Source organism: Photinus pyralis, unplaced genomic scaffold (assembly GCF_008802855.1).
Source record: "Photinus pyralis isolate 1611_PpyrPB1 unplaced genomic scaffold, Ppyr1.3 Ppyr1.4_LG5, whole genome shotgun sequence".
Lineage (NCBI taxonomy): Eukaryota > Metazoa > Arthropoda > Insecta > Coleoptera > Lampyridae > Photinus > Photinus pyralis.
Genome location: NW_022170596.1, coordinates 29,439,391 through 29,580,151, shown reverse-complemented (window position 1 = coordinate 29,580,151; position 140,761 = coordinate 29,439,391). Strand labels below are relative to the sequence as shown.

The following is a 140,761-nucleotide window of genomic DNA, read 5'->3' as shown; positions in this document are numbered from 1 at the left end:
AATTCAGTTGTGGAGGGAATGGCTATGAGGAGCTGCTAAAACAAGGCCATCCTCTTCCTTCAAAACGAACCCTGCAAAGAAGACTACAGAATCTAACATTTGATAGTGGGATTTTAATTGAAGTTTTCGAGTTTTTACAAACAAAAGTTGAATCATTTTGTGAATTTGAAAAAGATTGTGTTTTAGTGTTAGACGAAATGGCCATCACTCCAGGCAACACGTACGATTCATCTCTTTCCAAATATTTTGGTGATGTGACTTTACCAGAGCATACTGGAATAGCAACTCATGTGCTAGTTTTTATGTTGGGTGGAATTACTGTGCGTTGGAAACAGGTCGTTGCTTACTATTATACTAGCAATTCGGTGAATGGTACAGTTTTTAAAGACATTATAATGGAAATCCTTAAAAGAGCGGAAGAATTAAAACTGAACATTCTAAGCGTAACATCAGATATGGGTGCTTCTAATCAAGCATTGTGGAAAGCATTGGGTGTTATGGCAGGAAGGCATTCTGAAACTAAATGCAAAATTCCCCACCCAATAAATAACAATGAGTATGTATATATGTTTGCTGATGCACCACATCTTTTTAAGAATATTAAATCTATGCTTTTGTCAAATAAAATAATAAGAATACCCGACACGCTAAAAGAAAAATATAAATTGCCCACCAATGAAATAAGAGCAAATCATATTTCGGAAATGGCGGCATACCAAGAAGAACACGAATTTAAATTGGCACCAAGATTGTCAGAAGCTGATTTGCTGCCATCACATTTTAATAAGATGAAGGTATCTACTTCTACCAACATAATTAGCCACAATGTTAGCAGTGCCCTCAAGTTTCTTGCAGAAGAAATGAAAAAACCCGAGTACTTGACAACTGCTTGGTTTTTGGATCAAGTCGAACAATGGTTTTATTTAATGACATCCCGACATCCATCGAGTGCATTAAGCAAGTATAATAAATGTGCATATACGGATTCCATAACCTTTTTAAAGGATTTTATGCACATTTTTAAATCTTTAGAAGTTGGAGTGAAGAAAGTTTGGAAACCTTCGCAGACAGGTGTGTTAATTACAACGCAGTCACTGTTAGAACTCCAAGAACATCTTCTAGAAAACAAACAATATAAGTTTATTCTGACTAGTAGGTTTACTCAGGACTGCTTGGAAAATCTGTTTTGTGTTTTAAGAAGCAAACAAGTAGTACCAAATGCTTTACAAGTCAAAAACCATTTAAAGTTGATTTGTGTCGCGCAGTATTTAAAAAACCCCATCAGAGGCAGCTACGATGAAGATGATAGAGAATTTTTGTCAGGTTTTTTAGACACCTTACCTCATCTTATCCGAAAATATGATGAAGTAAAGATTCCAGAACAAGTAAATTACGATGGATATAATTTAAATTTTAGTGAACTAAATTCTTTGTACAACGTTTGTGGATATTTAGTCCACAGTATAATGAAAACTTCAAAAACATGTCCACGATGTTTGGCGGCTGTGGGTTCCAAAAAACCGATAAAAAATGTGTTTTCTAAGTTTACTAATCTTAAAAGATTCAAAGAAAATACACTTTTCTTCTGTACAGAAGAATTTTTTCATTTTGTTTGCAATTAGAATGGATATTTAAAAAGTTTTTTCCCATAGTTTCAACTCAAAATATTAATTTAAAGGAGTTTTACTTGGAGAAAATGAACTCCAAAGTTGTTTCAATCCCCGAATGTCACCGGTTAAAATATAAATTTATTAATAGATTTGTAACATTCAGGTTAAAAATAAGATCAATGAAACGCAAGGCCTCAAGTGCAATATACGCCAGCAAATCAGTTGCTGGCCATTGTAAATAAACACATTTTTCTACCTGTGAATTTTGTCTTTACCTATTTCTAAATCTCTGAGAACTGTTGTCATGTCCCTAACACAGTCACTGTACGTCCAACTATAGCGTCTAACCATTCCCCAGAGTTTCGTCACAATCAGTTAGTGTAAACCTCAGAGGTGTAACCAGTACTTACTACAGTCGCTGTAAATCGGATAAATGGTTGGCGCCATCTATTAGTTATGATTGTTATTATTAGTTTGCTCCAATATCGCCGATTTATGATAAGTTGTCGCCACTGTCCCTATAAAGTCACTGTAGGCTATGCAAGTGATATTAAAAACAATGGATTCGCAGTTTTTCTATGGATCATGCTGGTCGTGAAACCTATTGATACCATAGTTACTTACATGGGATCCACCACACTCTGCGCCAAAATCGGTCCAAAATCGAAAACCTCGTCGTTGCTTAGGTATATACAATTATGGTAGAGCGCTTTCTTGGTACGCTTCTTTAGTACTTTTGGGAAAATAATTTCTGGGACTATATTCAGCTTGGGAATTTCGCAGTTACCCTCACAGGTTAGGAAATACTGCGTTGGCCAACCGACCACTTGCAGAGTGAATGTGTGCACATAAAAACCGACTCGTTCCGGCTTAAAGAGCAGTCGATACGTCACGCTTCCTCCAGGTTTCAAAACCATTCTTGTAGTAAATTTATCATCTGTGCGGATTGTTGTTTAAAGCACACGTAAATAAAGATTATACTACATTAGATATCTAACGTTAACGCAAGAATTATTTCGCGTTTAGATACCTAGTTCTGCAAAATGCTATGTATGGTTCTTATTATGAAGTGCAAAACATGGTTTATTCTAAGCCGGAATCGTAGGGATTTGATGCAAAGGTGAACTCTTCCATAACCCAGTGAGCGCTTAGACTAGACCTTTTACCTTCCACCTTTTGTATGCCTAAAGTTTGTATAGCCAATACCATGCAATCGAATGAAACGTATGCCGAAATTTGGTGATAATGTATTGTCCAAAAGAAAAATTTGGTGGTCGTAATTCCATTAAGGACAAATAACCGCTTAACTTACAATTAGCTCGTGTATTTAACCAAAGAGTACAGGAGAGATATATGTCATAATTTGATACTAATTAACTTTTTACCCTCGTTTTTACCCTACCATCTGTTAGGCTAAAACGAAAATAGAACTGGCAAAAGTAAGAATGGTGCGAGAATGGAGGACTCAGGATTAGTAGAACAAAAACAATGGTTGGAGCGGAGGGCAGTTTTGATAGCACAAACCTACTAAAACAGAGATTGGTTATAGAACTTGGCAGTTCAAATAGGTACCTTGGCTCCTACGTTACTACTAAGGGGGAGCTAAGGGAAACTAATCACACTGCAATGGTTTGGACGTGTAATGAGATGGGAAGCAGGATATGTTGGAAAAAGATTGCAGGAGGAGGGGAGAAGGTTGCGAGGAAGACCAAGGAGAAGATGGAAGGACTGTGAAGGACTGAAGAGGATTTGTGGGACAGGAGTGAATGACGGATCGAGGACAGCAACCTCTCACAGAAGAGGGAAAAGATGAAAAAAAGAAGAAAGAACCAATATGAACTACGATCACCAAGACCCTTAAGTCCTATATATTATTCAAACTGTTAATAGGAGTGTAATATGAAGTAAACGACAAAGGTATGAACTTCATTAAGTGCATTATTGTTTTTTGGCACCCGTGCCTTAAGATTAAACCTTCACTGTTCCTTCCGAAGGGATTACCTTAAACAATGAAATGCAAATACAATTTAATAATTATTGAATACATTCAAATACGCATACGGTTTCTGTGCATCATATTTTATAGTGTAATGACTGTTTTTCCTATATTGCATTGTATTCGGGGATTAATAGTTAGCCTATATGTTCTTCAGCAGTGTTTGTATTTATTTCTGCACATTCGTTTTGTACAAAATCTTCAAATGAAGTCGACATACTGATAAGAGAGAAGGCCAAAGAATTTAGACAGGAAATAAAAAGATGCAGGAACAATCAATTTGCATTAGTAAAATCACTAACAATTGAAGATTTTTAGAGGATAGGCAACAAACAATGTTCGATACGAAATTATTATTAAAGTCTCTCAATTTCGCATTTTAATATTTACATTGGTGTACCTAATTAATTGCTGGATTCTGGAATAGAAAAAATAACGCATGTATCACAGCACTACATTGGATACCAAATCCCTTGGACGAGCTATACCATCGGGATTAAAACATACGGTATTCCCTTGGTATATATTACACCGTTTTTTCATGTAATTCTTTAGCTAAACGCCCTATCAAAGTTCCTCCCTTGGGGTAAGGTTCCAACCAGGCCGAACATTGCCAAATTTACGTCGATAAGGTATGTTTATAACTGATTATTTCCTTTATGTAGTCTACAGGCCACATTCTATAAGAAAATATTTTTTTCCGGTCGATCTGAGACAATTTTTTTTTCGGGGCAAAAAAAAGGCAGTGTATAATAACCTTCCTTTTTTTTACCAAAAATCAACTACACCAAAATTTCTCGGGAAAAAACTTTTTCTTATTAATTTGGGTGCGTAGAATCCAAAACGATTCGTACTTTTTCGATTAGACGTCTCAATCAAAAGTTATGGGCAAAAAACCAATTTCGACACAAAATCTTGGAACTGTTTGAAGACTGAAGGTTGCATTAAGTACGAAGTCATCCTAAACTAGCGATTGAAAAAAATCAGAATTTGAACATTTCTATCACTTTCCGTGTATACAGGTACAGACAGATCATCAGACAGAAGGTACGATTTTCTCAAGAGAGCTAATAGCTTTCCTTTTGACTAAACAGTACAAATAAGTACATACAAAGTAACGGTATGGCTAATCTTATATGGACGACATATTCTGGAGGACAAATTATGATCGAGTGTAATTTATACAGGCGTTGTTTACCTAGTGTAGTATATTCTTTGACGTAAATTACAATACCGTTTAAATTGGAGTGGTCTAACGATGAAGTTAGTTCCGCCAATGTTGATAATGCAGATTTGATTCTAACTTTGCTTCCCTTGCTACTCTTAGCGGTTACTGGGCGTGAGAGTTTCCTTCTTGTATCAATTGTAGAACCGATCTGAAGGTTCAAAAATGATATTGCAGAAACGCGTGTACGTTTACCTTCATAGGATCATTGGCTTCTAGTACATCTCGTACAAAGAAAATTGTGGACATATTCTTAACTCTCGGTTCATGAGTCCTCGTTAAAACCGATCGAACTACGACCGTTTCTTTGACATGCTCCTTCAAGCTTTCCGCTAAACTGTCTTTGGCCTTAATCAAATCTTGAACTTGCTTCAAGTATCTCGACAATAGAACGTCGAGAGGTTTATGAGGGTGAGCGTTTTCAATAACCCAACACGGAACACCTAAACAGTCACATTAAGATAATCAATCAAAGACTAGTTTCGGATATAGGTACCATTTTGAAGAATATACAGCTCTCGCTCTGGTGTTAAGTTCGAAAAATCTTTCGGATCGGTTATCGTTACCGGGAGTACACTTGTAGTCTTTGATGACGTCTTTGAAGATTTCTTTGATGACGTCTTTGATGACTTACTAGTTTTCGAGGTAGCTGGTGTGATTTGCGGTAGGGACTGAAAGCTACCCGTTGAAAGTAGCGTGACTTTATCCTTACATACCTTCGTGCACGTGCCAGTTTTTCGGTCCCAATACTCTAGTAAATGTAAAATGTGCTTTAAATCGGACTCGAAAGTTTCGAACGTTTTCTTAATGTTTTGATCGTGTGACTTCAAGGAACCTACAACCATAAACGATTAGTTTTTCAACGTGCGTGCAGCAACATAACCGGTACCATGTGAAGTGTCCACCACGGAGGTAGATTTAGAAGTCCCCTTTTTGGCATTACTTTTTGGCACTGCTTCATCTTTTTTGGATGTCTTTTGGGGGGGTTCTTTACGTTTTACTTTAGAAGGATGCGCTAACCCTTTTCTGTAGTGAAACTGTTAAAAATCTCGTACGTTTTTTTCGGGCTTACCTTTGCAAATTTTCTCTTTTGCACAAGGTACGTTGTCTACGTTCTTTCAAATAGTATGTGGCATAAATTTCGTAGTCATCAGCCGATAAGGTCGTCAGTTCCTCTGTGCTTAGCTTAAGTATTCTTGACAGCTGTGCTTGGCGATCCTGCACCTTTTTTTCCTCTTGAGCTTTCTCCTGAGTTGCCTTAAAGTGATTGCTTTGTATATAGTTAAAAGCTAGAACGAAGCAGTGAATGTAGCGCGCGTTTCCAATAGCTTTCAGCAGAAAGGTTAAAGCTTGAACCGGGAGCTTTATAAAGACGCTATTCAGTGTTTCGACAACTATTCCAGTCTTTAAAGCTTGAAGTTTGCTTTTAATCACATCCAAAAGTAAGACTTCACTTATTCCAAGAAACGTAGCCGTACCCTGCTCTGTATGTTTCTTCCCTTTTTTGCTGTCCTTCTTAGCAACTTTTGGGTTCATCTGCTCTTCTAAGATACAATTAACTTGCAGCTGCAATAGTTCGTAACTGCTCAGTTTTGTTAGATCGTGATGTTGCGCGATTAACTTGTACTCATTTTCGATAATGGTTTTAACGGTCACAGCTACCATTGTGCTGCATTCGGCGATGCCTTCCATTAATAACTGATCAATGCTATACACCGGTAATGAAAGTTCCAATCCTACTTTACAGGATGATCGTACGTAGTCTGCAAAAGCGCGTCGATATGTATCACGTACAAAAACAACTCACCTGTTGTTTGGTAACCGTGAAAAATGAGGAAAACGCCTTCATTAACTCGAGGCGGTTGCTTCTTGTCAATGGATTGTACGTATTCGGCGATAGCATCTGCTACAGGATCTATCTTTGTCTTTTCCTGCTGCACGAATTCTTCTAGGTGTGCTGTCGGACAAAATTAAGAAATTCAAGTGCTCGTTGAGCATAACTAACCCTTCACTAGTAAATGCAGCTGTGAAGGATCTTTCGGAAGCATGGATGATGTAGAACCCATAGTGGTCATGTCGAGAGATTGTGATCTGGAAAAAAAAGTGGATTTGTGTGCAATTATTTCGCTGATTGGAAAGGTTTACTAACCTGACATACGAACTGTTTTTCCAATGGCTGTGCCGTTTGCTACTGGTGACTGTCTGCGCTGAGGAGTCCAATGAGTTTGTGTGTTTCGCATCCGGGCTGTTCATAGATACCTTGATTAATTTCCTGTGAAGGCTGTCCAAAACCTTTTCATAAAAGTCGTGGAATTGTTTTGGTAAAGCTTGCCCAGGTCTTCTTGGTGGTATGGTCAGCTGGTTTGATAAGTAGTATTCGAATAATAAGTTCATTATTTTGTCTTCTGTATCAATTGCTCTTGAAGTATATGATTAGAAACTTAATGATTTGTGCCAGAAGGTTTAGAATTGAGGTGCACGATTGGACGCGAGTAGGATTTATTGAGCTATGCTCTTTAGTTTTGGGCTTTTTTGTGCTAAATTGCACTCCATATCAGGAGTGTGAAAAACTTGGGGTCCAAAAAGTGTAAACAAAGCTCGTAGAAGTCTTTCGCTTCTTAATAATAATCTTACTAGAACATTCCAGCGACTACGCTGATTTTCGTGACACGGAAATTTAATTGGTAGGTAAATCATTAAAATATTTTATGAATTGGTCCTCCATAACCCAAAAAAAGTAAGATTGAAAATATAAATTTTTTAAACAACTCCAAAATTAACGCAAATTGCTGAAATCCATTTTTTACTAAATGAATTTTAGCCAAAAAGTGTGTGTGGTACGAAAAGGTTGCACTTGCAAGAAACGGGGAGCGCTGTCCAACTGTGCCCCTGCCCAATCAGGCCAAGGAATAGGTATTATACTCACAGATCAAAATCTGTAAAGTAGAACTCAATCGGCACTGCTGATGTATTTTCAATTGTAACATTTTTGAAACACGAAGGATCGTAGGGCAAGGTTGGTTCAAATTTAACAACCTCGTCCGTTATTTTGATCAGTGGCATTCTAGCAACACCTCTTAGTGCAATATGCAGCTTTTCTGGATTCTTTTCAATGCTGACCGTAAGATGGTAATCAATGCTGCCGTCAACTTGTGGCTCGAAGTACACGTCTAAGAGCTTCTTGCAACCAACGTTGACTGTGTCTTTAATAGAATGGATAAAAAATACGTTCTTCGGTGGGCCATCTTCATTTCTCCATTTCGTCTTTTGCTCCTTTTGATTAACAGTGGCGGTGTAGGAGCAGGGAACAAATCCGCTAAGGTGGATTTGTGAAATATTACTATTAACTTAGTCCTAATCACCTATTCGTTAATATCAATGACCTCTTTTTAATGTCACCACAGCGAACCTCCCCGAAATGGAGATGGGATGTATTGCTTGTGAGTCTAGGTACTGTCACTGTTGCTCTTATACATACTGGTATACGTGCTCCGTGAGCAACCTGGAAAAATGAGTTCGCTGCAGTAAAATGTTATGCTGAAAGGGAACTTACATCAAGACAAACGTCGTACACAAGTTCCTTGTCCAGCTCTTTGTACATCTCTTGAGTTGGACGAAAATGAATTCCAACTTCTCTCATCCGACCCACTTCAACGTTGAACCTATTACTCTCGATGTGCACACCGCCAAAATCTGACAATATCAATTTGCCACCGACCGTCCTGACCTTTATGAATGTGGTCGTAGGTCCGTAGTTGAATACTTTTGTAGCGTGTACCACCTGGTCCCCCACAATAACGAAACCCAGATCAACTACGTAATTTGGAACTACAAATTCGGGTACACTTGTAGCCTTGTGCACTTTGGTATGTTTCGACAACACAACTGGATGGCTAGCGAGATGCTGGCGGAGTATGGTGCGTTCAACAGCCAAATCAATATCCATTGAGGACGGGTACAACTCCTACAACATCCCATGAACACGTAACACCATGAGAAAGTCACGTACTTGGTACGAAATCACAACCCAGCCCTCCATCTTCAGCGTTTTCATTGCGGATTTGGATAAATCGTAGTCAAAAGTTTCTTTGTTCAACAAACGCCTGGTATAGTTAAGGTTCTTCAAAGACTTAAGGTATTGAGGCGTAATGCTCGCAATCGCCGAATATGAGATTTTCGGACATACATTGATGAGCGACTTTCGGTCCCCTAAATAAACCTGGGGACAATCGCCAAAACCATAGACGTCCACAGTTTGTTTAGGCAAGTATCCAACCTACAGAGCTAAGCGCATGATATTCTAAGTGTAACTGTAACCTTACCTTTAGATTAAATGAGCTATTAAATTTTCCCGTGGTACCCGCCACGCATTTCACTCTAAACTTCCCTGTCTCCCCAGGATTCAGTTTTCCCTGTTGTGGATTTACTGTCAAATTACATGTGGGAACTTCGCTCGTTTCCTTAAAACTGATGTTGAAAGTAAACGGAACTGGGCACGTATTCTTTAAAGAAACGGTTCTTTCAACTGGCTCGCAAAATACCTACATTGTAGTCTCAACAAGAGGGATGTACTGGAAGGTTTTCTCACCTGCCTACCAAAGTCTACGCTAAGAGTTTCGATTTTATAGGAAAGGGCCGCTGATACTCCCTCAAGATTAATGGCTTCGGATGGTCCTCCACTAATGTGACAGACGACTTTGGCCGACAGGAACGTGTTTGGGCTAGGTTGGAAGATCACCGATACGGTTTGCCAGTCGTGAGGTGCCAACGTGCCGCTGCTGGGAGCAATATTTAATAACTTTGATATTAAGTGTGTTTTAGGTCTGCAGGATGGCAGACTCTGTATTGTTTGGTGACTCATCTGCTCTTCGTGGTAGTTTGTCACGATGTGAAAAAGTGAGCGTATTTCCGTTAAATTTTCCAAATTCTCTTCAGGAAAAGTCAAGTTCTTTTCAATGCTAGGGTGTAGTTCATAGGAAAGTTCCACATAGCTATTTACTTGATATTGTTCAACATAGGGCCTTTGGTAGTAGTGAATCAATGGCAACGGAGGTTTGAGTTGCACTTCTGAGCACTCTTCAAAATCTACTACTTTCAGTAGAAATTCACTGGACGCCAAAATCGCCTTTCCATCTTTGTTTTCAAGCTCGAAGTGAGTATCCGATTCGCTACAAATTTCGCGCAGTTTCTCTTTCGTTGATGGTATACTCGTCTAAAATTACAAGGAAGATAATCGTGACTATAAAAGCCTTTAAGTACCTCCTCAGGTATAAGCTCGTTTACGTAAAAGCAGTCTTCTTGCCATTCGAAACTATAATGCGCTAAAAGAGGACTAATGTTTTTTAATAAGACGTTAACACAAGCGGTTGACTCTGGAGGTATTGCAAAAGAAATCGTACTGGGATGTATTGCGACGTTTGGGTAGTTCACCTCCCCAGTTAAATCGACAGCGTCCTAAAGTAATGGAATTATTGATCCCGCAAGGGTTCGTTTTCGAAACTTGCAATTTTGGGATGTTTGTGATAGTCCAATTTCAGTGCATCGTGGATAGTGCTGCACCGGTTACCTTGACCATATGGTCGAAATTTAATGAGCATTCCATAACTTTCGTCGGGTGCCAAACTGACGCTATACATCGTAACATCTTTATCCTGGGTGGAGATGTAGAAAGGGTCCTTGGCTAGTACATTCATTGTAATCGGTAAAGGCGTATGGTTGACCATTTCAATCTCATCTACGAAAACTTAATACTATATGGTTTGTGCCACCGTTTTTACCAGATAGGGATTGGTAGACTGAATCTACTCCAACGTTTTTCACGAAATTCATCTCTGTCTTATTTAGCTCAACGGAAGGCTCGACAAATGTGGCAATGATGTTGCATGACATAATAATTTCTTGATGTGTTGCCTTCTCGAGCAAAGCGTGGCAGTAAAAGTCTTCGTTAACGTAACACGGTACCGTATTGTAGCCTTTTATTGCGACCGTACACTTTTGGTCTGGATTCAGTTCGATGGCGGAGGGGCAAAACGAAAAGGCAGATCTAGAAATTACGCTTCCATTAGTTCTCGTGTTCTTGAAACTTTCGGACTAGCAAACTCAAATCTTTCCGCACTTTTACTGCACACAAATATTTCATGATATTGGTTGCATGAAGTTGCATCTTACACCATAAGTTTTCTTACTCCTAATTGTATAAACTGCAGATACAAATGAATGGTAACTTATTAACTAAAAATTATCTAATGTAAAGATTAATTTTACAAAATTGTGATCTACTACCGCTGGAACATCTAATTGAAACTAAGCAAAGGACAAAAAAGGTCCAACATTTTATAGTTTATATGTATAGTATAGGGTTGGTAACATTTGAATTCTGAAAAGTTTTGCTGCTAAAGGCTGAACTGTGGTGGTGTGGTTTACGGCACAAATAAGTACAAAATTAAAACTGCGGGTAAGGCTCCCGTAACTTAAAACTGAATCAAACTTCCGTTCCTGGTCTTATGTCGTGGTCTCACCCGCAATTTCGAAATTGAGTTTTTACTCGAAATTGTACGGTTAATACCTCCGGGGTTCAGTACTGAATAAATCACAAAAACTCTCTGAATCCCTTTAATTTCTTACTGATTAATGAACACCTACAAAATGGACCCTATTAACAAAATCGGACATCTTTAATCGTTGATTGTTTTGCTTCATTTTGCACTACCAATTAAACAAGCACAATCAGCATACGCTACGTGGCAATTTACACCATGCTGAATAGACTTTAAGCCGAATTGGCAGTTGTAATCAAATAGCCCTAATTTTCATTTTCATTAAATCAGTTTCAGTTGACATTAATCATTTGATTTGATTCCTTATGGATCTTCATGGAACAATTTTTATCAAATGTCGAATATTAATGATAAGGTAACGCTTTTTAATAGTGCAGTAGTTAATTTGTTTAACATTCACGCTCCAAGAAGGCAAACAAGGATAACGAAAAAGGTAGCACCATGGTTAACTGATACTCTAAAACGCATGATGAAATTACGTGATAATGCAGGGACAAAATTTCGTAAAACCAAGGATGCTGGTCACTGGCGATACTATAAAATGTTACGAAACCTAGTGAATACTGCCATTATAAAAGAGAAACGGGCGTACCTTGAAAATCAACTGAAAAATATTTCTCTCAAAACTAATATTTACAAAGAATTAGGAAACCTAGGTCTTGCACATAAAAATAAGGACACTAAATTACCCTCTCATTTTGATAATGTCGATGACATAAATGATTTTTTATATCTTCGGTGAAAAATAAGTCGAAAGACAACAGTACTTTAGTACATTTTTATAGATCAAACTGTGTCGTGCCAGTAGGAGATAAATTTGAATTTACCATGATTGATGCAAACAGTATTCTTACAATTATTAACTCAATTAAGTCAAATACGGCGGGAATAGATGACATATCTTTAAAAATGTTGAAACTGTGCTGTCCCTCTGTGCTCCCTGTTTTAATACATTTAATAAATTTTTCATTGGAACATTCGGTATTCCCAGATTGTTGGAAAGTTTCCATGGTGCATCCTCTACCTAAAAAAAGTAATCCCGAGAACATGTCAGATCTGAGACCTATCAGTATACTGCCAGTATTATCAAAAATATACGAAAAAGTGTTGTACCTTCAATTAGAGTCACACCTTGCGAAATTTAACATTTTGCCTTGTTTGCAGTCTGGATTCAGAAGTGGTTATAGTTGTGAAACTGCACTATTAAAAGTTACAGATGACATCATTACTGATATGGACAAAAATAAGATTATAGTTTTAATTCTATTAGACTTCACGAAAGCCTTTGATACGGTTAATCATAACATTTTAGTTTCCATATTGCATTACATAGGTTTAGGAAAAAATTGTATATTATTACTATCAAGCTATTTACATGGCCGAGCCCAAATAGTTGTCAATAATGAATTAGCCTCTAGTCGCAAATCGATCCACTGTGGGGTTCCTCAAGGTTCAATACTTGGGCCTCTTTTGTTTTCTATTTATACTTCCCAGATCTACTTCAATAAAACACGTAAACTATCACGCCTACGCGGATGACACCCAATTATATTATGGGTTTGAAGAGTGCAACATAGATACCGCTAATGCGATTATTAACACGGATCTAAGCAACTTTATTAAATCTGCCACAGATCACTCACTACATATAAATGCGGAGAAAAGTAAAATTCTTTTATTTGGCTCAACACATAATTTATTCAATCGGGAACAGATAATATCTAAGTTAAATATTCAAATCAACAATCAGTCTTTCTCATTTGTTAATAATGTTAAAAACCTTGGTTTAATTATAGACTCTACTTTAAGATTTGAGGAACATATCAAGGTGTGTATACAACGTGCCTACGCGGGATTGGGGTATATTTATGGGATTAAGCACCTTCTAAATTCAAATTCAAAAATTCTATTATGTAATTCTCTGGTTCTTTCGCATTTCAGCCACTGTTCTACAGTGTATGGCCCTTGTCTCACTGACCGTAATTCTAGAAGGATAGAGGTTGTACAAAAATCGTGCCTAAGACTAATCTTTGGTATCAGGAGAAGGCTACCCATTTCACATAAATTATCAGAAATTAAATGGTTAAACATGGAGAAAAGACGCTTACTTCGTGCTTCCGTTCTTTTTCACAAAATCGTAACCTTTAAATCACCCCCTTATCTTTATAACAAAATAACTTTTCGCACAGATGTACATAACATTAACATTCGCCGTAAAGACCACATAACCATTCCGCAGCATAAAAAAAGAATATTTCAGAGGTCATATTCGTACGCGATTGCTCATATATATAATGCTTGGCCAGTAGATGTAAAATGTTATGTACCAGATAAATTCAAAGTTAGTGTTCGTCGACTCCTCCTAAAAACATCCTAAAAACATAATAAATATGTAAAATATTTCCGTGTTAAAAACAATTAACAGCTTACTTTGTAAACCACATCTTAATTGTCAAATTCTTGTTTCTTGAGTTTTAAATGTACTACTCCATTTGTTGTTTCACTTTTTGTATGTATCATGACCTGCCTAGTTAAATACACTAACATAAAATAAATTAAAGGTTGAGTGGAAGAGCAGACACGGATGATATCCCTGTCTGAACTCCGCCATTTAGACAGGCTCTGTATAGAAATTGTCTATTAAAGTCATTTATTATTATTATTATTATTATTAGATTAACTGAATATGATCAATATCCCCCACAATTAGGATATCCGGAATCCATAGGAAAACAATTCCCTACAGAAATTAAAAGATGCAGGCTTGCATTCAAACAATTGGTTACAAATTTATTCTAACAATTCCACTAGTCAAGAAACCCCAAATTAGAGCAACCGTTACAACGTGTACTTTGGGTTGCAACCCTAATTTAGTGATTAAAAGGTAGCGGTGCTAAAGAAAAACATTAACAAATAAACTCGACTTATACTCAAGTGGTATGCTGCGTTCTGATAAATGTTCTTTAAAAGAAAGAGCAAAAACATAAAGCCAAGAGGCACAGCAGTATATTACTTACGGCATTAGTTCGTTAGGTGACTCGCGCATTTGCTTCAGATGTTTATTTCGGGACCAATACAACTTGTGCCACTTCTTCCCTCTATTCACGAACGTGACATCAAACGAAAATTCCCGATAGGTCATCAACACGTCAAAATTTATACTGGGGGCTAACGCAGGTAAGCTTTCAATGCAAGTACCGACACCCTTCGCCTTTAAAGTCACCTCGTATGTGTTTCCATCGATTACGCATATGGAAAGCTTATCCACCACCGTACCGGGGCTGGTCATATAGACGGATATCGACAGAGTTTTCGACTCATCGATATTCAACGCAAACGTTTTAGGATCAATTGAGAAGAGTGATTTCGGCGACTAAAAACTAACGCTCAGCGATGAAGTATGTGGAAGACCTTGTACTTACAATACTAATCGAAACGTTAGCCGGTATAGGAGAATCATTTGAGACGGTTAAGGCTTGCGTAGCGCACGTTAGCAGGTTCACCTTACCAAAATCGACCTCTTCGGTGTCAGCTGTGACGACAGGACCTTGACCATGGCAAACTATCGAGCAGCACTGCATCTTTTGGCCGCCTAAGGGCGTTACACTACGAAAAGGTGATATTTATCACACTGCTTGCTTTGACTTACTAAATGGGCAGTCGATCTTGTTCAGCAATGCTCATAGTGATAACCAAGTTCAGTTCTACGTCTTGGTGGGGCTTGATAAAACACGACGAGTGTGATGCGGTGCATTGGATGCCGTTGTACTCACTTTGCTTTAGAAACAATAACCACGGGGTGCGTTACAACAATGCATACTTACAGAAGATGCGTCAATTTCCACGTATCCAGATAATGGGGTTTCGTTGTGCAATATAACGGTACGATGGTAAGGGTAGTTCAGAAAGCAAAATCGTATGTTGATTTCTGGTGGAACGCAGCTCACTTTGGGTACTGATACCGCATACGAAAGAGGCAAGGAGATTGTGTGCTTGTGCGAGTCCCACATTTTAATAATGAGCGCTGTGGAGCGATGTCGAACGATGTTGGCTGTTAGCGTGAGCTGAAAAGGATCACTATACGATCTTCTAGCATTGAACTTTTTACCTCCATGTGGAAGCACGAATTAGGGGGGACACTTCCACTTCGCTGACAGTAATCGAATTCTCTCGGCCTTTTACTCAACCCACACCTGATTGGTAGCGAAGCGTACTCTGCACAGGTCACCGAGGGTATGTCCCCGTCTCCTTGCACTGATAGTTTGTAACTGATAGGAACAAGCGAACTATTCTTCATTACTATTTGCTTTCGTATGGGGTCACCTAAAATTACCACGCGTAGGTAGTGGAACAGTGAGGTTTAAAAAGACAAACCGATTGGGACTGTTCCAAAATCTATTTCGCATTCCTCAAATGAGAGATAGGGACAATCGATTTCACCCCTAAAACGAAAGGTAGAATCAAGCTCATTGGTTAAAGTTGAGGTGACACGCACGTAAATATAACGCGAAGAACTTCTCGCGATTCTTCAATATTGAACAGAATTTCTTCGATGAACGTTCCTTGTTCCCGACTGCTGAAAGTTATCACGAATCTCCCACATTTGCCCGGTTCCAACAGTATTAGTTCCGGTTCACACGACATCGTGCCGCCAAAATCTAATTCTTGGCTAACAAATTTTACACCGCCAGGAATATCACCTGAAATACTCTTCTTCATTACTTTCCAAGAGGGCCATATCTACCTTTGTTTCTTGCAACAATTTCGTACTGGTGCACAGAGCACATGTACAGTTTATTCACATCCAACCTGGTCATGTTTAACTCAATCATTGGTCCCATGGCCAGTCCATTTAGAAGCAGGCGCACTCTTTGGCCTCGTCCAGTTACGTACAAGTAGCCCGCAGAATTATACCTACCAACACGCGTAGGTGCAAAGAAAATTGTAAATGTAAATTTGGCATTGGGCCACACTTCTCCCCGCTAAAATTAAAATTAAGACTTATGTTTACCACGTAAAAGACTAACTAAGGGCACAATACGAAAATATGGGTTTTGGAAGAGAAGCAGGCTTCCCGCCTCTAATTCGCTCACTTCGTCGGCGTAAATGCGCTCGTAAACTTTGGAGTGCCCTCCCGCGTCAATTATATCTAAATGTTGCAATTTATTTGATTTGGTAGCCTCATTCTCTTTCATGTGGTGCATCGACTCTTTAAGCTTGTCAAGGTGAGCCATCTCTTCCTTGGCGCTAACGTAGAGCTTCCACTCAAAGTTAACCAAATATTTGCTGTTGTTTGTCAGTGTGAGGGTTTTCTGTCGCGTTAGGCCGATGAACGTCTCATCAAAATTCAACGATCCCTTTTCCAAGTAAATGTTCGCCTCCTTGGCGTAACCTTCCAGGGTAACCCAAAGAGATTCTCCACTGTCATAAGTAAGTAGTAGCTTTCCGTGAGACTTTCCCAAGCGAGTCGGTGTGAAAATCACGATCAGCCGCATTACGTCACCGGTCTGCAAAATTCCCTTGTCAGGCTTAACTTCGAATGGACCTTCGGTGATGTTGAAGAATGTGGCAGGTACAACTGCCTGGTTTCTAATGTATACGGATTCTTCGGAAGGTATGTAAATGACAGATGTAGGAATTTGGACACAATCGGGGATATCCAGAAGAGGTCTCGGAGTTAGGGCTGAAAGTGTCAGATCTTTTGGGGTATCAATCGTACAAGCGCTTACCGTATACCGGAACCGTTAAAACTTCGCTTTCAGTTACAAATTTAAGGTCAAACTTGTAATCCTTTTTGTCTTCAGTGCAAAATTTGACATGGAATGTGAGCGCCATACCTGGCGCTATGTGCGTACTTATCGCTTCAGAAGCGTAGGTTACAGTTAGGTAAGATGATGTTGGGAAAATAGGCCGTAGTGGCCTGGATAACTATAAGAAGTACTTTAGTATCTCATCACCTTACGTCCTTCTACATTGCCGTTATTTCGAATCGTCAACGAAGCCGTGTACCCAACACCAACTTTATAATTCTGGAAAACAACAACTTCTGGTATCGGCTCAAAGATCGGGAACTTTGTTGAATTTTTTGATTTGCAAACTAATGATTTATATTTGTTAATTCGGTCTTCGGTGGTAAGTTTCATTTCGTCTCGAAACCTGGACGGTCGCATGCCTGGTTCGCCGGCTCTTGACGGTCCAGTGACGAGTTCTTTTATAAAGTCAAGTATTTCACAATTATCCTTTTCGGTTGGTGAGCAATTGGGTGTGTTTTCCATTTTTGAACTATAATGGTATAAAGTTTGTCAGAGCTGACACATAAATATAAAACACATTCAACTTGTCCTGTTTCAATACATATAGCGTTGTTGCTAGGATACTAATTAATATTCTTCTTTCTCTATGAATATTAGGATAATAAACAATAAATCCTTTAAAATACCGAACGCGATCTTCACGCATGTATCAGTGTTACAATATTAAATTAGCTAAAAGGCCAGAGCCATTTTTCTTATATACTTAAGAACCAGTGGCGGATTTAAATTTTTTCCGCCCCTATAGTCTGGATGCCAAACTGGGATTTTTGGCTTAACCTGGAAGTGAGGTACGGTGAAGGTTTTTTGACGGCTTTTAGTTCGTAAGGATGTCTACTTTGAGAATCCGTTTGATGCCACCTTGACACTCTTGAGCATTTTGAGAAATTCAAGATGGCGGCCCAGTCAGCAAAAAAAATACAAAAATTAAAGTTATAAAAAATATGGGCATATAGCACATCGATTTTAGAGTTTTCGAGCCTTTTAAATTCAAATCTGCTGTTATAAAAATTTTTGGGGGCGTTTTGGTAGAGTGGGGGGTGTTTTTGGGGGGTTGGTTTTTATATTTTTTCAATATTAACGAGTCGTACATCGATTTATTTGTTTTTATGAATAAGAATCTCGAATTTGAGATCAAAATAGGTCTTAAAACAGAAACTCCTATTTGTTAATTATTTTTTTGGGGGGAAGCTACTTGAGGGGGGAAGCTGTAACTACTGAATAAAATAACAAAAAAATAAATATATTAACTCAAACTCAAATACATTACTTACAGATATAATACATTTTTAAACAAAAAAATAACAAGCAAACGAAAAAATATTGCAGATAAACATAAATTTACTCGTTGTCCGGTACTTCGCTTTCTGATTCATTTTGCGCAGTTTCCACAAATTTTGTTAGTGGATTTTTACATTTATTTTTGTCCCTTTTATCCATCATGCATTTGCACTTCAGGCTACATGACAACCCATTTGATAGACAACCACATCTGTTCGAGCTGCAGGGGTCATTAGCTTTGCAAGAGCGTTTAGCAAGCTCTAGAATAAAATCTGGTGTCAATTTAGTATTTTTGGAGACAGAAATTGGGTTTAAAATTTTGTTTTCGTCATCTTTTTCGCATCCATATTGCGTAACGTCAATTTTAGGAAGAACAAGGTTTTGGGCAGCATCCAACGATCCTAGATCTCACTTCTTCTGCCCATTTGTCTTGGCGTTTTTCACAGGCTTTCAGAATGTTTTGATTTATGTCCAATGTTCGTACAATATAATTCGTTAAATCGGCTTGGGTTTTTAGGATCTTTTTCACGACATTTTTCGGTGCACAACAAGCAGTCTTCTCTAAAATCGAACGCACTAAATGATCGCAGATTACGCACTTCTGTTGGTTTAGATTCTTTTTGTCTCCTACTTTTATGTCGACACACAAGAGCGATGACAATAAAATTCATGGATCTCTAGTCTCTGCTGGTCCTCAATCCAATTTCTCAGCGTTTCATCTTCACGGTGGTAGCACGCACTAATTATTGTTTGAAGTTTTTGTTCACTGATTGTCATTAACTGTTCGGATTTCTCACACTGAAATATGCACTTTTTTATGTTCACTTTTAGTTTCCATCCTGGCGTTGATAGTCTTGCAAAAGGAAAAATGTGTTTTTATTTTCGAAATTATTTTAATATAAAGTAATTTCAGAAATAAAGAAAACCTGTTCCTGAAAAAACAAATGCTGAAAAAAAGTAAAATAAATATTGTAACTGTGAAAATCACTACTAACCAAAACTTTTGCTTTGATATTAGTAGTTATTTGCACAATTACACATTAGGATATGTGGGATGGGGATATTTAAGTAAGGGTATTGGAGTAAATGGTAAACTTTTTAACTCTAAATTTTGACGCTATCTTGTATATCTTTCTAGGCTTTATTCAAAAATCATATTTTGACATCAAAATTGTAATCTCCACCCAAAGAAACCTATAAGAAGACGTATCGCACTTGTTATACTTATTATCTTTTTATTAAAATCAGCGAGTTTTATGTTATTTTCGGCCGTCTGTCGGCGTCGTTCTACTTTTTTAACATTGAATAACTTGCTGTGTACCTCCATTTTGATATGGAATTCGGGATCCTTATTCATAAAAACATATAAATAGATGTACGACACGTTAATATTGAAACAATATAAAAACCACCCCCTTATAAACACCCCCACTCCTCCAAAACGCCCCCAAAAATATTTTTAACTAAAAATTTAAATTCAGAAAAAAACCCTAAAATCGATGTGCTACATGCCCATATTTTTAAAAAATTCAATTTTTGTATTTTTTGCAGATATTTTTGGGCGCCATCTTGAATTTCTCAAAATGCTCAAGGGTGACAGAGTGGCATCAATCGGATTCTTAAAATAGACCTACTTAGTGACCTAAAACCGCAAAAAAATTTTCACCGTACCTTACTTCCAGCTTTTTCGTCTGGCTTCCAGACTACTAGGCACACCGAAAGATATGCGCCCCTCCAAAAATAATCTTTAAATTGCAATAAATTTTAAGATGCGAATAAAAATCACCTTATAACTTGACATTTTTAAAACTACTATCATTGAATAATAAATTCAGATTTATTATTCAATGCTACTATGAAAAGAAATACAGTATACCTAAGATTAAGTTTTCATACACGTCAAAACTTGTATTGTCGATTATCGTTCATGCAGTTACAGTTTGTTTAAACTATCTATCAATTCCGATTTATTTCATAATTTTAATTAAAAATGTTTGTCATTTGTAATTTGTTAGGGAACTAAAAGTTAAAATATTACCTAAAATAAATAGAGTGCAAAAAATGCCGCCCTCTAAAGCTGCCGCCCCTAAGCACGCGCCTAGTGTGCCTATATGTAATTCCGCCACTGTCAAGAACATGTGTAACAATTGTCAAAGGGATCGAAGTTTCTAAAAAAAGTTAGTGAGTCACGCCAGGTAGAAAGTATAGGTGGTAAGCTACAGGGTACATAAGTAGGATTGAAATTCATATGAGCTTTAGGATAATTAGGGGTTCAGGAAACCTAGAAGAGTTCGGGGGTTGCAGATCTTGGGATATCAGCTAGGAATAACTGCCCCAAATCTGTTTTATGCCAACATCGTCATTTACAGAAGGACATGAGGTATGGTTATCTTAATTATATAAAATATTTATTTAACGCTACTTTAGTTTCAAAGCAGAAAAGCTCCCAGTGAATGAGTTCAATATGAATATTTATACGGTGTGTTTAATTTTTTTTATATAAAGACTCTTGTATATTGTTATTAGATTTGAGTTTCAATGGGTAGTTCAAAAGACCGTGACTACGAAAAAATCAATTTATTTTAGTGAAAATCTTAAGGAAAGTGGTAAATAGAAAAGCTGTGGAAAGGAGTGAAAACTGGGTATGTTTCATTATTGATATTGTCCTCAATGTAGTCAAACATACATCATTATTTGGAGTTTGATTGAGACACAATTTAGATAAAGCAATTTGTGACTAAATGTGGTAGTACTGATAACTTTATCTAAAATTAATCCTTCTCTACCTACTCCAATACACTACTTCTGTGTTGTGTTTTACAAATGTTCTGTTTGTCAGTGGTATTGTAGCATCAAGCGTTGCGAAATATAGGAAGAAATAAGAGAACCATTACAACTGTGTAAGGCAGTGAGGGCGTTTTATATTAATATATATTATAATATATTAAGGTAATAATACGAGTACATTTCACTGAGACAAGGTTTTGGAGCTTGTCCTAAGTCCATATTTTTTCAAAATAGTGTAGGTACCTAGACAATTATTTAATGTTACTCATTCGGGTATATGTGATACCAATTTAATAATATTTGCATAACACGCTCCTTATCAATCCTTTGAACTATATTCACATTCGATGTTCTGTTTCTTAAATGATCCAGTATCATCTGCCCTCGTGTGAATCGACCGTGAAGCTCGACAGTAACGTTGTACTCGGCTGAACGCACTACCACCTCCGGATACAGGATGAGTAACACAGAAAAAAGATCATAAGGAGTCCACGCTTCTATATCCCTCAGCTTAAAAAACTTCCTTTCCAGCATCGTCATGAAGGTAAGATCAATGGAGTCATTGATCAAAGTTTCAAACCTCCAGCTCTACAATGTTAAAATGGAATCGAATGAAATTGGTGTAAATTTAAGTACCGTATCAATTCGGGCTGCCATGCATGTTTCATTTGGTAAAATTGTAGTTGGGCACCTCAGTTTCTGCAAAACCATGTATGCGGCTTCCGGATCGTAATGGAAATTAAATTCGGCACATTCCGTTTCATTACCTTGACCTAAACTCGCGTTGTAGAATTCAGGAATCAACTGGAGGAACTTACCTCGCCAATTTCCACCCATAATAAATACTTCCTTGACGTTTTCAAAGAAGTCACCATTTAAACCTGCTGCCAGTGCGATATTAGTTAGCGGTGCCAAACACAGTAAGCTAAGTTCGTGAGGATTTTGCTCGACTAACTCGAGCAACGCTAAAGATCCGGGTTTTTTGTTGACTATCGACAAATCGGGCTCTTCATCGTACTCTGCATCTGCCATACCATCGTCACCAAAATATGTTGAAGCGGCTACTTCGTTCGAAAGCAAGGCATACGAAGCTCCTTTGTAAATCGGGATCTGTAACAGCTGATGTCGATTAATAAATTGTTCGCAATTTATGGGCAACCGTACATCCATTCTGTTCTTCATCTTCAATAAGCGAATCACATTTCTGCAACCGTTCTCGACAGTCGTGTTTCCTTTAGTCACTATGATCGCCTCAATTTTGACCATATTTAATTTATCAGCGTCCAGCAAGAATAAAATGGCATGGGCGTCATCCACCCCTGGATCGGTGTCAATTACTATACGTTTAGGACCCATATTTACCCCTGCAATTTAGCGAACACGTTTAACCTACTAACCAACTTTTGAGAGCTAAACCAATAAACATGAGATAACGCTTTGAACTACATTTCCAGTGGTTCGTTATCGACTACTATTGATACGTACTTAACGTAAATAAATGTTACTACTGTTTAACTATAAAAACGACATTGAAGTTCACTTAATATCAATTGACTTTGTTAACCTTTTGCTATGCATTTGCATATTAATTCTTTATCTTATTACTTCATTCTCTTTTGCAACAGCAGCCGATAAGTAAATATTTTGCTTAAACGTAAGTTAATCAATCGATTAATCACGTTAAAGTTGGTACTTTACAATTATTTATTTGTTACAACCCCAAATGGGCAAATCAAATTGTCGGTTCCCTTCGAGTCTTTGGTTCTGGTTCTTGAGGTTTGGGCGATGAAGGTTTTACGACTGTACGTCTCAAGTTCAAAATTATAAGGTCCTTTTTGACTTGACACAACAAATATCTTTTCTTCGGTTCTTGCTATACTAACATAGGAATTTACTACGCTCACCAGATAAGCAAAAAAAATCTGTTTCAAGCAGGGAGAATACATCCTGAATTATTATGTATCCTTAAATGAAACGAATGCTTGGGAAGAATACAAATGGTATTTTACGTGTTCCCAGGAAAGAAAACAAAAAAAAATTGTAGTTAGGAATAAGGAACAATTCAATGTGTTTTCCTGCAATGTTGGTTTCTAAATAATGATTTGACAGTTTTTAAGCATTCACTTAAATCGTGGTTTTTTCAAATATACTTATTCAAAGACCATAGTTTGCAATTTTAATAATGATCTTACAGTAGAAGTAAAATTTACAGTATCAGAACAACTCAAAAATTAAGGAAACTACAAACATTTACATAAAATCAGAACATACAATTAAAGTCAGAACGTGGAATGATATCGTGGAGCGGAATAAGAAATAGTTATTAAATCTGACAGGCGTCTCGGTGTTAGGCCATCAATTCCCTCAGAAGAACTTCTAGGAAAACTGGAAAGAGCTTTCTTTATGGTTTCATCAGCTAAGAACGTCGTCAAGAACAGGAACAGGAGGATAATTTGCCTCAATATAATATGATATAATTAATATATTATCAAACCACTTATTTTAATAACAAAGTGAAATGTGTTTATAGAATACACATTTTCGATCAACTGTGGTTCAGTTTGAAGTCGGCAAAATGTAATTATTAATGGTGGGTTTATATAATCATTATCATTAGTTCACTAAGCTGAGAATGGTTTCGTTGGTTAGCAACGCGCAATAAATCTTTGTTTCTATTGGATATTTGTTAATGATTTTCGATAGTGAACTATATTATAATATAAATAATTACTATAACTATATTATAATATAAATAATAATAAATAAATAAATATATGGGTCCCATTCTGTTTTTATTATATGTATATCAATGATTTACCACTGAGTTTTAGTGCCTGTGAGTTTACTCTATTTGTAGATGATACCAATTTATTAATTAAAGCAAACGATACTCTGGAGTTCGAACTTAAAGCTACGGAAACAATTAACAAAGTATTTCATTGGTTTTGCAGCAATGAATTAAAATTCAACTGCGAGAAGTCATGTAGCATTAAGTTTCGAACTCCAAGAGCGATGGTTCAGGAGCTAATAAACCTCACGACTGAGATGGGAGACTTAACTAACTTAAATGTTCCTTGGGATATATATTGACGATAAGCTGTCATGGAGACACCACATAAATAATTTAAATAAGTCTCTTTGCTCGGCAGTGTACGCCTTAAGCCAAGTCAAAAACTTTGTAAATACTCAAACTTGTAAAGCGATTTACCACGCCTACTTTGAAAGTCTAATGGCTTACGGGATTGAATTTTGGGGAAACTCTATGGATTCCGATACAATTTTCAAAACCCAGAAACGAGCATTAAGAATCATGTACAACATGAGCAAACGCGACTCTTGTAAACAAAAATTTGTTGATGCAAAAATTTTAACAATGACCAATCTTTATATCTTAAGAGTCACACAACACATTTATAGAAATTTACAGTTTTTAGACAAACATGAAGACGTACATAACTACGATACTCGAAAGAAAACAAACATTATTCTACCCAAATACAAACATGCTTTCAGCCTTAATACATTGGTTTCTATTGACTATTTCTTGATGATGTACTAATGATAATGATTGTATAAACCCACCATAAATGCTTTTAAAACTTGAATGTACCCTTTTTCTTTTATTAATGTGTTTATATATACCAATCTTTGTACTTTACTATCACTAAAACATAACTACGGAATGATTTGGCAGCATTTGCCTCTTCTAGTGGTCTGTAGACTCTTTTCAGAGCTATGTATGAAAAGTATATATAAAATTGTAATGCACTATATAATTTTAGCGTCTCCCAAAAAACTTTTTAGATCTTTTTCAAGCTTGTATCAGAGCTTATTCATACGGCCTTTCCAAAATTTGAAAATAAGGCCGCGCATTTCATAAAAGAGAAGAAATTGACACAAAAATGCGGACCTTTTTCAATGGATTTGGGCATTGGGAATTTTTGGATTAAATAATTTTACCACTTTGCGTTGAATAAAACATTAATCTTTTCACTTTTGTTAGTTTAATCAAACCAATTTATTGTATCCAAAAAAGCATTAAAAATTAATTTAATTTAAGTAAATTCACATGCTTAAAAATGATTTACAGTGGCGTGTATCTACAGAATTAAAAGACTCCATTTATTAAGGGAAATCACTCTTTTTCGTGAGGTATTATTAAAGAATGAACTTTTTTTAATATGACACTTCAAAAAGTTCACTTTTTGATAATGGATTGAACAGATTAAATTAAGTAATAAGTTAGGACAATAATTATCGCATAGATTAGGGTACAATAACAATACAATGCGATTTAGGTGCAAGAAAGCTTTGTTTGCACGGCCACTAGGTCAGTACAATAATGAATATTCATTATTATGCAATGTTAAAAAAGAAAAGTAGTTACTATTATAGACTAGGTTACAATTGTTTAGATACGTAAGGAAATTAATTGTATATAAACCACAGACTGATATGAAATAGATTAGTATTTAGCGAATGCACAGCACATTCATTTGGGGTGTAAGGTTTCAGTGTACAATTTTGCTAAAAGTGGCGGTTTATTGCCTTACATTGTACCCCGAGGGGTAATTCGCAGGGGAAATCTCTGTACACTAGTGAGGAAATCACGAGGAAGTCATGATGAAATCACTAGAAATCGGAGGAAATCAAGGGAAATCACGGGAAATCATTGGAAATCAAGGAAATCTAGAAGGAAATCAAAGGGTATTCAAGGGAAATCATTTACAAATGCTGAATGCTCATGCGCAGTTGCGTTACTCAAAATGCTGTGTGAACGTTTTTTAGTTTACGCTCAAAATAAGAGAATGAATTTACATCTGAATTTATAAGGTAAGAAGTTTTTGTGAATCGTGTTACAACTTTCCTTTCATTCCTTTTGGTTTTTAACGGTTTATATTAAAATATGTAGATTTGCTTTTTGCGGAAATAAAAATACGTAATCAACATGTGGAGCCCGTGACTTTATTGGCGCCGATATTTTTGCAATACCAAGTAACTACCTATACAGGGTGGTGACTTGCGTAACGCATCATAGGGATTTCAATGTAAAATTCATAACATGCCATTATTGGCTCCACAAATTATTTTAGAGCAAAAATGTATTAAGGTTTTTTGTAGAAAAAAATTTTTTACGTCAATCAACCGTATTAGTTTTCAATTTTTTGCATAATAAAGACGGAAAATTGAAAATATAAAACCCCCATTTTTTCAAAAATCTGCGAAGCCATGAAATTGAAAACTAATACGGTTGATTGACGTAAAAACATTTTTTCTACAAAAAACCTTAATACATTTTTGCTCTAAAATAATTTGGGGAGCCAATAATGGCATGATATGAATTTTACATTGAAATCCCTATGATGCGTGACTCAAGTCACCACCCTGTATAATGCATACAGGATCGGATTAGGTCGGGGTATTTCCCCTGAAAGGGTCCAAGTTGTCAGGATTTTCTAAATCATATTGCGGAAGAACGATTTCCGTGCTATTTTAAGTATTATACTTATATGCTTATACAGGGTGTTTTTTTAAGATGGGCCATACGACAATGTATAGGTTGAGTTATTTAAAATGGGCCATAGGGAAATTTACATTGCGCCAATTGTTCTCAAATCTTGGCCTTGCGCTTAGTTATTTCACTGATAGTTCTCGACCCTCGATTTTGTCATAAGGATCGCATAACAAATTTTGCAAACGAAAGCGTTTGCAAAAGTTTTAAACCGGGATTCACGCGCGTTTTCAATAAGTGACACATCTTCTCTTCACAGGTGATCTGCATCATGGACCCCACTGAGGAACTGAGGTTTAAATACAGTTTCCGTTTATATTTAAAGTTTATATATCATTAACCTGTCGGTTCAACAACTTTTTTCAAATATATCTTAGAGAAATTTTGATAGGTAATCAGAGGAAATCAGAGGAAATCAGGGTAATCCCAAAGTAATCATGGGAAATCTCGAAGTAATCACAGGAACTCCCAAGGTAATCATAGGAAATCTACAGGAAATCTGAGGAAATCAAGGCAAAAGTGGTAATCTCTGTACAAATTATGGGTTGCGAACTACCCCTCGTTGTACCCCTAATTCACTTATCCACATACCGAGATTGAACAGACCACAAATTTAAAGCATGTAGATCTAGTTGGTAGCAAACTTTTTATAATATTGGATACCATAAAGAGTTTCTTTTAAAAAAATGTTGTTTTGAAGATATATTCCGCGTTTCAGACAAAATTTTCATCCTGCATAAACATTTACTTATTTCAATAATTACCTTGTGAACGTTTTAATTGTACTTATATATTATAATATAATTACATCTGTGTGTCCAATGCGTTCGCGATGCCAGGAACAATCAGATTTGCTTATCAAGATGCGCAAATGGTCCAAAATCGGTAATCGGTCTGTAAACAAAACTTAAGAAATTAGGAATTAATTGTTTATAGAGGGTACGCACGCAAAATCAATCATTTGGCAAATTCGACCGAAACTATTGTATCATAGCTAAATGCTATAGGATGTTGAATTGTGTGCCTGCCGAAATCTAACACGCAGATTTTAAACTATAGCAAAAAATGATAAGTCATTTTTTATACTGTAGTGTTGGCATTGAGTTTTAAAAATATAAAAGACAGGTATAAAAAATGCATCGTGTGAACATCTGGCGTAAGTTAATGGAATTAAGTAGGTAATTAATTCTGAAATAGTACCAGCGCGCCAAATTATTATCTTGATACTAGTTGTATAGTAATTTTGTACAGATGTCGTTACTTCCTTACATTTTGAATGTGTAGGATTATTATCTTTGCAATTTTAGGGCGTCTGTGATTGGTGGACTCGTTGAGAGTCGCACGTCTTCCGACACATCAAAATTCCTAGTTGTAACCTTTGAGCTGATACGTACCTCATCTATTTCCATATTCCCTCTGGGAGTACCCTCTTCCCGAGATGAATAGAACACAATTCCTTTCCCCAAAAGATAGTTCACTATGGTTCTATGAAGGAGGGAACATTTTTATACCACTGATATTCCCTCAAAACAAAATAGGGTGCTACATCACTTAGCACTCAGATTTCGGCACCCTTCGGTCGTCCCATTTAACATTTCAGCGTATCAGGGACCCCCCTAATGAGGCACATAAATTTGAAGGGGTACGGCACATTTTTAAGGCCTCCCTATCCAAAAAAATGTCGGGACTCAATTCCCCTAAAAGTAGTTTGAAAGTGCCAAAGTGGGTCCGGACACAATACAGGATTTTGACATTTGATTATAAAATACCAGGTGTCTCGGTTGCTGATTTGGGATCATTTAATTTTTCATACTTTACCTCTAATGCGTTTCCGTTCAATTTTGCTCTACATACAGACTAGGGTTAATACTTAACCAAACTCAAATAGTATTTCAAAATGTATTATCACCATAATTAGAAGTTTTTAAGCCCAAACAAGGTTTACTACTATATTTTGAACTCAGGATAAGACTTTCGGCCACTTAAGATCTCCTGACTGATCAATCCAACTGGCTGACGCAACCATATTGGATTTTGACGGCGAAATGGAGAACTTGGATTGAGTAGAAACCCTGAAAGTAAGCCTCAATGAAGCAGATGAAATAAACGAACGCACTTACTGTAACTACCACCTGGTGGCCTGTACGAGACTACCGCACGAAATCCCCTATCGCCCTCCACCTCATAATCGACAGTCCGCACGCGACCATCAGAATCCAAAAGGCTATAACTACCCTTAACAAAATTTCCGCGTCCTTTTTCCCAGTGATGAATGGCAATATTTTCGAGTACACAAGCGGAGTATGCAATCTAAGAACATAGATTATACAAGCCAATTAAGTTGATGTTGCCTTGAGATGAGTGACATATTTAGTTTATTGTTACTTTTGCAACTCACGGAATAAGATCAAAAAGTTTACAACTGACGCTCACGGATGCGCAACAATTTCTTCAACTTTTCTCTTAATAAGGTTTAAAATGAATAGACAAACAATTTTAAAGGTTGAGTAACGGCGACCGAAGAATGCATTATGCAAATACGATCTACCAGTAAGCTGAATATTAAAATAATTGACTTACCAGATTAACGAAAATAATGAAGAAATGCATCTCGTTGAGGAAATGTGTCTTATTCTCACACTCACACGCTTTATGCAAGAATCGCATTAGGTATATCTGGTGCAATGTTAGAGAAGGGATGCTTGTGCAAGTGCACGATTTAGTTTAATGCAATTTTACCATGTGATCTATATGTATATTATTGGAAGACTGCGTTTTTACGCAATAAAGTAATAAGAATGACGACTGTTTTATCTTGTACATATCGCATCTTGAATTTAGTTGATGGGCAGTGCGAAATTCATATCAACAGCCAGTAAAGTTGAATTTGTATAGAAATAGAAACAAAGGCATGGCCCGTATGAATAAAAGTAAGCAAATGCTTATACTTGAAAAATTCAAAGTAAATACTCGTAAATGCTCCTTCGCACTGGGCGACTTAGCAGCGCTTCTAAGCAGAAGGACAGGACGCAGTGCAGCGCTGCTAAACCTTGCTAAACAGACCAGTATGAAGGGGCAGTTACGAGTATTTACTTTGAATTTTGCAAGTATAAGCATTTGCTTACTTTTATTCATACGGCCCATGGTTTCGTTGGTTAGCGACGCACACTAAACCTTTGTTTTTACCTATTATTAGCGGATGGATTTCTTCAAGCATAGGATCATCACCGTTCAGGCAATCGCAGGAGGAAGGTTGGGGGGATACAAGGCCCAAACATAATGCATTATGATACTCGAAAACAAGGCGCACTTGCCACGTGCCGAGATTGCTACGAAAGAGCTTCAAGATGCTCAGGATACTCTTCGACCCAATCTCTCACTGCTATTGGGAATCAATTCAAAAATGACGAACTTACCAGCTTTTCATATCGCAAGTCTTTATCAGTTGAATTACCTCTTTTAAATTACAATTTATAATATTGAATTACGACTGGAAGCACTGGAACTGCTGTGGTCGTCGAAGTTAGAAAAAGTAAACAAAAACATCAATAAACTACAATAATGGTTGGGATGAAAATATAAATATACATGACATTAGTTTTGACTTAAGAGGCGCCCATTCAATAGTCTAATTATTATTAAGGACCATAATTTTATCTTGGGGTAGTTGTCTTCTTAGCCTAGAATGAATGTTTATTTGACCGGGGTTATTTTGCACTGCGCTAGGGCATTGATTGTATGTTCTCAAAGAACTTTTTAGTCCTTTTTACTGGTGAATGGTTGTCATTCTAAGTTCGGTGTGTACTTGCTGTTACTAATGATAAACAAGATCTAGCAGGATGATATACCTATCCCTAAAATTCATTTATTCGGACGCACTGATTGGGTACATTAGTATTGCTGTAGTTAATCTGTGGCATTGCATTTACGTTTTCATAGGGAGAGAATTTTTTTTCGAACAAATGTAATATTTATGAAAAAATTTCCAAAAGATGGTCTTTACTGCACATTCATTTAAAATTTTGCAACAGATTGTTGATAATTACAATCTAAGGGTACTGACAACATAGTATATATGTTGTCTGTGGTACCTGTTAATGCAATTTTCTCCACATCTCCCGAATGGCCGAATGTCAATTTATTTACACAGATGAGATCTATGGAAATTTACGTGTCTTCTGTTTAGGAGATTTAAACGTCACTTTTCCTCCCAGATGGATTACATTATAATGCAATGAGTGAATAGTGACAGTATACAATAGTATATTAAGATATAAGTGTATAATCAAGTCTGTAAAGCACGCGCAACGAGTTTAATGGCACGACGCGAAGCGGAGTGCCTTTAACGTTGCAAGTGCTTTAAAGACCAATTATACACGTGTAGCATTATACCCACTTTGTGAATTAATCGATTTAGTCTAGGACTATCTCCTCCTACAGTTTTTGTCTGTTTTGTCAACTTTTTGTTGTTGTAAAATGATCTTTATTAAACTATAAATAATCTTATGTGAGTAGGATAAGTAACTAATTGATGGAACCTTATAGGTTTGCTAGATATTACAAACTAATCTTTCAAATTAATTTGAACTACCGATAATGTTATTATTCTTCCAAATGTTACTTTGCACAATGTAGTCCCATCTTTTTAATTTATATCTGTGCCAATATCTCACAGTTTTAATTTTCGTGAAAAGTGGGCTTGCTGTAATATGAGATTGTGAAATTATTTTCCCACAGCAATCATTACGCTCGACCAGCTATTTAACACGGTCTTTATTATAAATAAATCACACAATTTTAGGGGGGTCGTGATTTATACGTAAATATATTTTTGCAATTTAATTTGTTTTATGGTTCGCTACCCACTGAGAAAGTTGCCTGTCAATAAAGTTATATCTATCAATCTTCCCAAATCTTGAAAGGATGGTTTGAAGTGAACTACTGTATATGCTTCCCAAATATGTAATGGGCGGCACATCATTGGCAGTTACACATTTTGGGATTTTTTCTGTTTCTACTTAAAGAGTTCCATTGGAATTTATTGCTATGAACATGGCATCAACAAAAAACGAATGGGTACGTCAATTTCTTTCTAATTACACAGTAGAGTTATGCTATTAGTCTCTGTAATATACATAATTCTAATGCGGCACTACGGGAAATAAAGTACAAACGACTTTGGAGACCATTTACCGTCATTTACGTAACAGATTTCGGTCTCACATATGATTTGCATCTGGCTGGAATGACCAATAATTGCTCATAAAGAACGAAAAATGACTATAATTTTTGGATTTAACTAACAATTAACGAGTCGTGAGTTTTTTTTAGCAGGAAGCACGTGTGCCGTGTTCTTTTAACACTTATGCAAACACGCCTTCCGGCTAACTTTATCAAATTTGATCGTGTAATTTAAGTTGAATTAGGAAATTACCGGCGATGATTACTTTCGCTTATTTTCCAGCCCGATACCGTGCATTGTTGCACCTAAGTAATAAAATTAGGCTCTTTAGTCCATCTTTTGTCTGTTCAGTTCCTGGTTAAAATGTCAAGAAATTTGTATCTCGCCCAAGCGCATAAATTACGCATGCTAATTGGGCTACGTACAGATTCTTAATGGTGATAATGTATTGCATCGTAAATATAAGTAAAAAGATGCCCAAGTGTTACACAATTCGGAAACTTTCTCTTCACGTACGCACTGCATTAATGCATACACCAAAAGTACTGAAATTAGGCAATCAATAAATAAAACGGTTTTATTATAAATTATTAAAATTATGTACATCAGCGCCACTTAGAAGTGGTGCTGAGATTAACTAAAAAATGTACAAATTTAAAAAATATGGCCGAGGAGTGTCATTATTGGTAATACTGATACTTGAAATCGTTTTTACCATAAACGTCGTTTTCACTGTAAGCGTCGTTTGTTAACAAAATATCGGGTACGTAGTATTTAACACCCGAGGAATAAACGACGCCTATTTGGGGTACGTCCCTGCCGCTCCAGTAGTCGTTTCTGGGCTGGATGTACTGCTGCGTTTGGGTTTTGTAAAGTATGCGTTTCTGTTCACGTTCCAATTCGTACGGTTGCACTTCGAAGTATTGCGGACCGGAGTATTCCAAACCAAGCGCACGGGCCTGCTCGCGCTTGTACGAGTTGAACTTGTTCGAGCTGCCAAAGTACTTCTGATCGGTGGCTGTACCGAGTATCAGATTCGGGTGAGGTTTGTAACCCAATAATTTTTGACGGTACTGTAAGGGTACCGCAGGTTTGTAGGTTGATGGATTCGGTATGTCGTTGACTTGTTCAGAGACAGGTGCGGGTTGTTTGAGGTCTTGTGGGGGTACGCGATGTGTCGTTGTTGGAGTTGGTGGCACGATGGGACCCTGCTTTGTACCGAATGTCACCATAATGGGTTTACTGGAGGCATTGCTGATTATGGCGATAATAACCTAAAAAAATGAACAACGTTATAGTCTTGCACTGAAATGGATCAAACTACTCATGACGTTCTTAATTTAGCATATCATTTAAGGGTCGTGCTATGGGGCCGGCCCCGGTGAAGGTCTTAAAAGAACAGGGACGGAGTAATTAGTAACCATATCAATATGTTAAAATGTTTTGTATGTGAGTACCTATACTGGAAAGGAAATCGATGATCTGTTGACCAAGGTGTGGTTTTTCATATTTCGCCATGTAACAAGATCGTCAGACTCAATTTTGATCATTTAAACATTCATTCTTTAAATATTTTTTTCTGATTTCATTTTTTCTGGCATTTCTCAAGGAATACCGTCAGGTCTTTAATGGAATGGTTTCCCATGGCGTTCTCCATCCTGACGCAGTTGATCCCGAAGAATTCTTCCTCCTTTAGAGTGATTTCTCACCCGCCTTCCCAGAGATCGTTGGTACTTGATACCTGCCTTGTCCCGGAAGTCCTTCGGTCGTCAGGACTTCATCAGTGAAAACAGGCTACACTACGGAAAGGTATGAGGGTGACATTAAATTAAACAACTTGAAGTTGGAGAAGATGAATATGGTTTATTAGTATTATAAATCAGAAAATGACTAAGGTAATGAGAATTGGAGTGCCGGAAGAAATAGAAATAGATTTTGAATTTCACATTTTAAGAGGAGATATAGGGCCACACTTCCTCAAGGTAAGGGGTATAAAAACGTGTCTATTACTGAGCTAGTCGTGGATAAATTAAAAATTGATTTTCACATTAAAGTCTTTGCCAGTGGCGTCAATTTTATTTTATGCAAGTGAGGTCTTCACCCCTTGTAGATGTAAGTCCGTTACAATTACCTTTTCTTGCATCTTCTATTGCTTCCCATAAGGGAAAAATAATTCTTTTTTAATTTTTAAATTCAATAGTATACAAAGCTAAAATGTTCATTCTTTAAACTAACAATGTAGAGCTCTACTGCATTAATTGTACTGATTAAACTCCTACACCCTTTGGTGTTAAAGAACGAAATGTGTAAAAGAAAAGGTACAAACACAAGCTGCAGCAAGAAATCACATAAATGGTGTAAAAATTAGCAATGGAAAAAATAATTACCCGATACAATTGGGTTTAGCAGAATAGTAAGTATATTACGTTATTTAATCATCAAATGCCGTTTTTTTAATGAAATTACATATACCTACATCTTCGAATTGCATGCAAAAAAGACATAAAGACTTGACATTGCCACAAAACCTGGCATTTTACATGCAGTGATGCAGTTGCGGTATAATTTCATGTCTAGCAGAAATAGTGTTAAGTAGTAACCCCACATTGTCTTACTAATATCGGAATTGTTATCTTTCGAAGCTAATTTCTACTGTGACTGGAGAGACAAACAATTTTGGATGTCACTGAAATAGACACTACCAGCAAGATCAAATAGCATCTTTATAATATAGATTGTTTTTGTAAAACTAAATGTGCAGTCTGTATTGCCCGTGCAAATGAATTAATTGCCGTGGAACTAATCGAAATATCGAACCACGTCCTGATAAAGATGAAGCTAACAGATAATTCATTAATTGTATATTTTTTAATTAACTATTACATCTTTCGCATATAATTTTCATAAATATTCAAATTATGTATGCTACCTATTTCATTGAAAAAGAGATTATTTAGAGAGAGTGTATGGAGAAGATGATATTTATTTTATTCATTTTTTGTCCCTCTTGTTCTAGGCCCTCAACAATTTAATATATATAAAAATGTAAGACTGAAACGTGTTTGCAGTCTTTTAACTGAAGAATAGCTGGACCGATTTAAGTGATTTTTGGTTTGTTGGATTACTGTTCCCTGGGAATAGGACGTAGGATATCAAAACATTTATTTATTTATTTATTTATTTATTTATTATCCCTTCTCTTGTTCTGGGCCCTCAACAGACATGCGCCCAATTACAGAGTGACCCGCATAATGCTATTTAGAGGTGCCTCTGCAGAAGGTCTTAAGTTGGTCTACACTACTCCGGTATCTTACGAATTAGGAAAACTGCAGGAAAACCTTATTCGGAGTAGCCGGTAGAATGCCCGGAACTGGTCTAAGGTAATTTCCATCTCCGCCACAGATGAAAAATTTACCTCAACCCAGGTTCAAACACCCGACCTCCGGATTTATAACCCAATGCTCTACCACTGAGCCATAAAGCCGGGTACATGTGAAAATTTAACCGGAAAAATGGGAAAATTCACGATTATATATAACACGATAATAGATATTTATTTTATGAGGAGTATAAGTTACACTTTATGTGACCGAGTATGAAAGTTTAAAGTTTAAAGTTAAATTCATACGAGTCACATAAAGGAACTTATACTTCGAATGAAATACTATATTTTATTTTCAAACGTCATTTACATATAGGTAGGAAATAGGTAAAAATGCACTCAATAGGTACCGCAAATAATATCAGCATAACATTGGGTGCGTTCACCAGAACCAAACGTGTTTGCGCTTTGATTACGTTTGCAAACACAAACTGTTTAGGCGCAGGTGAACGATAGGGTGCGTTTGCCAGAACCAACTGTTTGCAAACCGTTTGAGCTTTTTAGATAAGTACGTTTACTGAACGCGTTGCTAGTTGTTAAACTGTTTGCAAGCGGACGCCATTTTTTGAATCGCAATTTAAACTCGCTGAAAATCACAAACATGTTTGTAATTTTGTAAGGCATGCATATTTGTTTAAACCATCGGCATATAGGTTTATGCGCGAAATTGGAGTAAATTACTAGTACATATACATCACGACCAAAAATTGGATAATTGCACATTGCACACAATGCGCTTTAAAGTTGTAAGAGATAAATCGAATAATTTAATTATGAATGAAGAAGGGAGCATTCCATGTATGCAGGCTTATTCAAATTCGAGGGCCACCATGGGGATCTCGGGAACTGTAAGAAATAGAGGTTGGCAAAGTTGAGTAGTTTGATACTTAACAAAATGTCGTTTTGAAACTGAAAAAATTCCGACTACCTTCGGAGGTATCCAGAAAAAAAATGACATTTTACAAAATCGTTTTTATTTGTTACCTAAGTTATTTAAAAAGATATTTCAAAATAAACGGCGCATAATTGTGACCACTTTTTTCCATATACAAGATGCTAGTTTTAAATTTTTAGTCTGACGTTTCGTCTCCGGTTAACCATCATCAGCTTTGTTTTTTCTTATGGAAGTCATTTTTACTTTTTGTGTCATTTGATAGAGCTTTTTCCTATCAATAAATGGTGCTGTTAATCCGTAAAAACGCAAGAAACTGCGAACGTACACTGCCCACGACAAAGTTGCCAGACAAAAAAGAAGATATTTTAACAGTATTACTTCAGCCCTTTGACGAATGTCAAATTTGAAATACTCGGCGAGTAATAACTTTGTGAATAACTGTGTGAAATCGTTCCACACCAAACTTCTCTTCGAATCTAATTAGGGTACATTATTCGTATACTAATAATTAACACAAGTATCTCTATAACCTATAACTGATACTGGCTGAGTGCTCTCGATTTCATTTGGACTTGTACTGACCCCTTCATATGCGGTTTATGAAGGCTCCAAAACGGCACGAACGATTTGCTCGTCTCCTAGTAGATTGCTGGCAATTAAACCCTGCCTTGCAACACTATAACCACAGATTATACGTCGTATATCTGTGCTATAACTATACGTTTTTCACCTATACAAATCTTAACTCTTTCCTTAAAATGACTATACTTATGTGGTGAGTTTATTAAATTTATTAAATGTAACAATCTGAAAATAAAAACTTGTCATAAAGCAGGTACAATTTATGGATAAAAAATATTTACTCAAGGATCCAGTGAATATGCATTTAATACTCCAATCTTTATTTTCTATAGGACAATTCAATTCATCTCGTATAGCAGGATGTATTTAAACTGTAGAAAGGTTGCCATATTTTTATTGAAATGTACAAAAAAGAATACAAAACGGTTTTCTCAAAATTCACTCAAATTAAATTTGACGTGTGGTTTCCAGGCAAATTGCGCGCTTATGACAAATGCGCATGTCCGATCAACATGTTTGTGATTTTCAGCGAGTTTGAATTATGATTAAAAAAATGGCGACCGCTTGCAAACAATTTGACAATTAGCAATGCGTTCAGTAAATATGCTTATATAAAAAGCGCAAACGGTTTGCAAACAGTTGGTTCTGGTGAACGCACCCATTGCTTTGTATCCATGACTACAGTATAACTCAAACTGACTGATAAATAGAAGGTTAGTGGACGTAAATGCTAAGTGTGTATTTTGTTTTCACTAGAGTGGCGTATAAATGTTATACGCCGCCGGAGTATAACACTTATACGCCGCTCAAAATAGGTGTCAAAAAAGTGACACTTAAACCTTCATAAAACAGTCGCTATAACTACATTTAAACGACGTTTGAAAATAAATTCTATATATATAAAAATGTAAGACTGAAACGTGTTTGCAGTATTTTAACTGAAGGATGGCTGGACCGATTTAAGTGATTTTCTCGGGAAAACACTTTTTCTTATTAATTTTGGTGCGTAGAATGCAAAACAATTCGTACTTTTTCGTACAGACTTCTCAATCTAAAGTTATAGACTAGAAACCAATTTCGAAAGAAAATTCAAAGGGCTGTAACTTTTGAATTAGTAACCCAATCTTGGAACTGTTTGAAATTATGGATTCTACAGGCCACATTCTATAAGAAAAATTCTTTTCCGGGTCGATCTGAGACAATGTTTTTTTCGGGCCTCAAAAAAAGGCAGTGTATAACCTTCCTTTTTTCCCAAAAATCGACTGCACCAAAATTTCTCGGGAAAACACTTTTTCTTATTAATCTTGGTGCGTAGAATTCAAAACAATTCATACTTTTTCGATCAGACTTCTCAATATAAAGTTATGGACAAAAAACAAATTTCGAAAAAAAATTCAAAGGGCTGTAACTTTTGATCTAGATGCCCAATCTTCAAACTGTTTGAAATTATGAATTCTACGGGCCAAATTCTATAAGAAAATGTTTTTTCTCTGTCGATCTCAGACAATTTTTTTTCCGGCCTCAAAAAAAGGCAGTACTTTTAAGTTATTTCAAATATTTGAGAACAATTTAGAAATGTTTACGGAAAGTTTCCATTGTCACAAAATCAAATATAAAAATCCGATACAACTGAATACCGAACGATCCTGGAGTGAAACATTTTGACTCGATAGTCTAAGTAACTTAAAAACAATAGGGACCTTATATCCTTAAGACCATGTGTACCAATTTTCAAAGCGATCGCACGTTTCTAAACAAACTATATCATGCACACGGACAAACGGATGGTCAAAAATGGATCTGTTCCAAAGTCGCTAGGATTAATTCCAGATAAGTGTACGTATCATGTGCACGACGTACGATCGCTTTGAAAACTGGTACACGTATTGTTAAGGATATAACTGGTATAAGAAAGGTCCTGGTAGGTACCTCCTATATATAATATAATAATAATATTAATAATACGCTTTTACTCCCCTTAAATTTGTATATAACAATAGAAATAGGTTTGTTGGATTAGTGTTCCCTGGGAATAGGACGTAGGATATCAAAACATGCGAAAATTTAACAGGAAAAATGGGAAAATTCACGATTATATATATACTGCGTTAAATTCTATATATATAAAATTGTAAGACTGAAATGTGTTTGCAGTCTTTTAACTGAAGAATGGCTGGACCGATTTAAGTGATTTTTGGTTTGTTGGATTACTGTTCCCTGGGAATAGGACGTAGCATATCAAAACATGCGAAAATTTAACCGGAAAAATGGGAAAATTCACGATTATATTTATCACACGATAAATTCTATATATAAAAATTTAAGACTGAAATGTGTTTGCAGTCTTTTAACTGAAGAATGGCCGGACCGAGTCTGCTTTATTCACAACCCTGAAGAAAATGTTTGGGGTTGAAAAATCCCAATCCTGCAGTTACCATCCCTGTGCCAATGGTATGGTTGAACTATTCCATAGACAGTTGAAAAGCGCTTATGTGCCATCTTGGTGAATCTTTTCTTCAAGCTCTTTCCATGGTACTGCTTCGAATTCGCGACGACGATCACTTTAACCTCCATAGTCCATATACCGGCTCCTACGCTGCCATTCTTAGAGACTCCAAGACCCTCACAAAGGTTCTGAAATGCGTGTGAGTATGGATCGCGTTAAAACTGCGTATCCCCTCGACGGAGATGCGCAAACCCAAACACGACCAACATATGCTACGTTGCAGTTTCCACGATACTGAAACGACCTGAATATCATCCAAATCACCGACATTTCGTCTACAGACATCAAATGCTCTAAGGACATTAAAATATGCAAAAAGGGCACTTCCATTCCACCGAATTCTCGCTTATTTGTCTATACATTTCCACTACCAAAATCTTCGGGCCCCTAAGTTTACCACAAATATTTAAATCGAAAAAAACTAGACCCAAATTTCTACGGTTACATCTAAATTACACAGGAAAGACAATTACAACTGAATGGCATTCACATGTCATCCTGCATTGACTAATTTGTATATAGCAATGTTTTCTGGGCATTCAAGATTTTTCACAGCATGCTCTTGCACTATAAATCACAATTACAAATACACTATATAACGCTGTTGTAATAATGCAATTCTCTCTCTTATCTTTTTAGTTTTTGTTGCTCTGAATCAAAAAGAGAGTCACGCAAATGCCAATTTCGTAAAAAATTATTACAATAACCACTAAACCGTATTATACGAATATTTGCCTATTATAAGTATTCAGTATAATGAAAATGGTCATAAAAAATTCTTGTGGAAAACGCCGAATGGACAGTAATCCTAGGAGAGCTGTGACGATAACAAGTCTTCCACGATTTATATGCTTATTTAAACTTCATTTCCTTTTTGAAATGGTCTAATTTTTGAGGCAAAAAAACGCCATGTTGTTTTGGAAAATTTTCATATGGCGGGTGGCCCAATATGCTTTTCAGCAACCCGCCTTCTGCGATTGCAAAATAGCATGGTGAACCAAGGAAGGAACGTGTCTGGCATTTAAATGATTAAATTAAAATTATCCCAAACGAATTCACTTAAACTATTCAATGCTTAAACGGAGAAAAGGTCCGCTCTCACGTGCGCGTTGTGTGTAATTTAAAGCGTTATTAGTTTTTTTCTGCGAATGATTTCACTCAACCAAAGCATCAATTAAATTTTGCTCTCCCAGTCTGTAATTACCAAACCATTTCTATTGCAGGAACAATATAATCAATTTTAGTTGAGGTAACCTCTTTGATTGATATGTCACGAATATTATATCATCATTTAGATTATCCAATTCCCATTAGCATAACTTTGAATGCCCCTATTGCGCAACTGTACAATGATAAAACTGACCTTTGTTTTCTTCCACCACTAATTTATATTAATTCCAAGGAAATGTGAGATGCAGAGATACCGTGTGAGAAATTATCGGAATACGGAAGTGTGTGTCTTAATTTCTTAAGATGGTACAGTATTACGACACCGACGAAATAACGTGGGAGTCAATTAACAAAGCTAATGTAATTGTTTAAATATAAAACTACATTTTGTAGATTGTTAGGCGTTTTGTTTAATTACCTAATTTTTCGTGTAGGTATATGTCTTGAATTCAAATTACAGTTAAGTATGCGTAATACGTTACTTTACCACATTTCATATTTCGAATGCATCAAAATGAAGTTTCGAAAAATCTAGATGGCACAATTGCATCAATTTAAGGTAATAAAATTTCAATTTCCTTTTGCAATGAATTTTTGGCAGGATCTGTATTACAGACACGTATAATAACGCAACGTGAAAAGTTCGCTTGTCATTTCGGTGAATGTTGTAAATTGTTTAAAGATAGTCATCAGGATTTTGATGGATTAAGTTCCTGATACTGAAAAGGTGCTAATTTTAATGTTCCCGAAAAGGGAAAGTGATTTATAATTTTGTAACGTTTAGGTATTAATCAATTACCTACACCTTAATTTTAACTCCTTTAGATGGTATCGCGATAGTTGAACGTTAAATTAAAATAATTTTCTTTGTTACCACCTTCATTTACTGCACTGGAAATGAAAGCAAATTTATAATAATAAGGGTTTGCCACACCACTCTTGACGTCTGAAAATGTTTGTAACCTGCAGCTATAGGTACTATTGCTAAAGTGCAATCTCCTTTCAGCTGATTGTACTCGTATAGTAATTGTTCAATCAGAAAGTGTTGACGTTAACCAAGTTTTAACCTTGACTAATCAATACTTATTTATTTGTTAATATTTAACAGTTGATTTTGTTCCACCTATTAATATTGATCAAGTAGCATCAGACACGACTGGTGGAAGCGCTAGATATTATCTACCAATATTCTTATACTATACGAGACCACAACAAATACTGCCATAGGTACTATTGAAATTACGTCATATTCTGGTACATTTGGAGCACTCCAGTTAAACACTGCACCAAAAGGAAGACCAAGAGTTTGACTAATAGGTTGTGTATATGTGTCTAGCAATTTCCTTGCATGAAATCGATCTAAAATGGAAGTATAAATTGGGATCCCTTAATATTCCCAATTAAATGAAAGCTACCATGTCCAATACTCCAGATAAGACGCAAACTTCTGGCGAATTTGATCATCAACGTCATTCGTAAATGTCGTCAATCATGACCGTAGGTATGTAATTAGCAGTTTACGTTTTATATCAAATCGCATGAACGCTTCGATGCGTTCATGCACATTAAGAACCTTACATAACATAAATGAAAATTATGACACACACAGATTTAGCTTATAAAAGTGAAGGAGCGACGCAAAGCGCTTTTAATCTATATATTTATATCCGCAATTTTGCATCCATTACAAAATTCGTTTTCACCTTAATTGTAGGCGACAATTTTTTACTGAGAGTTTGAACTTTCCCACCATATGCCATTTGTTATTTAAACAATAATTAATAATTAACTGTGTAACAAGCAACGGACACTTTTTTGGCATATAATTACTGGGATATATGTCACCAATTGTTTTAGAGAATTGTTACTGAACATTAGACGACAGTTTCGTAATATTGTTGAATATTGAAGAAATGCAGGACTCAATTCATGGGAAGGATTATATCTCAAACGCTACGTCAATATCCACCCTCCAACTAAACTCAAGTTATCATCTCTAGAATCTTCATATTTCGCGTAGAACTATCTGCAAATTATTATTATTCATATTTTAGACTTAGCTTTGGATAAGTATTTATCATCCTAAGACAATGATAAACTCCATAATCTAATACTGTGCTTTAATCGTTTAGTGGTACTTTAACGCTAAGTAGGCAATCAGCCCTGTGATGAATCTGGGTAACGTCAAACTTAAAGTGCAGGTTATCTGGCAAAAAAATGATATTTTGCGATATTTAGTATAGGCAAAATAACGTTTTTCACAGATAACCTGCAGGTTAAGTTGAACGTTATAGTGATACATCACAGGGCTGAGTATATTGTATGTAGAACAATTCGATTTTCTAACGCTTTAATTATAAGCACATTGTACTTTTTATACCATTAACTAAAAAGTTGTTTTACGTACCTACTATAAAAAATGGAATTTTGGTGGACCACCCCTTTATCACCAAATCTGTATAATTGAAATATTACTATTTATTGATTTATTTATTATCCCTCTCTTGTTCTGGGCCCTCAACAGACTTGCGCCCAATTACAGAGTGACCCGCATAATGATATAGTCTACTACCTAGTAGACGGTAAAAACCCCTATAACTATTGTAATTTGTGTAACACAGGGTGTAACACTTTTTTCGATACTTTATGTATTTTCCCCGATAATCGACCGTTTGTATATGAGGCGACAATGAAAACAAGATTTCCGTTCAAAATTCGTCCAGTCCGCCTATGACGTCACGCGGAGCTTAAGATTTAAATTGAGAACAGGTTTCTTATGGGATTTGTTTCTTAATTCTACTGCAAATACCACAATTTCTTAATTATAATGATTTAGGAGCAAAGAAATGCAAAATATGCCGAAAAATATGAAGAAATCGTTAAAGTTCACCTTCGAAAATGCTATAAGCTGTAACAAAGCGGATTGCAAAAAGAGGAAACCAGGTGTACTACATCCAACCACAGAACGCCGCATTTTGTTGTTAACTAATTCACAAATTTCACAAAATTGTCATCGTTATATTATCCTCCAAATATTTCTTGAACGCCATCCATGTGTTCTTGTTTTTAAGCGCTTTTTTTATATTGTCCGGCGTTACACTTCTCCCACGTGGTTGTATAACACTTCTCTCTCTTTTGTCCATCTCCCGACCACGAAAAAGGTGTGCTCTCCGTCATCCTTGATGTTACAGTTGCTGCACAAAGGGTTTTTTTTCTTTTTTTGAATCCGCGTAGGTACCCATTGAGTTGACTTATAAAGTAATTGGTTGTACTTATTTCATTCTCCACCTCTCTAATGTGCGTGAGATTTTCCAATCTTAGTCTCTTCCTTTAGGAGGGCTATATCCTTTAACGTTTTTCTCAGCTTCTTCTCCGTGGCGGTCTCCTCAATTCCTCTTTGAACTGCTTTTGTAAGCGGTGATGGCGGTGGATCTCACCTTTATACCCTCCATCAGACAGTGTATTATTGTTTCCTATGTCTTCGCCCTTATTAATAAATCGCCCTCTTGTGTCTTTCTCATCCTGTGGACAGGGGCGGACTGGCACGGGGGGGGGGGCCGATTGCCACCTGGTCTGTAAATCATAATGGCCCGTTGGAAATTTATAAGTATGTGCTGTATTTAGTTTCTTGCACTATTAATAAATTATTAACACGGTTCTCTAATTGGGGTTGATGTTAGGTTGTTAAAAATTCTGTTTTAATTGAAGTGTTTTACAATGAATTTATCATTTTTTGTCGTAGCATGAAAGTGCTGAAATACAATCATAGGCGACGCACCTCGTGTGGATTGTATATTTTGTTACTTTTAATTATCAGCTGCAATTTAAAAAAACTGTATGGTAATTGATTTTCGAGAAAGGAGTACTTTAAAATGTTTTTGTGGTGCACCTCAGAGCTACCCCCCCGGCACCTTCATTACTACACTAATACTTTAATGGCTTAATGGCCCGTAAGTACCCAGTCCGCCCCTGTGTATAACCTTCCTTTTTTACCAAAAATCGACTGCACCAAAATTTCTCGGGAAAACACTTTTTCTTATTAATTTTGGTGCGTAGAACCCAAAACAATTCGTACTTTTTCAATCAGACTTCTCAATCAAAAGTTATAGACTAGAAACCAATTTCGAAAGAAAATTTAAAGGGCTGTAACTTTTGAACTAGTAGCCAATCTTGGAACTGTTTGAAATTATGGATTCTACAGGCCACATTCTATAAGAAAATTTTTTTTCCGGGTCGATCTGAGACAATTTTTTTTCGAGGCTCAAAAAAAGGCAGTGTATAACCAGGGGCGCACTGGCCCGGGGGGGCGGGTGGCGATTGCCACCTGGCCTGTAGATCATAATGGCCCGTTGGAAATTTATAAGTATGTGCTGTATTTAGTTTCTTGCACCATTAATAAATTATTAACACGTTTCTCTAATTGGGGTTGATGTTAGGTTGTTAAAAAATTCTGTTTTAATTGAAGTGTTTTACAATGAATTTATCATTTTTTGTCGTAGCATGAAAGTGCTGAAATACAATGATAGGCGACGCACCTCGTGTGAATTGTATATTTTGTTACTTTTAATTATCAGCTGCAATTTAAAAAAAAACTGTACATGGTAATTTATTTTCGAGAAAGGAGTACTTTAAAATGGTGCACCTCAGAGCTAACCCCCCCCCCCCCCATCATTACTACACTAATACTTTAATGTCCCGTAACCTATGCAATTCCACCTGGCCCGCAGTTACCCAGTCCGCCCCTGCCTGTGGATACCTTGTTTCAACGTTTTTACTTGCCTCCTCTGTTAACTTCACTTAACTCGCACCCCTGGCCTGGTTCCACGATGGTCGTTTCTCCGTTTCTGCGCCTCGCTGCTATCCGCTATCGCGAAGGTTTTGAATCTTGCCTCCACCATCTTTAGAAACAGATTCGCCTCAACCTCTTCGAGTAGCTGGCGTCCTCCTCTAAGACACCTAATTGTTCGTAGACGAAAGAAAACGCACCACATTTGCACCGCCGCTGGCAAATTTACTCTTTGAATTTCCACCAAGAATATAACTTATTTGGAAAACTAATTCAACCCCCTAAATTTTGATAAAAAAATTAAATTCAACATGGGTTGCTAATAACGCATGTGAGCCTATAAATAGTTAACCCTACGCAATTCGCTATTTTTATATAAAAGCAACTATGAAATGTTTAATAAACAGCAAATGATTAAATTTAATAGAATGGTGTTGCCGATAAATCCTGTAAGCTTAAAAGATTTAGGAAAGAAAAATATTTGATGCCCTTCAGAAGTTAACCTTCCGCAAGTCTCGAGTTTTATACAGGGTGGAAATTTGATCTGGAACACTGAATACAAAATCTTTTTTAAAGAAGCTTCAAATTATTTTGCTACCAATCTACGTACTTTAAACTTGTGCTGAATATGCTCACTGTTATGTTTAATAGCAACCACTATTTTCATTAGTTAAATTTGGCACATTTTATAGTTTGAACACGAACACTAGTAGATCGAGACAATCTTTTAATTTTTAGACGAATTTTTTGGAGGTCTTAACTGCACTCTAGTTTAGCCATGTTTGCATCAATGATGATTATCATTTTACGCACGTAATAATTAGATTGTCGTGCACAAAGTGCTAAATTAGATTTTCGTGCACCAAGTGATAAAACTATGCCCGCATACCTCATTAGCGGGTAAGTTGCGTGTTACTAAAAACATATTACGCTCTCTCTTTCTTTTACTAGTAAATTTGAACAATCCTTATTACGTTATAATGACGATTGTAAATTAATTAAAACAGTTCCTCGAACAGTTCATAATAATAATTGGAATTCATTCGCTAATTTTCAAGCTTTCAGTTACATGACGGATCCTAGGATTGCAAGTTAGAGTACTGACAGCCCTATGACCAAATTTCAAGAGGAAGTATCAAAAGACGAATTGAACCCATGAAACTTCTTCCATATCGATACATGACCTTTGCCTATTGAAACTTGAAAGATTATATGGCAATTTCAGCAGGATCTTGCGTAAGGAAATATTTATAGTTAATAAAAGAAGTGATAGAAATATAAAACTGGTCGACATTTAAAGTTTAAATCCCACAGACCATCATCGAAGGAAAATGATACGAAATGAAGGTAAAGTAGAACATATGTATAAGAATCTGCACGTTCACGCACACATTTCTCCATAAATGAGACCACAATAATATGAGATGTAAATGTAAAACAATAATTAAGCGTTAATCCTTTTGTCCTAAGATAACGCTGCACCTCTGGACAATCCCAACATTTTTCCGCCAATATCATAAATTATTTATGAAATTCCGTACGCAAAAAATATAAACAAATTAGGTTATATAAATAGAGCATTAAAAAGCGGTTAGCATTTTGGAAGACCGGTTATGCGTTTTTCGTACGTATTCTTCAATGTAAAGACGAAAAGGATCACTCTCAATTTCTTAGGTGAGTGCATACAAGGTTAGTGGGTAAAATTCAAAAGATAAAAGTGAAAGAACCGAAAGTGAATTGGGAATAAGGAAATGATGCCTCTATTAATGTGCACTCATCCACATAATTGCAATGGTGCGAAACTTTCGTTTGAACCGCTTATTATTACGTGGCGAAACCTTGAAAAAGATGATATTTAAGACTGTAAAGTAAGTTAATTACTCGCTCAAGCCAAGCAAGAATGAAACACAAATATTTAGAATTTTAAAGAGTATCGATCGTGCGTATATAATTATCCTTGAAATGATATAGTATCTGAATAAGGCAAATCAATTACTGTATACAAAAACTTGATATTCAACAAGCCATTGTGCGCAACGCGAGTCAATAATTAAAAAAATAAGTAAGTTAAAGACATTAAATTGCATCAATGACGCCAAGTATGGACCAAGGCGCTCAGGAACAACATCGCCAAAATGTCAACGTGTTGTTGTAAAGTTCAGTTATTGACAAATCGTAATCTACCAATTTTGAGTTGTTTATTGTGATCGATGTGAAAGTAAAAAATATTTTTAAATACGGAAAGAAAGTGGTGCCACGATTTATTATTATAAGTACATTTTTCGGAAATTATTTTGTCATATATATCATATGTACCGTTCTTTAGATTTTAGGTCATCTGCGTTTTAAGCTGTCAAGTAGTCAATTAGGGGCAGTTACTCAAAGAAATGGTTGCGTGTTAATTGAGGACAATTAAACGCATTTTTCCATAAACAGCAATTACTTAGACAAAGGGTCAACAACTTTGAAGTGTTTAAAGTAAGTAGATTTAACGATTTAAACAAAAAGAAAGACTCTTATATACCATTTACCCTGCAACTCCAGTGAATAGGGGCGGGTTGATATTGTGTTATCCCGACGAGCAAGGATGCGTCACTTATGGTTAAGGATTACAATACTCAAACTTTTTCAAGCGTATAAAAAGGAACTTGGCGAAAATTGATAGAGTAATGATACTTATTATTATGTCAGCGTCGGCCAATTATTTGAAAAGCCCGTTGTATTTTTCGGCTGAAATGTCTCTCTTTCCTGAGGATTACTCATTAAGCTGTACCCATAAAGGCAAAATAAGGAACTTCCACGTTGGCCATGAATGCTCTGCAATGGAACTACAAATCCATTTCCAATTTTCACGCTATTAATATAAAAGAAATTCAATATTCAACTGTTTATATTGCCAGATAGTAGATACCCAACAAAATTTATGCGTAGGTTTTTTAGACTCATGTGTAGGGTCTCGAGCACCCATGAAAGACATTAAACAATAAATATTTTGTTCTAATATAATGTTAATATGAAAATGACATACTGGGTCCCAACGAACAGCTGAGACCATTATTATACGAGTTTGTACAAAAATGAGGACACAACAAACGTTTTGCCTAAATAAACCCCAAAAAGGAAACTTTGGGAAACGCTGATTGTAATTTTTTCTGATTAGTGTCTTCAGTCAGAACTTTGCTTTTCTAATTTAGGCAAATCTGTAACGAAGCACCCGTTTTCCGCCAGTTTTACTCACTCTGTAGATGAACACCTGATATCAAGAAGCGTTTTAAGTTGGACGTTTCGTTACGAAGATTGTCGCTGCGAAAGTATTTAGGAGTTAGACGCAGAAGGCAATTGATTTAATTTCTAGAGTTGTGTTTCAGTCGCCGCTACCGTAACTAACACTATCGTCAATCGATTTCTACGAGTCCAGGGAACAGTGCTAATGAATATGAGCCGGATCAAAAGTCTGGTTTCCGAATGCGAGCAGAGTGACGAAAAATTCCCCTACTGAAAATGAAAACCGATTCTTCGTATCTTGTTTCTTTTCTTAATTCCCAGATCGAATTTTTACCTTGGCTGAGCATCCAGTCTACTTCCTCTTATTGTATTTGTAAATGAGACCTCGAGTCGCAAGCAACAACTCCATTAGAATTAATTCAGTTAATTGAAATTCAAATGTTGTCTACACCTCGCACTTTATAAACAAGTTCTCTTTGTCAATTCTTTATAAATGGATGTAGCAATATCGAAGTATTGTACGTTTATTGTAGATTTAAGTTGGCATGAAATATATTATTGAATGCGTTATGGAAAGAACTTTCAGGCCCTAGTGTATCAATACGTTATTACGTTGGTGGTTGTAAAATTTGGAACACTTTTAACAGCTAATTTCGGTGTTGCCTGAACAGAAAGCATTGTGCCATTAAATTTGAATAGGGTCATTAACCAATAAAATGTTATATCCTGCTGTGACTTCTAGACAATTATGTTGTTTAGATTTGGCGATCGGTAGAGTTTAATTTGATTGCATGTATAAATTAGGTAACTTAATAATTTGACGATTTCAAAGGTTTTAATAATTGGCTTAGTTTGAAAGCTAGCCGGACCTTTGTGGGTTTCATTATGAATTTTGAAATATAATTAATTCTGGTGCAATTTGTACTTGCTAAATTAGCAATTTTTAAGTATTGCAATTTTTTATTGGGATATCTTTAGGGATATCTAAACGATCGCGACAATTACGCTATAGATTTTTAGATAAATTCAGTAATTCAGAAACGCATTCATTTAACATCTGTTATAGCAAGTTCAATTTCTAGGTTTGAGGAATAATATTTTTCAGAAAACAACCCTGGTATGCGCATAAAGTGTCCCTACTAAAATATGCACCCCCTATTAAACTGCCTCTGAAAAGTAAAAGGGATGTAAAACAGAAAATGAATATAATGAAACCCTTCGAAAAATACACTCAACCGCAACATCTTTATATACTTAAGCCTTTTTGTAACGATTACTTATTTAGTCAAATTTTTAGTCCTTTTTTTCTTCAATAAAGATAATGCTATCCTAAAAATGTCATAAATGAGTACCAGTAAAATGTAAACATTTGTACATAACCTATGTTATATTAAATCTGGAGACTAAATATTTATCTTCTGTAAACTAAGGTCTCTATCTACTGTCAACGTATTATAGTGAGCTTTAGAAATGAATATAAATTTAATTTTAATTTTACAAATTCCCTATAATCTGTCAAAAGTTACTAAAAAAATGAGGGAAAATAGGACAGGTTCTAACCATTACAAAATTAGGACAACTTTCAGTTCCTAAAATAACTACCAAAAAATTGATCAAAGTATGTATGAAATGTTCAATTTTTTTGTTCCTAAAAAAATTATTTAAAAATTGACTAAATAAGTGATCGTTACAAACGGGCTTTATGCGTTAATCTACTTAAATCCAATAAACAAAATAGCAGAGGTTTCTAATGAATTTGTACCACCACAATTGAACACCAGTTCAGCTGACTGACAATAAAAACCTGCTAGATCATTTTTGAATTCTAGTCCATCAAATTTCTTTATTTACCCATAGACCACTCAACTGAGGTTCAACTACTATGGTAGAATGGGGCTCTAAGTAGGTAATAAGTGCATTTTTATATTAAACCAAAGCGAGGGGTATCAAAACTAGAGCCTTGGTTCCATTAAAATTATTTAAAGGTGTGATCCCCATCTACAATTTGAGGCTTGGTCGCCATTCCGCACAAATTAATAATTTTTTCCGCAAACTAATCTTAGGGGGTGTAAAGTTCAGTTGGGACATCCCAAAATTGGTACCTGAAACTCAACCATCTCACACGAGATCTCACACTTTGTTGTCGCATACATTTCTATTCCTAATCGAACCACCCCTTCGTATATGGTTGAACCAAACTTACTTATAGCTTGCTTCTTACAGCGAATTCGTATTTGGAAAATGGACCCAAGTATTGAAAAATTATGAAAGATTTGCGAGATTGTTTATTTTTAGATCAAAGTGAGAAGTTTGAATATGCATTTTGCAAATGTATAGATTCCGATTTCATTGAAACGTGAGGACCTTGAATCGCTAAGATATCTAATTAAAGATTAAAGATGCAAAGAAGTTAATTAGTGTCAGTTCACCTCAAAGTAAAAAAAAAACATGTTTTTAACGACGGATGTACGACCTTAGGTTTCAAATTTAGATAAAGTAAATAAACTCAATGACAATTTTTTAATGTCTTTTACCTTCTTCCTTCATTAAGCGTCTATGAAATTCCCGTATTTTTCGAACTCAAATTCTAATTCTAACTTTGAAATTCATAAACGATTAAAACAATACATAATTGCACGGCCTCGATCGGTGGTTTTCAATTCAAAGGTCTTGGGCGGTTTATAAATAACTAATGCAAGAGCAACATAATTTCAGAGCGAAGTCCAATTTTGGGGTAGGAAGATGACCTATACATTTTCCACGGAAAAGATAAGGCTGGTGTTCATTATTAGGGGTTGCGTCCCAATTCTCAGTCAATAACCGCAACACAATCAATGAATCACAATTCTCAAAGAAACACGCACAAAAAACAAATGGGCAACTTAATGTGTTTCAATGAAATAATTTAAGTTTTTCACATACCTACCTACAGTAATTACTAAAACAACGTATAATTAAACAAATGGTTTGAAAAATACACGGGTTTAAATGAATGCTAATGCTTGCTATTAACATATGAAACAAATTTTTCGACACGGGCACATTATACAAAAATTTTTCCAAAATGGAGATTCAAAAATAAAGCATTTACTCTACAACTGTTTCTGGGCAGTGCAAGTAAATAATTAGTTAAAATCCTCTGGCGATGGTTTCTCCCAGAAAATTGATGCCAAAAACTCTGCAGTAATTCCTAAACCACAAACCCTCAACTTTTCAACAGAAAAATTAAAAAAAAAATAAAAACGACTTACGAAAAGCACTAAATATATACAGCCCATTTTTCTAAAACGATCGCTTTTTTGCGTCAACTACAAATGTACATAATCACCACGTCAAAAATTGTTTAACAAAAGTGCGTGTGCATCACTATAGGTAACAAAATAAACTAAAGTCTACGCTGTGTTATAGCCGCTTCTCAATTTCGTAAGATGCTCGTTGTTCTTTTACAATCAACCAGCTCGTTTAACAGGTTACCTTCGAAGCGTAAACGGACGACGCCAATACGTTTGACAATTGCTGCATGAAGACCATTTTCCATTTACTTACTTAGCATTGAAGATGAGCTAGAATGCCTCTTACGTAACGTCTAAACCACTCGAAGGACAAACACAAGAAGGATCGATTTATTATACACAAGCATCAGGAACTAAAGGAAGTTTCCTTAAAAACGCAATGGTCATGACACTCTTTTTTTAACCAGTAGCTTAAAGCGTACCTATAGATAGTTAGAAGGTAAGAGATTAGTATAATTGGTTATGTGAATATGATTACATAAGTCACTGTCTGAGTACGTATCCCGCGATATATATGTACGTGTTGAGGATGAGCGATTTAATAACTACCGCGATCCTATTTCCTAATCCTAATTGATTTTTATTGTTAGCATCTTCAATGGATTGATTCTCCGTGAACTAGATTGGAAACGGTGACGAAATGTCGCGGTTGATTGCGATTTGGTACAAGGATGGCACATTTCGATGCTAATTATTGACATGATTAGAACGCGAAATTAATATATTAATCGGTTACGTAACGCGACCTTTACGGCTTGAGTGTTAATGAAATCTAGTCGCAAATGGAAGTCGGGGAAATTGAAGCAGTGCAATCCACTCTTTTTTGATGTACCTATTTACGTTGTGAATTGGTATAATAAAAGGTCTTTGTTAAAGACATTAATTACGGGACATGTTTGAGATGATTACCTACCTACTAGGTACAAGGATTTCAAGTTGTACTGCGGCATCGTCATTCGTTCATGGAAGGCCAACGTTTGTTTTAAAGTATACTAACTTAATTGCGAACATGGATACCTATTCTAATAAAGAAGATTTACTGGTTATCATTAAAACTGTAACGAAAGGGTGAATCTCAATTTCTGTGCAACTAGCACTATAACTATATGACAATGCTGCTATTATTAAAGGTACAAAAGGACTGATATCTGAAAGTCATGCTGACCCATAACGTGCAAACATTACCATTTTTGTTTAGAAAACTGATTAACCTAGCTTTCATAATGTTTTCCGGTAGCTTAGCAAAACTCACAATAGGGATGAATTACTTGAGGAAATATTTCATTTTCCAAACTGGTTAAAGGTTAAAGATGACTTGCAGAGGTTTTGTAACTAAACATGCCACAGTTTTAATAATTTTCGTGTTAACTATATCGCGATTAAAAGTCATGGCCTGGGGTTAATTTCATTGTCTGATATGACGGGAAACAGGTAAGTACAATTATTGGAGGCTTCTCTACATAAAATTCACATGAATTCTCATGGATTTCGTTACATCCTTTAACAGTGGCGCAATCAGAAATTTGCTTTGGGGGGTGTTAGAATTACGAGTTGTCTTAGTATCCTACCCTTTTTTTTCGGGGGGGGGGGGGCTGAAAGAAGTAGTACAAAACTCAACCTTTTATTTTGGCTTAATACAGTGCATTAATAACAATCGAATTTAGCTTAAATGTAGGTAATTAGAATTTAAATCATGAAAGCAAGTCTTCGTGGATTGCGTGCTAGGGTGTTTAACACTTCATCACTGGTAACAATAATTTCGCAATGAACATTCAGCATCGGCAAATTAACGGTATCATTGTATAAAATGGTAATGAATGAATTTATAGCTAGCATTTCTTTGGTAGGCGATTTTTGTTAATTCAAAATAAATAGGTACCATTTTATTTTGTCGTTTTATTGTGAACTTGCTTGAAAAACCTTGCGATTTTGGGCGATTTAAGAAACCCGCAAATTTTACGATTTTGGGCGATTTCCAGGGGATATTTAACAGATACGTATGCAGTAAACGTTGGCAACCCTGACGCTAAGACAACCGGAACATCGAATTCATTTCATTTGTCCACTTCTTGTCTATGTGTATGCACTTATTCTCTTTAGAATTTTGGGGGGTGCTTTAGCCCCAAAGCACCCCCCTTGGTTGCGCCACTGCCCTTTAAGTATATAGCACGACAATTAAATGATCGGCCATTAAAGTAAAAAAGCAAAGGTTTCAATATTCGGATTGTTACTTATTACATATACCAACAACACATAATATGGGTATATCCTTGGTTACTTATTAACATTAATAAAATCATTTAACAAATTTATAATTTTTCCATTGGCAAATTATTATTTGATACAGGGTACAAAAGTTCCCAAGCTTCATCTTTTCAATTGCAAAATAAAAGTAAATAATGCAGATATTATATGTTAATACAATTATTAAAAAAACAAAATTAATTCACGATACATTTGGCGCGCTATTTATAGGACATGGTCAATATAGGTCGCGAACACCCTTGTGTCTAGCTAGGTTCTCACTCTGAATACATCTATAAGAAAGTTCACTATTGGAAATCCACATTTACATTAAAATTACCGAAAAAGAATATACCTAGTTGACTTTACCGAAGCACCTATACCAACTTGTATTGAGTGCCATCTGTAAACTCTACTATAGGAACCTAAATGCAGCCTAAATAACTAAGTAGGTATATAATGCAGCATTTTCCACTCACATACATTTCAGTGCGGACTCACGTTGTCATTTCATATAGATACGCAATTTTTGATTCAGATTAACAGTGAGCCTCTGGTGGAAGCACATTGTAATTACAATTGGTGGAATATGACCGCTATTTTGTATATTTATAATGGCCAAAAGTAATCAAAATAGTAGTTAGTATGCTGTAAAAGTAAATACACTTGCAAAAATTTAGTCAATCACCTTAAAGAGCAAGGATAGTTTAAAAAGTCCATTTTGTCACGTTAATTCAAGAATTTCAAATGCGATTAGTGAAATTATGCAACTAAAAATAAGGTCAATTTAAGAAATCGCGTCTAACGCATAATATTTCCAAAGTCTTTAAATTGTGAACAGTGGAATTACACAGCAACAAACACAACCTTCTCAAACATTTAATTTGTGAACAGTGTAATTGGACTATTCACGATACGCAAAACTTAAAGCAATATATTCACGTTGAATTTCAAGCTAATTCAAGAGAGCATCGAGTTCTTAAGAAAAATGCCTTTCAGTTAGGATAGGATTAAGGGGGTATATTTTCAAGTCTCAAAAACGGCAGGATAAATTCAATTCACTTTTAAATTAGTACAATTTCAAACCTGCCAGAATAACCCAATTTTTTTCAAACCGCCATTTGTAAATTACATCAGCGCCTCTAGTGTTCCACACATCTGAATCTGAATCGCGACCAGTCAAATGGTGATTTTTCCAAAACAAAATTGCGGAAGTTTTTTTCTCAACGGTTTTATATGTTTTCGAGGGTGCTGAATCTAAATTTATGGTTTGCTGCCTTATAGGAGATCGGCTTCATAGCCAAAAACGCAAAAATCGGTATTTTTCAGCACTTTTTTTAGTTGTTTACTTATATCTTAAAAACTACACGTTTTTTGAAGATGCGCGTTCTACACAAAATTAAAGCAAACAAAATTTTCTACAAAATGAGTGCACTTTGATTTTGTGTTAAGCTCAGCGAAACACCATTTTTTCTTCATTTCCACATAAACGTCTAAAACGCCCACTTTCATCTCTTGTAACGCAAAAGATATCTGGCATATTAAATCTTCTCACAAAGTTTTGTATGAAAAACATTAATATATTTACAAATTATTAGTTAGTTACATTATACTCAAAATAAAGCTAACGAAATGATTGAAATATGTGCCCAGGATCATCATTCCTTTGAGTGACCTGACGTCATAGCCGCAGTTAACTTGTACTTTTCCGTTTTGTTTTGCGTCCTCAACTAGAAGTCCCAGGTAAAGGGTCTTGGGCAATCGAAAGTCCAAACAAAGAGTCAGGAGCTGTGGAAGGTCCAGGCTGAATACTAAATTGTGACTGTTCTTCCACTTAAAAAATATTACATTGAAAAGTGATAGACGCGCCTTAGGTCCTCTCCTACGTTGAATTAAGTTTTTTGTTGATTACTTTTTTATTCCTCGATTTGAAAGAGATGGTACTGGGCGCTTTTGTAAAAATTCAAAAAAACGTTGTTAACAAACTCTAGCGCGGGTACCGCTTATCGCAAAATAAAAGCTAAATAATGTATTTTGTAGGAAATTTTATCTACTTTAATTTTGTATAGGGCGCCCATCTTCAAAAAAACGTATGTTTTTGAGATATGAGCAAAAAACTGAAAAAAGTACTGAAAAATTCCAATTTTTGCGTATTTCGGTATGAAGCCGACTTCCTACAAGGCAGCAAACAATAAATTCGGATGCAGCACATTCGATAGCATATAAAACCGTTGATAAAAAAACTTCCGCAATTTTGTTCCGAAAACGGCAGTTTTAAACACGCATTTACTGGACTATTAGAACATAGTCCATGTATAAGACCTGGCATCACAATATCACATGTAAGTATAATTGTGTATCGAAGTTCCTGTATGTATAATAAAGTTTGATTATAAGTTTATTAAGGATGTTAACAAAATATATGACAATTTCTTGCGAATAGGTACATCAGTAATAATATAGGGCCGATTGTAACTCAAAGAGTCACTAGGAAAAGTCACTAGTTGCGAAATAGTCACTAGTAAAGTAACTACAGATTTCTTCTCAAGTAAAGGATGAATTGCTTCTGAAGTATACTTGTAATTGGAGCGCCGCTGAGGAGAAAAAAGCTTCAATATTCTGAGTTATCTTATTTAATTTTTCCAAATATGAAATTTTTTTCCCCTGATTTTAAAAAGGAAATTTCACACTTAGGAAAATTAAGACGAAATCTAATTTCTTCAAACGCTTCATTCATGATTTTTAAGTTAGATAATACTATGTCGCATTTTCCGCTAAGAGCCCCATTTAACTTAAATTAGAATTTAATCGTTCAATAGTACTATGAATTGCTAGTCTAAACATTACGGAGGCGAATGGGCTTCCTTACTGACATCCTATACTTGAAGATTTATTTTCATTATAAAAAAGCGTAACATTGTCATAAATAAACAATTTCTGGAATATTTTCCATTATATTATAGAGTGTAGCATAAAATTCCTTTCCACGCTATCGAAGGTAATCATTACGTCAATCTAGCTTCTTTACAATTTCGTATATAGATAAGTGCGTTTGGCATGGACCGCTGCTTCGCAACCTCTTTTTGTTGCGAAATCAAGTTGTTTCGGGCGAAATTTATTGTCAAGACTTGGCTCAGACACTACTGCAAGCCAATTTAGAAACAAGTCTTCTTAGTGTGCATCCGACAGTAATTGGACGGAGTCCTCCACATTTCTTGTTTAATTAAGCAAAAAGACTAGCACCGTATATAGGATTGGAGTAAATTCCGCAATAACGCTACTAGACGGCATAAGATTACATAAATTTGATAATTCTAATAAAGTTCTTGCCCACAAGTATTATTCGAAAGTGAAATTACATGGTTAAAAATTTTAAGGTCTTAAGCCATCAATGCCTCTAGCAAAATCATTTATTTCATACTGTCCGGTAGATGTTCGATTACACTATCATTTTGAGTCCGGTAGGTGAGTTATTACAGCATCAGAGCCGGTAAGTGTCGCTAACTTAGACCATATAGTACATGGACTGCTAATTGTAACTAAAATATGGTCAAGGACATCGCCTGGGTATGTGAGTTTCAGGGTAAACGAGTCTGTCCGAAATTGCCCGATGAGACACGATTTGAGACTGTCAACCTATAAACATTGAATTTATAACTATCAAATTCAATGCTATAAATTGACAAATGTCAATTAATTAATCGTCTACATATGGCAAAAAAAGCAAACCTGTCCTTATTTGTGGACGTATAGAAGAAAATCAAGAGTATTTAAAGCTTCTCGTACTACGCGGTTACCATAAAAGCTACTCTTTACGCAATCCAAGTGGTGTTCATACGACTTTATTTTACCCTGAGATTCACATACCCACGACTACAGTGCCCTCTATCCGTGACCACCCATTTTGTATTGAAAGCATAGGGCTAATAGCAGTCCATGTACTATATGGTCTAAGGTCGCTAAGCAACACTTACCGGACTGTTATTTGTATACATCAAATTTGACATCTTCACACAAATAATTCAAAACCCCAACATAAATTTGGCTGTAATTCTTTATTTCAAACATTAACATTGATTGTAATGAAACAATTTGTATTGCCCTCAACACTAACGCCTGGGTTATTACTGGATGTCGAGTTAGTAATGTTTGATTCCTTCTGCTGTAGAACTTCAATGAAATTTTCGCCGCCTTGTATCAGTTGTATCATACGGGCAATCTTAACTTTTCCTTCTACCGAGCCTTCGACGCATTTTTCTGCCGTCGATGAGCATTTCCATGCCCCATGAATCTTTAACACCGAAACCCAGGCAGAATAATCTCAATTCCAAAACTTACTGCATCCAAAAAGTATGCCAACATGACGTTTTCCTCTACTTGTTTGGCTCTATGTTCGTTCCTCAATTGGCAAAACACTTAGTACTCTTTTTCATACCTTGCGGCCGACTTCTTAGGAACCAACTTTTCGGTTGCTTCATGAGATTTCGACAGGATTGTATCGGGAACAGTGGAACATCCCACAACGTTTATAGCGTCCATTTTTCAGTGAAAAAAATTCAATGTCAACCACATGTCAACAAACTATAGCAACGGCCATTGCCACAGAAACAAGGTAATGCGATTTTTACAATATAATGAAATTTTGTAATCTTTGAAATGAAATAATGATACAGAACAGACTTACAGTATGAAATAAAATACGTTACGATATACGTCCGGTAGTACTTGTAACAGTACTCGTTTAAGACATTCTTGACTCGGCTCCTGACGTCGCCTCGTCCATAATGTCTAACTCGTACTGTTACAAGTAACCTACCGGACTTATAACGTAAATAACTATAGGGAAAGAGGCAACACATTTTTTGTTATTATTTTATCAATAAATGTGAATCTTCTTCAGAAGGTGGGTTTGGCAGATTAAGTTCGCGTAAGTCCTCCGATGATAACAGGCAAACTGTTCCACGTATGTCTCCGTCTGAAACTTTACCTTCCACAGATTTGATAGGGTTGGTGTTGTGAATTCTAGTGGTGTGTTTGATTTCATAATAAATTGTGATAAATGTGTTTGTTCTTGCTCTTGGGTTCCACATTAACAACTTTATAAGAAGATAAAAAAAGCTCTGCTCATGATTCGACGATGTTCTTTTTAATATATGTTTTAGCTTGTTTGCGACAACGTATTTGGTTGCTCTTGCGATTCTTCTAATTGGATTATTTAATTTGTTATTTCTGATTCTATCAATAAAATAAGTACTTGTGCTTTGATTCATCATACATTTTGGGTTAATTTCTGCTTGATAAATCCGTTTGATGTGCAGGGACCTCTTTTTTCCAAATATTTGTTGCAGACTGGACACGTTGTATACTGTGTAGGAGGAGGGTCAACGTCTTCTAGTTGAAATGAAAGACAGCTTTATTTTTATAATTTCTGATTACCAAAAATTACTAAAATCGTTAAAAACTTGTAAATATAAAGCAGAAATACAGTGGCAGTGCTTGCTAATACTTGATTAATTATGTAATTGATCCTGATGCGTTTTCAGGGTTAGGTATACTTTCAAGAAGATTTCAAAAATGATTAATTAGTTCATTTCAGATCAGGTTGTCGAAATGTCAAAAAATACTACCAATACAAAATATTCAAACATTTACGAATTAAAATTCAAAAATTAAATAACATATAGGTTAACAAGAAAATGCGTGAATACGTTGAAGCTTTGCATTGCATCTAGTGAAACGGAATCGCCACCCTCTTACAAACGGGATGGATCATATGATACATTGCTTGAATGTTTATTTGACTCTCAAATGAAATCTATCATTAGTTTTGACTTTAATCTATAATTTGTTGGTCAACAAAATAATAGGTATAAGTGGTAATTTCTCAATGAACTGCTAAAAAAAGTAAAAAGCTAAAAACCTCGACTTCTACCCCATACGCCGGCGCCGTTGAAAGTTTATGCCACCACACCTAAGATGATGAAAGTACACTTGAAAATGAGGCTAAGCTTCTTTTATTTTTCTCAGTGTTGGAAAACGGCTCGAATTACGTTACAAATTGACTGCGATATCAATCGCCAATCGTCATTTAAGTAGTAAATGATCATTGAGTAATTTTTATACATGCTATTAGTAACCTTTGGTCGTTGTATAAACCTAAAATTACTAAGATGTGGTCAAATTCTGCCTCCCACCCATTCTGCAGCAAAACGTGAAGTTGGATCCATTTATTACAATCCGATTTAAAGCACACGCAACGCTTTTGACAATAGTGCGAAACTAGTCGGTAAAAAAATTATTATTTAAATTAAGAATCTTGTACAACAATATAATTTGTCTTTTGACGTGCCTCTTATTAATATGTAACAATATTTATTAACTACATGTTGAGAAAATGAATTGGGCGCATAAGATTGTGCCCAACCATGTCTTGTTGCTCCTTAAAACGCGTACCTACATACATAACGAAATTAGTAATTAAAACAAACTTGAAATAAGTAGTAGAAAATCAGGTTTTCGACCACACGCAAACGAATATGAATGATCATATATGGTAACTGGCAGACAATTATTGTACTTCGTGGACACAGGTACTTTCAATATTGTTTTAATAGTGTCCATATCCAGCGCCGTCGTAAAAGTAAATATTTCCATAACCATCTCCGTATGTTTCTTGATAATCATCGTAATAACCGTTTCCGTAAGAACCTAGAAATAAAATTCTGGCAGTTAATGAAATAAATTAAAGAAGAATTAAAGTAGGTAACATAAGTCCGTACGTGGTTATAGGCAACAAAGCTGTTTAACATGGAGGTGCTACTGTCATTTTCGAACTGATTTCAATGATTTTTGAGGTGACAGCCGCAAGCAGAGCAAAATGTCAAATCATTTTTTGATGAAAATTAAACACTCGAGCTTCGCTCTCGCGTTTAAACATTCTGGTTTGATTATATCCTATCTAAAACACATATACAATAAATAACTATTAATGTGGAAATTGAATATAAGTACTAGTTTAAGGTAATGTGCTTGGGAAGTTTTATAGTTCAAGTTTCATACCTTTAAGGAGAAGCACGCAAATTATATTTGGTGGAAGTTAAAAATGATCAAGGAAAATTGGATCTGTGTTTTCTTAACAACCTCTGGGCAAATTTGAAGCCGTCTGTATTGTATTTTTACGGTCTATGAACCAATAAACCCATTATAATTGGATTTGATAGAAAAAATCAAAAATTAGTGTCTCATTTAAATTTGGTTTGTTCAAAGTCTAAGCAAGAAAATCTCTCAATTCGTGGGTCCATTATGATTTTTTATACCTAAGGTTATTTGTATAATTATTTAAATAAACAAAATGCAAACAAAATTTATCAAGTTAGGTTGAAAACAACAAAGAATACCTGTAAAGGGAACTGTAAATTGTAACTATTTCATTCTTTGATGTTTACGTCAATATATTCGAAACTTTACGGTAACTTGGGGGTTTAATTTTCCCAGAATGCCATTTAGGTTCAGAAAAAAGGAGAAATCTTCAGTAGGTCACTGTAAGATGTCAGTCAAGGGCTAGCCGGAGGTCAGTTAATTCTTTTGCTAAAAAGTTTTCACTCAGAAAGTCAAAATTTGATTCCAAGGGTTGTTACCATGGTATAATGTTGTTACGATCACGATGTGATAAACTTAAAAGACAAGCCTATAATTTAATTACATTAAATCTAAGGTATTTTGTAATTGTCAACAAGTAATTGTCGGTGGAAGATTTCTTTGTTTCGACTGTTGCTGCTTTTTTTATTGCAAGGTTCTTTATAGTTATACAATCACAAAGCAAAGGACAATACTGCTGGAATGTATCAATGGCTACTTCTTTCCAGTTTAATTAATTCATTAAAATAGCTAGTATATAAATGTAAATTCTGTTTTGGTACTTTGTTGCGTTGCTTTTCATTTGCATTTTTATGATGTTACATAATTATCCCACTACATGAGCATATATCATAATGAAATTGATTAAAGAATCTAAAAAGGTTGCCATTTCCTTCTCCACCCTGATCTACAGATGAAGAACAAGGGCGAAATATTTAAGAAAATGAATCGGAAGTTACTTTTTGAGCGGACCGAAAGTAAGTAAGTAATTTGACAACGACACTAATATCGCTTTACTTATTAAGTAAATGCCAGGATAATTACCGCGATTGGTATTTGATATTTGAAATCATCGTGTCGAAAAAAAGGCAAACGCCTCGTAGTGCAATAAACCAGATATTCCACTCATTCAATTACACCGCTGTTGACATTTTTACATGCAATGGACAGGTAACAAAACACGTCTTGATCTTTCCTAATTAACAGCTGAAGAACTTAAGCGTAAAACTATATCCAATTATACCTTATGGTTGCTTTCCTTGATATTTAAACGGCACTAAATCGAGAGCGTTCCTAAAAAGATTACTACCTATTTTTTTAAATGTCACTTACAATAATTTATTGTTTTAATCAATCATGTCTTATGTGGCGAAATTACCTAGAATGGGTGTTGGATAATGCTGTTTTGTAATGCGTGGAAATATGACAGGTGGCCGTGGTGGTGGTGGAGGTGCTGGTACCAGTTTTTTTACCACGGCCGGTATGATTTGTACTCGGTTTATTGGTGGCGGTGGAGGCGGTGGCGGCGGGTGTCCACTGAACGGTGGCGATTTTGATACAACCGCATTGAATCCGTGCACTGGATCTGCCTTGTAGTCGACGGTGCGTATGGATCCGTCAGGTTCCACCAACGAATATTGACCCTTTACTACACCCCCGACTCTGGTCTCCTGTTGGCTTTTAACGTCGCCGGTGTGGAGATCAGTCACGCCATACTTGAATGCATAGCTTGGTGGAGACTGAAAAGAAAAACTTATTAAAGTTTAATCAATGTTAGAAGGTGCTGCGTTTCTAAATTAGTTTCTAGCGTAGCTCATTTTATGAAATATGGTGCTAATTGAGGATGAAACGAATTTCAAACATCTGCCTAAAACTGAAACTGAAAATTTTCACAAGTTCTGAAGAAATGGTACAGGAGTCCCATTACTAAGTAATTAAAATTTATTCATCTCTCTATCTCTATCAATCGGCGTGACACACCAATTAATTCCCGAGTCAGTTCGATCTTCTATGTGATAATAGAAATTTGGACAAAAGGATGTCCAAATCGCTTTTGTGCTCGTAATTTTTAGCCGATAAAAGTGGAGCACGGGTTTGTTCTGGATTCAAATTCGTCAACCATATCTTTCGAGATTCACTTTCAACGAGTATAAATGTATATTAATTGATTTTTTTAATTGTATCAAAATAGGGATCGAGCGTTTTTGGAGATGTATAACAAATTTGCACTTAAAGTCATTCTAACGTTCTTGAAGAGGTCGATTTACGGGACCAAACCAATTTGTATATTTTTTTATGAACGATAAGTGAACCCAAACCAAAGATATTGGTAGGTACAATTTTTTTATGCATTGTGGAATCGATTGGAATTTCATTAATACATTTTAAATGGACCTGGAGTTTTTGTAGTTAAAGGTCTACGATATGTGGTACAACAAAATAGAATATAAAACGTTTGTAAGGTGATAGGTTATTTTATTACACTCCTATATCTAAAAAATGTCATTCAAAAAAGGCTAGAGCCGTAAAAGGTAGGTAAACTTATAATAATATTCACGATAAGGCTATACATTTTTAAAACAAACGAGGTGTTAATCCTTATTTTTTATAGAATGGGGTTAATAACGATCTAGTAAACGTAAATAATTAAAGAATGCGATACATTAGACGCACCACAGAAGTTAACCCCTAGCAATTCATGATTTGTATCTAAAATCATCTTTACTCGAGGGTTATGCAATTTTAAAACAAAGAGGGGCGATCTTTGTATTTGTTAGTAGAATGTAATTGATAGTGGTGCTAGAGTAAGTTTAAATAATTAAAGAAAGCAAAGAAAGTGGCACACTATAGAAATTAACCCCTAGCAATGTTATATGTTATATACCACGAATATGAGCCTTGACTTATAGGAATTCTCACTCAGGACTATGGAGATCGATGCTACCACAGCTCAGAGGGTATTGTAAAATGTGGTTGCATTTCAAATAGATGCCTTAAGGGTGTAATTTTGGGTACCGAGTTGTCTGGTCCATACACTCGTAAAGTTGCCCGCGTTAAGTCATATGCCCACCCTGATGTGACGTCTCAAACGAACCTGGCTGCCAGAATTGAATGTTATAATTTGCTAATAGTCCAGTCGATATAATGAAAAATAGAGAGGTAGCTGCAAAGTATTCCAAAGTTAATGGAATTTTTACTGGTTGTTTGGGGGGTACACCAGGATGTCTGATGTCTATCCTAAGTATTCTAACTCGAGGACCGTGTGCTAACTTGGGAGAGAAACCAGAAACTCCAAAATGTTTGAACTTTTTTCATTTTATCGCGTATATTTTATAACCTAAAAATATCTCTTGACCCATAGTGCATTAAAAAGTTGCAGTGCATTAAATTTTCTAAAATTTGATTGCCCAAATGAATTTTTAGATCTAATATTAACCGAAATACAGTTGATCAAATTTAGAAAAGTACCTCGAAATGAAGAAAAATTGCCGAAGAACAAAGGAAGATCTTGGAACATCAATTACCCCATTCCACCTAACGTGGAAATGCCTCATTTTTATTTTTTAATTTAAGAAATGCATGTTAAGAAACCCTCTCGCACCAAAAACGTTGTAAACACGAAGCACTCATTTTATTTTTCCGTTTTGTGTAGAATGTAGTTTAATTAATTGGCCGTTTGTGTGAATGTTTCTCTCTTAGAAATATCTCTCTGAGTAAGACATTTTTGGGGAGACAGTGGCGTAACTACCATCGGGCAGTTCGGGGCAATGCCCCGAGGCCCCGCAATCTCGGGGGGTCCCGCAACCCGAAAGGTGCCAGCCACACGTAGAAAACGACGTGTAGTATACAAAATATAAAAACGTGTGCCATACCCATAATGCCTCATTTTAGTGTCTTAAAATTGCTAAGTCTCAAGCGATCGTTCAGTAAATTGAAAATCATAAACAATTATCTAAGATTTCAAATGGGTCAGAAAACATTGAACAATCTCGCACTTCTTTCAATTGAATCTAAGACCGCGTCAGAAATGCATTTGACCCAAGTAATCAACGAATTTGCAAATGCAAAGACTAGAAAGAGAGACTTTTAGATTTTCTATATAACTTTGGCTTGCCAAATATATGTAGACCTATGTAATTAATATTTCAAAAATTAAAAGTTTAGTATGTTCCGATTTTATATTTTACATTTAATAAGAAGCATGGGTTATAAAATGACTGTTTTAAGGTGATTTTATTTAAACGATTCTTATTAAAAACTTTAATTCGTGCCTAATAGTTATAGGGGGCCCCGAGGACCGTTTGCCCCGAAGCCCCGAGCTGTCTTGTTACGCCACTGGGGAGAGAGCGGTTGCAAATAAGCCATCGGGATTTCTAGTGTTCGTCTTACCTACTAAGGCAGTATTTAAGCCAGTATGGGGAATTAAAAAAAAAGAATAGAATTTTCCATTATATTAGATGAAAGTGCTCTATAGTAGACTCATTGTTTGATCAAGAGATGCAAATTTTACCCTAGGTCTGCCTGAACTTCATCTGCATTTCTGGAAAGAAACTGTACAAAACAATTTAGGAACAAGATGTTGCAATATACAATTTTTAGTTAGAAGGCTAAATGCTAATTTAAAGTTATGGGAAATAGATCTGGAATGAGTCAATATTACACAGCATTCGTGGGAACGTTCAATGCCTTCAGCTTCGCGATAGATAGATATTAATACGCAATCTTTTAAGAACGTTAGTCTCTGCTCTCGCCCTAAGACCCTCAATAATTTTTCTTAAATATAATAGGCACGTTTTTATACGTCATCAAAGCTCTTGTTTAAAGTCCTGTTGTAATGCTCACCTTCCTAAGGTAACGGTTACTTTATTATTATTTACAAATTATTCTATACCGAAATGCGTTATTCGTTTAAAAACAACACGAATAACTGCTTTCCGGGATAACTCCGCTGGTTTAATTAAATCAGCATTGCAAGAGCGATGTCGTAACTAGCTCATTGTCTATAATGAAAACTGAGATTAAGTGAAGCGAGAAAACGTAATACTACCCTCAGTTGGGAAGGTCTGGGTATCATTAAGGCGTTCGACCTAGTCTAAAATCGTGAATCTATTACAATTGTGAACTGAAGGTCTAATCTAAAGTAAATGATACTTAATTTAATTATGGGTAATCGACTTACATAATAATCTACAGCGTGTCCGGCATATCCTGGCCGCCCAAGAACAACTTGTACCATGCAGGCGAAGCTTACAGTCAATATCTACAAAGATCAAACAATTTCTCACACAACACGGATAATTAATAATTAATATTAATGTACAAGAAATAAAAGTGAATGAGAATTTTATTAAATTTCACTTTTCACCAGTCTTCCTCGATTCGATTAATATGAAATTCACAATTTACCTTAATTGTTAACATTTTTGCCAAGATGATGTACGTAACTACCGTAGTAATTTTGTCCTACTTGGGTTATATAAATGTTTCCCATTTAACAATGCCATATTGTGCCCCCTCTTTCTCATTACAGAACATACCATGAGGAAAAATTTTAAGAAACTTCTTCTTTTGCATAATCTGTCTATTTTATTATGTAAATTATCATAGGCAGACGATCTAATTGTTTCCAATTGTATAATTTTTCAACACTTACGTTTAACATAATTAGGGTATTTTGAACTATTATAAATGAATGCTGGCGTTCTATTGTACTAAATCAGTTAGATTTTATAATAAGTCTGAATCGCCACCAAAGTGCAGGATAATATCGAACTATAAACAAGAGCAAATTGTTTGAGTGTATATTTGGCATGCAAAAGGAGCTTTCGTAATATGCAGAAAAAATTCCCAAGGCAAGTTCTGAGATGCACAAGATTATAACAAATTCTAACGCAATTGACATCTTCACTGTTATTATGAGAGAGTTTTCTTTGTTTTACTTTTTACGACACCTGATGCAATGACTATTTCTAGTGTATTTCTTAAAGGGGTGGTGTGTTCATATGCTATCATCGTTCCTCTACCAGTTTGGATATTCTAATGGGATTTTCGTTACCTATCTACGAGCTTATGCAGAGAACCAACCAATAATTTTTGTATCTTATCTATATGTTATACCCCATAAGTGTTTGAAAAACTTTACCCGGAAAATTCGGCTGGGCAAATTAGTCTCCGAATGCATAGTTATGTTGAATATTGTCTTTTAGAAGAACTCGTTCCCACGTAAAATAGTTTCGTCCCCAGACGTTAGCGCTCAGAAAACGCACTGCAGGAAAATTCTCCCTCAGAATTTTTCGCTTACCTGTAGCATTCATTCGTTCCCAATCGCAAAATACTTCCGAAAATGCGGAAATGGGGTAAATAATGATACACAAAAACTTAATTTGGGTAGATCGATGACAAGAAAAATTGGGAACGTTGTGCTGAGATAAAGCGGCAAATTAAAATATCCCATCAAGATCCAAATCGATACGTTACATGAATTACACCTGAATCAATAAATACTGTCAAATGTAGGTAGTGTATCGTCTGCTTTACTAACGATCCTCGAGATCGTTTATAATTTTGTATTGCTGTCTGTCAGTCTGTCCGTCTGTCTGCTCGTCTGTCTTTCCGTGTGCACGATAACTTTGTGTAGAAACGTCCGAAAAAAATTGATACACATGTTCTTCAGGATATATGAAAAGTCGTTATTGTTTTTCGGCTACGTAGACAAACGAGCCAAAAAGTTACAGCCCAAAAACTGTCCAAACCCCAAAAAAAAAAGGGTTTCTTTTATAACTCTTGTTACAAAGAACATATGAATGTCCGGTTTTCTGTGTTAGTAAATATTCCTTAAACTTCAGGCAACTATGCAGATGCAAAAAGCATTGCGCATGCACATTACAACTGTTATATTTGCGCAACCCTACTTTTTTGGAACTAGTTTTATCCTTCATGGTACTCTAATGAAAGGTCTCAACGAAAGGAATTAATTTCTACCAACCATAACCGTCCTCTTCGATCTCTTATCGTGATCGGGTATATTCCCTTATACCTCAAGAACGGATTGTCGGAAGAGGGTACTCACAAAGGGCGATTGAGACGTTTGCAAGAAATATATCCATTGATGTCAAAATAAAAGCTATTTCGGTTAAAAAAAATGCGCTTCATCTGCACAAGAGTTGTGCACAATGTATACTTGTTTATGATGCAAACGGTATAGGTTACCATTTAAGGCACTAAACAATTCCATACCATTTTCTTAACTGAAAAAACGATATAAACCATTGTTCAAAAAAACGTAAACTCAATTTATTAAGTACGTATGGGATGTAAATTAACAGTTCTTTATCTTGAACGGGCCAATTACGATTGGTTGCGTCACACCTGGACATGCAGATAATACGACCCAAGTTTGTAAATATTTACGGAAAGGTAGAACGACGAGGGACATTAGTAAATTATTCCAGTAAATAAATCAAATTTCAACTAATAAAATGCGAGAAACCTGAAGGACGGTTAGTAACCAAATTTTTACCTGGCGATTGTATTATACAAGGCGTTCCACCATCAAAATTTCCAAATTGCTGCTACCTTTCCGAAGGAGAAAATCAACTGTCGGCTGTAGAAAATTTGGACTCATCGATAAGTGTTAGTTATTTTGAATGTTTTACATATTATGTAACCAGGATGTTTTTTTGGTATTTTGTATAAAACATTTATGTTTAAAGTCACTCTAACATTCCAGAAAAGGAATTTATCCTGTGAACAAATTTAGGATAAGTGAACCTAAACCAAAGATATTGGTAATTTTTTTCTTATTAATTGTTGAATTTTAGGTTCAGTAATACCATTCTTTTGACATCAAGAATAGGTTTGAATAGAATTTTGTACCAGGTGTTTGATTAATTACGAATATTAAAAAATCTACGTAATTAATTAGATTGGAGACCTGATCGCGATATAGGAATTTATACATAACTTTATCTTGTATATTTGGTACATTTGGATCGATATATTGTTTTCAACAATATCATATTCAAACAAATCATGAGTGCTTATCAAATCAAAGCATCATCCGGTTTTAGTATTTAGATTATAAGTGCTGAAAAAGAGCCAACCCTCCGCAACCTAAGTCATTAAAAATTTATTCATTATTGAGTTGGCCGTGGTATCAATTATATATAAATATCAATGAATTGTTACAGTAACATTTTTACCAGTGTCGTTGAGAATAAAGGGTTTCTAATCCCTGTAAATGTAACTGAGCCGTTACAGTAGTAGGTACCTTCTAATTCAAAAAGCTGTGATCGCTGTTAAATTTTTACCTCGATTTTTACAGGTTCTATCGCCAACTACGTAAAGACATATTTAGTAGAGAAACTATTTCCCCTATGGGTTGACTCTTTTTCTCTTATAAGAAATGAACCAATGGTGGATATACAGATGTAGGTGTATTACATTTTTCTTCTGATGGCTCTTAGGATGATGGTCTCATATCTAATGGCTATACCTAACTGATATTGTCACAGATGTAATTGCAAACGTGTTTTTATTTGCTATGATTATTCAATAAATTACTAATTGTAGAAATAAAACTCTTAGTTACTAAACAAAATTAACAGATAAACAATGGAAAACAATTTTAATTGTAGGATTGTAGGTGTTGCTCCTGTTCTGGCTGCTTGTGTGCGTTCGTCTTGTGAACGACAGCATTAAAACCATTATGCTTATCAGCCGTGTAATCCACCGTACGAATTGAACCATCAGGCTCCACAACGGAATACTGCCCTTTCACCACATCCCCGTCTCTGGTCTCGTGTTGACTTTTAATATCTCCAGTATGGTAATCGTTGACACCATACTTATATGTGTATTTGGGGTACGCCTATAAAAGAAATGCAACGAATTAGGTAATAACAACGACAAAATTTTAACATAAGCATAATAATGTAAATTGCTTTACTGTATCTGGACGGAAGAATTGCGCAAAAGAAGTCGAAACAATGTAGACATTATTCAATTAAGAGTAACAAAAAGTGACCTTTAACTGACTTATACCTACAACGTACACTGCTACCTTGAATAATTTAATATTTATATGTAAATTGCGCGGTGGATATTAAGAGTGATCTTGTTTCGTGGCATAAATTTCGGTGTTATAACAATGACTAATTAATCATATTTCATCAAAGATAATTAAACATAGACATGGGTTTACTTAGGCACGTAGTTATAAAGTTATTCCGGAACCTAATATTGTGGTTTGAGACTGTAACAGTATGGGGGCGAGAAGCCACGTAGTTCTTTGACTCTCAAAGGCAGAATGTTTCCAAAGATAGTTTAGTTGCAAACGTTTGGAATATGTTGGAAACCAAACATTCAAATTGCAGCCCAAAATCCGGAGGAAGCTATTTTCACCATTTAAATAGGACCTACCGGGACCTACCTTTTTATTTATAATGAAACATGCAGTTTGTATGCGATACAACAGGATGAATGTATTGATGGGTCTGCACATCTGATGCATTATTGAGCTATTCGTATTAATGTAATATTTTGGAATTTTTCTCATTGAATGTATATGACATGGGAAAAGGGTATTTTCTGAAGAATCTAGCGATATACCCTAGGATATACCACTGATATAGTTATTTTTTGAAGTGCTAAGATTATATCCCTTTCTACAAGACTGTGATCTTGCGAAGGAAACGTATCTTTGGCTATTTAGTAAAATATTCAAAGTATAACATTGAATCAAGGTGTGCCTAGGCAAGAAGTCACCCGAAAAAAAGATGGCACTTTTCGCAGTAATTTGTGGGAGGACCTCCTTAAACCGAACACGAAACATAGCTATTTTTACATATACTCACCGGCACAAAAATCGAGTGAGAGGATTTGCTTTCAAAAATTACAAAGATGACACTCATTCGAGCAAGGTGGTAGTTGGGGTAACACCCGTTATTAAAAATGGGGTCTCCCTATTTTGTATATCGCAAGCACAAAATTTTAGAACTCGTTTAACACTAGGAATTTTTTATGGGGCGGGCGATTCTACTTGGATCCAAATGTGTTTTCGCCAGGTAAATCTTCTATCAATATAGCCCAAGATATTTCGCTTCTTCTTTTTAAGACAGTTGGTGATTATTTAGTTGGACAGGAGGGCATGCTTCCCTTCTTGTGGTAAACGTCGCATGGATAGACTTTGTTTCGTTAGTTTTTAGTCTCCATTTCTTTTGCTATAGGTTTTTCAATAGTTGGGAAGCAATGGCTGAGTCGTTATCAGAAGCTAGTACTGTTGTGTCATCTGCAATGAATTGAGGGGGCGGCGGACTTTATTTCTTCACTGTATAAAAAAGTCCATCCGTATACCTGTCTGGTCGTTATTTGAATAAATATTGAGGTACCTACATTTTCATGGTTGTAAGAGGCAAACTATCAAAGAGGTTAAAAATGGTGAAATGGGGTTAAAATCAACATTCTTTGGAAGGTTCGGTATTAAAACGACTGAAATATTTATACAGTGCGTAATAATTAAAAAAAAATGCACATTATTGACACTGATCCTGTTTCATTTTGGAGAGAATGTATGTGGGTCATATATCATACCATATTTTTCTATCATATTAATAATATTCACCGTTAGTTTAAAACTTCAATTGCGCATAGCTCGTAATTCGCGCATAAAAATTAATTTGAAATAAGTAAAGGAAAAATATAGACCTGGCTTTCTCAAGGACTCTTTCTATTTGACCTTTTACAAGTGACATCAAACAAATTATTTTTCTTTCAAAATTGGACTTTAACATTGAAAATGTTGTAGCTGATTACAGGAGTACAAAAAATAGCGTATATACCACAGGACTAAGGTGCGCCCTAATCCCTCGGATTCTTGTTGCCCCCAACTATGTTTCAGGCAACAATTTGTACCCTCGAAATTAAAACACACATTTTATCCCTTGGTATATAATATATTATTAATTTCAGCGTTGAAACCGCTGAAAATTTAAATGGCATTTTACACTAAGGTACTTTATGCCGATTCTTTTTTTAAATTAGATTGTTTGATTTCTAAAATACCAAACGTACATCAAGAATATTGTTCTACATTCAGGGAAAGGAAGGTTTTTTCATCGCCTATTTTGCCATTTAAAGTTATGGAAGTTGAACCATTACGTATAAGGGATGAAAAAACTGTTGAGTGGGTTTTATCTACCCCTTGAGGACAGAAACGACGTTTTTCTAAAAAAATAAAAGTTTTCTATCAACTTTTATCTCCTATACTTAGTCCTTCTATTTGTATTCTTTTCATTTTTGCTAGAAGTGCATTGTGTGTCAAACCTTCTTATGCTGCTGAGTATCCTAGTTAAGTGTTTGGAGGTTCTGTTGGCCTCTTTTCTTTGAGCGAAAGATGAACTTGTGTTAAATCTACTGTAACAAGGTTACCACACATAAAGAATCTTATTATTCAATGGTTTAAAATATAAATAAAATCTCACGTCCGTGATCACTACTTATATATGTACAGTGTGTAAAGAGATGGGGTATACAAGAGGGATTTTTTTTAAATACTGATTTATGAAAAAAATTTCCCGATTGTAATGGACATTACGGAAAATAAATTACTACATTTTTGCATACAGGTGACAGGTCACAATCAAATCCCTTGAATGATACTCCTTGCTAATATTAAGAGACACCATGAAAACACGCAGAAGTAAGGGTGGCTGCCTATGCATGCTTGTGCTATAAACGTTTAAGTTTATAAATTAACATAAATAAAAATTTCCAAACCACTTTCACACACATGAAAGTAATCGTGAAGTGCGCGAGTGAAACCGAGATCGTAGAACTTCTCTCATCATTATGGAAATGTACCCGCATATTGCATGAAGCGCATGCATCATTCCTCTTTCAGGATTACCTATCTATACGTCCAAAAATTACTGTACGTAATTCAAATAAGGAAATGCACACGACATCCGACCATAAAAATCAGACTGTACTCACGTAATAATCATAATGCCCATCCTCCTTCTCGTTATGCTCCTCTTCCTCTTGCACTTGCAAGTGCCCTTGCTCGCCCAGGTTTTGAATGCCCGCGCCGTGATCATCGACCGCCTCCTGCTGAATTATATGCGGTATAATAGCGCCTAGGTTCGCCTGGTAATGTTGAAAACCGATGTGCCCCGCGTAACTGTACGCAAACAGTGCGACGACCAGAAGGACCTAGAGCAAAAATACCGCAAGGTAAAATAAGATCGAAGACGACCGCACGAAATATTCACCCTCATTATCACGACGCTCAAATGCACCACAGTCTTCAGTTCACCGCAAGCAATTGTTAATTAATAAAGTAAGAGAAATTGGAGATGCTTTATATACACTTTCTTGCTGATTCTAAGAGGTGCAAATGCTAGAATAATACCATGTGAGCGAGATGAAATTAGGTTAGCGAAGATACTCAAACATGTAATTAGCAAGGCCGTAAATTGTGGGCTGCTTTGAATATAGTTTTCGTGCAAAGGACCGATAATAAATTAGAGCTTATGACATCTTTCTTCCATTGTTTCCTCTCGGATTTTTACTCAAGATACTAGAAAGAAATTGTCAAAACTTTCACCATCTACTGATGATTTTAATGTATGTATGAGACGTTATCGTTTTAAAAAGATTCGTGTACTTGACCAGAAACGGTGGCAAAAGTGTATTAGGTACCTTGTCTTAAATAAACGAAGAATCTAGCGAAGAATTATAAACTTACCAACCGGTTCGCAATATAATTTTTCGAACGTTTTCGCAATTATTCTCTTTTTCTGCAGGTTCCTCTCCTTCTACTGTTTCTATAGAATGATCAAACGGTGCGCAAAAGAACAACTCGAATGCTGAAGACTTCCCAAGGCCTGAAATGGTTTGATAATATATGGACCTTGGTTGGATACAACCATTCCGATAACATCACAGCCGAACGTGTTTTTACCAATTCGTTTCAGCGAAACGGTTCAATTTTCATTCACAATAATCTCGTCACTTTATATGAATAGTGGTTCTTCTCAAAAACGACAAAATAAAGAAGGTTCGCGTTACGCCATGGTAAAACATAGGAAGGATTACCAAAAACGTCCCCTCTATTATCCAATGGTAAACATTTTAAACGCGGTATTAGATGGCATGGCTCCCTTTTTCCGCGAAGAAAAGATATAGTCATTTTCCACCGCAATATTACCGCCCTTGAATCCAAGACTAATAATGGATGCGAACTCCTTCCACATCCGTCACAATCTGTTACAAAGACTGCTCTTGCAAACTACTGCGTTAATCAATGACGCTAATTGGCAAAAACTTTTTACTTTTAAATTATTATCACACAAAACCTAAAATTTGGGTGTTTTTCTTTACTTTTTTCTAGGATCATCCTCACCCACTTTTTGTCTCATCGCTACTTCTCCTTTTTTCTTAGTTCGTTTACATGTGCATTTTCCCCATTATTTAATTGCAATTTCTACCCCAAATATTTCACTTCTATCCCTTCTTCTACTCTTTTCTCCCTCCATTTCCATTCCATCTCCCTTTTCCTTCCCCCCCCCCTTCATAATAAATAAAATAAATAAATAAATATCTCTCCATTGTTCCCATCATTTCATTCAAATGTTCTACCGCTTTTTCCAATATTATTGTGTCGTCCGCGTATATGCAAGGTACAAATATCTTCCTTCTTCCCACTATGATCCCTCGATTTTATGTACATGTCTGAATATTTGTTCTCTCTCATATAGAAATTAAATGAGGTTGAAAATTCCTGTCTTGGTCCTTTACATATATCCAGAACACTTTACACTCCTTCCCTTTTATTCTTATTCTTATTCTTGTTTCTCCATATAATTGCATAATTCTGTCCTATAACTTCTTGCCTATCTACCTTTATAAATCGACACTATTATACCCATTGCTTCGATTCTTCAAGTAGTCCCTCACCTTTCAATATCTTGTTAGATTCCTCATCTTTCTCTTGATACTATCTGCGGTGAAAATCCAAGCCTCATTTCATTATATTATGCCCAATTGATTTGGGGTATAATCTGAAATTACCTATACCTATAGAATTTTGCACATAATCACACATATACTTCTGTGTTTTAAAAATATAGATTTGCGTATTGTGGGATTGCATGTCGAAAGTGTAGAGTGGTCAAAAAGTGCAAACTAATATAAGTAGTGCACTTTCCTTTCGGACAAAAAACGTATATTTCCGCGCATTTTATATAGGTATTAGAAGTCGTTCTGTGTATTTATATCCATAATTATACACAGAGTTGTATACAACACGTTTTGTATGCAACGGTAGCTTATTTTCTATACAAGACTTGTGTATAATTGTTCGTATCACTTTGCCTACGACATACTAGGTAGGTACTCTTTTACTATACAAATTTTGTGCTGGCTTATTTAAGTAACGTGATGAACAGCACAACGAATAAACCAATACACACACAGATACATGACAATTAAATTTTTTTTTATTATACCTGAATCACAATCTCCGTTTTAAACACTCAAATGCGTGCGAAAAAGGGCCTTTTTCGTCGACCTCTCGATAACAGCATAAATTACACCTTAGTTACGGGTGGACATTTAATAAAAATTTGTCCACGTGTGTTGCATGGATATAATGCTGCCCGGAACAATTAATGCCCCATTTTCCGAGATCCACTGTACCTAATTTTTTTAAAAGCCCTAGTATCCAAAATATTGTTAAATGTGTCTTTTACATTATAACGATCCTCAGAGTAATAAAAACAACCATTACCTAACTAACTTTTAGCCAGTGAAGAAAGTTATAACCATTATTTAAACAATGCTATAACCAAACACCACACACTCACCTCTGGTTTTATGCATTTTTTACAATGAATGAAATTTAGACATTTTGTTATGTAACACCTATGTTTAGTAGAATTATTGTCCATGAAGCTTTTAATAAAAGGTTTTCATTAACGGGTTTTTCCTGTTTATTACCGGAAGGCCATTCATACACATTAAATTAAAGTATAAAAAGTTCCTTTTTTCAGGAATGAGTAATATGATCTAAAGTAGTGCACAATGTTCTCGACGACCTGGAAAATTTATTGTTTTTTATGTAATTGGGTTCAAATTCAAAAATTAAACATTTATAATTTTGTTGTGGCTTATTTAACCATTCAAGTATTTTCGACAATAAACCCCGTGTAAAACATAGCATTCACTGATATTCTTTATCACCTGTAAGTATCTCTGCTGCTGCTCTGTGAGCAAGTGATTTTGGAAAATGTATTCCTTTCTTTACTAAGATAGTATTGTACTTTCTTTTTAGCGCATTTTCCAACTCATGTTGGAAGGCGGTATTATGGTCACTTGTTCCGACCGCCCGTCCATCCCTCCGTCCGTCTGAGGCCGTAGTTTCTCCTACATTTTTCAATATATTTAGTTCGTTTTTTTAAATTCTGTAACTTATAGTTCTGGCATCTGAGCCAAGAAAATTTCAACTTTCTTTCTTATTAATATATTTTGTTGAAATTGTAACCACAAACCACAGACGTTTCCAGTAAAGGCAAGCATATCGCATCAAGTAGAAACCAAATGTGCGCATGCACAGACTTTCATATTTATGGAGATATTTCTTTGAAATTTTAGTCACAGATTTCTATATAGCTATGGAAAGTACTGCAATTGGAAAGGTAAGGTAAGGAAAACTACTGCCATTCTGTACGAATACGATCGAAAAAAGATACCTGCATTTCTTGGTATAGAAACCCATAAAAGGCACCATCCTATCCTACATGACTAAAAAAAGTAGATATATCACCCTGGGAAATTAGTGGTGGAACTCTAGCGTTTTTTCACTTAAAAACCTTTTTATAAATATTAGAATTTGGGACATTTGCTTGGAAAATTTGTTATTACCAAATTCATATTTGTGATATTCGCATTCTTAAGACGTTCTAAAAGTTTTACTAAATATTAGAATATCATTAACATGCATGGCTGTCCCATCCGTCCTAAAACTGTCTATTCCCAAACGTGTACCTAAGTACACGGAACGTAGGTTTCTAATTTTTATTTTCGACTTGCCATGGCTTAATTAAGCAAATAATTTAGCTGATTAAATGAACGTTTAATGGATGATATCTTCCATTCATGCTCTAATACTCAAATAATTCTCAACCGTTCATGTATACACACAGTAAAGTAGTCAATACAGTTTTGTTTACATATATAGAAAGTATAATTTACATAATTATAGTCCAGAAACTTCGCAAAAAAAGATCATACGTCCTACTGTTCCTTGTGAATAATTACGTCGATTGCCAATCGTTTTTTACCATAATTGGTCATATTTAAAATTTGCAGTTGGTGTAAAATTAAACCTTTGCCCTCTTGGTAGAGTTTGATATAGTTGTCGTTTATTGGCGAAATAGGACCGTAGTACTTGATTCTTATCGATTTACAAATGGTCGATATGGCCAAGGTACATTTGGACTGTGTGAGAATGTTGGAGCAAATCCAAAAGATTATCTTGTCGAACGGTGCTAGGCCAACATCTGAGTCATCATCATCGTCGTTACCTCGGGTCAGCTTGTTATTCATAATGTTGCTTGCCATAAGAAGCATGGTTGGATTTAACGCACTCCTGTGGAAGGATCTTTAGTTAACATTAGCATGTAAAAGACTTACTCGTCGTGATCTGCAGCCTTTTCAAGTTTCTGAGGTAGCGTGATTAAGACAATGCAGGTAGGGTGGTTGATTTCTAGTGTATAGGGGTTTAATTCTAATTCATTGCGCGCACCCAACGTTGTGCTTAGTATGGGTACGTGCTTGTGTTCATACTTAAAGTGGGAGTGGACGGATGACACCGCAATGGTCCTGTGACAGCGAACACATGGACAATGAACTGGTCTAAAAGTGCTCTAAGAGATTATCGGTTATTTTGCGATGCTCACTTTTTGGATAGGGTCATTAGAGACCCTCGAAATTGGATATCCCGATATGGAGGTTTGGGAGTGCACGATTTCTTATTAACGATCAAATCGGCGAACATCTTTTTCCCGCTACCCGCACCTTCGATAGATTTCATCAGATTGGTACACACGCCCATTTGGCTTTTGGATCGAGAAAGCAACATCAGCTTATCTTGCTGTTCGGAATAAAGCTTTGGGTAAACGTGTGCGCTCCTACCTTGACTGCTGCATCGAGAGCAATACCATTTTTCCGTGTCATATTGAGCGCTTTGTGGTCGTATACACTTATTATTACAATTTTCACATCTCAAAAAATCTCCAGAGTTTTTAAAAGAACTAGAAGCCATATTTTAACACAAGGAGTTACAATACTAATTTAGGTTGACATCTTTCAAACGAAATGTCATAAAAAAATCGGTACCGATATTTGACGTTGAAGTAAAACAGTTCAATGTTGGTTGAGGGGACGCTGACGTGTATGAAACAGTTACCAGATTCTTTGGCGAAATTTATATAAATCTGGAGATTCACTTACAACTTGATTCGATCTCCAAAGGAATGGCACCGAGAGCATAGTGGAATGTTTTGATTTGTTGAAAACGTTTAATATTAACAAGTGGGTGGTATAAATTAAAGTTCATTGTTAATTGTTTATAACTGGTTAGTAGTGTTACAGTTAAATTTATATGATGCTTATTGTTGATGCCTATTACCTATTATTTATGACCGAAAAGTGTTTCTATCTAATCTATGATGGACGGGTAGGCAGAATATGACTGTCGCATTTTGGCCTAAATGTGGTTCTCTCAGACGTTTAATTAAATGCTCATTCTGATTATGCAAATCGTGCTACCGTTAAACGAAACGAAAGTGTTAAATAGTGTACGAATGCATGACGAATAAATTACACTATTACCCAACATAATAAATATTTACCATCCTTTCATATGAACGATCAAGCGTTTTACTATTGCTTCTATTTACCTGCACTTTAAACTTATTTTCAATGAATTTTTTTTCCCGTGAAAGTTTTTATAGGCATTACTATTTTACACACGTTGGTGATGATCAAACAGCAGTTACTTCCCCTATGAAAGGATTTCCGCTCTTTTCAGGAACCAAAGTAGAAAACCACACATATTTATTCTACCGTCATTAAAATCGGTAATTAAATTACATTAGCATGTCTATCAAAGCGTTTTCTTTTTGGCACTTATAAGTTTCTCCTTCTCCTGATCGTACGGTCTTAACCTCTGCTCGAAGATGGTCTGTTTTTTGTACACCTCCCTTGTTCGTAAAGCAGACTCCATTTCTGGAGATAAATTCTGTCTTTTATCGCCGCTATTCTCTATCCTCGCCCTATAATCAGCACGTTACCACCGACATTTCGTGTGAGTGCGTCTAACTTACCTGTAGCCTTTCCCATCAGCGACATAATGGACGACCTGTATGTTACCATCGGGTTGTAAATGTCCGTAGCTTCCTGTAACGCTTCCGTTTTCATGGCGCTGTTCGTTTCTAAATTGAACATTATTTGTTTTCGGGTCTTCGATTTCGTACCCAAATTTGTATGTGCGTTTTTCGTTGTCCTGATGTTGGTACTGAGACCACTCAACCATGTTCGAAAGGCATACATCTATTATTGTCGAGCATACTACGATTACTACTATAGAGACACTCTGAAACAAGTATCTGGTTTTAATTTCTTGAAATTTAACATATTTTTATATAACAATCTCAGATTCAGCTAAATATAATGCAATTGTTGTTTCATTATATCTTCCACATAAAAACTAGCTTTCGACTTTGCCATTTCGCAGAAGAAAAGGGCCAATTCGCGACGATACATTTCTAAACCACAGATCTGAATTTTTTAATGTTTCAATAATATTTTCCATAATAGGTACTAAAGAAAGCAAACGAAATTTTTAAGTATTAGCTATTGAACATTGTTCCATTCTGGAACTTGAAATCAGGAATTCCAAAACTTCACGAGAAATTAGGACATTAAAGGAATTGACTCTAAATTCCAGAATTTGCACTTGTTTAATTTAACTCCGAATGCGACTCTTATTTCTTAAAAATACTTTGCAGTTTTCTTCCAATGGAAAATGAATTAATTGTGGGGCCCATACAACAATAACTAGTAGTGCAACCTTACGACTTGATAAATTGGTTAAATTTATAAAAAAAATTGATGTCAACAGTCGGGACTAATAGAAATAAATTACCAGGTATCGAAGCAAATGATGTCTTTCCAGCCGGATAAAAACCGAACGATGATATTACTCTTCATCAGTCTTCACCATTAATCACATTAGTAGCAAGAATAATGAAAGCCATTACTATAGTATTCCTCCACGGGGTACGACTGTATGCATGAATGCCACTCATTCAAGTAATTTTTTCTGCATCATTACCATAAATTGGCAAGCTCTAGCAGCATGCGGTCGCACGTAACGTAAGTATGTGGATTTTTGAAAAGATTATTCCGATGTACTTAATGTATTCCACACTTGTATTACCTAATTAGCATTCTTAACGCAGTCTCGCCCCCGTTTGGTTTGTTTGAAATGTGTCGAAGAAGCGATTGAATTTTTTTTCATAGCTGCAGATACAACGCGTTTCGGTCAAAAAACGAAATTCTCTACATGTTCGTGGAAAACTGCGAGCATAATTTTGTACGAGATATTATTACCTGCACCCTGAGATGCAACTCACCTGTAATGCAGCCATGACGAGCACGCACTTATAAGCCAACGGACGCACAACTAAAACAATTATAAAAGAAGTAAAGGTAAAGGATCTGATGATGAACACCGACTGTTTGGACGATGAAACTGGATTGCCTTAAGCGCAAAATTGCGAATATGTAGATAAGAACAGGATTTCATCCGTATTGCTAATTTGCACCGCTGAAGCCTAGCTAAAAGACTGTAATCTGTCGTCACGCATCATTTATGGTTTACTTAATTTTTATTAAATGGCTATAATCGAGAAAATATATACTCGTAAGTTCTTTATTGTTTGCCGACATACGAGTTGTCAGAGGAGATGTGAAGAAAAATTCGATTAAAGGGCAGTTTTTCATATATCCAAATCATAATGAAACATTCATGTAATAAATAATCGATTTTATAATCAACAAGTGCCAACTGTGCAATTATTTCTGTTTTAGTTTTAATGTTTTCAATAACGTAGTTTGATACTAGAAGAATTAACATTATAGTACTTATTTGTTTTCACATTAGAACAGAAAATTTCATTTTTTTAGTTTAAAATTTAAAAGGATACAATCTTTGGAAACTAAATAAGTGCAAGAATTTTACTTTCATACTCCATTCACTTTGTCACTTACTCTTATTTTATGAACAGATCACAAGAATCACCCACACTAATAAGTACCTACATTACATATGTTCATACTTTTTAAAGAGGATATAACCAGTATTAAATATTCGGTACACTACAGCAGTTAACAAGTATCAATTCATTACTTATTTACGTACCTTAAGGCTGTGCCATTTTTAAACAAAGAACCGTTATTTTTATTTATTTCCATATAATGGGGTTGACAATCGTGCCAGTATAAGCATAAATAATTAAACGGAGCATAATCATGGTCGAAACAGATAGAGGGCACCTCACAAATTCAAAAAAGGGACTTTGAAGGCTTTGTCGTTAAAACAAATAAGAAATAACGGTAGAGTAGATTGCCTATTCTATTTGCTGTACAACTCTGTGTAACGGGAGCTCTTTAGCATCTTTTATTTTTTCAGTAATTTCAGTAAGGCGAAGGCTAGGATATCATAAATTTTTTCTTTGTATTCTAATGACGCAATATCACTGTCAGTTGTCAATTGGTACGAGATTAGCTCAGGTTCATTAGAAACTAGTACAATACAGCTGAATCACATCCTGTTATTGATAAGAAAACCGCCAACTTTTTGCAGCGGTGTAGGAGGGAATAGTGAGATCTAAAAGAGAAAAAGTTCGTTAATGTACCATGAGCGGTGGTAAAAATCAGTGCCAGTTATTAAGAAAGCTAAGATCTAGATTTGTTTTGGGGGTCACAGGAGAGTCACTGCATGGTTTTTTGAGTGGGTGAATAAATTAACAAAATCGGGGCGAAGGACCTAAGGGATTACGCGTGGTAAAGCTTTCATCCAGTATCGGTGTCTTAACGTGAAACGATTGCTGTGGCAGAAAAATTAAATGAGAAAACATCGTGATACAAAAGTGGTTGCGATTCATAAACCAGGTCGATTAACGCTACGTAAATCGAGTCCATATAAAAGTAATTTCCTCTCTATTCAAATTGGAAAATTAAATTTCAAAAATTTGTGATTCGAGACCATAAACAATTCACGAGACCAACCACCTACCGCATTAAATAATTTTTTTATTATACCTGAATCACAATCTCCGTTTTAAACACTCAAATGCGTGCGAAAAAGGGCCTTTAAAACACACGTGCTTTAAAGTTGCTAAGTAACGATACTTCAAATATGACTTTTGAAACTGTCATCTGGATGAAATAAAAAATCCTCTTAGGTCGCTTTCTGTAAATGCAGAACATTTCTTTTGCTTTTGTACCTATCCTTTGGTTGAAGCTTTCACAAACGCGCGTAATTTAGGGTATGCTTCCAAATCTGTTCCACTTTTTAATCGCAGCACTGCTTTAAAGTTTTGAATGAATGCACCAAAATATAGAAGATTTAAATACCTTTGACATTGCCTTCATATATGCCAGCATTATGGATGCATTTAAGACTGTATTCGTAAGTAACTTCCTATTCATCCATGGAAACAACTTTTCATATTCTTTATAATAGGCTTTACTGGATTTGGATTTTACACCTACCAATGTTTGTTTAGATTTTACAACAATCGATTTAATGGACAGTGTATTATCTTTTTCAACGGAAATCGTTTAATTCACCAAGACGATGATTTTTATAAGCAAACGTCAAGTGACATTTCCATGGCAATCGTGAAATTACGAACACCCAGCCCACTTAATTAGACATGTTTTCGAGTATAACGTCAATATGATTTCATTGTATTTCCTATTTTTAAATTATACTGCAGGTATAATAAAAAATACTATAAGATACACGTGTATAATTGGTCTTTAAAACACTTGCAACGTTAAAGGCACTCCGCTTTGCGTCGTGCCCTTAAACTCGTTGCGCGTGCTTTAAAGACTTGATTATACACTTGTATCTTAATATACTATTAATCATTTACGCAATCGCTATTTTGATTAACCTTACGGACCTTAATACGAAACTTTCAATACAAGATATCTAAGTAAACATTTGGTAATTATTTCGTTCTCTATTTTGTTCTGTACATATAATGATAATCCCTGCACAACGTTTCGGGTAAATTTGTGCTATATATACAAAACATTATTTTGGTAAACCATTGGCAACAATGAAAAATAAATACTATTACAGGACCGCTTTCGAGATCAGTGATGATAAACTTCGTGCGCTACTGGTATATGCGTTTGAGGATGATGAGCATGTCCAGTCTTATGCACAATTGCATTGAAACCACTGTGACCGTCGTCAAAGTACTCGACTTTCCTTATGGTTCCGTCGGGTTCTACAAGCGAATATTCCCCTTTTACTGTATCGCCGTCTCTAACTTCCGATTGCTCCTTTATGTCACCGGTGTGTCCATCTTTAACGCCATAATTAAATTTGTACTTTGGATATGCCTTAAAACACATCAAATTCACTAATGGTACCTGCACTTTGCAACAATTAACTTACCACTGGCTCAGCATGGACCGGAACAGCGTGAACTGGTGCGTAAACTCCATGATAATCGACAGGCACAGCTCTAGTTACTGACACTACAACAGCAAGCGCAAGGAGTACAACCTAAAATCACAGGGTGAACAATAAGACGCTTTCAGGCACTGTACCTTCATTTCGTCGAATTGCAGGAAATGAAGCACTAACTTCTTCGATGACTCTAAACTAGGTATTTATAGCAAAAAATGGGGATGCTGTCCCACCATGTTGCATTACCAATACCTACTATTATTACCCGATTTGCATTCGCAATAGTCTCCCAGTTGAGAAAATCATGCCTAATTAGAAGAAAAAAATGCAACCGACTTACATTTCGTCGAGAAAAAATGGACATATCGCCCATTTCCTTGAACGCGCATCTCCAAATACGTGTTCAGGTGATCTAGTTAACTGTGAAAGTGTACGCGAAGCTGAATTACGTGACACAATTATATTTACCTGTATTGTATAATTTTATACCATGATATACTAACGATTTGGTAATACTATTAATGGTTTTGTTATATCACAGCATCGAATTCGTTCTTTATTGTGCAAGTATTGATCCTTTATAGATGAGAAAGTTTGTTTTAGGGCTGCAGTTCTAATAAAAATCTACATTTCTTGGCAAAATTTTAATTTTTGGTGGGTAATTACATATACTCAGGTATACAAACTTCCTCCGCAATCGTATTGAATTGTTGTTGCCTGAGCCTAGTGGCTATATAAAAGGGCGCAGACATTGGTGTTAGATTTGACTTTAATGGACGATAATATTAATAGGTTTTAGTTGATTAATATGTATCTCCCCTCCATACAGCTTACAGTACTATAATCGCTATCCCAAATATAAGAATGTGGATCACCCCTTCGCTATCCCTACGTTCATTTATCGACAGTCAAAACGTTATCTCCATCTCCATGGTTAAAAGCATCCAGCAGGAATATTTCTGAAACGTCAACGACAATAACCTTTTCAAAAGACGCCCTGGCAACAAAATATGCGAATCCAATACCATATAACCCCTTTCGTAACCATCCCTAAAAATTGAAATAAACTGTACGGCGAATGGTTCTTGAAATGGGCTATCATAGTTCACTTCACAAAATTATACGTTTAGATACGACTTTATGAAGGGTGAAGTGTTGGGTTCGCAACTAATAGAAGTGGGTTCGAAGATGCAGTGGAAAGATAAGGATTATATAGTATGGTATGGCAACAATGTTTTCATGTCCCCCTTTTTCCCATACCCCCTTAAAAAAAGCAATCAGATGATGGGTCGAAAAGGATTACGGTTTGTACAGTCCGAGCGGGCAGGAATGCTGACTGACACATAGATGAACAAGCAGACAGACAGTGCAACGGGTTTGCGTATTTAACTGACCCATAGCTAGCCCTTTTCTTTCTGACTTTAAAAACCTGCTTTTTCAAATTGCTTTCCGTTTGGATATGTATTGGCGAAAAAATTAAATAATGAAATAGTTTCAATTTACAATTCCCTTTACAGTAACTCTATTAATTGTACCTAAATTCAATCTAACCAGATCAATTTTCGAGGACGCGGTCTTTGCGTTTTGCCTTTAACCTTTTCTATTCCGTTTCTATTCTATTTTCCATCTATGGCTTGAACCCAGAAATGTTTTAATTTATTCAGCATCTTATTTAACATAGTTCATTAACGATTTTCCCATTAACGTTCTTGTTGATAGCACCACCAAAAAAAAAACGCAACCAATGACACCATGGCTTTACCATGACTATTAACAGTGCATTAATCAAGTTAGCTTGTAATTTTAATCAAGAAAAAGTAAGTTCCATTGTACCATTTTAGGAACAGGAGTATAATTTCAAACATATAGTTCAATAACTGGAAGAATCTCTTTTTTCTGCACCTATCGCACTTTATTTTGTACTAGAAATAATCCTTCATAGAATTATCAGTGTGAGCAACCTGGACTTGACACTTGACGACAGATGTTCTATTGGACCATACGTAATCCGTTCACTTCTTTAACCAGTTTTCCTTACAAAAAATTTCTATTCGAATCAATCAATCTACATATCTTTATCGTGATAAATCGTGTGCATAATTTCACTTTTAAATCATTTTCACTTAAGTGAAATTATGAAAATTTTAAAACAGTTTCCTTGAATGGAAAAACTGCGCTTAAGCTATAAGGCGAAACGCTTTAACTGACATGAAATTTAGATTTCTTGCCTTGCAATGTCTATTACAAAATCAATAATTGAACGAGTTTCTATTTACTTATGCTCGATTTATTTTATTGGCAGTTTGAGAGACATGTGTAGGCTACTTCTAATGTAATTTGCCATCTTGTGCCTCGGTGCCTGCACGCAGATGTGGGTACCTAATGCAAGTAATCTCTTACGAGCACAGGATTTTTATCTTGTAGAGTGGATATTGATGGCAAGACAGATCAAAAGGATTACGAACGGTTTCTTTAATATTTACGGAGAACGTGTATATTGACATGCATTTCTATATTTATTATAACAATCCAGTTGAAATAATGTTATTCGCAAAATTGAATCGTTTTTCCCTTTGAAAACATTAATCAGTAGTACTCGAAAGTTGAACAAAGGCTTTTTTATGGAATTTTGGACAGAAGGGGCCGATTTTCGTCAGAAATAGTAAACGTTCTTCATTTTACCGATGCCCACTGAATCAACCCTTGTAAAAGCAAACTGACAATCGGCACTAAATAAAGGCACCCGGGTTTTGGTGCATTTTTAGTTTCAAGTTAACCTACATTTTCGTAATAGTTCCACGCAACAATAAGAAATTTTCCCATCTCTCTTCGCGAGACAATATTATTAATTCATTTCTCTAATTATGGAATAGTTTTATGAGAAAAGAACACCGTAATCAGTCAGTAATCGTGCCACGCAGTTCTTCCTCCTACTGCAGAATTGTCGGTACATCTTATTACCCACGTTTGTCCATTGAATCCTAATCGCGCAAATTCATTGAATATACATGCGGCAGCTAACCAAACGTGTGGTAATCGTTTCCCGATATGAGCCTATGCTAATATTTACATATTCGGTGTTAGGTAAATCAGATTACTGTTACGTATTCAATGTAGGTAGTTTACGTGGACGGACATAGTTTGCAAGTGTAAAGAGTGAATGTTGCATTTAATTTGAAAAAATCCAGATAGAATAGAAACTATAAGTCAATCCCAAGTGAAGTTTGTGAGTTCAGTGAATGAGAACGTAGATATACAATATTTCATTTGAATGAGGTAGGTAGTTTCCAGTTAATTTGCAAAATCGTCCAAAACCACAAAACTATTAATGAATATAAGATAAGTCGTAAAACAGTAGTTGTTGCGAAAAATCAGGGACAGCATTTATTGTTACTTTGTTAATACATTTTCCTTGTTTAAGGTTTTTATTTATTTATAGCATACGAGATTAACGTAATCACTTTTTGTTAAAGTTACATACTTGCATAGAACTCCCACGAAACGTTCTACATATTATTCTGTTCGACTTTTCGCATTTTCCCTTTCTTTCATCGTTGAGAATATGCCATAAAATTTTACACATAACAGGCTTCTTAATATGTACCTACTGACTTGAATGGGATGAGTGGGAAAATAGATACAGATGTAGGTAATGAGCATATGCTCCGCAACTTTTCGTCTGACAATTTTTTTGCAAAGTGAACTCAGGGATAATCAAAGTTCGAGACAAATCAATTATTTAAGTTGAAGTTCAACATCTGAAACCCCCCTTGAACAATTTTATGTACGCAAGTAAACAAAATAAGGAGCCATTTGGCCAAAATTGTTGTCACCTAACTGTAAATAGTCCGGTGCCTTCATTGAAGAACAACCAGGGAGTAGGAAAGCGAGAACTGAGGCGAGAACGATGAAAGTAAGTCACTATTCCACCAATAGGCGATTCATATCGCACATTAAAATCGCAAAGTAACGGCTAATTATGACTTTTAATATGTTGTTAGAACCACTACCAGTAGTGTATATCTAATGAGTTTTTATCTTCGAAAGACATGTGCTAACTTTGCAGCACCCGAAAAACCGCGAAATTTTCGCACTTATTTTGTTTCTTTCAATATATAGCCCTAAACTATGCGTTTTCTTAATAGTATATTATATACCGCGGGACTGAAGTAGCACTTTTAATCCCGAAGGTAAAGTTTATGGCCCGACCGAAGGGAGGGCCATAATTTACCTGAGGGATTAAGACCACTACTTCAGTCGCAAGGTATATACGATATTTTTCGTACTTCCGAAACTGAAACACTTAATATGTATGGAGTTAGAGAACGTGTTCTTTCAAAAAATCGCTGCTTAACAAGTTACTATAGGAACGTTGCGGTGGTACGACAAACCCTATGCTATGATAACAAAAATAATTTGGAAACTGTCATTGCTAGTGTCATAATTTTGGTCGTGGGTGACAAAGGCGTATTTGATATTGATAAGAAGCAGCCAAAGTATGTAAAGAATTGATACCACCGAAATCCAAAAAACTATATGAGCAGCAGTACGATGCGTTTAAGAAGTAGTGCTGCATACAAAATGTGGAACAACCTACTGAAATTGCCTTGTTAGTAATTTCATCCTTCCGGGATAGTAGGGGAGCTAACACGAAATCCACTGAACGAGAATGATCAAAATTTTAACGGATGGAGTTCCATTTTGCCCTTTCAGAGTATGCCAAAAACGATCGTCTGCCGCCTCAGGTCATACGACTTAAGGCGCTGCGGGTACTTCTTGCGGTAGCAATTCTGAAAGGTTGTTTTTCGAAAAAATAAGTTATACACCAAATGAAAACGTTGATAATAGCTCTTAAAAAAATATTTAAAAAAATCGCGCACATTTGATAACTCCGTAAAAAACAATTCTTAGTCGGTTTTTCACGAACTTTCTACGGATATAACTAGGTTACCGTTGGAAGAATGAAGCTGATTTTTTTTTACAGACTAATGATAGGTACTACTAATGACTTAACGGTATTTCGTTTTTAAATTTTTTCTCTAATTACAAGATTATCTTATTATCTTAACATTATAAGATATCTTATAATTAGAGAAAAAATTTAAAAAAGAAACACTCTCATAGTCATTGGCTGTACCTATCATTAGTCTGTAAAAAAAATCAGCTTCATTCGTCCAACCGTAACCTAGTTATATCCGTAGAAAGTTCGTGAAAAACCGACTAAGAATTGTTTTTTTACGGAGTTATCAAATGTGCGAGATTTTTTAAAATATTTTTTTAAGAGCTATTATCAACGTTTTCATTTGGTGTATAACTTATTTTCTCGAAAAACAACCTTTCAGAATTGGTACTACAAGAAGTACCCGCAGCGCCTTAAGTCGTATGACCTGCAGACGATCGATTTTAGCATACTCTGATAGGGCAAAATGGAACTCCATCGGTTAAAATTTTGATCATTCTCGTTCAGTGGATTTCGTGCTAGCTCCCCTACTAGGATTTTCGTCCAAATTTAATCCCGGCGGGCGGCGGGACAAAAAGTGACACTTCAGTACTTGTCATAATGGAGTGAAGTTGTCACTTTAGTCTCGGAAGTACGAAAAATAAATTTTTTGCATTTTTAAAATAGACTAAAGTGCTTAAATTTGAGACAACAGCGAGCCCTGAAGGTGCAAAGATTGACACTTAAAAAAAAGGTGAAATTCTTTCGATCAAATTTTAAAAATCCACAAAATGGAATAACCGCAGTTTTCGTTAATTTGCCTGATTAGTTTTATAATCGTTTGAGGGAAGTTTCAAAGAAAAAACCATGCACATCCACAAGAAATTTATATTTAAACTATTAATATTGTATTCCATAATGTTTTTTTTTGGTTAGGATTGTTCATTTTGAACGCTTCGTGAATGGTTCAACATTTTCAGCCTGAAAAATCGGCCCATAATTGTCGAGGGCGTCTCCACTACAGCCTTTCTTGATAAAAATGTCAGAAGGTAGGATGGTTCCACTTCGCTTATCACAATTGTCGGAATGAACCCACGTTGGGTCTTCTGCCATTCCCATTGAGTTGCATCTTTTTCCACCCCCAACCACTTCTGAACTTGGTGGTAAGTTCAGTAAGCTTGAAATGCTGCACCATCTTTCGTTGGTGTCAAACGGACGAGGTCACCCTTAGCCAAGACGGCTGTTTTTACTTCAGCTGTGGTGATATGTCCAACGTTTTCCAAATGGCGAACTACAGTTTGTTCTTCCCATGCCAGAAACGCAGAGGTGGGGTGTCGCCCTCATTAAAGACGTGGAGAAACGACGCTAAACGAAATATATAGCATAAGAAGCGAGGAGAAACGGCCAAGAGAGGGAAAAGATCTGGACTACCAGAAAGCGAAAAAGCGCCCCCAGTGGAAAACACCGAAAGGAACAAAATTAAATTGTTCTGTAGATCTTTTATTTGAATCACTTTCATTAGAAATGGCCAGCCACTCGTCCATAAATCACAAACGACTTCAGCATAAATCAATTTAAAGTAGGTTACTTAGCTATGCATGGATTGTTTGCTTACTCTCATCTTCAGCTCACGTACACGTTCAACTTCCTTAACAAATAACGATTACCATACAAAGTTCTCCACAAGGAAACCATTTGCAAATAACAGATCGAGTGATTGCTTAACAATTTATTTAAGATTTTCGAAAATGTACCGACGCGTGAAAGCCTGTTTTAGGGTCGGCTGTGTATCGAACAACTCGTACAGTTCCATCGGCCTCCAACAGGCTATATTCACCACTTACTGAATTTCCATCCCTTGTCTCGTGTCTGGAGTGCGAGTTACCCGTTGCAGGATCGTCTACGCCATACGTATACGCATAATCCGGCTTGGCCTATAATTTCGAATAAAAATTGAAGCGCAAAAAGTGCGAAACTCACCAAGTAATCGACGGATGGTCCACGTAAACCGTCCACGAAGATCTTTTGAATTGGTCCGCTTAGAGGACCGCTAAATTTGTAAAACGAACGTCCACCTGCTTGGCATAGCACCTCGGTTGCAAGCTGAAATTAGGAATGCGCATTTTGGTATACAGTAATTATTGTGCACTTACAAGCAGTAGTGGAACAAACTGGAACATTATTCACGTATCTACAGCTAGTCTGTGTAAGGCACCTTAGGACGTTTTACAATTTATACAGTTAAATTGAAATTATATAATTAAGATGTTGTCAGTTGTGGTAAAATGTGCGGTTAGCTTCTGCAATTGGAACATTACAGCATCTTTATTATTTAACTGGTTTTGAAATAGAACGGAAACCTGTACCACAAATATTTTACTGGTACCTACCAGTTTATAGCGGACGTCTTTGTGTATTGTAAAGTATCGTTTAGATGAGGTGAAGTTCTTTTCAATTTATCTTGGGAAATTGGACATGTTCAAAGCAGAATAACTACCTTCGAAATTGCAACATGTACTTTGGTCCTTAGCATGATTCCTGCTTCCCTCAACAGCGACAGTAAAGTACATACCACTTTTACTGCGTAATGTAGGAATTAAAAGTCAACCAATTCAAAATGTAAATTTATAAAATACTAACGGTAGATCCTCGTTGAATATGTATACTTACCCTATTTAAGAAATCCTGAAACATAATTAATTTAGTGAACATTTGGATAACAAATCAGTATTTAAATGGTCGTGTAATGTGTCAACAAAAATGTGAGCGGGCATAATCCCATGTCTTTGCACTTGTTCCTTCACATTCATTGAGGTTTTGCCAGGTAAATAAAAGCCTGTCATCTCAAAACCACATCCCATATTAGAAATACCTTCAGTCGTTTGGAACAAAGTAGACCTTTGGGTCACTGGTTTGTGCAGCTTTTGTTATCTTCTCTCTTGACCAGGTGTTGACAGTTGACAAAGAACAAAGAACTCACTTGAAATTGGTTCACAAACTAGTGACGTGAAGATCATCTTTAGTTCGATCGACTGTATTTAAATGATAGATTAGCAAATCTTCCATTTCTTCTAATCATTGAACTTTTAAACAATGTTATAATACAAAGCCCATATCATAATTTGTAAAGGGTTTTGTATTATGCCGCTTCAAAATGGTAACCTCATAACTATTATTATAGCATCCCTAATTACACATATGAATGTTAATTGAATTAAAGATAATAAGAGTATTACTAAAGGGGTGACTCTATTTGTAGGGGGATGCAATTGTCGCAAGTTTTCAGAGCTGAGAAATTTTTGATATTGTATGAACAACGTGAAACATTTATTTATTACAATTACCTACATTGACAAATGCATTCTGGATTCTTTAGAATATTATGAAAAACACCAGTCTCCTCGCTCTTAAAAGTTAACTTGTAGAAGGTAGTGCCAGAACAACGTGATGGTGAAAGAGAAGATGTCGTTGAAAGTTTCTTTTGATTTTTAAGGATTGGCTTAATGAAATCGTAACTTCGCATGTAAGTATTTTTCTGCTGGACTTAGATCATCGACGAGCGGTGTGGCTTGATATCTCATTTGTGTTTGCATTACTTTGATTTCTGATGGGATTCTCAAGTTTGCCACTACCTTCAATCGATTCTTTAATGCTTGTACAGTACGTTCACCCAATTCGTTTGTTGCCGGATAACTAGGAGCATAGTGTATTTACACTATAAGCAATCAGTTTTTGATAAATTCCATTGTCTTTACAAAAACAAAGAAATTCTTCAATGCGGTGAAGACTGTTACATTATCTGACACGATTTCTTTTGGGTTACTGTTCCAAGTGAATATTCGCTGTAAAAGTTCGCTTGTATTTTTAAATGTAAGATGTTCATTGAGAATTTCAATTTCCGCTCATTTGAAGTTTGCATCGATGCAAACTAAATAATGTGGTCCTGCATAATCCAAACGAATACGGTCCCAGCTTTCTGCTGGGTATTCCCATTTACGACAAGATTTTACGCGGTTTTCAATGTCTTTATCAATGTTTTTCTAATAACAATAGCGCTTGGCGAACTGTTTCGCATTTTCTGTAGGTAGGTATACCTAAATGTGTAGGTGCCTGTAACAAATTTGGTTGCATGATTTTTGGAATAACGGACCAAATCTATGGCCCCTGTAAAGAACCCCATCATCAATAGTGTACCTATGGACCGTTTTGAATTTCTTGTATATCTTGTAAATCTGGATCATTTTCAGTTTGAGACTTGATTATATCATTGAGTGAAGTTAACTACTCAATAATTATATAGTAATTTATCGGCAATTTATAGTATCATTGGTTATCGTAAATATCTGTTATACATTATTAACGTGATGTAGGTAATCCGCATAAAAATGGGCATCATCCTTTAAAGTACTAATAAAACACGTAACCTTAAGAGCTATAAGAAAGAAAAATATTTGATAAACCACAGAAGTTAACCCTCCGCAATTCATGATTTTTACGTAGAAGCGTTGTGTGAAAACGTTATTCAATGGCAAAAGAAGCAATATTAGGGGATTACGCCAATCTTTTATTTAATTTTGTAGAAAGTTATGCTATGGAAGCTAAGGGGACCCAAAAGTAAAGGGGAATATTGGGCTGCGTTGGGGAGAAAAAGTGGAGGAACCCACTGTTCATCAGGTGTCCGTTAGAGTCACGTCTCCTGAGTCAGTGTACACAGTTGTGCGTCGCCGAATCGTGATAACATTTTGTTTTGCTGTTGGAGAAATCTGCCGCAGAAGCTATTGTAATGTTAAAGATTGCTTATGGGGTTGCTGCTCTAAGTAAGACCAGAATCTAAGAGTAGTTTTCCCGTTTTAAAAATGGAGAACTGACAAATAAAGACCAACCCTGTTTAGAGCGCTCCTCGACGACAAAAAGTGAAGAAAACGTTGACAAAATTAATGAACAAAGCATTTTTACCATTTTTTTGTATGATGTAATTGCTGTTGAAGTCTTTAAGTTCAAATAAATTACGAAAAAAAAGTGTTTGATGCAGCACAGAAATTAGCATTCCGAAATTCTTGATTTTTATGTAAAAGTAGCTATACTTAGGGATGATGTTTATTACGTGGCACTAAACTATTGCGGCACAACAGGAGCTTAGAAATGATAAAATTTTAAAACGGAGGAACACTAATTCTTTATTAAATTTTATTGGATGGGGTTGCTAATGAAACCTGTAAACAGGGGCGGTTTTACACATCCACTCAGGGGGGGGGGGGGGCGAAAATAAAAAAGCTACAGAATTACAGAATTGCAGATGCAGAGGTGCGCGGGATTTTTTTTTTAGTAGCTTTGACCCAATTTTAGCTGTTTTTTTGTTAAACTATCTATTGCCGCATTAATTTCCGAATACTGACAAAGGCAGAAAAAATACGAGAGGCGATAATGATAGTGCTAAAGTACAGTCGTGAGTCGCAGTATGGACAATACACGATTCCGCCCCCGCCGGCATTATTTTGTGTACCTATTTTATTCAATTTTACTTTTCCGTCAGGTGGTTTGTGGTTAGGTCTATTTGATTCGATTATTATGTAAACCTAATGAAATAAAAAAACAATTGAGTAGTATGTTTAGGGGGGGGGGCGATCGCCCCTGTCGCCCCCCCCCCAAAACCGCCCCTGCCTGTAAACTTGAATCGTTTAAGAAAGACAAATAAGTACTTGATGTACCACAAATGGTAACCCTCCGCATATGTTGATTTTTACACAAAATTAGCTATACCTAGAGATTTTATTGCAACGAAGCGCTAATTTTTTATTAAATTTTGTAGGGTGGGATTTATATGGAAGCCTGTAAGTTCAAATAATTGAAGAAATAAAGATATTTGATGCAGAACAGAAGTTAACCTTCTGCAATTAACGTTAGTTTAGTTGACTGGCACAATTAGTGTCCTGACGTAGATAGCACGAATAACATGACATTCGGTATATGTGATTGCTGTGTGAAGGTTTCTTTATTCTTGACCCCTTGCTGATCCTCTTCCAATGTTCCTCCACAATTTCTTCTGACCTTGGTGTTCCGCACCACGCTTTTATTTTACATCAATTTTCATCTTTGTCCAATTCTTTCAATTTCCATTTCCTACTAAGAGCTTTCCTAACTCTTATTTACAGTCTTATTTCTAAATTTGCAGCTAAGAAGAGATCGCTGGTAGTCCACAAACTTTTTGACCCCATTCTTATACTGTACACATAATCTTCGATTGGTTGTGCTTAGAAAATACAACCCCTCCTGGAAGGGTAGTTGGAACAATCCGCTAGCAAGTGACTTTTTGAGTATACTGTATATCATTTTTTTTACATGCAGTTGGCAGCATCTGCTATTCACTTGCTTATGTTGGTCACAATTAAAATAAAAATTAATGTTTGGCATATTTATTACAAATGTCAAATAAACCAACATAATTTATAAACAAAGAAAAATGGATAAATTAGAAATACAAGGATAATTTATTTCCAAGGTATTAGCGTAATTCAATTGCCTTATATTGTGTATTTTGTCAACACCATAAATTCTAATTGGGAACATGTGCCACTTATGTTTCAGGTCCTTCTTGAGCAGTTTGTCGAATACATAACCAATGGTGATGTCTTTATCATGTCAAACTCCAACAGCTGAAGGCAAGCATTATGATTATACTTACGAAACACCACAAGCAGCTGGCAAGCTTTGCCGTATTGTATAACTTCGAAAGAAAACATAGCAAATGGAGAACGTTTAAAGTGCACCGAAGGTAGTGATTCATACCGCGAACTTTAATAGTTTATCTACACATTCCACAATATCGAGTGTTTTGAGTGCCATTTACCCAGTGTCATTTGCGCCGTCTCAATTTCGTAGCATACTTCAGTACCTTACGGGTAAGTGTTACATCACCAGTGACTTAATAAAACCCCTTCGATTTGCAGATCTACCAAACGTACCCTTTCAATAACCAAAGTCAATTGTTATATAGTTTCCTCTAGTAAGTAAATTATGGCCGATCTTGCGCCACTCTTGGAAGCGAAAGATAAACGGTTTGAGCCTAATTTAGGAAGACGATTTCATTCTAACATTAATAGGAGATTTTATACGAATTCCGTACGAAAACCGTGTTGGATTTTGCGACCCCTTAGTCTTAGAAGATGTGTTCTAGCTATAACCGTACTATGTATTTTATCGATTATATATTTTTCGCATTATACGTTTAACTCGCCATTAACTAGGTAGGTCGGTGTGGTTCTGTGGGGTCGGTCAAGATCGCTTTGCTTTTCAGTTTGATACATCGAAACACTAGACCTGAACCAAATATTAAGTGCAGTATTATGAATGGACCACGTTTGCCTCAGAATCATGATCATAAGACGGAAGCGCGGTTACGGAGTGACCCCAAGGTCCTTGTCTTTGTGGAGACGATGTATTCGAAACTTGGACGGGAAATTGCCGAGCTTTTGGTGTACACTAGGATTAAGTAAGTGCTAATTTCGAGAGGTTTGTCTGTAGTTGTATTTCGTAGGTACAAAGTTGAAGTCTCCGGTAAAAGCTTGCCCGTTCTAACTAATCTGGATAAAGGAAGATATGGAGTTATTGTTTTCGAGAATTTCAATAAGTATCTGCAAATGGATAACTGGAACAGGGAGCTTTTAGATAAATATTGTCGGGAATATATGGTGGGAGTGATTGGGTTTATTAATCCCAGTGAGGAAACGCTAATTGGTGCACAGCTGAAAGGATTTCCTTTGTTTATTTATACCAATTTAAAACTTAAGGTATGAGGATATGCCGAGGGGTTGAACATCTACGTTTTAGTGTGCATCATATTTAACATTTACCTGATCGTTACTATTTCATTTTGTGTTGTAATTGAATTGCACCTTTAACGCCCATATTATATTAATACTTTAAAAGGATTTGTTTAATATGTTTAGATTGATGTACGCAGTGTATACATTCATTCTTACACATGCTCAATATGGTACATGTACAGGGTATTAAAGTGACCAAAAAGTTTCCAAACATTGTTATTTTACGAACTATCAGCGGCGCCCCAAAAAAAGTTCAGGGGTAGAAAATTGAACATGACCCATGAAAATGCAATACCCTGTAGACCCATGATGTAAATCCTTCCGCTTAACTTATATTCCAAATTTGAGCAAAACTGCAGAAGATATAATGAAAAACCTTAAAATATTTTGAAATTTTAACACTGTATATCAAGTAACGAGGCGTTTGCGGACCTATGTTAATATGAACTTTTGGTAAATAATCCAAGGAATTAGTCCCTTCCTTATTTAGGAACACCCTGTATATTTTAGATTTAGTTTAATGGTCCCACTTATTGTTCTGTTGGTGTGTTCACCTCTATTCCACCATCTGTTCCTTTAACTAGTTTCTTGTATTGTACGGATTCGAGGTAAAGGGAGGGGCCCAAACCCGTACTTTGTCCCAACACGGAAAAAAGTAAAAGAAATCTCGCATAATGGAAATGAGATCGACACAAAATTGATGAAAAAAATGGACAATGGGGGGGGCAGGCAGTGGCGGTGCTAGGTGGGGGCCTCCCCCCCCCCCATTGTCCATTTTTTTCATCAATTTTGTGTCGATCTCATTTCCATTATGCGAGATTTCTTTTATTTTTTTCCGTGTTGGGACAAAGTTCTGGTTTGGGCCCCTCCCTATACCAAATCCTGGGACCGCCACTGGTTGTTGGTAAATTCTAGCCTAGCCCGGCATCTTCTTTCCAATGGGCGTTATTCGAAGAGTGTATGGTGTACCTGTACAATAATCAAGTTCAATGATATCAAGAACAAGTGAAGTTTCTTGAAGCTGTCTGCAAATGTTTTTGTATCAGTTTTAGTAGGAACAGATTATTTGGATCATTAAAAAAAACTAAGTAATTTAAATAATTATTATTCTATTTGTCGACCGTCTGCGTGCGGGGAATATGCGAAACAAGCTTTTCTTGCTTTCAGGGATTTTGTTTTAATTTTTTTTTCATGACTCAAAATAAATTTTTGTCGTATCAATTAATTAATTGTGTGTTTATATGAACCTATTGTACGACCCGGATAGAGTTTGCATTTCAGGTTTTGCTTTTCGTGTACAATTGTCAGGTGTTAATGAAAATTTGTGTAGTTCATTCTGCCAAAAACGGTGGTTTATGCCCTTAGCATTAAGAAAACCTATCACACCGCGTACTACACTACTTGCGATTGGAGGAGGAATTTTAAACCCTTGTAAAGAACCCTTAACACCAAGCTTAACACTATCCGATGGATCCATAATGGCGGCTGTCGCGTACCAACAGATGTAGAAACGTGATGCGCATGCGCGAGACACCATCCGCAACCGTGTTTGAATTTTTCTACACACCTGCAGCTTTCATTATCTATGTACTATTTATGCAAGTCGATGTTTACTATTTGCCTACCATTAATGATTTTATTTAGCACTAGGTGCACACCTGTATACCAAGGTGATCTACCCCTCGGAAAATGCATTATTTTAATTCTAATGTAGATGTGTGTTTGCAACAGGACGCAGCTTTAAATGCAGCTTCTCAGATTTTGAGACTGGCAAGAGCAGGGGAGACAGCGTGGGGTACACTACCGGGAGAGGACTGGACAATATTTAAAGCTAATCACTCCACGTATGAACCGCTGGAATGGGCACATCGCGATAACAACTATCAAACAGACGAAATGAAAATGCCCCTACCTACAATTGTGCAGGATCACGGCCTGTTCGATAACATCCAACGGGTAATTTTCGGGTCGGGTCTTAAATTCTGGTTGCATCGACTATTATTCTTGGATTCTTTGAGCTATTTAAGTCACGGCCAGCTGAGTTTATCGTTAGATCGCCTGTTACTGGTAGACGTAGATGATATCTTTGTAGGCGAGGTCGGAACCAGATTACGTCCCGACGACGTCAAGGCGCTGCTGGCAACTCAAGAGCGCATACAAAATATGATCGGCGGTTTCAAGTTTAACCTAGGTTTTTCTGGCAAGTATTTCCACCATGGCAATAATGACGAGGACAAAGGTGACGACTTAATTTTGGAGAACATCGACAAATTTATGTGGTTCTCGCACATGTGGAACCATCAGCAGCCGCATCTTTACGACAACTTAACGCAGCTAACCGAGGATATGTTGCTTAATAAAAATTTCGCCAAAGAAAAAGGAATACCCGTAGATTCTGGCTATTCCGTTTCGCCACATCATTCGGGCGTTTACCCGGTTCATGACATCCTGTATACGGCTTGGAAAAAGGTTTGGAATATTCGGGTGACATCGACTGAGGAGTATCCGCATCTTAGACCTGCCAGGTAAACTCTTCAAGGTTGACTCAATACTCACATCCTTTTGCAGGTTGCGCAGGGGGTTTATTCATCGTAACATCATGGTGCTGCCCAGGCAAACTTGTGGATTGTTTACTCATACTATGTTGATCGAAAAGTATCCTGGTGGTAGGGAAAAATTAGACGAATCCATCCAAGGAGGGGAACTTTTTCAAACTATTGTTTATAATCCTGTGAGTTGAAGATCGTTACTCGTATTGTATTGTAACTGGGCATGGGAATTTTTTTCGATATATCGATAGGTATCGATAGTTATCGATATATCGAATAACAATAGGTAGAGCTAAAAAAATCGATATATCGATACCTATCGATATGTCGATAACTATTGATATGTCGATAACTATTGATATATCGATATGTCGATAACTATTGATATATCAATATGTCGATAACTATTGGTACGATAAAATTATGTTATTGTTGAGATTTCAACGAGCGCTACTATTTTTATTAATAAAATCCATTTTCGGGTTTACTCTCGTGTAAATTTACTATTTTTAGTTGCTCGACGTTTCGGAAACTTAACTTTGCTCCCTTTCTCAAGAGAAGCGCTACGTCACATCATCATCCATGCCAAATAAACGCAGTAATAAAATCTTTAGAAAATAGATCTTTTCGTCTTACTGACGATTGCTCAAAAAAAGAAGCACTTCAAAAGCTTGAACAAAATGTTGCATCAAAATGGCTACTCTTTAGATAAAATAAAGAAGACAATCAAAGGGTGTAATCATGGCCTATGTATCGGTATCTGATTGATGGTTACAGAGGACCAGTCACAAAAAAAACAGAAAAAGCTAAGAACACTTCAAATTTAGATATACAGTTTCAATTGATTGACATTTACGAAATCTAACAAAAAACTCTTGATAAAGGTAGCAAAGAAACGTCGAGTAACTATTAATAGTCACTTTACACGAGAATAAACCGGAAAATGGATTTTATTAATAAAACTCGATAAGGTAACTATCCCTGTCGATAACTATCGATACGTCGAATATTTCTCTCAAATGAGGCGTGCAATTACCGCTGTAATTAAGCGGTAATTGCATTGTAGAAAGCTAAAGAGCCCTGCGATAATTGCACAGTTAATATGGTAACTCCATTAAAGTTGCAAGAACTGCATTCGGTTATTTTCATATTTTGTTAAAAGAGCCCTCTTGTCTTGTCGGGTTCTTTCGCCAAAATATAAAAGTAAACTCATGCAGTTTTTAGACACGCTTTCAAAAAAATTATCGGTAATATTATATCGATACCTATATATTAAAAACTATCGCCATAACGAGAACTATCGATATACCGATACTTATCGATATAGCGACAGTTATCGATCTTTCGATAGTCATCGCTGTATCGATAACCATCGATATTTCGATAATTATCGGCATATCGATAAGTAAAATACATCGATAGGTAAGTACCCGATACTTATATCGATAGGTGAAAACAGTTATCGCCCATCCCTAGCGATAACTATCGACATATCGGTAACTATCGACATATCGATATATCGATACCTATCGATAGTATTCATATATCGATATCGAATATCGATAACTATTGATATATCGATAGCTATCGAAATATCGATAACTATCGAAATATCGATAACTATCGATATATCGATAACTATCGACATATCGATAACCATCGATATTTTGATAATTATCGGCATATCGATAAGTAAATTATATCGATAGGTAAGTACCCGATACTTATCGATAGGTGAAAACAGTTATCGCCCATCCCTAATTGTAACTCACTTGGTTCAACTATTTTTTTGTTGTCTCTACATGTCTCATTTTCCTTATGCTGTTACTCCTATCTTTCTCGCATGCGTCACACCCTCTTTCTCATCCTTTACACAGTTTTCTTACCTCTTTTATGTTCGTCCTTCCTTTTGGAACTTTTTTTTTCATCCTTTCCTTTCATCTTTCTTCCTATTTAATTTCTACCATTGTTATTTTTAGATAAATATATTTATGACACACATGTCGAATTATGGAAATGATCGCCTAGCTTTGTACACTTTTGAGTCGGTGATAAAATTTCTTCAGTGTTGGACTAATATTCGATTAAAGACCGCTCCTCCATTACAGTTGGCCGAAACTTATTTCAAACATTTCCCTGAAGAAACCGATCCCGTTTGGGGGGTAAGTGGTTGCAATATCTTTATTCGCATAGCATACGCTTCTTTTAGAACCCTTGCGATGACTTGCGCCACCAGAAAATTTGGTCGAGAAACAAATCGTGCGACTCTCTGCCGCGATTTTTAGTCATTGGTCCACAAAAGACGGGAACGACGGCGCTGTACACATTTCTGTCCATACACCCGGCTATCGCGAGCAATTTACCCAGCCCCGACACCTTTGAAGAGATACAATTTTTTAATGCGAACAACTACTACAGAGGTCTCGATTGGTGAGTGCATACGTAAATTGATGCTTTGGTGCAAGTGGGCGAATTTTCTTAATTTAGGTACATGAACTTTTTCCCAACGGATCCTAATTCGACCAACCGCTACTTTTTTGAGAAAAGCGCCACCTACTTTGACGGCGATTTAGTTCCGAAACGCGCTCACGCCCTCTTACCGCACGCCAAGTTGGTAACAATTCTGATATCGCCAGCCAAAAGGGCGTACTCATGGTATCAACATACGAAAGCTCACGGTGACGTCATCGCCAACAACTACAGCTTTCACCAGGTGATTACGGCGAACGACACCGCTCCAAAACCGCTGAGGGATCTACGAAATCGTTGCCTGAACCCCGGAAAGTACTCGCAGCATTTAGAACGTTGGCTGTCTTACTTTCCACCGCAACAGATGCACATAATCGATGGTGAAGCGTTAAAATCGGACCCGATGGAAGTTATGAACGAAATGCAAAAATTCCTAAAAATTGTTCCTCTCTTTAATTACACATCTCATTTAAGGTAATGCTGTATTTAAATTCTTATTATTTTGTCAAATCAAACTTACATAAGGTTAATAGAAAGTTTTTTTTAAATTGATTTGCAGGTAAGTTCAAATTTTACCAAGAGCTCAGCATAACAAATGCACTGATTCTCACAGAGTACTTGACCTTGTACATTTATTTGTTATCAGTCAGTCTAGGAACTAGGTCTCTGTGATTTTCATTGCGCGCAATTGGATCTGTCTCTTGGTTTTCACTTTCACCTCAAAAGAAGAAAAACCATTATGGTTCAAGACCGATTTATAAACTTTGTCGCCCGCGTTCGCGCTGGCAGTTCGTGTAATTGACCAATGGAAAAAGAGTATCCAGAGTTTGACTTTGACACGCCAAATGTGTACTCTTTTTCCATTGGTCAATTCTATGAACGCGAGCGCGGGCGACAAAGTTTATAAATCAGCCTTCATGGTCATGTACTGCATTGCACAGGAATCTGCAATCCAAACATTGGGGGATTTAACGATATCCTGTAGGCTTACAAACGCAGACCCTTCCTTAGGCCTAAAAACGTCACGAAATTTGCATTTCTCTGTAATGAAGTACCTTTGGATTATTTGGAAAAACTATTTTTTTTCACTCTAGCAACTCTCCAAAGCGTTTTTTAAGTCCTCAATTTTTGTTTGTGTGTACAACTGTCTGGCTGTCTATTTGTTTTATTGATATGGCAAATTCTGACGTCATATATTTTTGAAAGGAGAACTATAAGACCTTTAAAGTCAGAAAAGACTGTAGGTCCCATAAAAAAAGAGTTCTTGTCCGTACTCACATATAACATTTTGTGATTTTGTTCACAGATTCGATCCAAAAAAAGGATTCTACTGCCAAATAATCAGTGGGGACCACACTAAATGTTTGGGACGGAGCAAAGGTCGCCATTATCCGCCGATGGAAGAAAGATCCTTGAAGTTTCTGCAGCGCTATTATTTAAGCCACAATACCGCCTTAGTAAAGCTACTAAAACGTATTGGCATGAGGAACATTCCTCAATGGCTGAAGGACGACCTAACCGATACTCCGGGTTAATTCCTATTTTAGAAATTTTTATAATCAGCTATAGAAATGATATTTTCTCTAAGTGTGGTAGAGTGAGTATAGATTTATCGGGATTACACAAGAAACTGCTGAATGTTGATGTCGTAAGGATGCTAATAATCCGATTCATCTTTCTTTCGCTAATTACGAAGTGCAAATAACTTCGCTTTGTGTACAGGCATTAATTACTTGGGAGACATTTAAAAAAGAAATTTGATTATGGAAGTAATGCTCTTAATACATTTACACACATATCATTGCAAAATTTGTAAGAAGCAAAGCGATTGATCATGAATAAACAACATTTGTTTACTACAATCCCTAGAATACAGCATGAGAAGGAATATTAGATAATTTGCTTTTTTGAAAAATGTCAAAGTGCTCAGTATTAAAAATTTGAAATATCGTATCGATGTTGTAGTAAATCACTTTCTAAAAATGAGTTTTAATGATAAATACTCATGATGTTTGTTCACCAAAGGTCAGAATAGCCATGTTTAGTGTCAGCAGATCAGTACATATACAACAATTGTATTAACAATAATATCCATGCATTGAACCTAAAGATTAAAGGTCGATGGAGGTGAACTGGACTTTAGTTCTGAGAATTGAGAGGAAAGTGTTGTTTAACGGAAGTCGGGATAGAAATGGCAATGCTGCAGATTTGAGCGAAACTATTTACCACTTCGTTTAGAAAGCATCATTCTCGGTTATTTACATGTTAAGAACGGAAGCTGGGTTTCCATTTAATCAAAGTGTAGTTAGATCAATAATTAATCAAAGGTATGTAGATTTTGTACCATATATTTTACCCTAAATTATTGCTAATCAATTAAATCGGTTCGTATTACCAAATAATACAGGGTGTTCCAATCTAGGTAGATTAGTATGGAAAGCTTATAGTGTTGCAGATCATTTTGTGTCATATGTGGATAAGAATCTCAGACATATTTTGAAGCTCTGATTGTAGCTTTATGAATATTTGTTAATAAAATTAATGTAATTAAAGGACATATTTAAATCAAATTTTTTAGAATATTCATTTTTTTTGTTTATTGGTATATTATATTTTTATTCACATGCAACATTTGTCGGCCAGCTTTCTTGTTACTGTGATATGACGGTTGATCTCCTTAGAAACAAATGTATTCACATAGGAAGTTATCTATCAGATAAGTTTAACTGAAACATTACATAGGTACATAACTTGCATTTGTTTCCAAGAAAATGAATTGTCAAATAAATCAAAATATGTATAGCCATGTAATTGACCATTTTATAAAATATGGGACGTTTTAATATCCCAATTCTATGCAAAACAGAAGGAATATCCCACATTCCTATCCTACAAACGGCAATCCTAAATGAACTATAGGATGTGAGAATTTCACCATTCGATATTGAAACGCAAATTCAGCTTACTAAGTTGGTGTATATAGGTGATCCATACTATTCTTGTGACTTTAGACACCCTGTAGATATTTGGAACACAAGGCACGCACAATTTGCAAACTTCTAAAACGTTTTTTAATATTTTTGTTGTGGAACTATCCTCTTCGTTTTGCACTGGCAAAGGAAGAAGCAAAAGAGGCAAGCCACACTAATATTCCTTACAAATACGGAAGACTGAGCTATTGCTACACCAATTTGAGATAAAAAATGGAAGGGACCGATGGACATATTTGTGTGATTTGTTTAAGGTCTCTAAAGGTACATGATAGAGTTTGGGTTATAATTAATAGAATTTTTTTTAAATTTTAAATCTGTACTCTGAAGGGTTTTTTTGTGTTCATTAAATATGGACTAGGATTTACGTTATAAAAATCTTCCTGGAAATTGCATTTGATTCCAGATTTTGGAATGTATGATATCCTTAGAGGCCTTAAGTCTCCAACCTTAGTTGCGCATCAATCACTGTATGGGAGTTTAATTACACTATCCCATGTAAATTGAACTGTATCATAGGAATTGTAAAATTCTTGTACTTATTTGTTGTTATTTATTCCTGTATGTGATCAACAAAGTAATTATTTATAGATGTAGAATTTTCTCTAATCAATAAGGTAACAACATATCAGTTTAGAAGTTTGTGCCATTTTCGTTTTCAAAATGCGCACGTTGGGTGCAACTATTTATTATTTTATTTTATAGAAAGTGCATATCGTTCTGACTGAATGTATCCGACAGGGTGTTCACTAGTTGTATATTTATAAAAAAGGAACATTATATTGACCTGATTTTGTTTTGTTTATGGCTTAATATTTATTTATAACGTAGTTTTATTAAATTATAATTGGGGAATCATCACAAAAGTTCATAATAACGAGATTAACTATGTACTAGAAATAATTTAATGTATATAAATGTTAAAAAGAAGTAAAATATTGACAATAAAGTATATACATATACGTCCAACTAACGCCTTATTTTGTCCAAGATACTTTGGGTATATCGAAATGCTCGGTGAGGCCGTCGAGGTGTTGATTAAATTTTTCAACCCGTTCTTTGTGTGTCATCGAAGCCTTTTCTAATATTCGCTCAGTTTGCTAAAACAAGAGATCAGAAGATTCAAGGAAAAAGAACACAACTTACCATTTTTTCCTGCATCTTTTTGAAAGCTATTTCCGCATTGGTTTTCCTGGAGGCCTGAACAACTTCTTGTTTTTGATCTGATTCAATTACCTTGGAAACTTGTTCTAACATCTTTTTGTCTTTATTTTTCTTCTTTTTACGTACTGCATCGCCCTTTATTTTCAATTTTCCCTTGGCAACTTGTTCATATGGATCCATTGTAAAGGAAAATATTTACAATCGTATCAGTAACATAACCTAAAATGTGTATACTGTCAATTTAGTTAAAGCTCATTTGGTATAGAGGTCGCCATGAAACAGTGTTGAAGTTAGCAGTGAGTTTGTGATATGGCAACAGTGTACGCATGCAATAAATAGCCGACGACCAGCGTCGTCGAGAATCGTAGACAACCCTAGCCCATTGACCTATCCTATACTATATTAAATATAGTATAGAATAGTTCGATGCTCTAACCTAAAGTATGCACTAATCCCATAAATGTAAATGCCTGTGTACCAGTGGCGGTTTTAAATTTTTTGCGCCCCTAGGCACACCGAAAGATATGCGCCCCTCCAAAAAATAATCTTTAAATTGCAATAAATTTTAAGATGCTAATAAAATTTACATTATAATTTTTAAAACTAATATGAAAACAGAGCTGGGCAGTATTCAATTTTGTAAGTACTTTTTAGTATTCAAATCCTTTAAAGTATTAAAATACTTAAATTAAATATACTTTTATGGAAGCAGTATTTGTATTGTAACTCAAATACTTTCACAAATATTTAGTATTCGAATACTTCGCAAAGTATTTGGATACTTCGTAAAGTATTCGAATACTTCGCATAGTATTTGAATACTTAACCTTCCTTTTTTTTACCAAAAATCGACTGCACCAAAATTTCCCGGGAAAACACTTTTTCTTATTAATTTTGGTGCGTAGAATCCAAAACAATTCGTACTTTTTCGATTAGACTTCTCAATCAAAAGTTATAGACTAGAAACCAATTTCGAAAGAAAATTCAAAGGGCTGTAACTTTTGAACTAGTAGCCCAATATTGGAACTGTTTGAAATTATGGATTCTACAGGCCACATTCTATAAGAAAATTTTTTTCCGGGTCGATCTGAGACAATTTTTTTTGAGGGCCTCACGACTGCACCAAAATTTCTCGGGAAAACACTTTTTCTTATTCATTTTGGTGCGTAGAATACAAAACAATTCCTACTTTTTCGATCAGACTTCTCAATCAAAAGTTATGGACTAGAAACCAATTTCGAAAGAAAATTCAAGGGGCTGTAACTTTTGAACTAGTAGTCCAATCTTGGAACTGTTCGAAATTATGGATTCTACAGGCCACATTCTATAAGAACATTTTTTTTCCGGGTCGATCTAAGACAATTTTTTTCGGGCCTCAAAAAAAGGCAGTTACAACCTTCCTTTTTTTACCAAAAATCGACTGTACCAAAATTTCTCGGGAAAACACTTTTTCTTATTAATTTTGGTGCGTATAATCCAAAACAGTTCGTACTTTTTCGATTAGACTTCTCACTCAAAAGACTAGAAACCAATTACGAAAGAAAATTCAAAGGGCTGTAACTTTTGATCTAGTAGCCCAATATTGGAACTGTTTGAAATTATGGATTCTACAGGCCACATTCTATAAGATAATTTTTTTTCCGGGTCGATCTGAGACAATTTTTTTTGAGGGCCTCAAAAAAAGGCAGTGTACAACCTTCCTTTTTTTACCAAAAATCGAATGTACCAAAATTTCTCGGGAAAACACTTTTTCTTATTAATTTTGGTGCGTAGAATCCAAAACAATTCGTACTTTTTCGATTAGACTTCTCAATCAAAAAGACTAGAAACCAATTTCGAAAGAAAATTCAAAGGGCTGTAACTTTTGAACTAGTAGCCCAATCTTGGAACTGTTTGAAATTATGGATTCTACAGGCCACATTCTATAAGGGAATTTTTTTCCGGGTCGATCTAAGACAATTTTTTTTGAGGGCCTCAAAAAACGGCAGTGTACAAACCTTCCTTTTTTTTACCAAAAATCGACTGTACCAAAATTTCTCGGGAAAACACTTTTTCTTATTCATTTTGGTGCGTAGAATCCAAAACAATTCGTACTTTTTCGATTAGATTTCTCACTCAAAAGACTAGAAACCAATTACGAAAGAAAATTCAAAGGGCTGTAACTTTTGATCTAGTAGCCCAATATTGGAACTGTTTGAAATTATGGATTCTACAGGCCACATTCTATAAGAAAATTTTTTTCCGGGTCGATCTGAGACAATTTTCTTTTCGGGCCTCAAAAAAGGCAGTGTATAACCTTCCTTTTTTACTTAAAATCGACTACACTAAAATTTCTCGGGAAAACATCAAGTATGACATAAAACGTTGAAGGCACCACGGGTGTTTTGAACACAACGCCCACGGTCAACGTATAACCCTCGGGCCGGAGGCCCTCGGGTTCTACACTGTTGACCTGGGGCGTTATTTATTTCATAACGCCCTTGATACCTTAATAACTATTACCAATTCCAATTAAACTTAAAATATTACCTAAAATAAATATAGTGCAAAAAATGCCGCCCTTTAAAGCTGCCACCCCTAAGCACGTGCCTAGTGTGCCTATATGTAAATCCGCCACTGCCTGTGTATTATACAAGTCTAAATGAACAAAACTTGAATAATTCATATTTACGGACAATTACAGTTCATAGCTTACCGATTGTTTTTTAATTGATAACACCCTAACAGACTATGCTATTATCCATATACGGCAATAGGTCTTTGTCTTATCAAAAACACCTTTAGGCCACTGCATGCGATTGAATAATGTGCATCTATAAGAAAATTAGAAAAAAAAAAAAAAAAATTAATTAGGGAACTTGTTGGAAAATTCATAATCACTATTTTTAATTGAATGTGTTAATGAATGCCATTACCACTACAATGGAAGAGGTCTGTAATCAAAGATAGATTAATTTAGTCATAAAATATAGAATCCCACTTTGGGTTTTGTGCTGTCATGTCCGTCTATAGTTTTTTCTATATTTTGTTGATTGTTGACTGTATACGTACTGAACGCACCCTTTAATATTTTGTCAAAAATCACTGTATCTTGGAAAGTTACATATTTCAACATGGACATGATCACGTGGATAGCTTCATGGGGTAACATTGACATTTCACACAAACTTCAAATACTGTTTTATTTTTCTATGTCAATGTTGCATTATAGATCAAAGGCAAGTGTCAATTTAGACTATTTATGCCAAACATTAACATAAACGATACTTTCATAGGAGTCAATGTTTTCCTAGGGTAGGGTAACATTGACAGTTTACACCTAAAACAAATAAAAAGCATAATTTTGTAATCAATACATTTTTTTAATTTATACCATGTGTATCATAAAGAGGATAGACGTACCTTACAAATTTTGCGGAAAAAGTAGGACTTTAATTACTTACCAAATGATAAGAAAAAAACATTTCTTTAAACTCTCCAGTACAGATCAATATATCATGCGGTTGGTTCAATGATTGAGAGACAGGTTGAGAGATGATGACGAGAGTCATTAACCAAAATGGATTCTACCATTGCTTAAATATAAAATATTTTAACAATGATTCTACCAAGACATTCAATGATTTCTTCACAATTCGCTAATAGTTTGATATGCTATGATATTGTGATCTGTTGGTACCTACTTATACATACCTATATGTAGGATTAAAAATTTATGAACATTCTCTACACATCACGCCCATTTTGAAACATAAGGGATAACATTCTTAAAAAATTCACTTTTCTATAAATAGCGTGAAAAACGCTGCACCTTTTGCTGATTGTTTGACAGAATGCTCTTCAAAGCTCAATTATTTGTGAAGGGCATCAAGCAACTCTCATTCGCAGTAGCGAAAGTGTTTTCCCCATCATCAACTACCCGTCCACCATCCATGTTCAAGCATCTTCTTGCTGCTGCCCACGTCAGGGAAAAAAGGAAGTGAGAACGTATGTGTGAATTCACCCACAAGTCGTTTAATGTGGCTTATTTATCTTGCAATAACATTGTGAATTTCTGTAACTGTTGAGCGATTTTGATCCATAAAATAAAATAGGTGAGTACATCAAGGTTTTTAGTACAAGATCCACCTGCTAAAACGTATGAAGGATGAATAGAGCTCTTCTATGAACTTAGGTAGGTACATCAATGGGCATTTTTATCACATCAATACTGCAAGACTAGGTTCAACATTTGTTGTTGCTTGACGCAACTCTTTCATGGAAAATATATGCACTATTCAGAGTATATTGTACTTACGTATAAACAAAGGTACAAAACCCATATAGACGTTACCTATGCGGGGTTGAAAGTTTGAAACATCTATAAGTAATTAGATTTGAACTATATTCTATTTTTGATTAAAAAGTCAAAGTGTTGAGTAACTCTCGATAATAGGGCCTTTGTTTGGGCTTAGCGATAAGGCTCATTGTTTATACTCCGGGCTCGTCGGCCCCGCACAGTGCATATACTTGCCCCTATTCAATTTACGCACGTTTTAGGTACACATAATTTTCTACCATGTTTGCTTTACTTTAAAATCAATAATATGAAAGCTGTAGCATAAAAAATTAAGAGCCCGGAAAACTGTAATTGTTTCAAAATTTATTCGCCAGTGCATAATGCATAATAACCGAAAAAATTACCTACCTATCGAAAACGGTACAAATATACCAAAAAAATAACAAGTAACAAATTTAAATGGTCAGCAGTAGGTAGGTACTTAACGGTATAAGCAGGAAAGCTATTTTCGAGAAGACAATTTTATGTTTACCTGAGTTATACCTGATGGTAGGTAGGTATATTATTGCATTGAAAGCATTTTTGTTAGATATTTGAAGTACAGCTAGGTAGAGTGAAACGGGTTGTAGGTATTCAATACGAAGATTTGTGGTAATCTTTAGAGACAATAAACTCTAACGGAATGGTAATAAGCACCCCATTCACTTTAAGATGCTATAACTGTTTTCTTAATTGCATTCCTTAGGGGATAATGCTTAATGCTTTGAAGCATACCTACCTAAGAACAATTTATGGTTTTTCCTTATTATTATGTACCTAGTAGCTACAATTAATCGACAAATTCGATAGAGCAACCTACCGAATGTTATGAAATAACCAAGATTGTTGCGGTCTTGGGATAACTTTTTTGTCTTTCATGAAGTGAAACCGATACAAGGGATGTTCATATTGACAAAACGAAGGCTTTTCTGTATCATAATCATATGCGCAGTTTTTAAGGCCATTCTTAAAAATTTATGAAATTCTGTTTTCATAAAAGCCTGATGTTGATGATCTGCAAAATGCATTAAAGATTTGCGCAAGTACATAGGTAATGTATAGAAGGAATTCCCTTTTCTCTTCCTCTTCTCGTTTCAAACTCTCTTTCAAACTCCTCAAAAACTGCCGGGTTTTCAAAAAGCGACAACCCTTTAATAATATTCATCCAAAAGCCTAATTGTTTTCACGTTTATTTAAAATTGGCGAAATTATAACATTGGATAAGTAGACAATTTCAAGAGTTGTTCTATAGTTTCGAGTTATTTGTTGTGGTGGAGTTGAACATTTGAATATCTAACATTCTAAATTGTTGTTTGCTACATCACACAAAAATGTACCTATGAATCCCAACCCTTGCTGTTTCAAACTTGGGTAGTAGAAATTGGGGGTAGTCAAGGAAACAAAAAAATAATAAAATATATAGCCCACAAATAAACAGGTCCTTTACTTTCTCAAACGCTTTATTTCGTCATTGGACGTATTACATTTATTAAATTAACAACTTTAATCTTGATGGTATTTTGCTTAAGACAATTACCTAGGTACTTTTCCTGAAAAAATCCCCGATTTAAAATAAATGGATGACGCATGAGTTATAATAATTTACATAACTCTGAAGAATAGTTGCCGAAATGGCAAAATGCAAACATAAATTATAATTCTTATCGGCGTTATGATAGCCAATGTAATGAGATCGCACCAAATATTTATTGAACAATTTCCATTGGCGATCTTTGTCGCTGAATTGCCGATTTCGAGGAAATCTGGTGCCTGGGGACAAAGTCAAACTGGGCATTGAAAATTTGAAGAACTAAAATACAATTTTGAGCCATTTGTGCGATTTTTTCTTCTTCAAATATAGGGGTGGCCCACGTAATGTGCTTTAGAGTAGTAAGGTATCTGCATAACGCTTCTAAATAGTCTCCAATTCAGCGTCATTAAAAAATTAAAAAGTGGTCCTGCTAGCGGTGCTTTCCCCTTGAAATACTCTGTAAAAGAAAGTGCACGAGGGAAGGTCAATAATAAATTAAATACGCTCGGTCAGTGTCAGGGACAAAATAGTCTTTTAAATAAAGAAGCGAGCATATAAGAGCAACAAATTCGACCGATGATTGCAATGTCCAAGCTTCCACCACCTAACTGTCTTCTGGAATTGTGACGATTATATAATTTACGCGGGCTTATTGCAAGCAAGAAGCGATCACAATTATTCACACCACATTCCGGTTACAGCACTCAAACGTACAGCTTCTTACTAGAAACTCAGAGGACACTTTCACCCTGCCGCTAGGAACCAGTTTTTTTTAAATTGATTTTTGACACAAATCCATTACTTACACAAATTTGAAAATTAGGTAACGGCGCATAATGGGTTATTCAACGGTGATGGGTTCACGCATAAAGATCGTGTAATAACAATCGTTTCCATCACTCTGCAATCTGATACATCAGTGTGAAAAAGTTGAGTAATTAATTGTGCGTTAACCAGGACAAGTTTATTATATTTCACTTCGAATAAGTGATGCGCCTTGATTGGTCATTGATTTACGGAAAAATCCAAAGGTTCTAAACGAGTGAAACGTTTGGGTTTGCCCAAGTTGCAATTTGCATCTATATGTAAGTAATTCTTAGATTTTCGCACTCTGAAAAAGGTTTTCCTGTACCTAGCTTATGAATCTCGACTTTGCGGTAGTGAAGTTCGAAGGGGTGCAACAAATTTTTTTCCTGAAATGTTCCTGAAACCTTCATGCCTACTTTATGTCAGAAGCTTTAATTTCCATGACAGTAGCAGTAAAATTTTTGCTGCCCCCGTTACTTTACCAGACCCCTGTCAAAACTGGCAATTTTTTTATATGATTAGAAATTTTATATTATTTATGTCCTGACTATTCAGACCGTACTTAACTAATGTTCTTGTTTATTGTCGTATTTCCATTCAGAATTAATTATTTAGGTTACCATTATCTTACCTGTGGTCTGTTAATTACCCTAAAATCAAAGTCTATTGGTCACCATTTGATGATTCAACAATTGTTGATTAAAATATATTGGTATAGGCGAGGGTATAGGTAACCTTGGAGTTTACAGTGAGATAAGTGTGCCTTTAAGTAATTAAGATATGCATGGTAAATAAGTTTGCCCTCTCGTAACTGTTAAATTTCAAGGGGTTGTGCTGCACCGTGCGCATAAGTTGCATCTTCTTTCATTGTACAACGCCAGAGTTGCCTACCCACTTGACGTGCTCTTTCTCTCTTATTCATACTTTAAATAATAACTTTACTTATTGCAGTACATTTAACATTTGCTTGAGTGTGCCCGAACGATATATACGTAATCAGGACTAATCTCAATAGATTAAGTACCTGTATTAGAGTCGTTAATGTGTGCATTTCTTCGACAATATGTTAGTAAGCCGGTAGCCAGCATAGTTTAATGTATCTCCAGTTCTCCACGCTTTTTTTTCTTAAATTGAGTGTTCAACTTTACTAATTTGTATAATTTAATTAAAGCGAAACAATACCATATTGATTTAATATGGATTTGAAGTTGCACAATAATGACAAGCCGAATCCAAGGGAGAACGCCAACATTCTTTCCATTTGCACTCTATGGTAAGTATTTTTTAATTTTTATTTTCCTGGCGCAAACACATTTTTAGAGAACCGTCATTTAATGTTGTCGCCGTATAATGAATTAAAACCAGTAGTGATTTAGATAATGTTAACCGTTCTTGTTTATTAAGGATGATACCTATAAAATTTAGAGAGGTTCGATTTACCTATTATATGACATTGAGGAGTTGCGATAACAACGATATTCTTTAAGTACGTTTATGCGTAGTGCATTTTTAGTAATCCCAAAAATGTATGATGCACTCAAAACCACACTAATTGTAAAAGATCCAATTTATACTTTTTTGAATTTCAAATAGAATACGCCACGGAAACCTTATACCTAATCAAGCGCCTTGGGGGATTTTCTTAGGAAGTCAATGATGTATTTCCTTGCTCTTCATTTCGTTATATTTCGGGAACAAACGACAATATTCCATTTTTGCCTTTATTTTTTGATATGATATGAAATAGTTTGTCATAGATTTTGCGAATTGTTTAGAATTTTTTCACGCAACAGCACGATAAAGGCAAAAGGCAATTTTGAATGTTAAATCTGAACTGTTTTCGTCTTGAAATTGCACTCGACTTCCAATTTTTATAGTTTTAATAGTCTTGACGGCAGTTCCGATTGCTTTTTAGGGAATTTTTTCGAAAGATTTTAGTAAGGTAATTAGTTTAGTGAAACTTCTGGAAGCCAAATATGTTCGTAAATATTTATTTATTCCTATGAAAATATTCGTTACCTATGGACTGCTTTCTAAGTTCGTAAGAAACCTTAAATTTCTCAACACATTTTTGTCGTTATTTTTGTAAGTAAAAGCACAGTAAACATGTTTAACTTTTTAAGGGTAAGGTATGTAGATGGTGTGTCTCGTTATTTTGAGTGATCGTTTTATTAAAACGGGAAAGCTCTTAGGTTGAAAGCTTTTTTGTGAAATGATCGTAAATAATACCTTCTGCCTATCGTTTTCTGTGTTCGAAAAAGGAGCTAAACGTTCTAATTTTCCCGGTGAACAAAATGGAAGTAACAAAAAGATTTCATTATCACTATTTTCAATCAGAACGCATTATTTAGTTGCTCGATGCTGGTTTCTTCGCCCCTTTTTTCTTTCGTCATGATACTTTCTTTAAAGTTTCTTTCTTTTTCACATCCCTTCTCCAACCTTCCTTTAACGATCTAAACTCTGTAGATGTGCTTCATATCTCCTTCACACCTCCACTTTTGTAGCCTCTCTTTCCCGGTTTTCAGCCCCTTACATTTACAGTTCTTCGGTTTAATCACCCCTCGTTCGTTCACTTCTCGTTTACTTACTTACGCCTTTTCTATTATATACGTTTATACGTTTCTTAGTTTGCTTTCTGATTTCCTGGCTAATAAATAAAATATATCTCAATCCACAATCCGCTTACAATTTTCTCATTATTCTGATTTCGATTACTTTCTTATCCTTAACTTTTTGTTCGTGGCCACGTTTTCTCACTTACCTAATTTTTTATAACGATGGATAAATTAAAACTACCCTATTTCCCTATTATAAACTCCTATTTTAAATGAATAAATTCGGACCCATTCACATGGACAATTTTAATGACTAAATAATCGGAATTTCGATGGAAATTACTTGAAAATTACACCCCTGGAAATAGATCCTTAAGTAAATGCTTTGCACATAATAAGTGAATGTTTTTGTAAGTCAATCTACACAAATTGGCGCCCATTAATAATCACGCTAAATTCTAATTACTATTCTCTATCAATGAAATTTTTTCTCTTATGATAAATATAATTAAACAGATCCAAAGAAAAACAATTAATAATATTTATTGATGTTTTACACATGGTGTTTACCCACGTCATTTTAAGTATGCAATGTAAGAGACAAACGAATATAATAAATTACAAACAAACATAATAATTATTCAAACTATTCCATTATTTCACAACAATTATTCGTAAAAAATTCTTCTAGTGAATAGAAAGCCTTTTTTATTAGATATGATTTAATTTTAGATTTAAACTCCTTTTCATTGCAATGTTTGAGAGCGGTGGGCAACATATTAAAAAATTTTATGGCAAAAAAATTAGGGCCGTACTGACTTTTTTTAAGACGTAATAATTAGGTACGTAATTATGCATATTTCACGTATCGTAATTGTGAAAGTCCGAGTGGCATTTCAATTTTTGGCAATTACTTTATGTTTATGTTTATGTAAATGATACAGGTATAATGTAAGGGCCCCTACTATTCTTTCTCATTATCTCCCATCCACAAAATGGCTTCTTATTAATGAAATACGGCCAACTTCACTAGTTGGTTCGTTTGCTTCATTTTTGCACTGCCAATTAAATAAAAAAGGGTAATAAATCAAATCCCATGCATGACCAACATATACCAGGTGGCATTTTTCACGATACTAAAATTATCTTAGGCGTATTCAGTGGTTTGGGGTAGACAACGCCAATTAAGATACTCACTTTAGCTCTAGTTACAACGACATTTCGTCTCAGAAAGGACAATCTTCAGTTCTACCAATGCTTATAAATTTACTCTTGAAATTGCAACTACACAATTTATTGGAAAATCCGCCCCCTAATTCCGAAACCCTGTAAATTTTCTCTGGTATGTAACATCTACCTTGAAATGTCAAAAAATTTACCTACCTTTATAATTTTCGAAAAAATAAATTCAAATTTAGAGCTACCGTTACAGTTTGTTTCCCTCTCCCCGAATGCATATTTCACGTTCTGTCATAGCTTACTCTTTCCTGTATTTTTCTTTCGGTACGCATTTGTCATCAACTTCTTTCCTTCTTCATGAGTATTTTCCGTCGACTATCTTCGCGTGTCTGTTCTCGGCCAGTTCTGCTCTCCTTTCTTTCTTTTCTTTTTACATTTCATTACCTACGCATTTTTCAATTAGCGTTTCTCCTCAGTGACTTTTTACACTGATTCCTTTAAAACCTTTCTTTCAGCACGATTTGAGACCGAAACCGAGGCCTACGAAAAAAAAAGGAATCGACCGATTTTAAGAAATCAAACGTTTTTATAAAGCACTTCGAAAGACTTCTCAAGCAAGCTATTACTCGATACCACTTGTCATTTAAAACTTTTAAGGGAATAACCCTGAGGGACAGAGGGTGAAAGGGGCTGAAGGAGTTTTTGCTTAAAAAGTTGTCCCCCTTCACAAATCTTTTAACGTGTTTCGAAGTTTTTTCTTTTAATCAGTGGTTTTCGATAAATCCGTGGTGGGAAGTTTTCAAATGAACACCTTGTATATTTATATATTAATCGGATTTTTTGCAATGTTTTCTAATTTTTCACTTTATTATTAGTAATCAGTAAACTGGGGAAACATTGGTCCTTTTTAGACAACTTTGGTCCATGCATACGCATATAAAACATATTCCTATTATAACTCTTGCTAAAATCTTCATATTTTTCTTGGTAAACAGCCCTGTTTGCATCTGGAACATTTTGTTACCCTTAGGCACCTACAGGCTTTCAAACTATAATAATATAATCGATGGTTTGTCATTATGTGGAAATTTCATTTTATCGACGAATTGCTCCATGGAAGTAAAAGTTTTATATTGAAAGGCTGCGGTTGCGTTGAAATTTTATAATATTATTATAAGAATTGGGTTGGACTTAAAATGTTGTTTATTGGTAATTTTATTTTTGAGGGAAATTTGTCCAAGTTTTGAGGCAAAATTCCACCAGCTTAAAGTAGCTTGATTCTTTTCTTGAAATTAATTTCGAACCATTTATATTTGGTTTTAAAATGACTCAAAATCAATTTATAAGCTTATAAACGTAAGGTAAAGCTTCCTTTATACAGCGGTCCGTCCATGCGTATGAAATAAATTCATTTTAGCGTTATTATGTACAGGCTTAAGTACAGGGAAGAAAACCTGAAAAAGGTTGTTATTGGTAGTTATAGTATAAAAATGTTATTCCTTTCTAGCACCCCTCTGAATTATAGGCACCTCTCAAAAATATTAAATTTAAGATGGATTTTTAGTCAAGTAAGTTAATTATTTCCGATTCAAATTAGATCTATGCTCGAATTTACGTCTTCTTTAGTGAAATAACCAAAATATGTTTAATCCGTGGCTAGAATCCTTGCAAAACTTCACATTGTGACAAAGCTTTTGGTTTGCGTGAAACCAATAAGGTTTAGATACTTGGACATTGCTCTGATTCTTCTCGTCATGGTAGTAGCAACATTACTTTACTCCTCTTACTTGCAAATATGTGATGCATCGCATAGATAGACGTTTTGAAGATTAGATTGCTACAATTTATTAAAAAACTCTTGGTTCACAAGTCTGAGAATCGATACGTTATCCTTTTTTCAATTCGGCGCATAATACAAGTTCATGAAAAACACATTATTATTATGTAATGTTACATAATCATAGCATCTGTTCAAGCAGAAGTACACTTTTTGTGTTTATGTACGTTATAGTGACAATTAATTTCTGACATCTGGTCACCTTAATTAAGAGTCGCTATCTCCAGTAAGTAACTTTTAAGAATGATCATCTCGTAGTATCTTCCCATTCGAAAGAAAGAAATATGGATTCATTAAGATGAAGCTTATTCAGACGTATGAATTGGATAAGGGCTCCAGTTTCAATTTTATTGTAATATAACTCACTTAAAGAGAATTAAAACAATCATTTTTAATTAAAATTCTTAACGCATTTCGACTGCAGTGCAGCCAAAGTGTCATTTAATAATATATAATCCACTAAGAGATAAATTAGTAGATGAGTTTCTAGAAACAGTTTAAGTATTTTGAAGGTTTGTTAAGCAATTTTTTGAACATCGGTCAAAATGTCTCTTCTTACGAATAAGCAGCGAATTTCGTGTGTAATAGCGAATAACGTATTAAATGTACATACAGAATGTAGCATCAAAGAACCCTCTGATTATAGTTTAAGTACGAGTACTTATATTTTTATGTAACTATACCATTCACTTTAACGATTTTGCTATTTTATCTTTTTTCCCTCAACATTTGAGCATTTTACAAATTTTGTTTCAGAGAAACTAAATCGCACCGGCGGTTAACTTTTGAATTGGGGCACAGAGATCTCTTCCACTTTAACATAATTATTTTTAAGTCTTTTTTTGAAATAAGAAAGTTTTTCATTGACCGCCAAGAGCCTAATATTATTTTAAAATTTGAAATGGTACCCTCGTAAACAAAATATGGCTCTGATTAGCAATTTCTACTAATACCAAAAAACCACACATTTCATAAGAAAATTTTAGAGAAAAAACAAGTCGAAGCACCAATTTGTAGAAAAAAGTTGTTTTCACAACCCGAGCTGCCATTAAAAAAAATATGGTTAACATGATGTTTATTAAAAAAGTTTTGGATGGATTTACAACTACCAAAGCGAAAATGATACACGATCAAAAGGGGTTACGAAATCTAGCAACTTAAAATAAATGTTCGAAATGTTGGTGGTATATCCGCCACCCGAATTCAATCGCAAAACCTGATTTGATCAAAATTTCTTTGCTGGTGCGATCTTATTAATCTCGATGGTTATCAATTTTGCATCATTTATAGACTGAAAAAAAGAATATTAATTTTGGAATCTGTTTCAAGGTATACGATTCCCACCTTCTTGCTTGGGAGGAAAAAGTCTATTGAAATATCTGATGTATACAAAACGCTACCCTACCATCAATCAAAATCATTGGGAGATAGAATTGAGCTTATTTGGAAGACAGAAGAATCTAAAGCTTCTAATGCTAAAAGGCAGCCATCGTTAACCAGAGTCCTGTTCAAAATGTTTGCAGCGAGTTATGCCCTCCAAATGATACCATCGGCGTTTAGCGAGCTAGTAGTCAGGTAAATGGACATGATCCATTGAGAGGGTTTCATTTGGGGGCATTACAGATTACTACAACCTTTGCTGTTGGGACAGCTGATAGCGTACTATGCTCCAGGACAGACGGACATCACGAAATCAGAAGCTTATGGCTACGCCGCGGGCGTCGTGGGCTGTTCGCTAGTCCTGGTTTTTGTCGTATCGCTGAATTTGTTGTCGTACACGCAAATCGGTATGCAAATGCGGGTAGCTACGTGTTCCCTAATTTATAGAAAGTCCCTAAAACTGAGCAAAGGGGCGTTGCGGGAAACCGCCGTTGGACATGTAGTTAACCTGTTATCTAACGATGTTAGCAGATTCGACTTCTTCATACAACTCTCTCAGTACCTCTGGATTGGACCACTCCAAACAATAATTGTCTCTTACTTCCTGTACAAGGAAGCTGGAATATCTGCGATAATTGGCGTAGTTGTGTTGTTACTATTCATACCCTTCCAACGTAAGAATTTTGCGGGGTGATTTGGGAAAACTTACAAAATTTGTTACAGTTGTGATGGCGAAGTTAATTGCGAAATTACGGGCCACAGCGGCGAGGAAAACCGATGAGAGGGTGCGTGTCATGAATGAAATTATTTCCGGAATGCAAGTTATCAAAATGTACAATTGGGAGACACCTTTCGTAAAACTGGTCTCTTTACTTCGCAGGTAAACATTTGCACCGTATTTTTGCAACTAACTATGCTGTTACTTTTAGGAGCGAAATAAAGTTTATACGAATAATTTCATTTATACAGGGAGGTTTCCTTTCTTTCTTCGTTTATGCGGCTCCTCTTTGCTTATTTATATCCATGCTGTTTTACTCGCACCTTGGAGAAGCAATAACAGCTAAAAAAGTGTTTGTACTAACAACATACTTCAACATACTTCGTATCAACATGTGCAATATATTTACGCAATCCACTGCACGAGCTGCGGAACTCAGTATATCAATCAAGAGAATCAATCACTTTTTAAGGAGCGAGGAGGTTGATCAAACGTTACTTGCCAACAAAAGTATGGCAGTTTTGAAACCAAATCCCCAACAAGATCACCACGCGATTTCCATCATTGATGGTCAGGCGAAATGGCTGGAGTCATCTACTGACCTTGTTTTATCGAATATTAATCTGAAAGTGAAACGTGGTTCTCTAGTAGCTATCATTGGTCCTGTTGGAAGCGGCAAGAGTAGCCTGCTGCACGTTTTTATGAAAGAGCTACGGTTGGTAAAAGGAGACATGGAGGTAATTGGTAATATTAGCTATGCATCCCAAGAGCCTTGGATCTTTAACGGAACTGTTCGCCAAAATATAATCTTCAACAAACCCTACTCGGAGCCACACTACAGAAACGTAATAAATCATTGCTGTCTCGACAGCGACCTTTCGTCCTTACCACATGGCGATATGACAGTGGTTGGTGAACGGGGAGTAAGCTTAAGCGGAGGACAAAGGGCCAGAGTGAACTTGGCTAGGGCAGTATACCAAAAAGCAGATATTTATTTACTGGACGATCCTCTTTCGGCAGTAGACACTCATGTGGGAAGAGAATTATTTGACGAGTGTATTAAAGGGTTTTTACACAATAAAACGGTCGTTCTCGTAACACACCAGCTGCAGTATTTGAAAGAAGTCGATAATATCATTCTTCTGGAAAATGGAGTTGTACAGGCAGAGGGAACCTTTGAAGAACTGCAACAGTCAGGTTTGAACTTCGCCAAACTATTACAGGCCGAAGAAAAGGACGCGAGAGTATCCTCTCAGAAGCAGTCGGAGGAAACGGATTTATCTTCCGCTGAAGATTCAGATGACGTTAAAGCTGATGGCAATGAGGAGCAAAAATCCGAGGGAACTGTCTCCAAAGATGTTTATAAATCATATATTAAAGCGGGCTCCAATTGGTTTTTTATATCTATTGTGTTTCTGTTATTTTTAGTTTTACAACTAACGGTTAGCTTTGCTGAAGTTTTTATTGCACGATGGTAAGCTTTCTTGCTTTGTGATGTGGAGGTTAACATTTTTCGCCAGGGTTACTGCGGAGGAGAATCGTTTCAACGCTACACACGCTGCACTAGAATCTGAATTTTGGAATCTCACCACCGAGACTTATATTTACGGTTATGGAGGAATTATCCTGATGATTGCGATTCTGACAATCTTCCGCAATTTTTCCTTCTACACAATTTGCATGCGATCATCCGAACGGCTTCATTACAATATGTTTAGCAGCATCATTCGGGGGACGATGAGATTCTTTAACACCAATCCATCAGGAAGGATTCTAAACCGATTCTCGAAGGATATGGGCTTAATTGATGATATGCTACCGGTAACCATCTTGGACAGTTTTCAGTATTCTTTTATGTTGTTGGGGATAGTTGTGGTGGTCGCTACCGTCAATCCATGGCTTTTGATACCAACTGTAGTCATATTCGTTATGTTTTACTTTCTGAGGGCGTTTTATTTGACTACTAGCCGCAATGTGAAACGATTGGAAGGAATCGGTATGTATCTACCCAAAGCGAAGACAGTGATACTTATTGAATTTTCAGCAAGAAGTCCTGTTTATGGACACCTGAATGCGTCTCTACAAGGATTGAATACAATTCGTGCACTACAAGCGGAATCCATTCTTATCGACGAATTTGATGGTCTTCAAGACTTACACACTGAAACGTACTTTTTATTCCTTTCATCATCGCAAGCATTTGCTTATTACTTAGATCTCAGTTGCACAGTTTACATAGCCTTAGTAACTTTCAGTTGTCTCCTCGTCGAAAGCTGTACGTATCTTTACTAGCATGTGTTCACGTTTTTAATGATGAACGCCTTTCAGCTATGTCAGGAGGAAATGTCGGCTTAGTCGTCAGTCAGTCCCTAGGACTTATAGGTTTATTCCAGTGGGCGACGCGACAATCTGCCGAAGTAGAAAATCAAATGACATCCGTTGAACGAGTGTTTGAATACCAAAAAATAGAATGCGAGCGATCTCAAGAAATCGAAGAAAAAAAGCCCTCGGATTCTTGGCCGCAATTCGGTGAAGTCAAATTCGTTAACGTATTCTTACAGTATTTCCCTCAAGATCCTCCCATTCTAAAAAATTTGACATTCACAATTAGACCGCTGGAAAAAGTTGGAGTTGTTGGTCGAACCGGAGCGGGAAAGTCAAGCCTTATTAACGCCCTCTTCCAATTAACTGATACTAGCGGTTCCATTTTAATTGACGGAATCGATATTCAAAAAATCGGATTGAGCGATTTAAGATCGAAAATTTCAATCATACCCCAAGAACCGGTACTTTTCTCGGGGACCATTCGTAAAAATCTAGATCCATTCAGCGAGTACGCTGACGAAATGCTGTGGAAAGCGCTTGAGGACGTTGAACTGAAAGATGTTATTAAAGAGTTAAGCCTAGGTAATATACAGTTACTCCAAAGCAAATGAAATTTAACCAAACTTTTCAGGATTGAATTCCGCCATATTTGATGGAGGATCGAACTTGAGCATCGGTCAACGACAATTGATCTGCTTGGCGCGTGCGATTCTGCGCAACAACAAAATATTAGTGCTAGATGAGGCTACCGCCAACGTGGACCCCCAAACCGATGGTCTTATTCAAAGCACTATTAGAAATCAATTTTCCCAATGCACAGTCATCACGATTGCACATCGCCTAAACACTATTATGGACTCCGACCAAATTCTGGTGATGGATTCTGGCACTCTCGTCGAATTTGGTCACCCACACACGCTTTTACAAATTACAAATGGAGTGTTTTATGGAATGGTTTTACAAACCGGACCGACGATGGCCAATTCATTAATGGAAATTGCCAAAAAGGTTGTACCGTCGAATATTGGGATTTCTTTAACTTGTTTTTTTTTAGAATTTTCACAACACGTCAGAAACAAAATGAAGTGATTAGCATTAGGAACTTTAGTTTAATAATGTTTTTGTGCGTATTTTTGTCAGTGAAGTGATGTATTCAATAAACTAATAAATCCATCTGGTAAAATTTTACAACTGTATTCCAACTAAAGGAAAATGTGGGGATGAAACTGCGTTCTTCACGGACCGATAACGGAATCGCCAGGCGATATGTTATGATTGTTATGTCGTGGGAATTCCCGAACATATCACTCACTTCTCGAAGGTGCTGCCCAAAATTTTTTTTGGCGGTAAGGCGTAAGCTGGGTCTCGGCGTAATTTCGTTCTTCTGGGTATCGCATCGAAGAAGATTTGCTTTTAAAAAGGCACGGCTCGGTACTGAACAGACGTATCTCTCCTTCCGGATATTTTATTACAATAATGGCCGTTTGCACCGACAAATTTAAGCGGAACTTAGCTTAAGCAAACAGCCATTAATAATTATTTATGATCCTATTTATTTACATGTGAAATGAAATTACACTTCTAACCGCAATTATTACTTTGTATTACTAATATAATAATATAATAGTCCAGTCAAATTACGGTTTGGGCTCGATGTTGTCACTGCACTAAACGAAACCAAGCGTATTCGATGTAAAAAAATCCGCTAAATCCGAAAATCATAGCCCCCCTGGCCGGAAACGGCCGGAACATATTGTTATTAACAAAAAACGAAGAAAAAATGAGGAGATGTGTTTTTTCGCATTTGACTTCGAATATCTCGTTAACTGTTGTTATGAGGGAAAGAATGAATAGAAATGAACTTTTTAGAATAAAATTTTCTATAAGATTTATGGCCGTTTGCACCGACAAATTTAAGTGGAGGTTAGCTTAAGCGTAGCTTAAAATCCATGGCGACGATTATTGAGACAATGGTTGCCATGGATTTTAAGCTACGCTTAAGCTAAGCTCCGCTTAAATTTTTGATAACAAAACAATATGATATGACAAATCAGATCACCGTAGGTTTCCTAGTAATTTATTAATTGAATAAACAAGTAAAAAAAGGATGCTTTGTTTTTCAAACTGGGTACTACAAGAGAGTTCTCAATTTTTTTATACACAGTTTAACTCGAATTAATACAAATCATTCATTTTGGTGAAATACAAGCATAAAAAAGTTCACGCTTTAAAGAATCGATCGGTGCGACCCGATTTGCAAAATCATTTTTGGTTGTTTCGAAAACTGGCTTCAAAGTCAAAGGCTGATTTCTCGTGAACTGTTAATCGGATTTGTACGTATTTTTTTTCACCTATTATAGAGTTACATTTTTTGTTTTTTTTGTTATATTGCGAGAGTATTCCATCTTCGAATTCCGAAAAAAAATTTTACAGTCCGTCGATTTGCAAGAATCATCGGGACAATTATTGGAAAAGATTGTTTTAGGGTTAAACCTCGGGTTAAACTATGTATAAGAAAATTGGGAACGCTCTTGTAGTCCCTCACTTTGAAAGACAAAGCATTCCTTTTTTAATTTGTATATTTAATTAATCAATTACTATGAAACTTACGGTAATCGGGTTTGTCACCTGACTGACTGAACCGCTTTTCATTTTCTTTATAACAAGCTTTTGCATTTGGATTTTGCAGGTACCAACTTTTTCTGCTTCTGCAAGTGCAACAATGCCACTGAATGGACTTCAACCGAAGTCGTTTTACTTACAACGACTTTATAAGCAAACGTCAAGTGACATTTCCATGACAATCATGGAATTGTGAATGATAAGCCCACTTAATGTGTGTAAATATGATTTTTTAGGCTATCATCACAAAAACGTTGATTTTGTGGTCGCTTTTGCGGCCATAAAGTTTCACTTTATTGTACGCTTCTGTCAAGCTTTACTTTAGTGTACACATCTGTCAAACTGTACTTATTTGAAACTGATGTGTGAGAAACAGTAACCTGTTTCATACAAAGCGTCTATCTGGTCTAGCCCCATCAAGGATTGGGTCATCTACGTGCGTTTTTTTCATTTTCGGACTTGTATAGGAATGTTTCACACTATTTTGCATAATCACAATGTTCACATTTAAAATTATAGTTTGACGTTTCAATCTTTGCTGCTTGGAGAACTTTTTGAAGTGTAGGTAGAACCAAAACATGAGGAAGATGTTATTGCTTACATTATTATACGAAGAATCACCAGCAATTAACCGAGAACACAAGTAGCTATCTATACCTACCATCAAAGTAGGTAATCAGGTTTCCAATAATTGTACAGCATGTTAACTATAAGGTCTTGGAAGCTACAGTTACGAAGAACCTATTGCATTTGACATTATTAAAATCTTGTGCAACGGAGGAAGTTGCGATTGTACTTTTACTCTCAAACGCCTGCTCTTATATCATACGTATATGACTTAGGGTCGCAACGCTTCCAGCTTCCAAAATTTCATTTGGGGTATCTGAACTGTCGCTATCACCCATTTTGATACGCACACACGCAAAGATGCTAATTATAATTACATACGACAGGAAATGCTTTGTTTTTAATTGTCTAAGATAACTATGATTTTCAGAAAAAATATGTTTATGAGCAAATTTTTGAATTCTTTTTTGATGATCGCCTAAAAAATGTTGTGTGCAACTTGGCCAAAAGTGATTTGTTAGGCCTCATCTGAACAGCAGCTTCGGCCAAAAAAGATCACTTTTACGGCCTTGGTACACAAATAACTATTATTTTATTTGCCTAATTTTTAAATTATATATTGCAGGAATAATAAAAAATAATATAAGAAACGCGTGTACAATTGGTCTTTAAAGCACTTGCAACTTTTAAAAGTACTCCGCTATATTTTCCGCTGTTTTTTAATATACTATTATATGTTACATCATTAAAAAAGACGGTAATAAAAGACTTTTCACATGTATATTTTTACATAATTTTTCGCCAGCTTCCGTTGCAATTTTATAATTGTTGATGATGAACGATCCAAATGGGATATAGGTACGAGTATTTTCGCCCATAATCGCATTATTATTAATTAATTGCCCAAAAATTGACCAAGACAGAAAGAGCATATAAGTTCATTATTTTGGGTGTCAAGGTAATGTAGTTTGCCGTTTCCTTGATGAAATTGGTAAGGAATTGAAAATTTGCTCTACCAACTTGATGGTATGACAGAGAGAGCGCAATATTTAACTCCTTTGAGTCAAAGCAATGTGGTTAGCAGGTTCCCTGATACAATATGAAGATTTTTCTCTATACCAACTTAACCAAAATTGGAGTATGACAAAAAAATTAATTTCTGTGTATTATGTCACTTTTTTTTCCGTTTTTCCGACAAAATTACAGATTACAACAGATTACAGTAATTGACAGTCTTGTCTCTAATGTCTCGTATGTCCGTAAAAAACGCTGAACCGTACACCACGAATTTAATGTAACGGAATTTCAAATTACATTTTACTAGTACGTTCTTCCATCCGATTGTAGTTCTGCAACAATATTCTAGGTAATCAGAAATAAAAACGTACACATCTCACCTCCTCCGCTTGCTCGAAAAGAGCCTTTGCCATACCGGTTTGCGAAACCATCTGATAAAATGCCCCGCTTGGATTTTGTAGAAGAATGTGTGGATGACCAAATTCACTTACAGTACCTTCATGTATGACCATGATTTTATCCGAGTCTATGATGGTATTTAATCTGTGTGCGATTGTCAGTACTGTGCATTGGGAAAATTGCTTCCGAATGGTCTTTTGGATGAGCGAGTCGGTGCAGGGATCCACATTCGCGGTGGCCTCGTCAATTACCAGCAGCTTATTATAATTTAAAATTGCACGGGCTAAACAAATGAGTTGTCGCTGACCTACACTCAAGTTTGAACCTTCCGCCGACACCAAAGAGTTTAAGCCTAAAATCAAGAGGGCCATTACGGTAATAGTCGTGGAATTAACCTTCTTTTTACCAAAACCTAAATCTTCAATTACTTTTTTTAATTCCACGTCCTCCAGTGATTTCCACAGGGCGTCATCTGTATACTTGTCAAGCGGATCAAGATTTCTTCGAAGAGTACCTAGGAAGAGGACTGGTTCTTGAGGTATTATGGATAACTTGGATCGAAAATCTTGTAAGTTCATTTCTTTAACGTCGAGTCCGTCAATCGTAATTAATCCACTAGTATCGGCGAGTTGAAAGAGTGCATTGATGAGTGATGACTTTCCTGCACCAGTTCTGCCAACTATCCCCACTTTGTCTAGTGGTTCGATTGTGAATGACAAATTTTTCAGTACAGGGGGCTCATCGGGGAAATAGTACAGGTTCACATTAACAAATTCGATTTTACCGCTACTGGGCCAAGTGTCTGGGGGTACACCTTCTGAAGCTCGTTCGTGTTCTATATCATTATATTCCAGTATTCGTTCCACTGCAATCATTTGGTTTTCCATTTCCACGTTTTGTCGCGTTGCCCACTGGAACAGATTTACAAAACCTAATGCTTGAGTGATTACCAAACCGACCGTTGCCCCATGTATAACTGAAAGTTATCCTGTAATTCGCTATTACTCTGCATACTAGCTACGTACAGCTTACGAAGTACATGCTACCGAATATAATTGTGCACACGAAAATTAAACAAACTACGTCTAAGTAATATCCAAAAGCCTGCGAAGACGATATGAATAAAAACCATGCAGCACTGTGCAAGTCTTGATGTTTGTCAAATTCGTCTATCAATTTAGACTCAGCTGTAAATGCGCGAATTGTAGTTAATCCTTGAATAGATGAATTAATGTGTCCAAAAACTGAACTTTTGGCTGTAACAAACAACGATGATCCTAATATGTTGCAATTTACCATCAATACTTACTAATTCCTTCCAAACGCTTGGCTTTCCGGCTAGTCAGCAGGTACAAAGAAGCTAGTGATAAGAAAAGGAAAATTAATACTGCAATTGGAACCAAAAACCAGGGAGTAGCAGACGAAATAACGATAATCGTTCCAATTAACGTAAAGATCATATGTATCGCGTGCATGGTTATGCTTGGTAACGTGTCATCGATCGTTCCCATATCCTTTGAAAAGCGATTTAAAATCCTCCCGGACGAGTTCAGATTAAAGAATCTCATTGTTCCCCTGAGGATACTATTAAACATATTATAGTGTAGTCTTGTTGATGATCTCACGCATAGTATGACAAAAGAGAGATTGCGAGTAATTGCCACGATTATGACCAGAATAATAATTCCCGTGTAACTGTATATGTAGGTTGATCTAGAAAAATTCCAAAAGTCTCTGGTAGTTTCGTTGCTGGGGTAGTTTTCGTATCGATCGGAACTTTTTTCAGCGGTAATCACCCTGCGAACAAAAGGGATTAAAGCTACCGTCGCAAAATCTAAGGACTCTTACCAGTGCGCCATAAAAACTTCCGAAAAGCTTATAATGGATTGCAAAACTACAAATAACGATAATACAAAAACCACAACAAGCAAATGTGATCCGGCGCATATGTACTTTCTGTAAACATGTCTCGAAATAGCACCCGTCGATTTGTTTTCATCGGTACTGGTGATCAGTTTATGGACACTTAGTGGTTTTACAACGTTTGACTTTGTCAATGCCTTTTCTTCTTCCTTGCCGTGGAGTTGGAGAAGTTTGGCAAATTCTAAGCCAGACTCTTGCAGTTTGGAAAATGTATCCTGTGCTTTCACGCGGCCGTTCTCCAGAATTATAATGCTGTCTACGTCTTGCAAAAGTTGCAGATGATTCGTCACGAGGATGACAGTCTTTTTTTGCAAGAAGTCAGTAATGCAGTTTTTGAATATTTCTCGTCCAACTTCTGCGTCTACTGCTGCTAGAGGGTCATCCAGTAAATAAATGTCCGCGTCCCGATAAATAGCTCTTGCTAAACTGATTCTGGCACGTTGCCCTCCACTTAAAGTAATACCTCGTTCACCGACAATAGTCATATCTGCATTTTCGAATTGCGCAAAGTCCGTTTTCAAGGAACATTTACTGATAACATTTTCATAACGCTCTTTCGAGTATGGATGATTAAATAAAATGTTTTGTCGAATCGTACCATTGAATACCCATGGATCCTGAGACGCATAACTTAAACTACCATGTATTTGCAGGCGACCTTCTGCTAGTGGCAGTTCTTGCAGCAAAAGTTGCAATGTGCTGCTCTTACCGCTCCCCACCGGACCAATTATGGCAACAGTTGCACGGGGCTTTATTTTAATGTTAACGTCTTTCAATTCAAAGCTCGTGGGTGATTCGTTCCATCTGGCTAAGCCATTTTGAATGAAAATTACATCTTTGGTCTGTACTGTTTGATTTGAATTCTGATTCATGAGAGAAACCGGCATCCTTTCTTCAAGACTTAAAAATCGATTCAGTCGTTTGAAAACAACAGTAATTTCCGCCGTTTGGAATGCAGCTTGTGGGAAGATAGTGCAAGCACTTTTACGAAGAATTCCAAAATAGGAGATCAAAACATAGATCTTCTTTGCTGTCACACTTTCGTTAAGTGCAATGCAAGCTAGAACCGAGACCAGGAGGCAGAGTAGAGGCGAAATTGGGTTCATAGCCAAAACAGCGATTCGTACACAGGACGCTGCTTTGATTAACTTAATTTCATGTCTACAAAAAGAGAGGTTTACAGGTGAGATGGGCAATCGCGACCTTACCTTCGTGCAGTTGATACAAATTTGGCAAACGGTTTTTCCCAAGCGTACATCTTTACAAGTTGTATACCAGATATGATCTCATTCATCAAACGTATCCTTTCGTCTGTTTTTTGTGTAGCTTTGATACGCAATTTTGCAACAATTTTTGAAGAGAATACTGTAACAGTGCTCTACTTTTATACCTACTCCCAATTTCTGATATTGCAAGCTAGGAAAAGCATACCATTAACACAGAATGTACAGAAGAAAAAGGGACTATACAAATGTACAACCTAAGTATGTGATATATGCGACATATTAACGTTTCAAACTCCAAAATTCTAAAACAATCAACCTGAAGGGGTTTAATTGTCATCTTAGCAAATCAATAGTAGATATACATTAGAGTAGTATGCTGTAAATTGTTAACGATTTACTAGCTTGCAAAATATCGCGAATTGTGACTTTTCTTACATTGTATAGGTATGTAGAAAATTATAACAGCTACCCCACAAATTGCCGAAATTCCCACCTCTTTGTACATGAGGTACGATCCAATAATCACTTGTAAAGGAGTAGTGAGAAGATAGGTTGAGAATTGACAGAACACGTCAAATCGGGCGACATCATTCGAGGCCAAGTTTATCATTTGACCAACGGTCGTCTTTCCCAGACCTGTTTTACTTAATCGAATTGCTTTTCGGTAAATCAGAGACGTACACGCCACCCTTACTTTCATTCCTATCTCCATATATCGCAAAGTGGTAGGTGTTGTCGTCAAACATGAAAATGCGGTGCATAATATCAAACCTATTGCATATAAATAGGATTTGGACCGCTGTGACGAATAATATCCTAAAAGTTCACCTAACAAAATAGGCTGTGACAGTCTGAAATACTCAACTGTCAGTAATCGTAGATACGCCCGTTACGTATACCTTACACTGCTCCCAATTCGGCGAGCATTGTCACAATTAGGTTCCCCGTTATCTGTACACCGAACATTTTCAAAAGTACTCTTGCAAGAGAAGGTTTTCTGTTCCATTTTAAAGCTTTAGCGGTCTCTAATCGCCACAGTTCCTCAATTTGGTCTCCTAGTCGTTTCGAGTTGTGAGAAGAAAGTGTTTTATGCAAATCTGATACTTCTAATTCTGTTTTTCGGTTTTTCAGAAATACGGGCCATGCGTACCTAAAAAAATTTGTGAATTTGTCTCCATAGAAATTAAATACATATCAGATAGAGCTAACGGAAAAATGAAAAACTGGCCCTTAGTAGATAATCGCTAGTACCTAATCGGATTTCACGGCCAGAGGCTTGCCAAGGAAACTTAAGTAAGGCATAATTTTCGGTTTCACAAGTTGTAAATATATATGTGATAAAGATTAGTGTACAGGATCCCCTCTTTCGTTTTTTCACTAAGATTTCGAGCATACAATTTTTTTCATGTCTGATATTTTAGGGAGCGAACCTTCATATTTCGATACGGTAGGATTATAAAAAAGCGGAAATTTGGGCCCTTTTGGGCAAACGGCTCCCTTATAATCACCTTGCTTCTCATATTCATTATTACTATAAGCATTGAATTTATAACTATAAATTCAATGCTATAAGCACTGTTGGTAAGAATGCGCAAGAATACACTTGATCTTTCAATAAAAAATTAATTTTTTATTCAATGACTTGATGTAATAAATAGTGTAAGGGGATAATAAAAGTGAAGCCCTTTCAAATGAGCCCTATATCGCCCAAATCGGTTCAGTGGTGTACAAGGAGTACGTGTGACGGAATACACTAAAAAGCTTTTCGTTCCTATTTCCAACCAACTGCCTCAACTTATTGTAATGACCTCCTCTATCAATTCGTTACTGCTATATTCTGTATTTCTAGACGAAAAAATATTATTGTCCAGCTTTCCGTTTTTTTCGTTACATGTACCTACCCAATCTATGCAAACCGGCTGAATAACCCCTGTGACCTTATCCTTATAATCATGAAATCATAATATAGTACCTACTCTTAGCTGGGTTTTTTAGATCGGTGGTAATCCCACTGGTGTCTCATGTGTTTCGGATACTCAATGTCCAGCTCTTGACACATAATAACGGACGTAATTCAAATAATTCTAATAGAAACGAGAAGTCAAATCAAGACTTGAATTTTGAACTTGCTATGGAAAGTTTCTTGTACTTAATTGGGTCATTAGTGGAAAGCTTTTGGTGGAAATAATCGAGAGATTGAACTTGGTGCTTCAACATGTTGTGTAATGTCTAGTTAGAGATGCCGTCAATAAATTACGCAGGTTTTGGACCCCCATTATCCGTTATGTGTATTGAAAACGTTGCCTCTTCCAGTGTTTTTTTATCCCGTCGATTTCTATTCCGGAATATTTTGTGTGAATAATCTTCGTGCTTAACAATGTAATTGTAAAGTCAGGGAAAAACAGCTCTTTTGCTTCATCAGTTTGAATTTAAATAATGTATAAATTCTCTAAGTAATCGCGATAGTCAGACTGGGTTCTCCAGTACAGAAGTTGATGCATAATGCATGAAGATCTTAGTAGCACATGTCAACACAAATTAGTATTAAACTTTTAGCATGCTTTGAATGTTATTACAAACCAGGGGGTAAACACCAGGGGAAGTAATTGTACAGAATGGAGGAAGTTATGAGGAAGTACAGGGAAGTACGGGGAAGTAACGAGGAAGTACTAATTTGTTCATATGATGCGTAATGTGACAGAAGGTGACCGGAGAGGTAAAATCTGGTAAACACTTAAAAAGTAATAAAGTAGTTATTTCTGAGTGCATAAATCCCGCCTCGTTCCAAAAAAGTCAACACCTATGATTGTGATTATCTATATAGATAGGTACCTAAAATCAAAACCTGTTGTTTCACTACTAGCGTCTGATAACATAATTATTAACCTTTTTTCCACTTGTAAAGCAGGCTTTCTCGCCAGTTGTTCAAAGTAGTTAATAATGTGGTCATTATTAACCAGTAGTCAATAATGAGAACTGTCACACTGTCAATTTTAGAAATCACAACCTGAAATTTCGCTCAATAAACGTTCAGATAAGTTCTCTAAAATGAATAATTGCCACCATCCCCCATTTCAAGAGAAATTACATACAATTATCACATTTCGAAAAAATTCGAACGAAACTACTCTTTGAAAATATCTCAATAGCAGAAGAAAATACGGCCTCCTTGACTGTTACTTCCACCCACGTAATTGACATATTAAATTAATAAACCAAAAATTCTGTTCAACCGTTCACTTTTTTAACAATATAGATCTGTTAATTTAGAGGACTTCAAGCACTATGCGATCAAAAATGAGTTGCTGTCGAGTCGCCTTTGGAATTTTTGTTTACATGGTAAATCGTACTTAACTTGAATTTCCAAAGGCGACTCGATAGTAACTCATTTTGGATCGCCCGTTACTAGTAGTGGAAGAAGTAGTATACAGGATGTCTTAAATTGAGTAGATACCTTACATGGCCATCTTTGTTATTATTATACTTACAGATTTGGTTAAATTGGAACAGTTGTATAGTTTTTGATGCTAATGGATATTCCGATTCCGATGCGAGATTTTGAAAAAATAAATGGTTTCGTAGGTAATTGATAAAAAATGAAAAATCGCCATTTTTAAAAAATTCAAATATTTTAGTAACAAACAGAGCTAGCTAGCGAGACAACTAACGAACGAATTTGGTTTCAATCACAATCGGCCATGGAATTATTGCCATAAGAAATACATTGTAAACTTCGAGGCAAAAATGCAAAGTTGATTACCAAATGAATTACTAAGTGTTTAGTATCACTGGTTTTGTAATTTTTTCTCTATGGAGTGACTTAAAAATCCAATATGGCGTCCATTCAAAACAAGGAAGTTGATGTCAATATCTCGAAAACCGCCATTTTGAAAAAAAATTCTATTGAATATCCGTTGAATTTATCCGATCGAATCTTGCAACTTTTATTTGAAACGATTTTGACATTTTTCCAATTATCTACTACGAAACGAATTATTTTTTTCAAAATATCGCATCGGAATATGCATCAACATCAAAGACTACACGTAAACTTTGCCAATTTAACCGACTTTGTAAGTATAATAATAACAAAGATAGCCATGTTATCCTACTCAATTTAAGACACCACGATAGAGAAGTCTGTTACGCACCTTACATCCCTCGGCGCAAGCGCCTCGGAGTGTAATCTTCGTGCTTAGGCAATAATACTAGACTTCTCTACCTTGGTATATAATGTACTATTACATAATCACATAAAATATCAATAATATCAACCCCTAACCTAATAATGATTTAAACAGAAATTTTGAAAAATCTTGAATACCTTGAAAACCTTTGATGCTGGGTATAGGGAAATGTGGCATCAAACGACGTAGATCTTCATGTAGATGACGGAAATAAAATATAGGGTGTTCTATTTAAAAGCTATCCACATCCGTTAAAACTGGAAGTGACACAATGATGATAATATTTTCTTTCGATAGATCATGGAAAAATATATTAGTATGCACATTTTCAGATTTCAATTATTAATGGGAGTCGGAATACTTTTAGGTAACGGTTTGCGTGATTACCGATAAATTAGTATCCATCTATAAATTATTGTTCCGTACATATGTTTTCATTATAAAATTTTGGAATAAATGCTGGCAGGACAATTATTTATGTCTTAATTTCTTTCATATTAAAAATTCTTTCAAACCTCATGTAAATACAAAGGTAAATATTAAATAGGTAAGTGTGAAAATAAATAATGATTAACACTTATCTAATTTTTCATTTCATGTATAGTATGCATTTCACATCCATTCGCATTTCGCATATAATGCATTTTCGTGGACACGTTATAAGCGTTACTACGTATAACACTCAAGAAGCAAATCTAAAGTCTATATCAATGTCTACTTACAGTAGAATTTCGGGAAAGTACAAGGGAAGTTTGGGGGAAGTACAAGGAAGTACTGAGAAGTACGGGGAAGTATGAGGAAGTATAAAGGGAAGTACGGGGAAGTATAGGGAAGTTAAGAGACTTCCCCCGAAGGGGAAGTATTGTACAAATTTTAGGTCTAGTGATTACCCCCTGTTACAAACTCATTGACCATTTACTTAGTTAAATTAGAAACGCAACTTTAAGCACTTACCAAAACGTTAAAATTGAGATTATATTTGCATTTTCTCTAGGGTGCAGGTTATCACTTTTGTACAGTTCGGAATCCATATCAGGTAAGGAAAGAGCACCTATACTACATACCTAACAATTTAGAAAATAGCAATCTTGTATGTCTGTCTGGCTGTATTATACCTAGCGATTTTCTCAAAACATTCCCCACTATAATGCTTTCGAGACAAGACAATGGAATTTCCTTGAACGTCAATAACAGAAAACAATTCATCAATACAGAAATTTGCTTACAATGAAGTAATTAAACGGCATAGGTACCCAATTAAGCTTTAGTATCTATGTAGTATGTTTTTTTGACTATTCCCATTTCTGCTAGGTATACCTACAACATTTCAACTACTACTGAATGATGGGGCCACAATTCCTTGTCTGCTACATAACCTTGAATCTTCAATTATTTTTGCGGTATGTATGTAGATTTAAATATATAGATTACCATATTCCAAGAACCTTGGCTTTCCCTACCACACGGCCGGTTATAGGTATATTATTATTATACCTATCCAGAATCCATACGTTTAATGGTACCCATTTTGACGTTTTGGAGCTGAAATATTAGCAGCTGGATTTTGGGCGGACATCCAGATTTCAAATTTACATGAACATTGCATATTAACAAAAATTTAATTTCGCAAAATTCAATAATTTGTTTAAGGTGTAAACACAAACCAAAATTTTAGATCATGGAACATGCAAATTTTGTAATTTGAAATTCTCGAAAGTGTATAATTTATTATAGTCCTTTTCAATCCAAAATCTAAGAAGTGCGGGAGCGTTTTTAGTATCTGACATATTTGGAAGGTATCATTGAAAAGTCGGGTTCTTTCGTTTTCTACGTTCTTATAATGCTTAAATATCGTCGAATCTTGTGGCCAAAGCCAACATTATGGCTAAATTTTTAACTGGACGGTGTGACCATGTGCAATGCCAATTTTCCTATTTATGAAAGCATTTAAATGAAATTTCTTATGTAGACATTTCGAATAAAAGTAAAACTAATTCCCATTTCAAAATTTGTTTATACCTACATATTTGTATAAATCAATAAATTTATACGCTCCACTATTTTCAATAACCTGTATTAGACTTCGACGATAGGCGGCTCATTTGAAGGAGAATGGGGTAAAAATCTAGTGCCTACCGGTATTTTTTCCAGGTCCTAGCATTAATATTATTAGGAGGGAAATACCCTCTCGTCATTTATGCTTGCATAATAACTTTTTCACTTGTTTGCTTGGTAGTGATTTCAATTAATTAACAAACGTCATTATGTTATATACCTAAAGGCAAATATACATACCAGCCAAGGGTACAGCCGGTAATTTTTTAAAATTATTTACAGTGATAAGCGCATAAAGGAATTTTTTTTAGTTAGTAGTCACTAATTAACAAACACACTAGGTTATCTACGCAAAAATATACCATTTTATCAGAGCTGATAATTCAACTATCCTCCTTAGTAGTTGATGGTTGTAGTAAATTATAATTTTGTTTTTGGACATGTCATTACTTCAAAGTAAAAAAAGGCTATTGGCTGCACTTAATTGTCCGTCCGTTAGTCCGTACGTACGTCACACGCACTATTTCTATACGACTGAACCGATTTGGGCGAAATGCGTACCGATATTTATAGCACGATTGTTTAACAAAAGCCCCTGGGAATTTTTTTTTCAAAACATCGTGGTAGGCAATGCTTTCCTATTGACGAAGTTATTTAAATGAACTTTCATATGTAGGTATAGGTGCTTCGCAGAAAAATAAAACTAATAACTTGGCATAAAACTAAAACTATAACACCAGTTTCAAAATTCGCGTAGGTATATTTGTGTACCTACGCTTCACTATTAGGTACTTACATCAATAGCGGCCATGTTTAAAAAAAACCTTAATTTTTCAATAAAGTACAAGGTTATCAAAAAGTAGGTAAAGGATGTATTTCAGATTATTATGTAGGTATATTTAACAAACTAAGTAAACAACAGAATGTGAAATGAAATCGATTTCTGAATTCTTATGTCTACCAGTGGTTAACGTAAATGTTCGATATGTCTTTCACTTTACTGATTGTACGATTACCAACCGTTCCTCCAAATTGTACACAGCGTTATTTAGCACAATAATTGTATTACAGTAAAACCTAATTATTAAGGCAACTAGTTACCATTTACTTTTTGCTACTAGCTTAAAGCTAAGTATATCTCAAAGGGACCACATCAAATATCTTGGTGTTACCATTGACAAACACCTAAGATGGGACCATCATATTACACAACTTGTGATTAAACTAAAGAGATATGTTTATCTGTTTAGAAAGTTAAAACGGTTCTGCAATGAAAATTCATTAAAAATTGTTTATTACGGCGTTGTGCAATCTGTGCTGGGATATGGTTTGTTAGCGTGGGGTGGGGCAGCTCACAAATACTTAAATAAGTTAGAGGTGGCACAGAAGCTAATAATCAAAATTATGGCTAAAAAGCATGCACGTTACCCTTCTCAATTGTTATTCAAGGACACCAACCTTTTTACAATAAATCATCATATCTTCTCTCGGTATCTCGATTTATATATAAAAATATTAATAGGCTTAAGTTAAATTTTCCCCAACACAATTACGATACAAGGACAAAAATAAAGAATTTGGCGTATAATTTAAAAATACGGAAAAAAGTTGGTCAATCTTACTTCTTGTATTATACACAAAAGCTATATAATTACCTATTAATCTACACAAATTTGTCTTTCCCTTTAACAATTTCATATCATGCGTTTATCAAATTTATTAAAGAACTTCTCCACAATAATTTCTCCCATCTTAAATCACAGATTTATTTATTTTAACGGATACTCTACCCTAACTCTTTGTTTTTTATCACTCTCAACTTGTGATCGGTTCAAAAACCGTTATCTACGTACACCTTGGGGTGTAGTGACAACAAGTTTTTAACTTAGTCGTTACACCTAAGGACGCTACAAATGATATTTTAGTTATTTTCATTTTGGACATTTTTTTACATTTACATTTATACATAGGTTATAGGTTTCTGTTACAACAAGAATGTAAATAAATGGTTATTATTATTATTATAAATTGGCCCTGATTACTATGGCAAAAAACATTAATTAAAGCATTTATTATACAGGGTGTAGCATATAAGACCCCTCGGATCATAATTCCATAAAAGATATCGAAAAATGTGAAAATAAAATTGTGCACAATTACCGTCGTCGTTTATAAAATATTTGTGGTTACCAGTGGCGTGCTGTATTCCAGTGGCGTATCAAACTTACGTTTTTCTTGTAATGGAAATGGGAATACCATTTAGTTTATTGAAGAATTGAAGTTTTGAATTGAGGCACAGGCTAAGGCCTCTTTCACTTTCAAATAATTTTTTATGTACTTTATCGAAAGAAGAACATTTTTGATAGACCTTCGCCAAATGTCACAGTTTTTCAAGGTTTCAAATAGCACCCCATTAAACAAATTATGTCTCGGGATAGTCGGAACTAGTATACCAGCGAGTCCAGGTTGCGGTGATGCCACCAACGCCACTGGAATACAGCACACCAGTGATGACCACGAATATTTCAAAAACATGGCAACCGTAATATTGAAAAACAAGCGTTTGCATTTAGTCTATTATTATCCAAGTTCGCTGCATGAATTGACAGTCAATGCAATACGGCCGTTTTCAAACTATACGATACAGCTGAATCACATCCTGATATTGATAAAAAACTGCAAATTTTTTGCTGAGGTGTAGAATGGATTAGTGAGTTCGAAGAGAAAATTAAATATTGCTCTTTGAGCTGTCGTAGGGCTCAGTCTCAGTTTCTAAAAGAGCGGAACTGCGTGGTTCAAAATATAGTAATTTTTTCGGATGTTCCGCGGTAAGCGATAGAGCCCGACTTCATTAAAAATTAATGCAGGTAGAAGTGATTCATTTACTGTGCCACCACGAGGCAAAAATCAAGAACACATCCTTCTTATCCTAAAATACGGTACGTAGACTTAATTTTCCAGGTTGAAATGGTCTGCTTAGTGCTTACACTTCACTTTCTTAGCAATTGTTATATTGCTCCTGGTGTAATATTTGTTGTAATTATTTTTCTGCACTAATAAAACGTGCAAGGGTCCGTATTTCACCTCAACCGGCGGAGTATTTAAATACCGATAGAAAATTAAAAGTGAAAGATCGGTTGTTGTCACAATGGCATCGGACGCAGAGCTAAATAGAGTATTTGACTTAGATGTGATATCTAATATGGCGGTGGTAAACACTTCTTTAAGAAAGCTGAACATAATTTTGTATCATTTAATTTACGATAAATTTATGACAGTAAATTAATATTTATCACTCACAATTTATAACAAAACACGAGCGCGACATATTTATCACTAATATTTCATTATCGATGTTGGAACTGACTTGAAACACATTCAATTCGATTTGCTTATATAGCAAACAATAATCTTTTTAGAATGTTCTCGAGTGCTCCCGAACGCTTCCGAATCTTCTAGGACAGACACGTCATATTTCAGGGAAAGAATGCGTCACATCCGCCTTAGTTGTTTTATCGCCGATGAATAGACTTTTATGGCGCCTAGATGTCCATCGGGATCTTGGGGAGGTTCGGAAAGGTAAAATGACAAGGGGTAAATGTGTCGCTAGTCAACGTAATTTTATGCTGCGATGTAACTTAAAAAAAGAACAACCATCAAGGTTTGGAGCTTTATTGGGTTGTGTGTGCTTCCATTAGCACAACAAAAAGTTTCAAATAAAAGTTTATCAACAAATCTAGTACGGGTCGCACAATGGATTCGAATAAACACCCAATTGATTGACAATGACAAAAATTTATTCCAAAACACATGAAATAAAACAAAATCCCTGAAAGAAAGAAAAGCTTACAAAACTTGTTTGTACATACCCCGCACGCAACCGCTCGACAATTAAAGTAAATAAAAATCTAAAATTACTTATAGTTTTTTTCTTAATACTCCAAATAATCTTGTCGGAAAAGGTATGCGATACTAGGCGCATTTAACTCACTTGACAAAATCGGGCTTGCTAAATAAGATGATAAATGTTCGGTGGCTGTTCGGATGGTAGAAATGTTTGACTTTTAATAAGAAGAGAACCTTATCTAAAGCTCTCTGTGCACTACTGCTCTTGCTTTGTTAACTTGACAAAACTTGTTCCGTAATCGGACAACACGCGATAAACTTCTCACAATTTTGGTTAACTTGCTGCTGCACAAAATATAAAAAATGACAAACTGCGTCTTC

General features: G+C 35.7%; 16 protein-coding genes across 21 annotated transcripts in view; 2 read left to right on the top strand and 14 right to left on the bottom strand.

Annotated features, from left to right (window-relative positions):
• LOC116170667 (hydrocephalus-inducing protein-like) overlaps window positions 1–8,885 on the bottom strand; it is a 25,772-nt gene extending 16,887 nt beyond the window's left edge. The window contains exons 1-14 of the mRNA XM_031487171.1: window positions 8,841–8,885; window positions 8,385–8,795; window positions 8,194–8,333; window positions 7,758–8,147; window positions 6,981–7,250; window positions 6,837–6,922; window positions 6,639–6,788; window positions 5,904–6,594; window positions 5,721–5,857; window positions 5,548–5,666; window positions 5,328–5,502; window positions 5,027–5,274; window positions 4,841–4,982; window positions 2,235–2,547 (exon numbers count right to left, since the gene is read on the bottom strand). Of these exons, the coding sequence (XP_031343031.1) occupies window positions 2,235–2,547; window positions 4,841–4,982; window positions 5,027–5,274; window positions 5,328–5,502; window positions 5,548–5,666; window positions 5,721–5,857; window positions 5,904–6,594; window positions 6,639–6,788; window positions 6,837–6,922; window positions 6,981–7,250; window positions 7,758–8,147; window positions 8,194–8,333; window positions 8,385–8,795; window positions 8,841–8,885 (3,317 nt within the window). The remainder of the gene's footprint in view (window positions 1–2,234; window positions 2,548–4,840; window positions 4,983–5,026; window positions 5,275–5,327; window positions 5,503–5,547; window positions 5,667–5,720; window positions 5,858–5,903; window positions 6,595–6,638; window positions 6,789–6,836; window positions 6,923–6,980; window positions 7,251–7,757; window positions 8,148–8,193; window positions 8,334–8,384; window positions 8,796–8,840) is intronic.
• Window positions 8,886–10,256: 1,371 nt separating this feature from the next.
• On the bottom strand, window positions 10,257–15,264 carry LOC116172236 (hydrocephalus-inducing protein-like). The gene is made up of 6 exons (XM_031489407.1): window positions 15,213–15,264; window positions 15,038–15,165; window positions 14,811–14,994; window positions 14,406–14,761; window positions 10,609–10,874; window positions 10,257–10,565 (listed from the first exon to the last, which is right to left on the bottom strand). The coding sequence occupies exons 2-6, from the start codon at window positions 15,070–15,072 to the stop codon at window positions 10,300–10,302; spliced, it is 1,107 nt and encodes a 368-aa protein (XP_031345267.1). The 5' UTR covers window positions 15,073–15,165; window positions 15,213–15,264; the 3' UTR covers window positions 10,257–10,299.
• LOC116170666 (hydrocephalus-inducing protein-like) lies at window positions 15,168–16,883 on the bottom strand. Its single transcript, XM_031487170.1, has 6 exons — window positions 16,416–16,883; window positions 16,133–16,370; window positions 15,884–16,088; window positions 15,763–15,830; window positions 15,497–15,711; window positions 15,168–15,452 (listed from the first exon to the last, which is right to left on the bottom strand). Exons 1-6 carry the CDS (start codon window positions 16,881–16,883, stop codon window positions 15,168–15,170), a joined length of 1,479 nt encoding a protein of 492 aa, XP_031343030.1.
• A 3,473-nt stretch (window positions 16,884–20,356) lies between these two features.
• On the bottom strand, window positions 20,357–22,769 carry LOC116172187 (pyrimidine-specific ribonucleoside hydrolase RihA-like). 2 transcript variants are annotated; one of them, XM_031489341.1, is made up of 5 exons: window positions 22,683–22,769; window positions 22,431–22,630; window positions 22,085–22,376; window positions 21,903–22,039; window positions 20,357–21,854 (listed from the first exon to the last, which is right to left on the bottom strand). In XM_031489341.1, the coding sequence occupies exons 1-5, from the start codon at window positions 22,690–22,692 to the stop codon at window positions 21,528–21,530; spliced, it is 966 nt and encodes a 321-aa protein (XP_031345201.1). In that variant the 5' UTR covers window positions 22,693–22,769; the 3' UTR covers window positions 20,357–21,527. The 2 variants fall into 2 exon arrangements, with proteins under 2 accessions (XP_031345201.1, XP_031345202.1); XM_031489342.1 differs by having other exon boundaries at window positions 20,358–21,854; window positions 22,431–22,745.
• A 5,786-nt stretch (window positions 22,770–28,555) lies between these two features.
• Window positions 28,556–29,480, bottom strand: LOC116172867. Its single transcript, XM_031490178.1, has 3 exons — window positions 29,359–29,480; window positions 28,899–29,088; window positions 28,556–28,850 (listed from the first exon to the last, which is right to left on the bottom strand). The coding sequence occupies exons 1-3, from the start codon at window positions 29,443–29,445 to the stop codon at window positions 28,726–28,728; spliced, it is 402 nt and encodes a 133-aa protein (XP_031346038.1). The 5' UTR covers window positions 29,446–29,480; the 3' UTR covers window positions 28,556–28,725.
• Window positions 29,481–32,521: 3,041 nt separating this feature from the next.
• Window positions 32,522–51,908, bottom strand: LOC116171768. Its single transcript, XM_031488746.1, has 2 exons — window positions 51,758–51,908; window positions 32,522–33,234 (listed from the first exon to the last, which is right to left on the bottom strand). Exons 1-2 carry the CDS (start codon window positions 51,782–51,784, stop codon window positions 32,641–32,643), a joined length of 621 nt encoding a protein of 206 aa, XP_031344606.1. The 5' UTR covers window positions 51,785–51,908; the 3' UTR covers window positions 32,522–32,640.
• An 8,259-nt stretch (window positions 51,909–60,167) lies between these two features.
• Window positions 60,168–66,637, bottom strand: LOC116171771 (cuticle protein 19-like). Its single transcript, XM_031488748.1, has 4 exons — window positions 66,587–66,637; window positions 66,360–66,440; window positions 62,559–62,919; window positions 60,168–60,751 (listed from the first exon to the last, which is right to left on the bottom strand). The coding sequence occupies exons 1-4, from the start codon at window positions 66,599–66,601 to the stop codon at window positions 60,651–60,653; spliced, it is 558 nt and encodes a 185-aa protein (XP_031344608.1). The 5' UTR covers window positions 66,602–66,637; the 3' UTR covers window positions 60,168–60,650.
• A 3,158-nt stretch (window positions 66,638–69,795) lies between these two features.
• Window positions 69,796–73,558, bottom strand: LOC116171830 (adult-specific cuticular protein ACP-22-like). The gene is made up of 3 exons (XM_031488836.1): window positions 73,450–73,558; window positions 73,172–73,390; window positions 69,796–70,049 (listed from the first exon to the last, which is right to left on the bottom strand). Exons 1-3 carry the CDS (start codon window positions 73,453–73,455, stop codon window positions 69,807–69,809), a joined length of 468 nt encoding a protein of 155 aa, XP_031344696.1. The 5' UTR covers window positions 73,456–73,558; the 3' UTR covers window positions 69,796–69,806.
• A 3,786-nt stretch (window positions 73,559–77,344) lies between these two features.
• On the bottom strand, window positions 77,345–78,737 carry LOC116172228. Its single transcript, XM_031489398.1, has 3 exons — window positions 78,139–78,737; window positions 77,873–78,094; window positions 77,345–77,828 (listed from the first exon to the last, which is right to left on the bottom strand). The coding sequence occupies exons 1-3, from the start codon at window positions 78,501–78,503 to the stop codon at window positions 77,474–77,476; spliced, it is 942 nt and encodes a 313-aa protein (XP_031345258.1). The 5' UTR covers window positions 78,504–78,737; the 3' UTR covers window positions 77,345–77,473.
• Window positions 78,738–79,343: 606 nt separating this feature from the next.
• LOC116170374 (larval cuticle protein 16/17-like) lies at window positions 79,344–79,832 on the bottom strand. The gene is made up of 2 exons (XM_031486735.1): window positions 79,567–79,832; window positions 79,344–79,515 (listed from the first exon to the last, which is right to left on the bottom strand). The coding sequence occupies exons 1-2, from the start codon at window positions 79,773–79,775 to the stop codon at window positions 79,347–79,349; spliced, it is 378 nt and encodes a 125-aa protein (XP_031342595.1). The 5' UTR covers window positions 79,776–79,832; the 3' UTR covers window positions 79,344–79,346.
• A 3,794-nt stretch (window positions 79,833–83,626) lies between these two features.
• Window positions 83,627–84,100, bottom strand: LOC116170665 (cuticle protein 8-like). Its single transcript, XM_031487169.1, has 3 exons — window positions 84,095–84,100; window positions 83,940–84,050; window positions 83,627–83,884 (listed from the first exon to the last, which is right to left on the bottom strand). Exons 1-3 carry the CDS (start codon window positions 84,098–84,100, stop codon window positions 83,633–83,635), a joined length of 369 nt encoding a protein of 122 aa, XP_031343029.1. The 3' UTR covers window positions 83,627–83,632.
• Window positions 84,101–87,018: 2,918 nt separating this feature from the next.
• LOC116170302 (bifunctional heparan sulfate N-deacetylase/N-sulfotransferase) lies at window positions 87,019–105,693 on the top strand. Of its 2 annotated transcripts, none has more exons than XM_031486587.1 (11): window positions 87,019–87,230; window positions 95,479–95,792; window positions 95,841–96,137; window positions 96,188–96,382; window positions 96,428–96,680; window positions 98,448–99,241; window positions 99,285–99,447; window positions 101,245–101,427; window positions 101,475–101,695; window positions 101,753–102,208; window positions 103,041–105,693. In XM_031486587.1, exons 3-11 carry the CDS (start codon window positions 95,908–95,910, stop codon window positions 103,267–103,269), a joined length of 2,724 nt encoding a protein of 907 aa, XP_031342447.1. In that variant the 5' UTR covers window positions 87,019–87,230; window positions 95,479–95,792; window positions 95,841–95,907; the 3' UTR covers window positions 103,270–105,693. The 2 variants fall into 2 exon arrangements, with proteins under 2 accessions (XP_031342447.1, XP_031342446.1); XM_031486586.1 differs by lacking the exon at window positions 87,019–87,230 and adding an exon at window positions 95,270–95,392.
• Window positions 90,347–91,189, bottom strand: LOC116170303 (cuticle protein 19-like). The gene is made up of 3 exons (XM_031486588.1): window positions 91,047–91,189; window positions 90,874–90,996; window positions 90,347–90,827 (listed from the first exon to the last, which is right to left on the bottom strand). Exons 1-3 carry the CDS (start codon window positions 91,071–91,073, stop codon window positions 90,627–90,629), a joined length of 351 nt encoding a protein of 116 aa, XP_031342448.1. The 5' UTR covers window positions 91,074–91,189; the 3' UTR covers window positions 90,347–90,626.
• Window positions 105,612–106,135, bottom strand: LOC116170304 (protein FAM32A). The gene is made up of 2 exons (XM_031486589.1): window positions 105,871–106,135; window positions 105,612–105,824 (listed from the first exon to the last, which is right to left on the bottom strand). Exons 1-2 carry the CDS (start codon window positions 106,066–106,068, stop codon window positions 105,702–105,704), a joined length of 321 nt encoding a protein of 106 aa, XP_031342449.1. The 5' UTR covers window positions 106,069–106,135; the 3' UTR covers window positions 105,612–105,701.
• A 6,308-nt stretch (window positions 106,136–112,443) lies between these two features.
• Window positions 112,444–123,711, top strand: LOC116171509 (probable multidrug resistance-associated protein lethal(2)03659). Of its 2 annotated transcripts, XM_031488380.1 has the most exons (11): window positions 112,444–112,822; window positions 113,716–113,817; window positions 119,445–119,690; window positions 119,739–120,169; window positions 120,219–120,375; window positions 120,425–121,687; window positions 121,734–122,209; window positions 122,258–122,488; window positions 122,542–123,120; window positions 123,170–123,546; window positions 123,593–123,711. In XM_031488380.1, exons 2-11 carry the CDS (start codon window positions 113,741–113,743, stop codon window positions 123,620–123,622), a joined length of 3,867 nt encoding a protein of 1,288 aa, XP_031344240.1. In that variant the 5' UTR covers window positions 112,444–112,822; window positions 113,716–113,740; the 3' UTR covers window positions 123,623–123,711. The 2 variants fall into 2 exon arrangements, with proteins under 2 accessions (XP_031344240.1, XP_031344239.1); XM_031488379.1 differs by lacking the exon at window positions 112,444–112,822 and having other exon boundaries at window positions 113,444–113,817.
• Window positions 123,712–126,868: 3,157 nt separating this feature from the next.
• Window positions 126,869–135,775, bottom strand: LOC116172232 (multidrug resistance-associated protein 4-like). Of its 3 annotated transcripts, XM_031489403.1 has the most exons (12): window positions 135,706–135,775; window positions 135,595–135,655; window positions 135,434–135,543; window positions 131,197–131,442; window positions 130,728–131,143; window positions 130,275–130,431; window positions 128,992–130,227; window positions 128,453–128,940; window positions 128,169–128,399; window positions 127,550–128,119; window positions 127,125–127,495; window positions 126,869–127,076 (listed from the first exon to the last, which is right to left on the bottom strand). In XM_031489403.1, the coding sequence occupies exons 3-12, from the start codon at window positions 135,508–135,510 to the stop codon at window positions 127,038–127,040; spliced, it is 3,831 nt and encodes a 1,276-aa protein (XP_031345263.1). In that variant the 5' UTR covers window positions 135,511–135,543; window positions 135,595–135,655; window positions 135,706–135,775; the 3' UTR covers window positions 126,869–127,037. The 3 variants fall into 3 exon arrangements, with proteins under 3 accessions (XP_031345263.1, XP_031345262.1, XP_031345264.1); XM_031489402.1 differs by having other exon boundaries at window positions 135,595–135,715; XM_031489404.1 differs by lacking the exons at window positions 135,434–135,543; window positions 135,595–135,655; window positions 135,706–135,775 and having other exon boundaries at window positions 131,192–131,435.
• Between the last annotated feature and the right edge of the window lie 4,986 nt (window positions 135,776–140,761).

What these genes read in the sequence shown, in the direction of transcription:
- LOC116170302 (XM_031486587.1), top strand. Translation starts at nt 95,908, where the DNA reads ATGGCCGATCTTGCGCCACTCTTGGAAGCGAAAGATAAACGGTTTGAG. An exon ending in CCGCATCTTAGACCTGCCAG is followed by an intron (nt 99,242 to 99,284) that starts GTAAACTCTTCA and finishes ATCCTTTTGCAG; the next exon opens with GTTGCGCAGGGGGTTTATTC. An exon ending in AATTACACATCTCATTTAAG is followed by an intron (nt 102,209 to 103,040) that starts GTAATGCTGTAT and finishes TTTTGTTCACAG; the next exon opens with ATTCGATCCAAAAAAAGGAT.
- LOC116170303 (XM_031486588.1), bottom strand. Translation starts at nt 91,073, where the DNA reads ATGTTCCAGTTTGTTCCACTACTGCTT. An exon ending in AGTTTGTTCCACTACTGCTT is followed by an intron (nt 90,997 to 91,046) that starts GTAAGTGCACAA and finishes TCCTAATTTCAG; the next exon opens with CTTGCAACCGAGGTGCTATG. An exon ending in GACCATCCGTCGATTACTTG is followed by an intron (nt 90,828 to 90,873) that starts GTGAGTTTCGCA and finishes TCGAAATTATAG; the next exon opens with GCCAAGCCGGATTATGCGTA.
- LOC116171509 (XM_031488380.1), top strand. Translation starts at nt 113,741, where the DNA reads ATGGATTTGAAGTTGCACAATAATGACAAGCCGAATCCAAGGGAGAAC. An exon ending in CTGGTCTCTTTACTTCGCAG is followed by an intron (nt 120,376 to 120,424) that starts GTAAACATTTGC and finishes TGTTACTTTTAG; the next exon opens with GAGCGAAATAAAGTTTATAC. An exon ending in TTGTCTCCTCGTCGAAAGCT is followed by an intron (nt 122,489 to 122,541) that starts GTACGTATCTTT and finishes AACGCCTTTCAG; the next exon opens with CTATGTCAGGAGGAAATGTC.
- LOC116172236 (XM_031489407.1), bottom strand. Translation starts at nt 15,072, where the DNA reads ATGAGCATTGCTGAACAAGATCGACTGCCCATTTA. An exon ending in TCACCTAACGAACTAATGCC is followed by an intron (nt 10,875 to 14,405) that starts GTAAGTAATATA and finishes CGTAATTTCTAG; the next exon opens with ATCTGCCTTTTCGTTTTGCC. An exon ending in AGTCTACCAATCCCTATCTG is followed by an intron (nt 10,566 to 10,608) that starts GTAAAAACGGTG and finishes AAGTTTTCGTAG; the next exon opens with ATGAGATTGAAATGGTCAAC.
- LOC116171830 (XM_031488836.1), bottom strand. An exon ending in ATGGGCATTATGATTATTAC is followed by an intron (nt 70,050 to 73,171) that starts GTGAGTACAGTC and finishes TTTCTTTTATAG; the next exon opens with GCGTACCCCAAATACACATA.
- LOC116170374 (XM_031486735.1), bottom strand. Translation starts at nt 79,775, where the DNA reads ATGGTTGAGTGGTCTCAGTACCAACATCAGGACAACGAAAAACGCACA. An exon ending in GCTGATGGGAAAGGCTACAG is followed by an intron (nt 79,516 to 79,566) that starts GTAAGTTAGACG and finishes TGCTGATTATAG; the next exon opens with GGCGAGGATAGAGAATAGCG.
- LOC116172867 (XM_031490178.1), bottom strand. Translation starts at nt 29,445, where the DNA reads ATGCGATTCTTGCATAAAGCGTGTGAGTGTGAGAATAAGACACATTTC. An exon ending in TCATTATTTTCGTTAATCTG is followed by an intron (nt 29,089 to 29,358) that starts GTAAGTCAATTA and finishes CTATGTTCTTAG; the next exon opens with ATTGCATACTCCGCTTGTGT. An exon ending in GCCACCAGGTGGTAGTTACA is followed by an intron (nt 28,851 to 28,898) that starts GTAAGTGCGTTC and finishes GCTTACTTTCAG; the next exon opens with GGTTTCTACTCAATCCAAGT.
- LOC116170665 (XM_031487169.1), bottom strand. An exon ending in CGGTCCATGCTGAGCCAGTG is followed by an intron (nt 83,885 to 83,939) that starts GTAAGTTAATTG and finishes ATGTGTTTTAAG; the next exon opens with GCATATCCAAAGTACAAATT.
- LOC116172232 (XM_031489403.1), bottom strand. Translation starts at nt 135,510, where the DNA reads ATGGATTCCGAACTGTACAAAAGTGATAACCTGCACCCTAGAGAAAAT. An exon ending in GAAGTTTTTATGGCGCACTG is followed by an intron (nt 128,941 to 128,991) that starts GTAAGAGTCCTT and finishes TTTTGTTCGCAG; the next exon opens with GGTGATTACCGCTGAAAAAA. An exon ending in CAAGCGTTTGGAAGGAATTA is followed by an intron (nt 128,400 to 128,452) that starts GTAAGTATTGAT and finishes TGTTTGTTACAG; the next exon opens with CCAAAAGTTCAGTTTTTGGA.
- LOC116171771 (XM_031488748.1), bottom strand. An exon ending in GACACGCTGTAGATTATTAT is followed by an intron (nt 62,920 to 66,359) that starts GTAAGTCGATTA and finishes TTTTCTTTTCAG; the next exon opens with TCTCCACCAAGCTATGCATT. An exon ending in TTATCCAACACCCATTCTAG is followed by an intron (nt 60,752 to 62,558) that starts GTAATTTCGCCA and finishes TTTTATTTCTAG; the next exon opens with GTTCTTACGGAAACGGTTAT.
- LOC116172187 (XM_031489341.1), bottom strand. An exon ending in AGATGAAGAACAGAATGGAT is followed by an intron (nt 22,377 to 22,430) that starts GTACGGTTGCCC and finishes CAGCTGTTACAG; the next exon opens with ATCCCGATTTACAAAGGAGC. An exon ending in TGGCAGCCCGAATTGATACG is followed by an intron (nt 21,855 to 21,902) that starts GTACTTAAATTT and finishes TTAACATTGTAG; the next exon opens with AGCTGGAGGTTTGAAACTTT.
- LOC116172228 (XM_031489398.1), bottom strand. Translation starts at nt 78,503, where the DNA reads ATGGCTTCTAGTTCTTTTAAAAACTCTGGAGATTTTTTGAGATGTGAA. An exon ending in CTAATGACCCTATCCAAAAA is followed by an intron (nt 78,095 to 78,138) that starts GTGAGCATCGCA and finishes GAGCACTTTTAG; the next exon opens with ACCAGTTCATTGTCCATGTG. An exon ending in AAGGCTGCAGATCACGACGA is followed by an intron (nt 77,829 to 77,872) that starts GTAAGTCTTTTA and finishes ATCCTTCCACAG; the next exon opens with GAGTGCGTTAAATCCAACCA.
- LOC116170304 (XM_031486589.1), bottom strand. Translation starts at nt 106,068, where the DNA reads ATGGATCCATATGAACAAGTTGCCAAGGGAAAATTGAAAATAAAGGGC. An exon ending in AAAAGATGCAGGAAAAAATG is followed by an intron (nt 105,825 to 105,870) that starts GTAAGTTGTGTT and finishes CTCTTGTTTTAG; the next exon opens with CAAACTGAGCGAATATTAGA.
- LOC116171768 (XM_031488746.1), bottom strand. Translation starts at nt 51,784, where the DNA reads ATGGGCTGTATATATTTAGTGCTTTTC. An exon ending in GTATATATTTAGTGCTTTTC is followed by an intron (nt 33,235 to 51,757) that starts GTAAGTCGTTTT and finishes TCATTTTTTTAG; the next exon opens with GTTATTATCGCCATAATCAG.
- LOC116170666 (XM_031487170.1), bottom strand. Translation starts at nt 16,883, where the DNA reads ATGCGGCTGATCGTGATTTTCACACCGACTCGCTTGGGAAAGTCTCAC. An exon ending in AATTGTTGCAAGAAACAAAG is followed by an intron (nt 16,089 to 16,132) that starts GTAGATATGGCC and finishes AGAGTATTTCAG; the next exon opens with GTGATATTCCTGGCGGTGTA. An exon ending in ATTCGTGCTTCCACATGGAG is followed by an intron (nt 15,453 to 15,496) that starts GTAAAAAGTTCA and finishes GATCCTTTTCAG; the next exon opens with CTCACGCTAACAGCCAACAT.